Consider the following 121,379-nt stretch of genomic DNA (forward strand, 5'->3'; position numbering starts at 1 on the left):
GGGCGGCCAAAAGCTGAGGTGGTTGAATGTGTGTCTGTCTCCACAGTACCCTCAGGGCCCCTCCAGAGGCTGCATCGAAGTCAACTTCGATGAATAGCTTTTCTCCATACACCTGCCGACCCTGGCCCAGGGCCCCGCTCTGCACCAGGTGAATTAGCCCGAAGAGACCCCAAGCAGCGACTACGCGGCTTGTTTCATAAAGGGGGGTGGTCCTAGGCCTGCGCTCTAGGATCCAAACTTTCGAGCGCCAGCCCGGCTCCCTCCCTCGCTCCCCATGAGCTCCCGCACTTCCGGGGTCCAAGCCCGCGGAAGTGGCCCACCACAGCCACCGTAACCGAAGTCAGCTGATGATAAGTAGTTGTTGGAAGGACTGGGCCAACGCTTGGGGGGTGGGCCCGAGAACCGAACTGAGTAGGGATTGGACCAAGAGCTCAGGGGCGGAGTTTAAGAGCGAACTCCAGACGGAAAGTGGACGGAGCTCAAGGAGGCGGGGCCTAGTGATGAAGCGGAGCGGTGATTGGGCCGAGGGCCGTGTCAGCGCGACGATTGGGCCGAGCGCTCCGGGGCGGTACTTGAGGGGGCGGTGCCGTGTCGGAAGTCAGAGGTCAGTAAATAGTGGTGATGTCATGCAGGCAAGATGGCGGAAGGGTGAGCCCGTCATCCAGCTCTCGGGCGTTGGGGCCTGAATTCTCCCCGGGTCGGGGTGCTGGGCCAGGGTCCCCGAGGGGAACAAGAGGCCAGCCCGGGAGTGGACGGAGCTGAAAAGGCGGGGTGGAGTCGCAGTGTGAGGGGGTGGGGAAGCGGTCTGCCAAGTCTCGGCCCGCGGACCACATCTGAGGGGGAAACTGAGACCCGATCATGCGCGGGCAGGAGTCGCACCGCAGGGCCGCCAGATATGTCTGTCTTCACAGGGAGGACGTGGGCTGGTGGCGGAGCTGGCTGCAGCAGAGCTACCAGGCAGTCAAGGAGAAGGTAAGCCCGGCGGCGCCCTTCCTCCGCCGGGGCCTCGCGCCGCCTCCTGCGAGCAGGTCCGAGCGGCCCCGCCCAGCCAGAGACGAGGCCCACCCAGGCCTTGTTGTTATCCCCTGTGGGTCTCAGGGAGGACTGACCCCGATTCACACCGGCGTGACACTAGCCATGGTGAAATACAGAATGTTACAAAGGCTGGAGCGACCTTTTTGTAGGAATCCATAGGAAGGGCAGTTTATTCCAGCTCAGGAAATTCACAGCTTCGTAGAAGAGAGAACCTTTGATTTAGGCCTTGAAGAAGAATTCTTCCAATAGAAACCTATTGCTATAGTCATCCAAATACTAGAATGCCACAGCCAGCACCCTCTGACAGGCCCTGGGGGTACAGATGCTGTCCTGGGCCTCACAAAGCTCACAGCCTAATGGGGAGGCAGCAGTCCCTGTGAGATGAGTGAGCCTTGGCTCTGCCAGTGGACAAGGCTGTCGTGTGTTTCTGTTCCACTCCATGCTAGTTTGTCAAAACCAGCCCAAGTGAATTGTGGAGGAAAAAAAAAAAGTTAATTACTGTTTACTTCAAGAAATTGGGGTGAGTCCTGCTTCAGGGCCGACTCCAGGAGGCTTCTGATCTTGGCTAAAATCCATCCTCTACTCTGGCAGCATTTTAATACCTTCTTTAGCCTGCATACTCCTGAATAGCCTCTCAGCTACAGCCTAGCAAATCTGAGAATCCCCTGAGTTGTTTAGGTTGTTGATGAGGACTAAGAGAATTTCACACTGAAGTTCAATTGAGAAGACCTCAAAGTACTGTTGAGTAATCTCCTGGGAGGAGAATCTGACATGTATTCAACAAGCATTGGGCAAGGACCTCCTGTGTGTTTCCCTCGGGACTGGACTTACCATAACTCATGAAAAGTAGATAGTTCGTTAGCTTCCCATCTTCTTTCTTGAGGAGCTCCGTGTTTTTGAAGCAAGGGTATGATGTTGTTTTTGCCTTTGACAGTTCCCCATTAGAAAGAGGGAACTTAATTTCTCTCTCAGCTAGTTACTGTTATGTCAACTTGGACAAGTTCTTTAACCTCTCTAGGCCTCAGTTCCTTGCCTGCAAAATGAGAGTATTGATAATACCTGCCTGATAGTACTGTTGTGAGGATTAAGTGATAACGTGTGTAAAGCATCAGGAACAATACTTAGCACACAGTGTGTAGTACATAAACATTAGTTATTTTTATTAAGTGCTGAGGAGGGTGCTGGGGAAACCTCTTAAACACAACCAGTCCATTTTTACTTCAGTTTTTTCCTTGGTCTTTCAGTGCTCTCCTGGCCTTGCTCCCTTGCCTTCCTCTCCTGGATCCATCTAGACCACTCAGTTCCCAGGACCTTCAGTTCTTTTGCACCCCTTAGCATACATTGCCCTAGAGACTATACAGTTCTGACATGGTGCTCTAATCTACCTTCCTCTACTCCTTACCTTCTTCTATAGTGTATGTCTGTGTTTGCATTTACCCACAGACACTGATAGGGTCATATTGCTCTTTGGTCCAACGACAGATTCCCTAACTTTATTTAGGCCTGAGCACCCCCCCCCCCCCCGCCCCAGCATCTTTTTCAGGCTCTGATTTGCTGTTCTTCCCCTTATCTTCAGGAGCTTTCCCCAAACCTAACTTCCCTCAGGTCCCCTATTCACCTACTTCCTCTTTCACCCCTAGGAGACAACCTCACCTCCTACTTTTTATATTTGAGGTCAACAGTATGGTCTTTCGGGCAGCCCCGGTGGCACAGTGGTTTAGCGCCGCTTGCAGCCCAGGGTGTGATCCTGGAGACCCTGGAGACCCTGGATCGAGTCCCACGTCAGGCTCCCTGCATGGAGCCTGCTTCTCCCTCTGCCTGTGTCTCTGCCTCTCTCTCTGTCTGTCTTTATAAATAAAAAAAAAAAAAAAAAAAAAAAAAAACCAGTATGGTCTTTCATAACCACCACCACCCCCCCATTCCCTGCAGCCACCACATGTAAGCTTATCTGTAAACACACTCAGCTTCACCTACCACTTTGCCAAATCCAGTGGGTGGTTTTCAGCTCTTATCTTCCAGGGCCTCTCAGCTGCATTTGACACTAGTGATCACTCCCTCTTTCTTGAAACACTACTCCCTTGGCTTTGTGGTATGTTTCTCTTTCAATTCTCCACATCTCCAAGCTTTTCTTTCCTGTTTCATAACTTCCCTTTCCTGTCCCTTAAAGATGTGATGTTTGAGGGGTTTTGTCCTCAGCTCATTGCTCTGTTCACTCTACAAACTCTTCCTGGGTGACCTCCTCCATTTTCATAATACCATGACTCCTAGTCCTTTTCTCTGAGCTTTAGTGCTTGAGAATAGCTCCTGCTGGACAGCTATCCCAGATACCCCACTGTCATCACATGTTCTGCATGACCAAAATCATTATCATTATCATCATCATCATTCTAAACCTGCTCCGCCTTCCCCATTTTCTCTCTTAGTTGGCAGCACTGTATCTATGAGGTCCCCTAGTTTAGCAACCAGTGGCTCTTCCTTGATTCTTTCTTGCCCTCACTCAACACGCCGATTTAATCCCCAAATATACCTTTTTTTGCCTAATATTTCTTGAATTTGTCCCATCCTTTCATCCTGACCAGCTCTATCCTTATTCATATTGTTTTATTTTCTTTTCTGAATTATTATAGCAGCTATTATAGACTGGTTCTCCTAATCTTATCACTTTTTGGACCTGCCAGTCACTAGAGTGACCTATCAAAAATGCAGATCTTGTCATGTCCTACCTCCTTCAAACTCTTGGTGGCTTCCCATCACTCACAGGGCTGACCCAGGCCCACCATAGCTGCCCTTGGCAGCCTCTCCAGCTTTATTCCAAACTACTTCGACTCTACCTTGAATGTTCATTAGGACTGAAGTGCTCAAAGGCCTCAGTAAACCCTGTGCCCTGCCATGCCCTGGTTTCTTTTGCTGACTACTCATTCTTTTAGGTGCTCAGTCACCAAGTCTTTCCAACTTCCTGATAATACATTGGTCACAACTCTGCTCTTGCACATTGGCCCTGTTATTTGAGCATTTTGCCTGGTGGGCGATGACCTTCTTGAGGGCAGGCACCATGCCTGTTCATATTGATATTGGTCCCCTCAAAGCCCACAGTCTAGTGAGGGAGGCAGCCATTCATCAAATCATATGGTAATGGTTATATAATTGAAATAGCCCTGGTACATGTAAATTTAACAAGCAAGCATTCTCTGAGCATTTACTCTGTACCAGGTTCTATGTCACATACTGGGAAAGGATCAGTGAGCAAAATCACAGGCTCTATGTTCACAGAACTCCATTTATCCAGGAAGTTAGATACTGTATGGGTAATCATAAGCCTACGGCATGATAAATGTTAGAGAACATACAGATGCCCTGGGAAGCGGGGAGCCAACCTAATCTGAGATGGCATCAGGGAAGCTTTTCTAGGGAAGTGACATTTAAGCATAGATCTTAAGGAAGAACCAGAGTTAACCAGGTGAGGGGGTCTGTTTGTTGTTTTTGTTCACTTATGTGTTTTGAAGAGTTAGAATTGTGTGTTCAGACACCCTGAGGTAGGGAAGATGCTAGAGCATTTGAGAAACTTGCAGAAAGCCAGCTAGAGCTCAGTGAGGGACACAGTGGTAGAGTCTGCCAGAGATGAGATTATGCGGGCTTTGTAAGTGAAGGTAAAGATTTTATATTTGCTCATAGGATACTGTGTAAGCACTGAAGAATGTAAAGCAGGGCCAACCTGGTCGGCTCTGACTTCAAAGCTCCTAGCAGTGTCACAAGGAGGTAGTAGTAGAGGTATCTGATGCAACCTGCAAGAAATCCACTTAAAAAGAGCAGGTTGGGTGATCCCTGGGTGGTGCAGCGGTTTGGCGCCTGCCTTTGGCCCAGGGTGCGATCCTGGAGACCTGGGATCGAATCCCACGTCGGGCTCCCGGTGCATGGAGCCTGCTTCTCCCTCTGCCTGTGTCTCTGCCTCTCTTTCTCTCTGTGTGACTATCATAAATAAATAAAAATTTATTAAAAAAAAAAAAAAGAGCAGGTTGGCCTAGACCAAGGTGATGGCAGAGTAGATGGAGAGAATTCATAGCTGACCCCTCCATCCCAATTAAGTAGTCCTAAGTCTGAAATGGAGACATGATTCCCTGCTCCCAGAGAAGCTTCTGGCTGATAGACAAAACTGCCCCATTCAGAGACTTCCCAGGCTGATGAAAAACAGGCAGTCACTTCCCCAAAGGAAAAAACCACCAGAACCCTCAAAAATGCTAAAACAAAACAAAACCCCCATACACACAAAAACAAAACTGCAGCTGATTATCCATCTATAAAATGAGAGGGCTTTTCAGGGAGAACACAAAGGTAATCTGGGAAGGTACCCTAGAGTGGGTAAGGGTGAAACAAAGCAGGGAAGACTTAAGACCAGAGCTGAAGGCCTGCTGTCTCAGGCCATCTGAGCATTTGGGTGGGAAGCAGGTCATTCTAACAGAAGCAAAAATTCATTCTGTTCTACGGATGAATAGAATCCTGGAGTAGTAGAACCAAGAAGGCCTTGGAGAAAATCCAATCCATTATTTCTCTCAACACGCCCTTTGTTGAATGTAAAACTCACACATCTTTTTACTGGTATTAAATTGTCAAGAATCCCTCGTAAGTGCTTTCTAGACTATTGCTGTTACTAATGGAACATGTTAGTAAACTTTCCCAATAAATTTTACATATTGCCTCATATTTCAACTGAATCTTCCTATAACAAAAAAAAAAAGTAAAGGTAGAAACACTTTCCTTTGATAAAAAAAAAATCACATCTTTTCTTCATGTTATGTGAAATTCGAAACAAATGTCATGACTTAAGGCATATCAGAGCGATGTGTATCAGACTCTGTTTTGTTTTTATTTTTATTTTTATTTATTTATTTATTTTTAATATTTATTTATTTATGATAGTCACAGAGAGAGAGAGAGGCAGAGACACAGGCAGAGGGAGAGGCAGGCTCCATGCACCGAGAGCCCGATGTGGGATTCAATCCCGGGTCTCCGGCATTGCGCCCTGGGCCAAAGGCAGGTGCCAAACCGCTGCGCCACCCAGGGATCCCTCTGTTTTGTTTTTAATCTACATTGCCCCTTCCCCAGCCTGCTCTTGAACCACTGACTTAGGCCACCTCCCTCATTTTATAGGAGAAAATCAAGACTAGATGAGAATTATGTGTGGCCACAGAGCTTTTAAATGCCTGGGCTAAGACTTGTCCCCATTCTCAGAGCAGCAGGAAGTCCCTCTGTACTCTGCTTTTCGGTTATCCCAGGTAATGGACTTGGGACAAGCAGGCATTGTTTCTGTACCTAGGCTTCCCGTGTCACTTGAGTTTTCCATGTGTCTGTCTGGGACAGAAGCAGCCCAGGGCACAGGAACAAAGGGTGGTGGAGCCAGCCGGCCTGTCATCCCTCTCTTGTCTTCCCATAGTCCTCCGAAGCCTTGGAGTTCATGAAGCGAGACCTGACAGAGTTTACCCAGGTGGTGCAGCATGACACGGCTTGTACCATTGCAGCCACAGCCAGCGTGGTCAAGGAGAAGCTCGCTGTGAGTACTGCCTCCACTCTCTGAGTGGCTGTCCTTCACAGCTGGACCTGCCCTGGGACCCTGGTGGGGACGCCCCAGACTTTCTACTATTAAGTGATTCTTTTCCCCATAGGCTTCCACTTTGAATTATGTCTGTCAAGCAAACAAGCTACATAGAATAAGTATTAATAGACTTTCCCATTTCTGTATTGTTTTAGCACGTTTTCCTGTTAACAAAGTCATTCATTGTAGACAATTTAGAAAAAACATGTAATTAGAAGAAAAAGACCTGGAGACACCCATAATTCCATCTCCCACAGACAACTGTTAAAATTTGGGGATATAAAAAAATTGGGGGATATATTTGTTCTTTTTTTTATTTATTTATTTATTTTTTGATATATTTGTTCTTTATATCCACTTTCTTTGTCAAAACTGGAATCAACCAAATATCATGTTTTGTAACCTACTTTCTGACTTAATCATTGCAAACCTTGCTCTCCAGCATCATAAATGGCCTGTTATTTTGTTTTCTGGGTTCAAACAGTTCCAAGTTTCCTACTGCATTTTTTTCTAGTACTATAAACAGAGCCACAGTGAACATTGTGATTGCTAATCTTTATCCTTCACATTTTCTTTATAATAAAATACTGGAAGGGATCATAGGATGAGTACAGTTTTAGGCCTTTTAATATTTATTGCAAAAGTACCCTCCAGAAAGGTTGTGCCAACTTATATTCTTACTGGCCCTATTTTTATTAAAGATGTGTAGCAAAATCTTGTGAGACAGGAGTTAGATTCTAAAGTCATTGTGAAAAGTGAAAATTGTGTAAATATTGTGTAAAATTCTGTAAAATTTTGTTGTGTAAAATTGTGTTGGATATCTCTGCAAATCTCAAGCTTCTGATGAAATACAATACACAGGTTTTACATGAACAGTTTCTCCTTTAGTATTGAGACAATTGCACTTTCTTCGTTTGGTCACCAACTTAACCAGTCACCTTGTGATTAGAGACCATGATATGAAAAACATGTTTTGGAGTTCTTTTAGCCAACCTTATTTGGTTGACTCTTATAAAATATTGTCTGCCTGCTAATCAGAGCTACTGATGAGCATGAATGACAAGTAGTAATCCTGCTAAACTGCTAGAGTCCTGCCAGTAGCAGAGATGCCACTCATTTCTTCCATTTATTTATTCCTTTTTTTCATTGAGCAGATATGATTGTATACCTGTGCTAGCATGTGGCAGGCACTCTGATATATCCCAGGTGTAAAATGCTTGGGTAGCTTCATCAGGATTAAATATTATGGTTTCCTCAAGGTTTTTAGAGCCTGGCCCTATCAGCATCTCATCCCATGTTTGCTTTGAGGCCATTTGGACCAGTGTGGCTCAAGCTTGGTGTTCCTCTTGTCCCTTCTAGATGATCCATACATTGTTCCTCAGCTGGTCCCAGGTTTGCCTCTAGGAAGGAGTATCTATTCTCATGCTGTCCATATTTCCTCAACCTTTCATACGAAATGTTCTACTTCCTGAACAATGATGATGATGAACTTGTACTATTACAATACTGCTCTTTAGTAAATGTTTGTTATATGCCAGGCATTGTACATGCCTTATCTTTTTTATTTTTCACAGCAGCCCTCTGAAGGAAGTCTGCTTATCTGCATTTTACAGATCATGAACCAAATTCAGAGAGGTTTAGGTCTCTAAAACTAGTACCTTTCCCACCACTCTGCCCATAGGTCCTCTTCCCCACTGAATGTGTATGGCATGCATCCTCTCCTACCAGTTTTTGATCAGCCTGACTGGCGTTGAAATTTTAGTGAAACAGCCAGTCGAGGAGTTCTACTCTGACTTACACAGGCTTACTGGGGCTGTGTTCCATACCCCCATCTGGTGTATGGAGACCTGGGCTGCCTCTGTCTCTCTCCAGCCCCAGAGATGGGGTGAAAGGCTGCAAGCACTTCCCTGCCCACCCTTCACTTTTGCTGCCAATGCCTCACCACTCAACACCCCATACCCTAGATTGCAGCCTATTCCTGAGCCACTTGTTTCCTCTGCTCACTTCTTTCTGCAGACTGAAGGTTCCTCGGGGGCAACAGAGAAAATGAAGAAGGGGTTGTCTGACTTCCTAGGGGTCATCTCCGACACCTTTGCTCCCTCTCCAGACAAAACCATAGACTGCGATGTCATCACCCTGATGGGCACACCCTCTGGTACAGCCGAGCCTTATGATGGCAACAAGGTATTCATCAGCAGCCTCCCCTGCAGGTGCCTACCAACACTGGCTTCTAGCTTCCAGTGTGCACCCACAAAAGTAATATGTGTTCAGGCCAGAAAGTAAATAAACATATATGACTAAATTGGAGAATTCTTTAAGGAAGGAGATAATGATTCCTAAATCCATAATCCCATCCCTCGAAGACAACCACCAATTTCCTGTTGGGGGTCTAACCTCTCATTTCTTTTTGCTTATAAACATTGGTAAAGATAATTAGGACTTTTTCTTTTTAACCAAAAAAGGCACTTTATACATGTACTTTTATAACCTGCTATAAAAAATATATAAAAAATATTAGCATCTTTCTTAGTCACCATCATTTTAATGTCTTTAAGTCCTTGCAAGTGAAGATAACAATTATTCAGTCATTTCCCTAATGTTGCATACTTGGATTCTTTTCAGCTTTCAGACATAATAAGGAATGCTGTACAGGCATGATATTCCCAACATTGTGGCCAAGGCTGATTTCTAGTGGGAATAAATGTATGGGGGGGGGGGAGGATATCTTCAGAGTACCTAGATCACAACAGTGGTAGGATATTTCTTCTACATTTTATCTTCTCAGCATTACTTGTTATGGTTCATAGAGTGTTTTCTCCTAAATTCACAGTTTGATGTCACGCAGTTTGGCCTTTGAAGCATTTTGCCACATTGAATTTCCATTCCAAACATAATGATTTTTCAGGCATTATCTTTCAGCACTAGTATTAATACCACACTTAGTGAACATTTGAGTGGAAGTGTGAAGCTTCTTAAATTGTAGGATTTAAAATTATAATAGCAGTGAATCACAAAGCTACTTGCTGAAGTTCTGGTGCAGATAGCCAGCCTTTCCTTCACATAATGCTGAGGAAGGAAGGTGAGATTTTCTGTTTTGGAGTTCCTTAACGGGAACACAGCAGATAATTCATTTGGCAGACTGGCTGTGAAATTAAGAAATTCTTTTTTTTTTTTTTTTTTTTAAGATTTTATTTATTTATTCATGAGAAAGAGAGAGAGGCAGAGACATAGGCAGAAGGGAGAAGCAGGCTCCCCAGAGGGAGCCCAATCTGGGACTCGATCCCGGACCCCAGGATCACACCCTGAGCCAAAGGCAGACACTCAACCACTGAGCCACCCAGGCATCCCAAGAAATTATTATTTTTTGTTTATTTGGGGTCTTTTTCTTTTTTAAAATTTAAATTCAGTTAATTAACATATAATGTATTATTGGTTTCATAGGTAAGAGGTCAGTGACTGATCAATCTTACATAACACCCAATGCTCATTCCATCACATGTCCGCCTTAATGTCCATCACCCAGTTACCCCATCCCCCACCCCCCCAAAATTAAGAAATTCCTTTTTTTTTTTTTTTTAATTTTTACTTATACAGAGAGAGAGAGAGAGAGAGGCAGAGACACAGGCAGAGGGAGAAGCAGGCTCCATGCACCGGGAGCCCGACATGGGATTCGATCCTGGGTCTCCAGGATCGCGCCCTGGGCCAAAGGCAGGCGCCAAACCTGCTGTGCCACCCAGGGATCCCAAGAAATTCTTGATGAATGATTTTAACTTGGGGGAGCTACTTTACTTCAAAATTTGCCTATAAATTTGGACTTTATTAATATATTTGAACTAATGTTTTTCAAATTCCAAATATATATATTTCAAATTTCAAATATAATTCAAAAGCATTTTTACATACAATCTTGTAGTCTGCTTACACTATTTTCTTAGTTCCCAAGGTAGAATACTAGGGAAAGACCATTTTTCTGGAAGCCCCAGTTTTGCACTCCTAGCCTGGTACTCCCCTCTCTCTAGCCATAGGGTGAGCTGATAAGTGCCCTGTGGGTCTGGCAGCCAGCAGAGGAGAAGCTGGGTTGAGGTTGCCTTCCAGTGGGAGTAAATGTATGGATAAAGGACGTCTTCAAAGCATCTGAATCAGCAACAGTGGTAGGGTATGTGGCAGAGGGGAGGTGTTTTCTCTACGTACTCTAGAATTTCTGTTCTTTGTTTCTTACAGGCTCGCCTCTATAGCCTACAGTCAGACCCGGCAACCTACTGCAATGAACCAGATGGTGAGGGGGTAGTGGTGAGGGGGCAGGCTTGCAGGGAAGGGAGATGAAGAGGGTCTGGGCTGAGCACCCTGCTGTCTCTGATAACGTTGGCCTTAGCACCCCCTGGTGGAGGGAGCGGAGTGAGGCTAGAGTGCACCTTACGTTTGGTGTGATGAATTGACCCCTTTTCCTCCCTCAACCTGGACTGTGTTCATCCCAGTCTGCAGAGACTTCATGCCACTCCCTCATTCTCCGCTCAGGCCCCTTCCCAACCCTGCTGCCCCACCTGCCTTCTCTCTGGCATTTGTTGGCCAAACCCCTGCCATGCAGCAAGCCAGGCTGGGAACTAGAGCTCAGAAATTAATCAAACCCTCACCCCGGTCCAAACCTCCAGGAGCCTCCTGTTAGGGAGAGAGAAGCAGGAAACTATGAAATAAAGCAATGACAGGAGGGATCTGGTGCTTCTTCCACAGAAGGGCAGCATGCAGCTCAACCTGGGGAACCTAGGATATGACACTTAGGTTGAGGTTTTATGAATGGAATAGAAGTAAACTAATTTAGGGGGCACCTGGCTGACTCAGTCAGTGGACCATGCAACTCTTGATCTCAGGGTTGTGAGTTCAAGCCACACACTGGGCACGGAGCCTACTTTAAAAAGAAAAAAGAAGTAAACATTTTACTTTTAGCAGTGGGGGGAAGGGTGTTCAAGCGTGGCAGCAGAACATTTGAAGTTTTGATACTGAGGAAAGCCGCAGAGGTGCATGTGAAGGAAGGAGGCCATGAGAACTGCCAAGGGTGAGGGGACAGATTGGAAGGGCTTTGAGTGCCAAACTAAGAGGTTTGTATTTTGTTCTAAATGCCACAAGGTAGTGGTTCTTAACATTTTTTTTTTTTTTTTTTTTTTTTTTTTTTTTAGTTACAAAGCCCTTTAAAAACCTGTTGAAAATGACAAGCTCTCTGCAAAATTTTATAATGCAGTGGGGGAATCCTTTGACCCTCTGAAGCCCATCCTTAGATCCTAGCTTAAAAAGCCCTCCCACACGTGAGTGGCTCAGTTGAGCATCCATCCTACTCTTGGTTTTGGCTCAGGGTTATGAGATCAGGGCCCTGAGATCAAGCCCGCTCTCTGGGCACTCAAAGAAGAGTCTGCTTGTCCCTCTGCCTCTCCCAGCCAGCTCACTTGCTCTCACTCTCCCTCTTTCCCTCTAAAATAAATAAATAAAATCCTTTTTTTTTTTTTTTTTGAGATTTTATTTATCTGTCAGAAACAGCATGAGAGCATGAGCGAGGGAGCAGCAGGCAGAGGGAGAGGCAGGTGGAGAAAGAGGCAGGCAGAAAAAGAGGCAGGCTCCACGCTGAGCAAGGAGCCCAATGCAAGACTCAGTCCCTGGGACTCCAGAATCATAATCTGAGCCGTAGGCAACCAACTGAGCTACTCAGGTGTTCCAAATTAAATCTTTAAAAACAAACAAAAAACCCTCCCTAGAGGAGTACCTGGCTTTCTTAGTGGAGCATGCAATTCTTGATCTCAGGGTCATGAGTTCCAGCCCCACATTGCGCATAGAGTTTACTTAATAAGAAAAAATATGTACTAAATTAAAAATAAATCAAAAGCCCCCACACACACCCACACAAAATGCCCAAACTAGAGAATTACTGAAGGGTTTTGAAGCCTGAGGTGATAGGTGATTAGATTTTGCATCTTGTAAAAGACATCAAGCATGGTTGTAAAGGGTAAAATAGAGAAAGACAGAAGATGGGCTGAGTGGGTAGGAGGCTTGATAGGAATCCTCACTCAGGGGTAAAAGCCAGAACCGAGGCAGTGACAGGTGGAATGAAGAGGAAGGTGTGCATATAGAAGACACTGAGAAAGTGGAATCCAGAGTGATCAAATAAAGGAGGAGTTCAGGAGGGCACCCAGGGTTCTGGTGGATAAGTAGGCAGGAGAGCTTGGGAGGGAAGAAAATGAGCATACATTGGGTTTGCTGTACTTGAGCAGGTAGAAGTGTCCAGGGGACACCTGGACCTCTGAATCTGGAGCCCAGAAGGATAGCTGGGGCTGCAAAGACAGACTGAGTTGTCAGGAGAGGAAGAGGTTGAAACTTGTTTAGTGGAGCTTATCTTAGGAGAAAACAGATAATGAGACAAGATAAGGAAAAAGGAGCCCACTGAAGACTGATGGATGGAACAACTGGAAAGGTGGGAGGAAAATCACAAAAGCCTGGGAAGCCAGGAGAGAAAAGGGCATTCACAGGAAAACAGTGGCTCCCAAGATCAGAAGCTGGGTTGGTCACATGAGGAAGGGCAAAGAAGTAGCCTTTAGACTGGCAACATGGGGCCCCTGGGGACCTGAGAATAATAGTTTCAAGTAGAGGAGGGGGTTCGGTAGCCAGGTGGATTGGGCTAAAGGAGGAGCAGGTATGTGAGAACATGTAGACTGCAGCCTGTTCTAGAGACCACTTAAGTGCCATGCCATGATATCAGTGGGGCTGCGTACCCCAACACCCTTGCTGACCCCCCCCCATCTTTGGCCAAACAGCTTTGAAAATAACCTTAAGCTTTCCTCACTGTCCATGTCCAGGCTTAAGTGTGTTTTATGTAGGCCCAGTGTTCTTTCTCCAGACTCAGGAAAATGACAGCAGTGTCTATCCCTCTGCAGGACCTCCGGAACTGTTTGATGCCTGGCTTTCCCAGTTCTGCTTGGAAGAGAAGAAGGGGGAGATCTCAGAGCTTCTTGTAGGCAGCCCCTCCATCCGGGCCCTCTACACCAAGATGGTGAGGGCCCAGCTGGCTGCAGGGAAACCCAGCTTCAGTTTGAGGTGTTGGGAGGTTGGGAGGGACATTTTATTTAGAGTCACTGCAGAATCACCTGGCCCACAGAGCAGTCAGAGATGCTCTAGAGCCAGACCAGCCAGGTCCTGAGCCTAAGAAGCCACATGGGCAAAGCTGATTTGCCAGACTTCTGGCAGTCGTGTGAGAAATGGAAGGGCTAGCAAAGCCTGATGAAAATTCTTTTCTTCCTCCTTGGTCAAGTTGGGCCAGGAAGATGGGTCTAGGGATGGAGGGTGTAAATGCTCTGAGGAAAACTGCTTAGCCACTAAACCACATCTGAAATCCAGAGCAGCTGGGAGTAGGCTGATAAGGCTGGGGACACAGACCTTATACAACTTTTCCCAAAGTCTCATCTCCACTGTCCCCTCTCTCCAGGTCCCAGCAGCTGTTTCCCATGCAGAATTTTGGCATCGATATTTCTATAAAGTCCATCAACTAGAGCAGGTATGCTGGCCTAGCCTGGGGAGGTGCTTCACTCGGCCCTTGGGGAAGCACACTGGATTTTGTTGAGGGAAGAAAGGGCACAGGGTACCAAGAACTCTGGTGTCAGGGCCAGGGTCCTGGAAGAGCATGCCCTGACTTCGTTGGTTATGTTTTCTCCCACACTCAGGAGCAGGCCCGGAGGGATGCCCTGAAGCAACGGGCAGAACAGAGCATCTCTGAAGAGCCTGGCTGGGAGGAGGAAGAAGGTAAGAGAGATTGAGAGGTGATGAGCAAGTAACGGGTCCTGTCCTGCCTGTGGGGACTGTCTGGCTGTTATGTAAGCACTGGAGAGACCTGGCACCTAGGGAAATATAGGGCATATGTATACAGCATTCGTACGTGCTGAGGATAGGCTCAACTAACAAGGAAATGTTTGCCTGGGCTGGTGGAATTCCTGGTTTAGGTACAGAAATCACATGTGTCAGGGCAGCAGGATTGTCCTGCCAGCCCATGGACTAGCCACTTCAGAACCACCTGGGATGCTTATTGAAATTCCAGATTCCCTTCCCCCCCGTTCTAAATAAGACTCTGTGAGGATGTGGCCAAACTTGTTTTTTGCTTCATGCCCAGCACTGAGCCCAGCACGGAGCTTGAACTCATGACCCTGAGATAAAGACCTGAGCTGAGATTGAGAGTGGGACGCTTAACCAGCTGTGCCACCCAGGCACCCCCAAACTTGTATTTTTTTTTTTTTTAACAATTTGGTCTTTTTTAAAAGATTTTATTATTCATGAGAGACAGAGAGGCAGAGATATAGGCAGAGGGAGAAGCAGACTCCCTGTTGGGAGCCTGATGCGGGACTTGATCCCAGGACCCTGGAATCACGACCTGAGCCAAAGGCAGACACTCAACCACTGAGCCACCCAGGCATCCCCCCCACTTGTATTTTTAACAAGCTCCCCTGGTAAAGTCCATGCCTAGCTAAGTTTGGGAACTGTTGGCTTAAGGAAGTAGCTGAGCATCCTCTATGTGGTAGCTCAGCTTAGGATGGTATGTTAGAGCCACCTGCATGCTGTTAACACATTTATTAAGTGTTTTTTTTGTTTTGTTTTGTTTTGTTTTATGATAGTCACACAGAGACAGAGAGAGAGGCAGAGACATAGGCAGAGGGAGAAGCAGGCTCCATGCACCGGGAGCCCGATGTAGGATTCAATCCTGGGTCTCCAGGATCGCACCCTGGGCCAAAGGCAGGCGCTAAACTGCTGCGCCATCCAGAGATCCCAAGTGTTTTCTTTATTTAGAAAAGTTCTTTCTTTTCTTTTCTTTTCTTTTCTTTTCTTTTCTTTTCTTTTCTTTTCTTTTCTTTTCTTTTTCTTTTCTTTCTTTTCTTTTCTTTCCTTTCTTTCTTTTCTTTTTCTTTCTTATTTATTTATTTATTTTAGAAAAGTTAAGTGTCTTGTCCAAGATCATACACTGAGGATATAGCAGAACCTGTCCTGAATCCAGAACTGATTCATTGTCAAGTCTTAATTTTCTAATCTATAATGCCATCTTGGGCTGTGTTGCCAGAAGCTGTGTGTCCACCAGACATATGCTAGGCCTTGAGGCTAGGAGAGACTTTGACCAACAGGGAGTATCTGCAGATGAACCATGATGGGGAGAGGGTGAGGAATCCGGCCCCCTTTAGTCTTGATTAGAGGCTTTGGGAGGAATATTCAGAGCTCCAAGGTTGTCTTGGGGCTGACCAGGGCACATAGCCCTCTTCCCTTTTCTCTCTCAACAGAGGAGCTTGTGAGCATTTCACCCACATCTCCAAAAGAGGCAAAGGTTTCTGTGGCCAAAACTTCCACATCCCCTGAAGGAGGACCTGGCCTCCTGAGCCCCTGTGAAGAGAATCCAGTGACTCCAGCTGAGCCTCCTAGAGAGGTGACTCCATCAGAGAGCAGCGAGAGCATCTCCCTTGTAACGCAGGTTGCCAAACCTGCCACTGCAGCTGAGGCACCAGTGCTGCCCAAGGACCTGTCTCAAAAGCTTCTAGAGGCATCTTTGGAGGAACAGGGCCTGGCTGTGGATGTGGGTGAGACTGGACCTCCGCCCCCAGCTCAGTTCAAGCCCCACACCCCTGCTGGCCGTCCCACTGGCCCAGAGCCCAGGCCTCCAGCCAGAGTAGAGACTCTGAGGGAGGAGGTACTCACAGACTTACGGGTGTTTGAGCTGAACTCGGATAGTGGGAAGTCTACACCCTCTAACAACGGAAAGAAAGGTAAGTCAAGGCCAAAGCCCAGAGAGTGGGGGGGAGGGGCAGGCAAGAGTTACTACCCCTTAAGGCAGCCTTGTGCCCTCACCCCTTGTGAGGATTCCAGGAGCAGTTGTCCTTCATTTATGATACTGATGATGATGACAGCTGCTACCTACTAAGGATTACCATATATCATCCATTTAATATATACCTATTTTCTGAAATAAGGGTGCATCTTACAATTATTGGGGTTTCAGGTTCAACAAAATAAGGTTTGTGCCAGGTTAGTGTGATTTATTGCATTTAATTTCTCATTACATCTCACAGCCCAGTGAGGTCAGTATTACTGTCCTGTCTTACAGATGAAGGAAGTGAAGCTCAGAAATGTTAAGTAACTTGCTCAAATTCACATGGCCAGGAAGTGGCAGGCCCAAATTCAGACCTGGGTCTCTCGAACTCAGAGCCCATGCCCTTAGCTACCACGCTATGCCAGTTTCCATCCATTTGGACAATTCAGCCTTATCCTGGGTTGGAAATCCCCATGACATTGATTGAAGTCAGGGTCTTCTATCCTGGATGACCTCAGGAAAGTCATTTAGCTTCCCTAATACTGCATTATTATGAGTATGAAATATATATAAATAAAACTTACATTAGTTGAAAAAAGAATAAAATGAACACTCATGAACTTGTGACCCAGCTTAAATAATAAAACTTTAGTTTCTTATCTGTATAATGGAATTTTAGACTGGAGCCTGTTTATCCAAAGGGAACCTCTCTAATTCCTGGAATTAAAGGACAGTGATAGCTCTGGTGTTGACTTTTTTCCCCACATCCAGAATACCTCTTCAGAGAGAGCTAATTGTCAGCAAGGCTTCTTCTCTCTCTCTCTCTCACTCTCTCTGCTGACACATGGTACCAGTCAGCCACAAAACTTGCCCAGCAGGTGAGCCCAGGCCTGCTGGTGCAGTGAGAGACTGGTTTGCTACCCTAGAAGGGAAACTGGCCTTACCCCACCCATATCCTGCTCCCTGATAGAAACGGTGGGGTTTCCAGTTTCCAAAACAATGCTCCCCTTCTGGCTCTGATTCAGTGAGGTCATCCATTGAGCTCCTACCTCTCTTTATGAGACACTGAGGAGGGAGGGGCAAGAGCTGCAGTCTTTATGATGAAGCATGAAGCAGTATGGGACAGACTTGGTGCTGGAGGAGTTCAGAGAAAGAAGGAACCTCCGGGCATCTGCAGTTGTTTCACCGAGGAGACAGGCGTTGTAGAGGAGAGGTGGAGAGTTTGGGGCAGGTGCGGGGGAGTGGTAGTCTCGGCTGAGGGGCCCACACAATCCAGATAGCAGAGGCCACTGAGCAGATTGAAGGGGCAGTGACGAAAGCACACTTTGCTTTCATCAGGAGAGGGAGGAACAAGAAGGGTGGATGGGTTAGCTCAGAAGTAGAGCTTAAGGACTTAACCTTATGCCAAACTTGGAAGGTTGGGCTTAGTGTCATAAAGCAGCATGGCACGCTGCTCACATTATATGCCTGATCTATACTAAGAACTTTACATGTAGAGGCTGAGGGCTCAGGCACTGGGCTTCAGACAGTTCTGGGTTCAAATCCCAACCTTGCTCCTAAGCCGTATGACTTCAGAAAAGTTACTGATCTTCTCTAAGCCCCATTTATTCCTCTATAAATCAAGGGTAATTGTTTCACAATAGGGAAAATTTCAGGGAAGAAATCAGAGTAGAGCCATTCTTTGGGGAAATGATAATAAGGAGCCATCTCTGAGCACTTTCTATATGTCTGTATAGCTCTGTGCTAAGCACTGGATATGTATGCCACTCAGTCTTCACAGAAGCCTAAGAGATCTGGGTAATTTTCCCCATTTCTTTACTGGAAAGAGATCAATCACTTACCTACTAATTATTTGGGAAAGTGGAAAAGGAGGTGATGGACTCAAAAGGCGGTGGAGGTTGCTGGCCAGGTGGTACTAAGGGCCCATTCGAGGTAGTAGTCATGAATTTTAAAGATACCAGTCAGCACTGTATGCAGGTGCAGGCACAGAATAGATGGGGAGTTGGATTGAACCAGGGTTCACATTTAGCCCGGGGAAATTGGTGGAAGAAAAGAAGAGTGTCCACAAGTATAGGCAAGAAGTGATCAGAATAGTGGCTCATGGAATCAGCTGGGGAAGGGAGGGATAGACAGTGAAACAACTGGTTGGTTAGAGAACTGTAGGCTCCATGGGGAATTGGGCTACAGGAGAGCAGGATTAGAAAAATGAGTGGTGGGTTGAAATGGGACGAAATGAGATTATGGGGAAACTAGCAGGAGCTCTTCATCACCCTGCTCTACTGCCTCTGACCTACTTAGGGGTTTGCAGAAGACCCACCAGAAATAGTTGTAGTCACTTAGTCAGGGGAAGCCTGGGGTATTGAACTGGGGGAGCACAGTGGGAACAGTAGATGCTAGAGTAGAGAGAGTGAACCTTAAAGAATGAAGGCTTGGAGACAGTGACTCCTTTTCCCTCTTATGTCCATATCCTTAGATGACATAAGAAAATTTGGTCCCTGCTAGCAGCAGAGTTTCTTGGGGTAACCTAGCCACAGGATCTCCCAAGGTTCTAGGACAGTCATTGTCATTGCAAAGCGGCTTCCCACCTGCATTTTGCCCCAAGATCTGTTTAAGAGACTGGACCAGCAGGGCGGGGGAAGAGAGATGGGGACAGGTCTGTGGCCTGCAGACTAGAAGGAGCCCTGGGCTCAAGGCCCTCCTTCACCAATGACTGACCTAGGAGTGGCTTTTGCCTCCATTTCTTCTCTGGGGAAGCAGAGTTCCAATTGAACAGAACAAAATGAGCTAAGTGACAGCACTGTGAGGTTAGTAATCACCTGAAAACTCCCCTTTCTTTAAAAAAAAAAGAAAAAAAAAAAACCAGTAAAACTCCATCATGAAAGCTTAAATTGTTTTGGCACAGATCAGTTCTCTGCCATGTGCATAATGGAGGTCTTAGTACTCTTGTTGTGTGACAGGAAAGGATGGTGGGAGGAGGCACATGGCATAGAAAGCCTCAATTCTTATCTCTGCCACTTGAGGCCTTCATTTCATCATCTGTAAATTGGGACTGTTAATACCCACCTCAGAGGGTGGATGTGAAGCACTCCAAAACTGAAAGCTGATACTGTTTTCCACCCCTGGAAGGCATTTAAAGCCTGAAAAAGAGTTTCAAATCCCTGGAGGGCAGCCTGAGGTTAGGGAAAGCCATCATGGCCACAGCTCTGGGATGAGGAATCAGCCAGGATTCCGGCACCTAACCCAGAGGAGCCCTGCACTGACAGATAATCAGGTGCCACCAAGTGTCCCAAAGGCATAGGAGACTTAGGTGTGGAGTCTGAAGAACTGGGTCTTGGTTACCAGTCTGCCCTGGAGGCCTTGGGACCACATGCAACATTACTTACCTCTGAGTCAGTGCCTTTAACAGCCCCTTTTGTTAAATTCCCACTATGTGTACATGTTACATGCACCACACATTGATACCTCTAACCTTAACACTGTTGTATCTCAGAACTGCAGGCCCAGGCCTACAAGGAATCACCCAGGTTCCTATTTATAAGGCAGAATTCTGGGCCACCACCTAGACCTGCAGAATCAAATGAGGGGGGTGGGGAGGCAGGCATCTGCATTATCTCCTCCTGTGGTTCTCTGCAAAGAGGGTGGTTTTATCCTTATTTTATAAATAGACTGAAGCCCAAAATAACTTACCCAAGACTGCACAATAGATAAAAAGTAGGGATTCCACCCAGGTCTGCATGACTCCAGAGATTTTGATCTTAAGAGGATGCTTGTGGCTGGCCAGGTGGTTAGGAAGGAGAACAGTACAAGACCCCTTATGACAAAGGTAGGGGCAGGGCTTGGGGGGTAGTTGTCAGAGCCTGGGTGCCTGCTGAGTAGCAAGCTGAAGAAGCAGCAAGGGATATGTTTACAGGTCATGCCAGTGGGAGATCAGGGACCTACTTTTTCTCTTTTTTTTTTTGAGAAAGAGAGAGAGTGCAGTAGCGCAGGTGGGAGGAAGGCAGAGGGAGAAGCAGTCTCCCTACTTCTAGGGAGTAGGGAGCCTGCTGCGGGGCTCAATCCCAGGACCCCTGGAATGTGACTCGAGCTGAAGGCAGACGCTTAATCAACTGAGCCACCCAGGCGCCCCAGGGACCTACTCTTTTTAAAGGTGCTTTTAATAGATAAGAAAAAAATACAAAGTAGTATGTGTTCATTTTAGGGGGGAAAAACCTTTTAGATTTAGACGCATCGAAATATGTTCATTTTAGGGGGAGAAAAAAAAAACAGGAAAATTACTCCCTGACCTCATTACCTAGAGGTAACTTTTGTTAGTATTTTTGTGGCTATGTTACGCACCTTTTCTCTATGTGTATAAGGATCTGTGAGCGTATTTTTTAATGGAATCACATTGCTAATACACTTTTTTTTGCATATACTTTTTAAAAAAACTATATTTATAGTTTTCTTAGTAATAGCTTTCACATGTACATTTTTTTTTAATGCTGCCTATACCAAATATGAGTGTTTAGAGCAGTGATTGCTAAACTTAGCAGGCATTAGAATCACCTAGAGCAGGGATTAGTAGACTTTTTCTATATAGGGCCAGATCACAAATACTTTAGTCTGTTGGAACTACTCAGCTCTGCTGTCGTTGCAGGAAAGCAGCATGGGCAATATGTAAACAAATGGCAATGGCTGTGCTCCAAAATGTAATTTCCCAAAACAGGCAGTAAGCTGGATTTGGTCCACACACCATAGTTTGCCAACCCTAGTTTAGAAAAAGGGTCCATGAATATTTTATTGAGCCCAGACTATACTCGAAGTAGTTGGCAGACATAAGAAAGGAAAACAAAGATCCCTGCCCTCAGGGAGCTCACATTCCAGTTCTTCTATGAGTAGACAATAAGCACACTAAGTCTTATGATGTGACATATTTGAAAATTGATAAATAGAATGGAAAAAAAGAACAAGGAGAGCAGAGTGAGGGGAGTGGGTTGTAGTTTATTTATTTAATATTTTATTTATTTATTAATGAGAGACACAGAGGGGGGTGGGCAGAGACACAGGCAGAGGGAGAAGCAGGCTCCATGCAGGGAGCCCAATGCGGGACTCGATCCTGAATCTCCAGGATCAGGCCCTGGGCCGAAGGCAGCGCCAAACCACTGAGCCACCCGGGCTGCCCTGGGTTGTAGTTTAAAGTAGAACAGTTGGGATCCCTGGGTGTCGCAGTGGTTTAGCACCTGCCTTTGGCCTGGGGCGTGATCCTGGAGACCCGGGATTGAATCCCACGTCGGGCTCCCAGTGCATGGAGCCTGCTTCTCCCTCTGCCTGTGTCTCTGCCTCTCTCTCTCTCTCTCTCTCTCTATCATAAATAAAAAAATAAAAAAAAATAAAAACTTTAAAAAAATAAATAAATAAAGTAGAACAGTTGAGGTAGGCCACAATTAGATGGGAGGATTTGAGCGAGGCTGTGAAGAAGGTGAGGAAGTTGGCCCGTGGGTGTCCAAGGAGAGAGTTCTAGGTACAAGGAACAGCCCATCCAAAGGCCCTAAAAGCCGAAATGTGTCTGGTGTGTTTCACGAGGAGCAAAGTCAGTGAAGGTAGAATGGAGTAAGAAGAGGAAGAGAGGTTCATTGTTTATGTCTTCTGGAAGATTTCTGTGGCTCTGGGGAGCCTCTGGGCCAAAGTGCATCTCCACTCAAGTAGCTTCCTTTTTCTTACTTAACAATTCTAGACTATTTTGCCATGTGTATAAGTGTTCTGCAGTCTAACGTTTAAAAGGCACATAATGTTTTATCATGTGACTACACCATTTATTTATTTTTGTAATTCCTTATCAGTGAACTCTCAAGTTGGGTTTTTAAATTTTCATTACTATAACAGCACTACAATGAACCTCTTATTGGCTAAGTCTTTGACTGAATCCAGAATTTTCCCTTAGAATAGATTCCTTTTTTTTTTTTTTTAATTTTTATTTATTTATGATAGTCACACAGAGAGAGAGAGAGGCAGAGACACAGGCAGAGGGAGAAGCAGGCTCCATGCAGGGAGCCCGACGTGGGATTCGATCCCGGGTCTCCAGGATCACGCCCTGGGCCAAAGGCAGGCGCCAAACCGCTGCACCACCCAGGGATCCCTAGAATAGATTCCTAAAAGTGGATTCACTGAGCCAGAGTGAGAATAGAATGTAAGATCTTTGATTTATATTTGCCAGCCCCTTTTAAAGAGTGCTATCACCCCCAGCTACAAATTGTTCATACATACCCCTTCCTGCCTTTCACACTGTGGATCATGATTCCAGGCTCAAGCACAGATATCAGCGAGGACTGGGAAAAGGACTTTGACTTGGACATGACTGAAGAAGAAGTGCAGATGGCACTCTCCAAAGTGGATGCCTCTGGGGAGGTAAGTGGGCCTGGCTGGCCTCAGGGAAGCAAGCCCAGTGACCCCAGTATCTGAGGATTCTCCCCATCAGGCCCAACTGTCCCTTCAGAGTGGATCCCTATTCCTTTCTGAGATGGCAGCTTCAGGAAGGGTGCTGGGACCTCCCACTCAGGCCCTGAATAGTTCCGATCAGCAGGCTCTGCTTCCCCTCAGTTCCAGGTTGGATGGTGGGAGAGTTTCTGACATTAGCTCTGCATGAAAGTCACGTGAGGAGCTACTAAAAAATGTAGACTCCAAACCCCACCCCACATCTTCTGACTCATGGTCCCCAGGAATGGGACCTGAACAGATTTCTGGCCTTGGGGCAAAAGACTGTGTGATCTAGGGCAAGTCACTTAACCTGAGCCTCTGTTTCCTCATCATTGAACTGGTCCTAGAAGCTTGTAAGCTGTGATAGATAATGCACGTAGACATGTTAGGCATTGTGCCTAGGACATGGGAGGACTCAGTGAACATTACTAAAGCCCCCACAAAACCCAGTCCAGCTAAAAGCTCAGAGGCCTTACTACTCTTACTCTTCATTACCTGCTAGAATCAGGAATGGGTCATTTTGAATGAAAGGCAGGGAAAAAAGCTCTCACAGATAAGAAGTGACAGGACTGAGGGTCCAGCCCAAACACTTGATTCAAGTCAGTGTTTCTTCCAGTGTCACACAAGAACCACATGATCCTTCCATCATATAGCTCATGAATCTGCTATATGAGGTGAACAGATTAGAGAGACAGGCAGGGCCTCATTTTTCATACTGGAAAACTGAAACCTGGGGAGAGATAGAGGCCTACCCAAGAGTCTTTGGCTCCTGTGACCTCACTATATCCAGGCTGAGAAGGCCCATGATCACCTATCATGTCACAGGGGCTTGATGCCTTCTGTATCTTCATAGCCCTCTGTAAAACCAGATGACCATATACTTACTTCAGCAGAGTCATTCTATAACCTATCATACCAGGGATCAGCTGAGAGCAGGCCACTAGAAAGTTCCCTGGGGAGACTTCAGCTGGGGGAATAGGGTGCTAGAGCCCCTAATGAAGACACTGTGAGCACCTGCAGTGCAGTGCCACCTTACATCTCATCACAATGCCACTCTCAAGTTCTCCTTAAGGGACTGACCAGCTTGGTTCCTAGAGACAGGGTGTCCCCTTCTAGCATCCATTATTGGTCAGTGGAAGCCTTTTCTTTAGTTCTGGAATGATCAGAGCAGCAGACCTGCCCCTTAGGCAGAGGGCAGCTCTGCTCCCCAGACACATTCCTTAAGACAGTGGTTCACTCTCATAGAGGGCAGGAGGGTATGGCTCAAGGCAGGACTTGGGCATGGGGTGGGGGTGGGCTGCTGTTTAGGGGAGGGCTATCCAGAAATGGAGGCAGCTAGGGGAGGTGGGGTCTGGGCTTGACTCAGAGGAGTAAATATGTGTTTGTGCTCTCCATTATCCCCTCCTGTCTGCAGCTGGAAGATGTAGAGTGGGAGGACTGGGAATGAGGGGAGCCAGAGCGTACAGCTCCCCCACCCACAGAACCTCCCACCCCTTCGCTCGTCTCAGCCCAGCCCTGGAAGACACTGACTGAGAATGTTTCCCCAATGGCCTCTGTCAACCAGAGTTCTGGGCACAGATTCTGGGTGGCTCCTTGCTGGTCCTTTGGGCCTCTGCTCATATCTGGGAAGGGGCTCACTAAATCCAAACCAGAAACTCTGACTTGTGCCAACTATAGGATGATTCAAGGGGGAGGAAACCTACCCCCGACACCAGAAGAGCCTACATTTCTCTGCTGAACACCCACTGTTCTTGGGGACTCTTGCTGGGAAATCCCAAGGGATAACTCTAGCCCTTCTACCTGTGTAGACAGATGCTAAGCACCAGTCTCTTGGAGGAAGCTGAGACAACACTCTGTCCCATCCATAAGCAGGCAAGGAAGGTCATCCCACCTGTCCTTGACTAGACAGGGATGGCTAGCACATTTTGGTTCCTAGCCCAGTGAGTAAGAGGCATTCGTCTCTGGGAAACTTGCCTCTCTTTGGGGATCTCCCCCTCCCAGGCATTTTCCATTCCCAGAAAGGTTCCTTGTGGTTCCGAATCTAGAGACCAAACCCTGAGTCCCCACCTCCTTCCTTTTGTCCAGCCCAGGCTGGTATGTCCCCATTGCCTCTCCCAGGGCTTCTTCATGTCAAATGCACCCAAGTCCTTAGCCCAGCTGTGCCACCTGCAAGAGTCTGCTCTTGCATTTCTTCCCCTCCCCAAGAAGGGAGGGGGTCACTTCAGGCCCTTCTGTGCATTGCCTGGCGGGATACCTTGTCCAACCAGCTACCCACCTCGACCTCCCTGTAGCTTAGGACACAAGCCAGCTACCAGCGGTACAGAGCAGTGATCAAAGCCGAGTACTTACACCTCTGGTAAGCCCAACTTCTCCACCTCAACCCTTCTGCTTCTTGAAGGGATATGCTGGGGGTGAACCTCTTGAGACTCTCATCAGGCTTCTTCAAAAGCTCTTCCTCCTGAAGACAGACCCAGTCTTTGTGGCTCTCACCCTCACTCTGGTAAAGCTGTTCCTCTCTTGGGGAAATGAGGGGCTGCAGGAATTCCTGGAGACCCTGGTGCTTCATGATGCTGCTCTGGTGATTCTTGTACATAATCTGGTGTATTCACCAATGATTTAAAAGGATTGTGGTCAGATATGCCAAGAGAGTGGTGGTCATTTCCACTTCAAACCTTCAGTGAGGGGGTGGGATGTAAAGAATGTTGAATCTTTTTTTTTTTTTTTTTGACGGGATGGGGTTTTTCTCTTTGTAATTACTTCTTTAGTTTAATTAACCTTTTGGTTGTTTGTGCAATATTATATATTTTAAATTATAATGCATCTCCCCAGAGTATTTTGTAGCCAGGAAAAGAAAAAAGGAAAAAAAAAAAAAAAAGATTCTAACAGCTGTTAGTTTTGTAATTAAAAAAGAAAGAAAAAAGAACTTTGTCCTGAACCTTTTCCAGACTTGCCGTTAATAGCATTAAAGAGATTCAAAGAAGCTGGAAGGGTGTCTGGGGGTCTCTTCTTGTCCCCAGCAGCAGCTGCGCTGGAGGCAGGGCCGGGCAAACACAGAATGCAGGGTGGCTTCTGCGTGGAGCCTAAGGAAGGGGCAGGGATGGCAGGAGGAGTGGTCTGAGTCACGAAGAAGTCCCTCATCCTTACCTCAGACACAGCTTAGACCCTGGGGTAAGGCAGGGAACGGCCCCCAGCAGGCCTCCCACCAAGACAAGGAGTCGAGAAGCCATCTCTGCATTCCCAGTGCTTCTGCTTTTATTTGGAAAGGAAGTTACAACAGCAGTGGTTCCACTGCTCTCGGGTCACTTTTCTCTTCTCCTCCCCCACCCTGTGTACGATTCTGGGGTCTATTTTTAATTAACTTGAGTGAAACACCTGTGTGAAAATCACTTGTTAGCTCTAATAAAAGGGAAGTCTGAATGAGGCCCTCTGGTTGCATGAAGATCTTTAAAGGGAAAGAGAAGTAAGGCTCGGGAGGGCATAGGTAAGTTATAGGATAGAAGTAAACTTAATATATATATTATATATATAGGTATATACATGTAAGATAGAAGTAAACTTAAATATATATCACCATTTTAGAAGCAGGTTTTTGGGTTTGCTTTCTCTCCCTGTTTTATTGGGGAGGACTTGCCATTGCTTTTTTCAAGTGCTTGCTAGCCATGGATGGCAACTAACTTCTTCAATTGAAGGCCGGAGGATCATATCTGGTTCCAGGAGCCGCTTGAGCAGGTCCTGGCATTCGGCCGAGATGCCCAGATGAGTAGGGAAGGACACCCCCTTCTGCTGCTGCCACAGCATCTTGGGAATGTCTGTGTCGTCAAAAGGTAGGCTGGCACAGAGCATGACGTACAGGACCACACCCATGCTCCAGACGTCCCCCTTCTTGCTATCATGGGGAATACCCTGCAGCACCTCAGGGGCGGCATAGGCTGTGCTGCCACAGAAGGTCTGGCTCAGCTCTCGGCGTGACTTGGGCAACACCTTAGCAAAGCCAAAGTCTGTCAGCTTCAGATTGAAGCCCTGCAACAAGGCGTTCTCACACTTGAGGTCCCGGTGGGCCACACCACAGCCATGGCAGTAGCGGATGGCCTCGACCATCTGACGGAAGAGGGCCTTGGCCCGGCTCTCGGGCAGCGGCCCCCCATTCAGCACACAGTCAAAGACATCCCCTCCCTCAGCCAGCTCCATCACCAGGTAGATTTTCCCATCAGCAGACTCCAGCATCTCATACACCCGGATGATGTTCTTGTGGTCCAGGGTGCGGACAATCTGGAGCTCCCGAGGCAGGAATCTCTGGATAAATTCTGAGGAGACAAGGGAAAAAAAGATAGGATGTCAAGTCCAGAAAGGGATAACTCTTCACTCCTGTCTCCTGCCTTCCAGCTTCTGTCTGTCTGGGTCTTGTGCCCTGGTTCCCATTAACAGTCTTAAATGTCTAGCTGCTTGGACGTTGCAAAGAATGTTCACTACTATTATTTTTATAGTTAGTATAGTATTCAGAGGAACTACTCCCTGCCACCCTAAGGGACTGTGAGCAACCTGTGAAATACCACGGATATCAAAGTGCTTTGGGGATTTTTAGACAAAACCACTGAATCTGTTATGAGGCCTGATTTGCCCACAGCATAGTGAGCCAGCTCCTCACACCCCTGCCTCCTACCCACAGTTCTTCCCATGAGCCCTGTCTCCCTTTTTCCCATTTTGCCTGCCTTGGCAGCAGCTCCTGCCCTCTGCCAGCCTAGACCGTGGCCTCTGTGCCCACTTCTGTCCCTCTCCCGGAATAGGGCAGGTCCAGCAGGCTGGGGTTCTGCCTCTGACGACCCTTTGCCTCCTGCCACTTTAATCTTGGGTTTTAGACTCAGCTCTTGGGTTTTAAACAGCTCTTTGTGCTGTTTCTAGACTCCCAGCATCCTTCTGTTCCCCCGCTGACCTACCCCAGAGCCACAAACTCTTGCAGTCCTTGGCTCCAGACTAAGGGGGGGGGGGGGGCGGGGGATGATCCTTTCCACCGGCGAAAGTGCCCACCCACCTCAACCAGCCCTCCCTTCCTCCAAAGGGGCCCCAGCTCACCTTCTGGCCCTCCCATCTTGTCAATAATTTTAATTGCCACTTTTCTTTGGTGTTTTTTGGAAAATGCTTCTTTGACTTTTGAGTAGGTCCCTTCCCCAATGGTCTTGCCCAGCTGGTACCCATTGGAGAGCAGAAAGTCCTCCATGCTGTCTAGCGCCTCCTTCCTTCCTATCACCCTCTCAGCTCATGCTGCCTCTGTGAGGCAGCTCTACTCCACCATCGCCCTTGGCCTGCTCCTTTTCCCCCCAAGGACTTCATCCGCAGCTGCCCCCAGCGCTAGAACATTCTCCGTCTGGACACAGCAGCCACGGGTGGTGGGGAGGGAGAGGGCCAGACATTTTAAAACTCCGGCCCAATTGTGATGTAAATGATGTGTGACCCTTGGCCAAAATGGGCAGCGCCCTTACCTGCCCTCACCCCCGCCACCAGCAAACCCAGCACGGGTTAAGTCGCCGCCGCGCCCGGTCCCGGAGCCAGGCAGGGGGTCCGCCCGGGGCGTCTGCGCGCCGCCCGGAGGACGGGCTCCTTTTCGTGGACGCCGCCCCGCGGCTGCCGGGGCTCTGCCCGGACCCAGCGCCAGGGGCCATGGCAAGAGCCCTCCGGCCCCGGCTCGCGGCCGCGCTGAGTGCCACGGCCGGGGGCTCCCGGCGAGAGAAACGGGCTCTGTGAGGTCAGCGCGCCGCGGCCCGGGTCACAATGCAGCCGCCCCTCGACGCCCGGGCCGTGGCGCGCCGCAGACACCTGCCCGGCTCCGCCTGGACCCGAGCGTCCTCCCGCGCCCTGGGTCGGGCAACTGCTTCCCGCCCGGGACCGGCCTCGGCCTCCGGCAGGTGAGCAACGCCCCGGGGGGCGGGCGCGGGCGCGGGCAGGGGGCGCCCGGAGGCCCGGGAGCGCCTGACCGCCACTCCCCGCGCAGAGCGCCCCCGGGCCCGGACATGAGTGCCCAGGAGCCCCCGCAGGGTCGGAGATTCCCCATTGAGGCCGGAGACTCCCCTGGCCTTGCCGCCGCCCCCGAGTCCCAGGACAGCCCGGAGCCGGTAGCCACGGAGCACAACCCGGTCAGGTGAGGCCGGCGCCCCCCCCGCGGCCCCTCCTGCCGCCCCGGCCCCCTGGGGCGTCCCTGCCGTGGGGGCCCCGGGATGCCTGCGTCCGCTTCCCCCGTCCAGAACCCCGTCCCCGCGTCAGGGCTCGGAGGGAGGGGGGCAGGGCGGGTGCACTTTCCCCCGCGTTCCCAACCGCAGGGGCCGGGCCCCGCTTTCCCCAGGCCGCTTCGACGCTGCCCGGGCTGCCACTGCCTGACGCTGCTGCACGTGCCCATCGACGTCTACCTGGCCATGGGCGGGAGCCCCCGGGCCCGCGCCACCTGAGTGCGCCTGCGCACGGCGGCTCCGCAGGAGCCGGGCGGGGACGGGGCCGCCGCGGGCCACCACGCTGAGGTCGCGCGCGCCGAGCACGAGACAATGATGCACATTTTAAAATAAAAGAATGATGCACATTTTAATAAAGCACAGCATAAACTGTTCTTTCCACTCCGGGCTGGCCGTGTATGTCTATCCCGTCGATCGGCCCGCAAGCTGCCCGCCCGCCGTCCTCGCAGGGACCCAACCCTAGAGTCCCGTGCTCCCAGTGGGCGCCAGCCCTTTCTCCCATTTCTTCCGGGTCCTGACCCCTTGCAGGGCAACCTTTCCCCTGCCCTCATCCTTCGCCTCATCCCTCTTGGTTTTCCAGGGAAATTCGCACAGCTGTGCTGGACTCTGGTGGTCCAGAGAGGCTCTGGCCTGGAGCGGTTGGACAGACAACTTAGAATAAAGAGAATGGCCACCCACAACAGGCCTGTTTAATGCTCCTGAGATGGAGTTAGATTTTGTTACCTGCTGTTCTGTGACCCCAGGCACCTCTGGCTTCGTTGGAGGGATTAGTGGTCTCCCAGGCCTTCTAGAGCCTTGATTTCTCCTGGGAGTGGTAGGACCAAAAGAAGACTGGGGAAAAAACCTTGATTTCTCATTCCTTTTTTTTTTTTTTAGATTTTATTTATTCATGAGAGACACAGAGAGAGAGAGGCAGAGACACAGGCAGAGGGAGAAGCAGGCTCCATGCAGGAAGCCCAACATGAGACTCGATCCCAGGTCTCCAGGATCACACCCTGGGCTGAAGGCAGTGCTAAACTTCTGAGCCACCCAGGCTGCCCCTCATTCCTATTTTATATAGAGTTGAGGGAACTGAGGCTTGAGAGACTTGCCCAGGTTCCCCCAGATGATAGTTGAGAGTCTAGCACACTCATCAGTGTCCTCAGACTTAATACTCTAAAATCTATCCATGAGCCAAGGCTGCCTGGAAGTATAGCATTTAACTGAACAAGTATTTTCCACTTTTCAATTTTGCTTTAATGAGCTTGTATTATCTTAATATTAGAAAAAAGTATATGTACCAGTATATACCAAAAGTATATGACCCAGAGGTCAGCTCAGTCTCCTGGTCCCTGAAATCTAAATACAGATGACTTAACACCCCTAAGCCACGTGGGGTAGAACTCCCAGCCCTCCCTAGAATACTTCAGAATCCCAGTCACCCCAAAGGACCACCATTCTCAACTTCCCAAAGGACCATCATTCTCAACTGCCGTACAAATTCTCTCCCAGGCAGTTCCCAAATGTAGGAGACTTATTAAAAGAGTAGAGGATGTCACTATATTGTACATCTGAAACTAATATTACACCATGTTAACTGGAATTTAAATTAAAACTTTAAAAAAGTAAAATTTTAAAAATACACTAAAAAAAAAAAAAGAGAGAGAGAAGATATTTGCCAAAAAAGGGTCTACTTCGAAGTGAGGACTTTAGACTTGACCATCTGGTGCCTGGTCCTTCAAACGTCCTAGTTCTTGAAAGCTCTCCTATGCCTCCCTCTCCCTTTTACCCACCAGGAGAATACCTGGCTTCAGGCCACAATGCTGGCTTCTTTTCTTTCTCCACTTTACTCCTCTCTTTCTCCACCCTTAATTCCTAGAGAGCCCCTAGGGTTGTCATTTCAGTCCATTAAGTGGAGTAATCCGGCTGTTTCTATCCCCACTGAACTGCATCCAGGCAGGCCCTACTCAGCAGAACCCACACCACTACCCCACAGAAAAGGGCCTTCTTCCCTGCAAACAGTAACCTCCCTTCTTAGAAGACCACTGTTAAGTTTAGAGAGAAAAAAAATATCGGCCTCTATACTGATAAGGTATCTCCTTTGTAAGCAACTAAAGTTGGCTTATGCCAAAAAGGAATTGGTCGTCTCAAGTGGCTGGGAAGGATATAAGCTTTCCAGATACATAAAGGAACATTAAGGGAATAAGTTAGGAACTAGGGTGGTCGCTGGGCCCACCAAGACTGCCCATCTGTCCATGATTATCTGCTCTGGGCAGTGATCATAGCTGAGGCAGTTTGAAGATCTGCTCGTGGAAGGAAGAGGTGCTTTCTCCCTGTCTCAGTTTACCTGACCTTGGCAAGGACAGCAATTGGCCCTTCATAAGTGGCATGCGAAGTCTTTTGGCCAATTACCGTAGTCAGGGAAATGTGAGACTGTAACTGATCCAGCTGGACCAGCAGAACCTACCCTTGAGGTAGAAGCCTGGCCAGGTGATTGACAGCATCACCAGAAAATAATGGGCAGTGATGGAGAAAAAACATTCCAGGAGCAGAGATAGCTTATGTCAACACTGGGTATACCTGGGAGGAAAAGAAGCCTGGGCAGAGAGAGAGAGAGGCAGAAGCCAGGGTAACAACTCTATTCCATGTAAATGGAGATCCTTGGACAGTGTGACCAGGAGTCAGGCCACTGGGTTCTAGTTTGGGCCCTGTTGCTGCCTCAGTCGATACAAGTCCACCAGCCAGGCCTGTGCAGGGCACTGGGAATTCAGCGGAAAATGTGAAGGACACAGGCATTGGCCCTCATGGAACTCATACAGCCTAGCAGACCAGAGACCTCACTCAAGCAAGTCCCTTCTTCACTGATTTAAAAAAAAAAAAAGGGCCACCTGGCTGGCTTGCTCAGTTGGAGGAGAGTGAGACTCTTGATGTCGGGTAAGTTCAAGCCCGACACTGGGTTTAGAGCTTACATACATACACACATATCAATTTTACAAGGAGGGAGAGGGCACCTGGGTGACTCAGTCTGTTGAACTGGGTGTCTGACTCTTGGTTTTGGCTCAGGTCATGATCTCTGGTTGTGAGATCAAGCCCCACATCGGGCTCCATGCTTCCCCTCCACCCCACCCTACTGCTCACTCTCTCTCTCTCTCATTCTCTCTAAAATAAATAAAAATCTTAAAAAAGAAAGGGAAAGAAAAGACAAGACTTACTGCCAGCCCTCCCCCATATGCGTGGGTAACCAGTAACAGTAACGCAAAGATTTCAGACACACACCTTGCCTAGATGGGTCAGACCCTGGGGCTAGTTAGCTCCACCAGGTGGAGAGCACCTCGTGGGCAAAGCCCTGGAGACTGGAAAGTGGAGGCAAGTTCCAGGAAGTCCGTTCAGTCACCTTCTGCCAACACCTCCCTCTCTGGGCTGCACCGGGTACTGAGAACCCAGGCTTGACTCTCACAGATCCCTGGCCCTCGCAGAGCTCAGAATTCAGGGGATCTGGGGATGAGTTAACAAAAGAAAAGCTGGACCAAGGAGGCCTTGAATTTGAGCTTTGTTCTCTAGGAGACAGGGAACATGACAGACCCCAACTTGAGTTACTTTGCTCTCTTATTTTTTCTCTACTTTTCCATCGTATTCTCTGTTTCTTCCTCCCCTACCCCCCACAGAAAAGTCACTGGCCTCAACTCTGGTCTGAGATTTGAGTCCTGTCTCTGCCATTCACTGGCTATGTAAACTTGGACTAGTTACTTCGCCTCTCTGAGTCTCCATTTCCAAATCTGTAAAATGGGGTTAATGACACCTGCAGGAGGCTTTCGTGGCGTACAGCACCAGGCAGGAGTCTCTGGCACAGCCAGGACTTAAGCAAGAGAAGCTGCTGCTCCTACCTCTGGCTTCAAGGGGCAGTAGAGAGCCAGCCAGTCGCGAGCCCTGGGCCTGGGTGATGCCCAGCCTTGGAGCGGGTTGGGGAATCCCTCTCGCCTCCCTCTGCCAACTTCCCAGCAGTTCTGCTCCTGAGCCTAGGAACTTGGCTGGGGGGCATTTCCAGGGGAATCCCCAGGTGGGAAAGGAAGAGCTGCCTCCCTCACCCTCGAAGATAAAGTGGTCCCCAGACCCCAAGGCAGGACCCCCAGATCCCAAGCTGATTCTCTGGGCCCACGGAATAGGGATGGACCTGGAGAAAGGGGCATACTCAAATCACGGCTTCCCCTGACTTGCCTCTCAGACACCTTATTAGCTAGCCCCTCCCTAAAGGACCCCCTTTTAGAAGGAGGGGGCGAAGTACAGATGGACCCCCCGGGTTACCATGGAGATGGCAGGGAAAAGGTTGCTGTATCGTCATGGCAACAATTGACGTCAGTACTACCCTTTCCTGTTGCTTGATATGAGGGGGGGCAGCCACCCCAACCACAAGCAAATACCCCACAAAGCCTCCTTTCCTTACTGAGCCAATCAACCAGAGGGTCGACGAGCTTAATATAGCACAAGTTAAAAGCAGTCTCTGATGTCAGTCAAACCCTGTTCAAATCCTCGTTCTGCCTGTCTTAGCTGTGGGAATTTTAGCAAGTTCCTTAAGCCCTGGAAGTCTCATCTTCCAATGGGGATAAATCAGCTACCTGCCTCCAGAGTGAGTGTGAGGACCGCATGGGATCGTGCAGGTCATGGGCACTGGGCCAGCTCACAGGAGACGCACACTGACCTTAGGGACTGTTGGGTCCTGGGGATCTGTCAGTGGATGTGGCCCTTCAGATACAGACTCACAGCCCCCCAAAAACATAGAGAGGACTAAGCTCCCAAGTTTGAGCATCTTAGAATGGGGGGGGGGGCATCTCAAGATGGAGCCAGAAACAGTGGAATTTCCAGACTCTGAGGAAACCCCAGATGCCACTTTCCCTGAAACCCCGTCACATCCGGACTCTGACCCAACTTCCCCTTCTGCTCCCTCTGCCTCCTCCTAGGCCTTCTCAGCAGTCTTCATGGGCCTCCATCTGCTCTTCTATGGAAAAAGATGGAGGAAAGCCCACAGGTAGACATCAGGCAGCCAGACACTGAGTAGGTTGGACGCCCCAGGTATAGGGGTGTCCCAGTGCCCTCTGGCATCTCCCCACCCATCTTCAGGCATGGGGCCACCAAAAACGTTCTCATTGCCTGTCTCTGCCCTCACTTCTGTCCAGGCAACAGCAGTCCATTCTGCTCCAGTTCCCCCGCCACCACCCTGAATCAGGGGCCCATCATTGCCCAAGCAAGCCCCTAACCTGACTCCCTGTTTCCTTCCTGGCTTGATGCCTCCCACCAGTAATTTATCAAGATCACAAACCCAGGGCAGCCCAGGTGGCTCGGCAGTTTAAGCATTGCCTTCAGCCCAGGGTGTGATCCTGGAGACGCAGGATCAAGTCCCATGTTGGGCTCCCTGCATGGAGCCTGCTTCTCCCTCTGCCTGTATCTCTGCCTCTGTGTGTGTGTGTGTGTGTGTGTGTGTGTGTTTCTCATGAATAAATAAATAAAATCTTTTAAAAAAGAAAAATAGAGATCACAAACCCAGCCATACCATTTTCCTATTTAAGACTCATCTGTGGTTTCTTTACATCATTTATCCAGCCACACCACACCCCTCAATGATTCACATCACATTCTTCCACCTGCTTTTCCAGGCATGCTGTTCCTTCTGCCCAGAACAGCCTCCCTCCCAAGCCCACTTACCCTTCAGGTCTCTACCAATTGACACAGGTCCTCTGACCACCTGTGCTTCCCCTCTCGTAGCACCTTCTTGTTCCACTGTGTGCCCGGTGATCCCTGATGCATGTCTGCCTTCCCCCTTACGCTGTGGACTCACTGAGGGCACGGGCTGTGTCATGTTCATCCTGACATCCCAGGGGCCTAGATAGAATGGCAGGGCTCAGGAGTTGGTAGAGTGTCTGCAAATTAGACTAGCTAGTGACTGCGTGATAGGTCCACAGAGGAGCGGCGGCAGTGCTGCGAGGAGAAGGAACCAGCAGAGCCAGCCAGGAGGTCCAGAATGGTTCCCCTAAGGACAATGCAGCTGAGGCAAGGAAGGGGGGAGGAAATGTCCCTGGCACTGGGGTTGGTAGGTGCCAAGGGTGCTCTTGGTGCTAAAGACACTGTGCAGAGGGGCAAACTCATGTTTTGGAAAGACAACCCTGGCTGCTTTGCGGGAATAGACCACATAAGGGATAGAGAGTGGCAGCAGGGAACCACGGCAGGAGGCTGCTGCAGCCCCCTTGGGTGAAAGGTGAGGGGCCTTGGACCAGGCATGCATTAGCAGTGGGAATGGACAGAAGCTATGGGATTTTTTAAATGTCCTGGGGTGCCTGGGTGGCTCAGTCAGTTAAGCGTCTGCCTCTAGCTCAGGTCATGATTTCAGGGTCCTGGGATTGAGCCCCTGTCGGCTCCCTGTCCAGCAGGGACCCTGCTTCTCCCTCTCCCTCTGCCCCTCATCCTGCTCAGGCTCTCTCTCATTCTCTCTCAAATAAATATATGAATGAATGAATGAATGAATCTTTAAAAAAATAAAATGTCCTGGAGAGGACAGGATTTCATAGCTGCTTGAATATGAAACGACAGAGAAGAGCCTACAACAAAACCCAGATTTTTGGTTCTGGCAGCTGAGAAAATGGCCAAGCTAGGGAACATGGGAGGAAGGGCAGGTGTGGGGCATGTTTCCTCCGAGGTGGGACATCCGGGGAGGGAGGGGTGAGGAGACAGGTATAGGGCAGAGAAGACAGACCAGGGCTGAAAGAGAGAAGTGAGTCTCTGACAGAGGTAGACACCCAAGGCAAGGGAACCAATGAGATTTCCTTGGGACATGATTAGGCAGTGAGCAAAGGATGAGAAATTTGCCATATGGCAGCAGCCAGTAAGATGGCAAGGAAATCAAGAGTGCACAGTGTCCAGAAAAACAAGGACACAAAAGTATTTCACGTGGGAGGGAGTATTTGTATGAAAGTCAGCCACTGCTAAAGGGTCAAGTCAGATAAAGACTCACGACCATCCCTGGGATTTAGCAAGGAGGAGGTCAGTGGTGACCTTGAGGAGCAGAGCTGTTCCTGTGGAATGGTGGGGGAGGAAGCCAGATTGCAGGGGCTGAGTGAGGAAGTGGAAACAGCGTGTGTACACAACTCTTTCAAGAATGTTGGCTGTGAAGGGGAGCTGGAGAAGGACATGGGGTTGAAGGAGGCTTTCTTCTTTTTCAAAGATAGGAAAGACTAGAGCCTGTTTGTTTGCTGCTGGGAAGGAGCCATCAGGGAGGGAGAGGTTGGATGGAGATAGAGAAAAGAGGAAGGGATGAGGGGAGGGAGAGTCCCTAAGGAGGGGAAAACAGGAGATTAAATCCCCAAATATGGCTGCAAAATTGGGGGACAAGTCAGGGCCTGTAGTAGGCCCTGGGGGCTCGGAACAGCTGCCCACTCTCCCCAGCAGCCAGTGTGAGTCACTGGGGGGGAAATAGCCCAAACTGGCAGTGTGGGAAAGAGAGCTGGGCCAGCACGTTCCACTGGATCCCCAGGGGGTCGGGGAGCAGGGCCCAGCCTGGGCTCTGAGCCCTGAACCCCATGCTCTGATCAGAACAAGGGCACCTCTGTAGGGGTGGGCAGAGCAGTATGAAGCCTGGGTTTTACTTTTGGCTTCTCTCTGCCACTCTCTGAACCTGTTTCCCCTTCTCCCAAGAGGGTGTTAGACCAGATCAAGGGCTTCTAACTTTTTCTTTGTTGGGGGTGGTGAGGAGGGTTTGCTGTCAGGGATCCTTTCTAAACTCTTCCCAGAAATATATATGTATTTGGAACTTTGAGACAGTCTAGGGGGTCCTGGATCCCCAGAAGTTCATTCATAGAATGTCTCCAGATGAGAACTCCTGAACTTGAGGTGGCTGAGGGGCCTTCTGCCTCTAACGTTTGAAAGTGCCCTGGAGCAAGGGGCAAAGCTCTTGAAAGGGCCTTGGGAGGCAGAGCTGGGGGACCCTAAGCCTGGGAGCAGGCCCGCCTTTGGAGGTGTGCGTCCTGCCTGAGGATGCCATCGGGGTGGGCCTGCAAGCAGAGGCTGGGCCCCGGGGTGGGATGGGGAAAGTCTATCCAGCCGGCAGCCGATCTTGCTGCCCGTCCTTGGTCCTGGGGGCAGGGGGGAGTAGGGAGTGTCTCAGGAGACCTTGGAAATCCGGGGCCTGGCCGCCTCCCACCAAGGCGGCGGGTGAAGTCCGACCACCGCCCAGACCCACCCGCCCCCGCCCCGCTCCGCCCGCTGACGCCTCCTGCTAAAAACGGGCGTCCCGGGGGGAGTATGGGCTTTCAGGCCTCCCCCTCCACCCCGGCGGGTATTTAAGAGGCCGAGGCCGGCCAGGCGGGCCGACGCCATGCTCTTCACCGAGACTGCCCACTTCGTGGTGAATTTTCTTCTGTCCCGGTGAGGGGGCCCCGGGGAGGGCGCCGGCGGGACAAAGGGCCTCCAGCAGCGGGGGGAGGAGGCGCCGGCCGAGCGCCCCGACCCCGTCCTCCAGGCCCTCCGGCCCCCCGGCCCACAGGGCCTCCGACGCAGGCCGGGCCCGCCCGCGGAGCTCGGGGTGACGGCTGCCGCGTCTCCCCCGCAGGCGGCCCCGGGCCCCGCCCCCACACCGCCTGGACCAGGAGCTGTGTTTCTGGGGCTGCCGCGGCCCGGCCCTGCCGGCGCCCGCCTCCCGCCGCAGCCTGGGCGACTACTGGCTGAGCCCGCAGCGCCGCCGCCCGCCGGGCGCCGCCTGGCGCTGGCCGACGCGCAACCTGCTGCTGCTGCCGGGGGCCACCGGGCTGGCGGACGTGCCCTCGGCGCGCTGGCCCAGCTGCTACGGCGCGCGCCCGCGCCTCACGTGAGCGCGCGGGGCGGGGCCCGGGGGCGGGGCCGGGGCCGGGCCGGGGGCGGGGCCGGGGGGCGGGCCGGGGCGGGGCGGGGCCTGAGGCGGAGGGCCGGTCAGGGGTTGGGTAGCCCGGGCCTGACGGGGCCTGGGAGCGGGAGCAGGGGGCGGAACCCGGCGGGGGGGGCGGGGCGCCGCTGAGAGCGGAGGGGAGGGGCGGGGCCAGGCGGAATGGGCGTCGCCGGGGGGCGGAGCCTTGCCCCCACCCTGTCGGCCCGACTTTCCCCTCCTCCAGGTGGAAGCACCGATGGCAGAATATTAACTACCAATTCCTGGGCAAGAGGAAGAGGCATCTAGCTCCCCTGCGCCCGTGAGAGCCGGTGAGGGGCGGGGCCAAAGGAGGGTGCGGCCGGCGGGGCGGGGTTCAGGGGGCGGGGCCTGGCGGAGGTGGGCGGGGCAGGGCGAGATGCCAGCGTCCGCGGAGCTTCCCCAGCCGCTGCCTCCCGGGCTCCAGGACCTGGAGGGGACGGGCTATCGGACTCTGCGGGATTACTCATCCCTTCCTTTCTCTGACCACCACACTTTTTACAAGATTGACAGATTTGACTATATTAAAATTTCTGTTCATCAGAAGGCACCTAAAAAAGTAAAATAGAGGGGTGCCTGGCGAGCTCTGTCGGTAGAGTATGCAACTTTTGATCTCAGGGTCCTGAATTTGAGCCCATAGAAATTACTTTAAAATAATAATAATAGGGCGCCTGGGTGGGTCGGTGGGTGAAGCCTCTGCCTTCCGCTCAGGTGGTGCTGCGGGCGGCGTCCTGGGATGGAGCCCTGCATCAGGTTCCTTGCTTAGCCGGGAGCCTGCGTGTCCCTTGCCCCACCTGCCCCACCTGCCCTGCCTTGTGTTCTCTCTCTCTCACTATCTCTCGCTCTCTCAAACAAATAAATCAAAATCTTAAAAATAAAAAATTATAATAAAGTATAATAGGGTTCCAAACAAGGCTCCTACCTAGCAACCCAGCTGAATGACCTGAGAGAAAGGAAGTCCTGGTGGCCTTGAGGGCACAGTACTGACAGTCACCCTCTGTGCATCTCTGAATGCCTCTGCCTCTGAGCATGGCTGTGTTTCTCTGGGTGTGCATCTATCTCTGATCTCTATGTCCGTTTATTTATTCAACAATTACTTATCAAGGATCAAGGGCCTGTTTTCGTTTATGCTAGGTTTATACTCTGAGTGATTGAGCTGACATTGAATTCCCTGCCCTCATGGGGCTTACATTCTGGTTAGAGAAACAATAAAAAGAAGGGATAAACAATGCCTTGGGTTTGAGAAGAACAAGGGAGCCAGGTGCTGCTTTATATGGAGTGAGCAGGGAATCTGTCTTGTCTAGAACAATACCTGACTCATAATCGAGGCTCAGTAAATGTTGCATGAATGAATGGTTTGGTTAGGTCCTGTCTGAGGAGGGAACTCTCAATCAATGCTTGAAGGATGAAGGGTCAGCCACTCCAGACCCTGGAAAGAGTGTTCTGAGTGGAGGGAACAGCACAGGACTAGTTGCCTCCGGCTGTCTGCCCTGTTGTATCCCTGTTGCCGGCTCTGTTTGTTGTCTCTGTGATCTTGGGAATCCTAAGGCAGGTTTAAACAGGGCCCCTCCAGGGTCTCGGAAGTGAGGTCACTGCTGAGCTGATTCACCCCCTGGCCTGCTCTGGCCTAACTAGCCTGGCCCAGCCATTCCCCTGGAAGCCGACCCTCCCCCCAGCGGCCTCAGTCCCATGACCTCTGGCTCCTTCCCGGGCTAGCATCCTGTAGCAGGCAGGAAGGCCTTCATGCTCCCTAACCACAGTCCTTCCTCTCACTCTGCCTTGCAGGCAGAGGAGTCCTGCCTGGACAGAGAGGCCCAGGAAAGACCTGACAGAGTGGGAGGCATAACCCCCCTGCCGCCCCCCCCCCCCCCCCCCCCGCCCGGGCTACACCTGGGAGGGGCAGAGCAATCACTCATCTTCGAAGCTTCTGCTACATGTATTTTGTCATTCAGTCCTTCAGCGCCCATTTCATAGACAAACTCAGGCAGGCCCAGAGAAGAGAAGGGGGCAGAACTGGGACCCGAGCACAGGCCTCCTGATGAAATAGTAATAATCAGGATCCCTGGGTGGCGCAGCGGTTTGGCGCCTGCCTTTGGCCCAGGGTGTGATCCTGGAGACCCGGGATCAAATCCCACATCGGGCTCCTGGTGCATGGAGCCTGCTTCTCCCTCTCTCTCTCTCTCTCTCTCTCTCTCTCTTTCTCTCTCTGTGACTATCATAAATAAATAAAAGTTAAAAAAAAAAAGAAATAGTAATAATTGTGACAACAGATATTTATTGCCCATTTATTCTCTGCCGGGTACTGTGCTAAAATTTTGCGTGCATTTTCTTTTTAAAGATTTTTAAAAATTTATTTATTCATGAGAGACACAGAGAGAGAGAGAGAGAGAGAGAGAGAGGCAGAGGGAGAAGCAGGCTCCACCTAAGGAGCCCGATGTGGGACTCGATCCCGGGACTCCAGGATTACTCCCTGGGCTGAAGGCAGCGCTAAACCGCTGAGCCGCCCAGGGATTCCCTGCATTTTCTTTTTTAAGATTTATCATAAACCGGGGATCCCTGGGCGGCTCAGCGGTTTAGCACCTGCCTTCACCCCAGCGCGTGATGCTGGAGTCCTGGGATTGAGTCCCACATCAGGCTCCCTACATGGAACTTGCTTCTCCCTCTGCCTGTGTCTCTGCCTCTCTCTCTCTCTCTCTCTCTCTCTCTCTCTCTCTCTTTCTCATGAATAAATAAATAAAATCTTTAAAAAAAAAAGATGTATCATAAACCTACTCACGGTGGCTACCACAGTTATTTCTTTTCCCCTCAGAGGACACTGAGGCTCAGAGCCATTATGCAACTTGCCCAGGGACACCTAGCTAGTTGGTGGCAGAGCTGCGTGTGACCCCAGGCAGTGCTGGATGCCCAGTGACACACCCGCCGCCTCAGGGTTCCAGGGGATGTCATGGAGGTCTGTTTTCCAGGGATTTCAGGAGCCGGGCTTCAGGTTCATCACATGACGTCCCGAGGCTGACTCGTGCCAAGGCAGGACGAGCAGGAAGATGTCCTGGGAGCCCTGCAAAATCCTGTATCCCTCTCTGTGGGTGAAGATTCTATACCTTTGCCCTCCTCCCTGGGATCTCCATGTTTCTGCCCCTTTACTGCCCAAATAAAGCAGTTTTCACCTCTCTGGCTCTCTCTACTTTGGGGGTGATCCTTTCAATTCTCCCCATTCACACCCGCTGAGATAGACTGAACCCGCAGGGCTGGGGGGTTGGTGGCATCTTCTGCTGTCACTCCTGACCCTTCCACTGCCTTCATCGAGCCCTTTCAATGGGAGAGAATGGATGAACCAGACCTGGCTCCTGCTCTCCAGACTATCACAGTATCACAGCAGGAGAAAAACAGAGACATATGCCAGTTCAGTAAAGTGCCACAGCAGGGTGACATTAGTTTTTGGGGGGCACAGTGAGTCCTCTGGTGGGCCAGGAAAGACTTCAGGAGGGGTTCCTTGAGCTAAATCTTAATGGTTACGCAGGCACTGGGTAGGCACATAGAGGGAATAGCACTCCAGGCCGACTGGGCAGCAGTCATTTACGGGCAGAAATGGTCATCCTGCCGAGGGAATCGTGAGACTGGCAGTCAAGGGCCTCTGCCTGAAGTGAAGTGAGGCTAACTGAGCCTGGCGCTTCAAAGACTTGACTGCTAAAACAAGGAGTTGGACGTTCTCCAGGAGGAGATGGGGAACCGTGGACAGGTTTAAAGCAAGGGAGAGACATGGGCCCTTCATGGCATCTCCAGGCCTAGAGCCTTCCCCGGGTTCTCAGGGACCATGCCGGTGGGCAATGAGTAGCCTCTGGCGGTCAACCAAGTCCAAGGCCTCAGGGCACCTGTCCCTATGCTCCCCCTTACACACTCTGCCAGCGTCTACCCGGGACTGAGACCAGGAGTGGATCCTGTCCAAGCCTCCCTGCAAAGGTCTGACTGAGGGTGCTGATGGCTGGAGGATGGAGTCTTTGGGCTCTTACCTTAACTCATCCACTCAGTGGTCAACAGCAGCCCCCTTCTGCATCCCATGAGACCCAAGTATGGTCCATCCATGCCCTTTATGGGGGACTCAGTCACACAAACAGGTAACGACAAGGCAGTCCCACTCCAGCCCCCCACAGGAGCAGACTCCTAGAACCATCTCCCTTCCACCTCCAGCCCCTCTCCCTCCACGTGGGTCCCGGTCCCTGTCTCTGGTGCTCTCTGCTCCCTGAATGTCTCTGGATATTGTCTTCACCTCCTCTGCCCTCCACCCTCACCTTGTCCCGGCCACTATCACTTTCTTTTTTTTCCTCTCTGCCCCCCCCCCGCCCCCCCGCCACCACGGACACTATTGCTTTCATCTGGACCAGTCGCTCTCTGGTTTTCTCACCAACAGCTCTGTCCCCTCTAGCCCACCAGGACTTGTTTTCCTGTTTTGTATGTCCTTGTGGGTCATCCAGGATAATCTCCAAGGGTAGCTGGAGTTCTGGAGAGATCTAGGCTAGGGACAAAGACTTCAGTCATCAGCATATAAACTTTCATACACACACACACACACACACACGTACAGAGAGAGAAATAGAGAGTGAGATCTTCCTCTCCAGCACAGATTGCTCTCTAGACCCATTGATTCTAATGGCATCCCAAAGTCACCTCACCTCAACCTGTCCCAAACTGACTTCTCCATCTCCACATGTGCCCACCTCTCCTCCTCTAAGGCTTCCGTGTGTGGCCTGGCGCCTCCATCTACCCATTCGCTAGGCTGGACCCTCAGCACCATCCCCTGTCCTCCCTCCTGACGCACTCCCTCCCTTAGTCCCTGGTCCTTCCCTGAGTCCTGCCCCTTCTGCCCCCTGCACACTGTCCATATCTCTCTCCCTCTGCCTTCCTCCACCTTCCAGCAGCATTTGACGTGGTGCATCACTCATTCCCATTGGAAACCATTGCTTCCCTCGCCTTCAGGGCCCCCTGCTCCTGGACTGCTCCCTTTCCCAATGACCATCGGCTGGGTGCCCCTGCTAGCTCTGCTCCCAGAGTCTTAATGTTGGTGAGCCCCCCCTGGAGCTGTCTTCTTGAGTCACTCCTTTTCTGGTGAATCCCATCCAGTTCCATTCCAATTTGGGACACCCCAAACTCTTAAGTCCAGCCTCACAGACTCAGTAACTGCAAGTCTGCTATCTCCATGGGGCTCTGATGGGCATCTCAAGCATTAACTCCAAAGCTATGCATGTAAGCCTCAGCCCTAAGAACAGGCCCCAGCTCGGGAAATGCTGGTGTTGGCTGCTGCTCTGGACCTTTAGTTCAGGACCCCATAATGTCTAGCTTGGGTGATTGCAACAACCCAGTGTCTCCCTTCTACCTGGCAGGGAGGGACAGTCCAGGCAAAGGGACTGCCTGCGTAACGGCAGAAAAGAGAGCAAGGTTATAGCATGGTGGACAGTCCAGAGTGTGCCATGGGTGCCAGATGGCCAAGACCTTCGATGTAGGGTGCAGACATCCCGAGGGCAGTAGGAAGCCACAGCAAGGTCTAAAGCCAAGGGGACATGGTTGTTTTTTTTTTTTTTTAATTTATTCATGAGAGACAGAGAGAGAGAGAGAGAGAGAAAGAGAGAGAGAGGCAGAGACACAGGCAGAGGGAGAAGCAGGCCCCATGCAGGGAGCCCGACGTGGGATTCTTTCCCGGGTCTCCAAGATCATGCCCTGGGTCTAAGGCGGCGCTAAACCGCCGAGCTACCCAGGCTGCCCAAGGGGACGTGTTTGATTTGACATTCCTTTCACTCCTTTGTGCCTTCCTTGGCACATTTACTCCATCAGCTAGTAAATATTCATTGAGCACCCTCTATTGGAAAGTGACCCCGAGGCAGAGGAGAGCAGCTGGAGGCGCTGGACATGGGGCAGACAGACAGTGTGAAGGCGGCTGTGCTGCGGGCCTTGGGCACAGGTGAGAAGGGCCGCAGTTGTGGACGTGGAGGAGAGGGGATGATGAGCTGAGCTGGGAGGGTGGGGAGCAGATTCCTGGCTTGGGCAACAGAGTAGTGGGAACCTTATGCTCAGAGATATAGAGTATGTGATGGGGAGAGCCTCCCTTCCTCCTGCAAACCTGGATGTTCTCAGGAGTGGTTTGATCTGGGGTTTTTGTTTTGTTTTGTTTTGTTTTTGTTTTTGTTTGATCTAGGTTTTAAGAAAAGAATAGAAATTCAACAAATAGAGAAGTGGAGAGAGGCATTCTACGCAGAGGGAAGAGTACGTTCAAAAGCCCTGAGGCCACACACACTCAACACTCTGAGGCACTGATAAGCCAGTAGAGTTGAGGTTCTGGGAGCCAGAGGAAAATCAGGAAAATGAGGCTGGGAGCTTGATCCCGGTGAGGTACGCCCTGGAGCGCTGTGGGGGAGGGGTGTGGGCAGGGGTGTCACCAGGATATCAGGGGCCTCTGTGCAGGTGGGAGGGAAGGAGAGTTTGAGAAGGGGTTAGGAGGGGACAGACAGATGAAGTGTATAGGAGGCAAGCTTCCTAGCATGTCTTTCTAGGAATAGTCACTAAGAGGAGGTCCCAGTGGGACACTCGGGGGTTGCAAGAGGAGACGGAGAGAATCCTTAGGGTTCTGGGAAGATGCAGATTCCTTTATCATGGAAGGAATTGATTGAGTCAAATAAATTTCCCTCTGAATAATTCAGCATCCTTAGAGCAGCCTGGTCAGTCCCTCTACCACCTGCCCCTGAAGAGTGTTGATAGAGGGGACACTGGGTCGTCTCAGGGAGCTCCTGGCCCCCTGCCTCCTCTCCCCAGGTTGAGAAGAGAATGAGCACACCGTTGAGTGCCAAGTTGGCACCACGTTCTTGCGCAGCATTTCACTCAGTCATACCAGTGAATGTTGCTGGATGCTCCCGTGTGCTCTGAGCCTCAGGTGACGGATTTAAGGGCTTCACTTGCTGGCATTAGCTCATTTACCTCACAATTACCCCAGACCTGGCTATGATCATTCCCACTTTACAGATGAGGACACTGAGGCTCAGAGAGGCCCTACAGCCACACAGCGAGGACACGATACTTCATGACTACGATTGCCTCAACACAGAAATACCTCGCCGCACCCTTGCTGCTGCCTCAAGCGGTACCCAGTGTCCTCATTTTACGGGGTTGCGCACTGGGAGGCCCAGCGAGGGGAGGGACTTGTCCAGGGTCCCAAAGCTGCAAGGTGGGTCCAGATCATTTGAGGGAGAGGCTGAATGGGAGGAGTGAGGGATCTGAATAGCTTGGAGAGGATGAGGTGGGCCTGGGGAGTGGACCAAGACAGGGTTTCAGTTTCCCTTTTAAAGGGACTTTCCCCGCGGGGGCGCGGGGGGTGGGGAATTTTGGTTGGAAAGTTGTAAGCAATCCACATTCCACCGGTTTGGCTGCCTCTTCCACTGTGGCACCCAGGATCCGAACAGAAACTGAAAGTTTGGAAGCGGGGAGGGAAGGGGGAAGGGAGAGGCTCAGGCCACCCGTGTCAAACGGGTTGAGTTTCTGGTGACCTCATCGAGCCTGGGGAAGATAGGCAGGTGAGCTGATGACACATCTCTTGGTTATTGGGGAAATTGGGCCCCAGAGAGACAGCTCTGTTAGTGACTGGGCCTTGGCCAGGTTACACAACCACTCCACCCCACCCCCACATACATGCGTTTGCGCGCGCTCACAGACACACACACACACACACACACATGTTCACTCAGAGACCAAGGGAAGAGGGAGGGAAGGAAGAAATAAGAGCACTGAGCAGCCTCAAATCTTAAAAGGGAACCTATAGAATCCCTGTGCCTGTGATTTGGTGACCAGTTGGATGGTGGGTCCTATGAAGAGCCCCTAAGGTGCCCCAGTATCCAGGCCCAGGTTCAAGGCCCATGATTGGCAGGGAGGCTGTGGCCCTGGGTGCTGCTGACAACCAAACCAGAACCCAGGATCCCGGGGAGTCGAGGGCCTGGGGTCCTGAGCCCGTGGCCACCTGGCCTCTCCCTGCTGACACCCTGCGTGCTGCTCATAACTGGGAGCATCTGAGCCCTTTGGGAATGCCTCTAGCCAAACTCTGGCCATACTCTTCTGCTCCTCAGAGATCCTGAAAACCACTTTCTGCTGGTGCTGCCCTCCACTGCTGCTTGCTTCCAGAAACACCCCGCCTCACAGGGCTCAGGGCTCATTCCCTCCTCTGTGAATGGGAAGGAACAATGAGGGGACACATTTCACCGGCTCACGAGGTAAGGTACGGAAAGCAGTTGGCACAGGGCTTGGCATTCAACCGTGTGTAAGTAAGCAATGCTAGGAACTGTGATTATTGTTTCTGGTGGTCATTCCCGCCTCTTCAAAACTCTCCTGGGTGGTCAAGGATCTCCATGATTCTGTACTCTGGGGTCCCCTGCTGTGCCTCCCCTCTGGCTCCCTCCCAGACTCCTTCCCTGGAGCCCTGTACTGCTGCCTGCCTCTCCAACAGTAGGGCTCCTCACTGGCCTGGTGCTTCCTGGGTGACCTCATGCACTGCTCAGCAACACTTATCTTTATCTAGCAGCATCCAGAGGCCCAGATTTCCTGGGGTCAGTTCTGACTTAAAACCTACTGTCTGTTGTCCCTATGAGGTCACTAGCCAGACTTTGGGCCCTGGCCTGTGGCTCAGGAAACATGATCTGATGGCATGTCTATGCACTGCCTCCTGGATGGGGGCACCTCAGACTCAGCAAGGCTCAATTCAGCAAGCACCCCCTCCCACCAAGTTCTCTTTCCCTCTGTTTTCCTGTCTCGAAAGGATCCACTTGACCAGCTGTCACCCATAACAGAGATGCAGGTGACAACACTGTCACTTCGTCTCCCTACTCCCTCCCAACCATGCAGCCAGTCGGTCCTGGAGTCCTAGGGATCTTATTTCCAAACCCTGCTCCAGGTTAGCCCTGTCCCTCCACCCTGCCCTCACACAAACCCATGTCTGTTTCCATTTTGTCCTGCTTTAAACTCCATCCCCGGCCCATGCATATGGCCCTCCTTCATGCAGCCTGCAGGCCCCTTGGCAGGCCCTGGTCTGGCTCTTTTTCTCCCCTTAAGGCACTGCCAGTCTCTTCCCCTAGATGGGAAACCCCTGAGGGCAGGGGCCCTGCATGACTCACAGCTGGTGCTCCACCACTTGTGAGCAGGAGGAGGAATACTCTAGTCTTTGTGAGTATGAATCATGGAGCCCAGCCTGTCACTCACCAGCAAACAGGCCCAAGAAGAAAGGACTAGCTCACCGTTACAGAGCAGGGGGAGACAAAACTAAGGTCTCTAGGTCCGGCTGATGCTCCCCAGGAGGAGATGGGGTGGGGGCGACTGGAGCTAAAATCTGGGCGGTGCCACACCAGCACTACTGAGGTCTCCCTTGGGATCCAGCCATTCTCTGATGTCTCTTCCCTGTTCCAGGTGCTAGTCCCCTGCTGGGGGTCCCCCTGCTAGGAAGGCCCAGCCCCCATCTGACTAGTTCTTGCCCACTCACACCTCACCTGGCATCTAATCTGATCCCCACCACAGGGCCCAGTCGGAGACCTCAAAGTGCACCCAGCCGTCCTTTATGGGGTCATGTTCTTCTCTGCCTGCCTCCCACCTTCAGCCCCACCCTGTGGCTCTCCTGAGGTCCTGGGCTTCCTGCCAAGGAAACTCATTCCCTTCCATCCAGGAAAGCTAGAGGCATCTCAGGCCAGAGCCAGGGGCTGAGGCTTCACCTGAGAACGGGGACAGCCCCGGGCTGGTGAAAATATGGGGTTCTAGTCTCTCCAGCTGCTCCCTTCCCACGTCCATTCCTGAGTTATCCTGTCCTTTCCATCCTCCTTTCCCTGCTGCTCCATACCTCATAGGTTCTGACCATCACAGCATCAGAACCCACGGGTGCACACACAGCTGCCTATGGGGACACTCACACCAAATAGCTAATTTATCATACATGCTCATCGAGATTGTCTCCCATAGCCGCACACACTCATGGTTATATGCCCAGTCACACAGAGACACAGTTACGAACACACAATCTCAAGGACAGACAGGCACACACCTAGAAAATCTCAGAGACACCAAGAGTCAGCAAGCCTCTCTTGCCCTGAACACACACAAAGATACAGACTCACACGAGCACAAACGTGCACACCTGGTCACACACACACACACACACACACACACACAGAGTCACAAAGTCTCTCACACACAGACAGATACAGAGCAATACACAGTCCCACACAGAGGGAAACAGACACACACAGTTGCACACAGGCCCCTGGAGACCATGGAACAATGGGTGCATTGTCTGCGCTGGCAGCAGCTGGGGAGGAAGGAGCCACAGTGTGGACGGAGGAGGCCGTGGGGGCTGCTGTACCACCCCCCTCACTCTCACAGCATCCGAAGCCTCTTCCCTCTTCCAGAAGCCAGATTCTGGGGGACCTGGATTTCCTGAGGGCCTGAGCTCCCGGATGAACCTTCCCCAGCCTCCAGGAACACCTGGTGGGAGAGGCAGAGCTCCCTGTGGCCCAGGCTCCCCCAGGGGCTCTGGAAACTCAGGGTCCTTGAGTTCGGATGTTCCTCTCTCCTCCAGAGATTTGCCTGTCAACCCACAGTGCAGAGCCTGGAAGTCCAGGGCCTTGGGATCTGCTCTTAACCTCTGACCCCGAGCCCTCCAGGAGTCACACACTCTCCATCTGAGCCCTGCCAGCCGGTGCGGGCAGCGCCTGGCAGCATTGTGGGTTCCCTATTGTGGTCGAGACAGAGATGCAGGTCACGGAGCCCATCGCTCAGTGGCAGTGGGTGAAGGCACTGTTCTGTCAGTGAGCAGCAGTGGGGCGTGGGGCCCCTCCTATCCCAGAGCTGGTTCTTTGTACCTCCCACTCTGACCTGGCAGTCCCCGATGTCAAAGGAGAATTTTTCCAGGGGTTTCCTCAGAGCCCCCACCTCATTTGAGCAGGTCTTTCCGAACCATTTCTCACCTCAGTTACTGACATCTGCTGTGTGCCCTTGGATATGTCTGTTTCCCTTTCTGAACTTCAGTGTCCCAGTCTGGAAAATGAGAGGAGGGGTGTTAATGAAGCTGAGAGCCTTCTGGAGCCTCAGAGTAAGGGGGGAGTGGGTGCTGAGTGGCAATGCCAGCTCAGCCCTCCTCCGCTCCTCTGTGGTCCGATCTGTGGGGAGTTCCTGATTTCTCAGGCCCCGGGGTATCTCCACACCTCACAGCCTCAGGCCTCCCAGGAGGCCTTACCCGTAGGAGGGAAGGAAGGAGGGAGGGAGGTGCTGAGCTGTCCAGGACATAGCCTTGCTTTTGCAACACTTTCCTTCCTCCAGCCCCTATCCCCTTCCTCCTGGAGGCTGAGGGCAACCAGACACGCACATCCGGGGCCAGACAGGACTCTGGAGTTTCCACAGGCCTGTCCACACAGGGGAAGGGGAAGGGGAAGAGGCAGAGGCAGGGGACCAGAGCTGGAGGGTCTCCAGCCACCAGCTCCCGGTCCCGGTCCCTGCGTCCAGGCTCCCCTCCACTCAGGCTGGGCAGGAAAGCTGCGCTGGGTAGCCTTGGGGGTTGTCCTCAACAGGCTGTCCCAGGAGCCTCGGTGAGGTCTCATCCCTCTACTGGAATGTTTGAGGTTTTGTTGAATTCCCTCCTGGAGTTCCTCTGCCTTAATGTGGGGGAGCAGATGTAGGGGGAGAGCATCTGACAAGTCAGACAGGTTGTGTCAACGTCTCTGAGCCTCAGACTCTTCAGCTGTCACAGGGGATGGAAATGCCCTTGTAGATCGCAGGACCGCCCCGAGGGGGGCTGAGGGCCAGGGAGCCGGAGGGTGAGCCTGTCAGTGGGGGTTTGGTGTGACCGGCTGCCAGGGGATTGGGAGGAGAGCTGGGGGCCGGGCCTCACCAGCCTGACCAGAGTGCCTCCGCGGCGGGCCGGATCCCCCAGGCTGACCCGGGCAGGCAGGCGGGGACGTGGGTGGGACCCGTGACGGTGTCCAGGCCTGAGGGGGCGCAGATCCCGGCGCGGGGCCCAGCGGCTTCTATGACCACATTCTCCGGAGCGTAACTCTGGACCAGCCCTCTGGCGAGTCTGGGCATGTGAGCCCTTCCAGGAGTTCTAGGGGGAGACTGACAGGGGCTGTCAGTGCAGGACCGAGGCGTCCGGGGCCACTCCAGGTGCGGGGGCGTCCACCCTGGCGGGGGCGGCGACAGGAGGGAACGATTGCTCTCCCTTTCCTCTGGGAGCACGTCCTCTACCCAGCTCGCTTAACGACCCGCCTCCCCCCTTCCACGTTGGCCCCCACCCGCCCGGGATAGGAGAGCGGGCTGGGGGTATCAGACCGCCAGCGTCGCCCACTGCGCAAGTGGGGCCCGGGACCTGAGCCCGCCTCTGCTCCTCGATTGGGCGCTCATTTAAATGTCCGGCCCCGCCCCGAGCTCGGGGCGCATATATAAGGCGGCTCGGCGGGCGGCGGGCGGCATTCTGGCGCGGAGCGGAGCGGTGGCGGGCGTAGCCAGCGGGTCGGGCGCCGAGAGGGGGTGCAGCTCGGTTCCCCCCATACCCCTCCCCCTCAGGCGCGAGCCCCACCCCTCCGCCGGCCAGGCCGACCCGGCCGAACTATCCCCTGCGGCGCGAGCCCGGGGCCGCCCCGGGCGCCCCCCAGCAGACCCCCCCCATCATGGGCAGCCAGAGCTCCAAGGCTCCCCGGGGCGACGTGACCGCCGAGGAGGCAGCAGGCGCTTCCCCTGCTAAGGCCAACGGACAGGTGGGTGCGCTCGGCACGGCCCGCCCTGGCCCCCTCCTCCCGCACCTCGCCCCCTCTGGGGCCCTGGGCCGGGGCCGCGCGCTTTGTCCGGCCCGGGACACGCGGCGCCCCCTCCCCCGCCCGGTCCCTTTGTTCTCGGCGCCGCAGCCCCCGCGGGCGAAGCGAGGGGAGGGGCGGGGAGGGGGCGCCGGCCTGGCCCCGCCGCCTTCTTTGTTTGCGGTCCCGGCCCCCGGCGCTGCCCCCCGGCCGCCCCGAGTGCCGCGCGGGGAACAAAGGCGCTGGCGGGCCGCGCCAAGGGGGCGCCCAGGGGCCGCGGGGCGGGTGCCCGGGGAGGGGGGAGGGCACTCCTCCCGCAGGCCCGACCTCGGTGGCTCACAGCCCTTTTTTTAGTGGGGAGTCGAGATGTGGGGAGAGCCCGAGGTGGGTGGGGGGCCCGTTTACACAAAGCGGGAGGCTGGGAAAATGGGCCGTCCAGGTGCGGAGAAGAGCGCCCCGGGGCGGCTTCCCGCCCGATGTCGGCTTGCAGGGCTCGCCCGCCCGCGGGGAATCGGCGGCCGCGAGCGGGTCTGCGCCGAATGGAGAGCGCGCCCCGGGGGAGGTGGGTGGGGGGCCACGGGACCCCAGCGCCTCCTGCCGGCCGTGGCCTCTGCGCTGTCGGCCCCCGCGCGCTCGTGAGGGCAGGAGGGAGATGTTTGACGGGATCCTGGTGGGGGTGAGGCCACAAGCAGCCTCCCGGGTTGCAGAAGAGTCGGGATCCTATTGCCTGGAAGGGGTCAGGGGCGGGTGGGGGGAGGAGGGGTAGAGCCCCAGGCCTCATTGCTGTCTCCTCTGCCCTGCAGGAGAATGGCCACGTGAAAAGCAATGGAGACTTATCCCCCAAGGGTGAAGGGGAGTCGCCCCCCGTGAACGGAACAGAGGAGGCAGCCGGGGCCACTGGCGATGCCATCGAGCCAGCACCCCCTAGCCAGGGCGCTGAGGTCAAGGGGGATGCCCCCGCCAAGGAGACCCCCAAGAAGAAGAAGAAATTCTCTTTCAAGAAGCCTTTCAAATTGAGTGGTCTGTCCTTCAAGAGAAATCGGAAGGAGGGTGGGGGTGATTCCTCTGCCTCCTCACCCACAGAGGAAGAGCAGGAGCAGGGCGAGATCGGTGCCTGCGGCGAGGAAGGCACAGCCCAGGAAGGGAAGGCTGCCGCCACCCCTGAGAGCCAGGAGCCCCAGGCCAAGGGGGCAGAGGCTAGTGCTGCCTCCAAGGGAGGAGACACAGAAGAAGAGGCAGGGCCCCAGGCTGCAGAGCCGTCCACTCCCTCGGGGCCGGAGAGTGGCCCTACACCTGCCGGCGAGCAGAATGAGTAGCTGGGTGGGGGCAGGTGGGTGATCTCTAAGCTGCAAAAACTGTGCTGTCCTTGTGAGGTCACTCCCTGGACCTGGTGCCCTGGCTGCCTTCCTGTGCCCAGAAAGGAAGGGGCTGTTGCCCCCTCCCAGCCACGTTCCCTCTCCTTTTCCCTCCTGTGGATTCTCCCATCATCCATCTGGCCTTCCTCTTAAGGCCAGCTGAAGATGGTCCCTTGCAGTTTCCCGAGTTAGGTTAGTGATGTGAAATATGCTCCTGCCCCTGGCCCTACCTCTCCTGCCCCTACCCCTGCAGAAGGCAATTGCTGGTTTTCTTCCCCAGTTCTTTTCCAAGTAGGTTTTGTTTACTCCCCAAATCCCTGAGCCAGATGTGGGGTGCCTACACTCCCAAACCCGAGTGTCCAGCCTTCCCCTCTGTTGAGTTTTTAGTCTCTTGTGCTGTGCCTAGTGGCACCTGGGCTGGGGAGGACACTGCCCCTGTCTAGGTTTTTATAAATGTCTTACTCAAGTTCAAACCTCCAGCTTGTGAATCGACTGTGTCTCTTTTTTGACTTGGTAAGCAAGTATTAGGCTTTGGGGTGGGGGGGAGGTCTGTAATGTGAAACAACTTCTTGTTGTCTTTTTTTTTCCCCCTCCCATTGTTGTAAATAACTTTTAATGGCCAAACCCCAGATTTGTACTTTTTTTTTTTTTTCTAACTGCTAAAACCATTCTCTTCCACCTGGTTTTACTGTAACATTTGGAAAAGGAATAAATGTCGTCCCTTTAGTAGTGCTTTTTAATGAGTGGTCTTCTGGGGGTAGGGTGAGAAGATCGGTTAACCTCAACCCTTGTGGGAGGGATTAGGGTGAAGGTTAAGTTTGTGGGGTTGTTTCCTTGTTCATGGAGTTGCCCAGATTCTCCTGGACACGAGAAGGGCAGGGAAGTGGAGTTGAAATCAACCCAGGGATACTGCTAGGAGACAAGCTCAGGAGGATGTAGAAATGTACCATTTTATTACAAAGATTCTCATGAAAATGAAAATAGTATCTCAAAAAAGGATACCTGACTTATCAATCTCCACCTGCAGAACTGGGCAAGGATAGAGGGCAGGCAGTGAGTTCCTTGGCTCACATGGGGCCAGTGGGAAGGTATGATAAGAGAACCAATCTAAAAATGGCTGATGTTACCTTAAGGAGCCTGATGGGAGGGTCCCAGAAGACCCAGCCACTCCTAGAATGCTCAATGAGGGCACCTTTCCAAAGCTACGAAGCAGGCACTTGGCATTTCTGGATTTTGTCCTATGGCTGCTTAAAAGCATGCCTTCCAGAACCGGTACCCTTTATGGTTCAAAATTAAGAACTGGGGAAGGATGGGTGGCGAGGCAGCCACTAGAAAAGCTCACTCATAATGTGTGCCCTAGGCTCAGGGCCCTGGTTCCTGTCTAGTCCCTGGGGATATTTATATTTAATATATTTTTATATAAATACACAGAGAAATAGAAAATATAAAATCTGAGGGGTTGTGGGAGAAAGGTGGGGAACTTGGCAGGAAACCAGAACTGGAGAGGTCTGCTCAGGCCAACTTGACCTCCTCCTTGACCCTGTGGAGAGAGCAGAGACTGGCATGAGATAACGTGCCCCAGAGGCCTGGAGGCAAAAATACGGGGACAATGACTTCTATAGGACCCCAGCTGCCCAGGTGACTGCCGAGGGCTGGGGCTTCCTAGCTCTGCCTAGAACTGCAGAGACAGACAGACTGGTCCCTGAAAGAGGTCTTTGTAAGCTGCACCAGCTGTCCCTGCGCCTCCCTCGGCAGGGCGGACAAAGGGGCTGGTGCTCCAATGCCAGGGAGATGGCCGACAGCTCCTTCCTCACCCTTTGGCTTCTTGCTTCTCCTCCTTGGTTTTCTCCTCTTCTGTGACTTCTAGAACATAAGAGTGCAGGGATGGCCAAGGCTCCCCTCCAGAAAGACCCATGGAATCTTCACTTAGGCTGAACCCCCTTCCCCAACACAGCTCACTGGACATACAAAAGAGAAAAGCCCATCCCAGGCCCTCCCCCTTGAGCCCTGCAGAGAACAAACAGGTTGGACCGGTTTCCCAGCCTGCTAGTGCCTGAACCCGGTGGGCGGGGGCAGCCCCCTGGGAACCTGGGGTGAAGCACTGGGAAAGGGGCTTGGGTGGTGTGTGAGAGCCACACTCCTGACCATGGGGAGACTAGGCATGTCCCTGGCTCTGGAGCCTGGCAGGGCTCAACCGGCCAGTGCAGATAACAAATTGAATTTCATTCTTTTGTGGGTCCTGCTGTTTCTGGGGGTGGAGGCAGAACCCCAACAGAAGGCAGGGCCTGAGTCAGCTCCCTCCTAGAGCCCTACATACATTCATCCTCCTCTGGGGCCTGGGGCTCAAGACCCAAGTCTGGGCATGACCCAAACCCACCTTTCTTCTCTTCTGGGTCTTTCTCTTTTTCGTCCTCAGTTTTGACTCTCTTGGCTTTTTTGAAGTTGGAAGAGTTCTTACGACCACCTTCTCCCTCCTCATCAGAGTCCGAGAACTCTTCCTCACAGGCAATTCGTTTGTCAGATGAACAGACTGGGAGGCAATGGGAAATGTAAGTGAGACAGCAGGAGATCAGCTTTACCTCAAGGTCTGTGCCCAGTGCTTCCCTGTGTGTCCTCCAAGAGACACCAAGGGAAGGGGGTGACTAAGAAGAGGGGAAGGAAACTCAGACTCCCTAAATTGTCCCAAGAACTAGAACATGGGTTTCTCAACAGATGAGTAGCTTAGGAGGAACATGGAACCAAGAACAGGGGTGGGAAGCCAGAGCTACCTACTGAACGGGAAGGTACCGCCCCCGGATCTGGGTCTTACTAGAGATGCGCTTGTCAGGGTCTTCTTCGTCCTCGTCGCCACTCTCCTCTGGAATGGCATCCTCAGGAATCACCTGCATTTGGACCCCAGGTGCGTGGGGCAGCATTCTCAGGTTCTCAAACAGTCGCTGTCTATGGCCAATGGTAGAGAGGGTGGCTGGGCTCTGGTTAGGGACAAACCAGAGCCTGGAATGTTCAATCAGGGGGTGCATGGGGATATACTCACTTGATCTTCTCCAGGTATTCATTGGTATTCTGGTTGGTCATATTGGAAGGACTGATGTGAAGTTTGAAATCTGGTCCAAAGTATTCAAAGTAGTCATTGTACGGAAGCTCTAATTGGGGCAGGAGATAGGAGTCAAGAGACCTGGCTGCCACAGGACCCCAAGAAAAAAGCATTTGTAGGTTTGTCTGGACCTGTCAGCCCAACCATCTAACACAGAAGAATGCCTCTGAGATGGTGAGACTTGGGTACTTAGTGGGGTTTCAATCTTTTTAATGCTGTTCTCCAGTGTCACCCTCCAACATACACACAATGAGAAGAGGCACAAGCCCAATTTGGAAAAATTTAGGCAATGCCCATTGGGAGCATTTCCTCACTGACTATCCCAGATCCCCTACAGAGTAGAAATTCCAAAGCTATAAATAACCACTGATAATTCTGTCTAGACCAGAAGCAGGAGGGAGAGAGGACAGGGTCAAGAAAGGACTCAGGAAAAACTGGTGGTCTGACTATCACAAGAGGATAGGCAGGAGAATTAATCGATGACTAGCATCAGAAGAGGGGAGGCCACACAGCTAGTGGGAAACGGCTTGTGAACTTGAGGAAACACAAGCTTCAGCTGTGCCCAGCCCAGCCTGGCTTGGCCCTGGAGCTCTCACCATTCGGGATTTCCGTGTCCAGGGCCACAGCTGTTTCATATGTCCAGCAGCGGGCCACATTACGGATGGTGTAGCCGCCTCCTCCCAGCATCAGCATAGGCAGGTTGAAGCTCTTCACAAACTCCACACACTTGGCGTGCCCTTCGGGGAAGAAAGGGTTTGTTGGATTACAGGAGCACCCAGCAGGACCCTGCCCACCCATCCCTATGCTACCTGGCCTCACCTTTGATCGTGAGATTGAAGCAACCTAACCGATCCCCAGACAGGGAGTCAGAGCCACACTGTAAGACCACCGCACTGGGCTGGAACATCTCCATCACTTTGGACATGACCTAAAAGGACACATCCCGGTAACCACCAGCTTGAAGAGGTTATGTGATGTTTGGGGCTGCAAAGGATGGGTGCAGTACTTTGGCATCATTTACTCCTACTTTCCACTCTCCCTCATGCTGGGTGGTAGGGAGCATCAGTCTGGGATTTCAATTTTCCAATTTGAAAGGCTCTCCAAGATCTTTCTAGCTCTAGTAATGCTGAACCTGGAACAGCCTCATCTTTTGCTTCCTTCACTGCCCAAGCTCCAGTGCCACTTCTGACTGTCAGCTGCATCTGCCTTCAGTCCTACAGACTCTGTGCCTCATATTGTGAGGGGGCACTCACTTTCATCTTTCTCACTCTGACAAGATTTTGATATCACCTAGGACAAAGACCATATGTTGGGCTTCGCTGCTACCCTTACTATAAGGCATATAGGAAGCACTTCACTACCTGACCCTATTAGGTTAATAATAAGCCAGTAATGGTTCCTTGTGGCTTACAGGCAAAGATTTAACTCCTCAGCTCAGCATTCAAGGCCCCCTTTGAAATCCTGACCCCAACATATGTTTCCCATCACATCCTTCAATGGTCCTCCCATATTTGAACTAGTCTAGATGCAGCTACATACAGGCACCTCTGTACTTCTGCTGGTGCTGTTCCCCCTGTTGAATGCCACCCCTGCTCTCCAGCCTCCACCTCCTTTACATAGGCAACTCATTTTTCAAAGTCCAGCTCAAATATCACCACCTCTGTGAAGTCATCTCTGACTACCCTCCCCCCAGCCCAGGCAGCCATTTGTCTCCCACCCTTCTGTTCATCTTGCAAAAACAGTAATGACCACACGCTGTCGTGTATGTGCCTGCCTCCCGCAATGTAGACTGTGAGGTCTTCAAGGGTATGATTCATGTCTTAGATATTCTTGTATCCAACAGAGGGCCTGACCCACAGAAGGCATCAATAAATATTTGCATGAATTTCATTCCCCTAGCTGACCACACAGCATACAATCCAGGGTCAAAACACATCTCATTTCCCAATCAGCTTCTCGGGGTTGGGGGAGAAGTACCTAGGTATGCTGGAGGTACTTTGCTACCCATCCCTCAGACTAAGTCTGATTGCAGCCCGGGTGGTGGATAAGCCACTTACCGGCTTGAAAATGGCCTCATAGGACTCGTCATCGATCCCATCTCGGAGCGGGTAGTTAACAGCATAATACTTGCCTTTGCCAGCCCCAATATCCTAATCAAGAAGGACATTAAAGTAATAGTGAAAGATGAAGCTAGGAAGAAGTTCAAGATGGGGGCTGGAAGGCTAAGGAAAGAGGCAGTGGTTCTGAGAGAGACAGGTGGGGCCCTGGAGCTGAGCCAGGGACAGAACAGGGGCATCTTGGCTAATACCATCCCTCACACAGGCTCACATCTCTGGACACACCACTGAGCCTGCGCCCAGGCTGAGAACTATTTATGGAGCCAGAGATGGAATACCCTACCCCATAGCACAAGACCTCACCTTTGGATTGGGTTAGAGCTGCTGGTGGCTGGGTCACAGAACTAACACTCACCCTGGGACAACCTTTTCCTCCCCAGAGAAGGCAGAAGAGTTCTTTAGAATTGGAAATGCCCACTTAAAAAAAAAAACGAAAGAAAGAAAAAAAAAAAGGAAATGCCCACTTATTCTAGTGCTTGCCACAGCAAACAGATGAACTAGTGCCACTCTTTCACCAGAGGGTTACATGGAAAAGGGCTTGTTTCATAGTCATGATAATAGAAGCAGATACAAGAGTTTGATGAGTTAGCTTCCAAGGACTCTTATCCTGAGGTCTATTGATGGGCTTCTGTAAGGGGAGGTATCTGTTATTAACTATTCACTATCAGACACAAAAGGTTTCCTATACTTTCTTGAGGACAGAGTCCATAGCTTGCAGTCAGATGATCAAAGGGAAAGGTTAAGAACCCTTGAGACGGTCCATAAGAATTCCAATTCCTAGCCCACTGGAGTGAACCTGATGTTTCTAGCCTAAAATTCAAGTCCTATGGGACATCTGAGTAGTGTAACGTAACTTAGCTATGGCCAGGAGGGACCTCTCATGAGAGCCCTATCCCTCTCTTCCTCCAGAATAAGGGAGGAAGGCGATCAGGGCAGGTACCCTAGGCTGGGGTATGATGTCCTGAATGGCTAAAGAGGCAGGAGTGGTTTCTGGTGACATGAGATAGGAGAGTTAGAGCTGGCAGCTGAGGGTGAGCTGGTAGGCCCCTGAAGGGAGTTCTCACCCGTAGGTCCCCAGTTCCTGGGAAGTACTCTCCGTATTTATGAAAGGACACAGTCATGACCCGGTCTGTGGTATAGAAGGCCTCTTCCACGCCATCGCCGTGGTGAATATCAATGTCAATATACAGCACCCTCTGGTGATACCTAGGATCAGAAGGGGGTCAGGGGTCTGGGGGCTCTCTGGGGATGGGACGCGCCAAGGGCGCCAGGTCCCAGCTTACCGGGCTGGCTGCCTCCCTCAGGTATCTCTAAGCACCAGAGACGTGGAAACTGGCTGAAGGAAGGTGGAAGAGCGGCAGGGTGTCTCCAGAGGCCTGACCAAGCCGACCAAGTCCGATCTTCCTACTCTACAGCCAGGGTCAACTCCAGCCACACAGGGACACTTTGGAGGCAGGATCTGAGCAGTGCCTGCCCCTGATCTTGCCGTGGGCTCAGATCAAACCAGGACCCCGTCAAGGAGAGGATGGCCAGAGACACTCACTGAACACAATCCTAGCCAACACACTGCTAGGAAAAGTAAACTAGGGAGGCAAGCCCATGGGGAGAGGGAAGTGGGAACCTGGCCTAAGGTGCTCCTCCAAGAGACAAGGCCAGGCAGGCATACTTTAGCAGTTCCAGGATGGCCAAGACGATATCATTGACGTAACAGAAGCCAGATGCCTCAGACTTCTTTGCATGGTGCAGCCCCCCGGCCCAATTCACAGCGATGTCTGTCTGCTGCTTATTCAATTTCACAGCACTCGCTGGGTGTGAGAGAGCAAACACAAGACTGTTAGCAAACCATCTTCTCCCTTTCCCCAAGAAGCCCAGAAAACCAGTGAGAGGTAGGACCTATCAGACAACTGGACTGTACGATCCAGAGGCCAGTCCTCTCCCTCCTTCCCTATTCCAACAGAGAGTAAATATGACCCTGGCTACTCTAAACAACTTTTTTCCAAACTGAGGGTGGTAACCCATCAGTAAGCCTTAAAATTGGTTTAATGGGTCATGATTAGTATGTGTGTACTAAACAAAACAGACTAGGATAAAATAACAGTAAAGGTAAATGCTCTTCTGTGAAACTGGCTTCTGAGCAAGAATGTGCATGCAGAACCTCAACTGCGTGTAAATGTATTTATTACTGGGGTTCATGGTCAAAAAATGATGAAGATACTGACTGAAGGTATCAGAAGCTCCAAGTACAAACTGGCCCCAGAAGCTAGAGAAATAGACACTTGTGTAATCAGGTGCATTTGTGGCAGTGTAATTCTAACAGCAATAAAAACATGGAACAAGTCAAGTGATCCAACAAGAGGGGACTGATTATATCAACTAAAGTTGGTCCATAACATGGAATAATCATGTAGCCACTAGAAATCATGCTATAGTCTACTAGAACTAAAGAAATTTTAAAGATTTATTAAGTAAAAGATGCAGACACAAAACTATACACATGTGACACATTTTTGCAAAATACAGATGTATATGTTTAATCCACATATATACACACAGAAAAAAGAATGGATATATAAACACCTAAATGGTAATAACGATTATCTGTGGACAGTGTGATTGTGGGCAACTTTTTTCTGTGCACATCTTTGTTCTCTGAGATTATATTGGGAGCCAAAGGGGAGAGGAGAGGAAATAAGGATCATAGGAAAATAAATATTTGTTAAGAAAGGGTTTAGAGTAATCATAGAGGTAATCTAGAAGTTAATAATGGAAGTGGGAGATATGTGGGGACTATTTCTGACCTCTAAAGGTAATTACTATGGTCTTTTGTAAGACACAGATGGTGACACTTCCCATTTTCATAGCACTTTGCAGTCTGCAAATTGCTTCTATGTACAGCATCTCCACAACCCCATGAGGTCCGCAGGGAATTCCAGTATTTAAGATCTCTTGGTAGGAAAGGACAATCAAGGACACCTGTCAGTACCATGTCAGAGACTAAACCTAGGCTGGGACTGAACCAGAAGGATATTTTAAAAGACGTAAGGTAAAAACTCATAGGACCGTTTAAAGGGTCCCAGATCAACCCCACTGGGACAGCGGCCTAAAAGGCAGGCCTCACTAGTACAACCCAGCACAGCCCGTGAGGAGGGAGGTATATTCCTTACCCACAGAGCCACCAGTAGATAACTGACAGAATTCAAACAGGCCATCAAATACTGGACAGTCCTCACCGACGTTGACTTGAAAGACATAAGGGAAAGGTTAGTTTCCACAATTCCTTTAGTTTTTGTTTACACATATGAGCCTATAGGGCGGGGGGAATCCACAGAATTTGGATTCATAAGGCTTGGTCTAGTTCAGGCTCTACTTACTGATTCTTTTTTTTTTTTTTTTTTAAAGACTTTATTTATTTATTCATAAGAGACACAGAGAGAGGGACAGAGACACAGGCAGAGGGAGAAGCAGGCTCCATGAAGGGAGCCCGATGTGGGACTCAATCCCGGGTCTCCAAGGTCACATCCTGGGCCAAAGGCAGCACTAAACCGCTGAACCACCAGGGCTGCCCTACTTACTGATTCTGTGACTGGATCAAGTCATTTAACTTCTCAGAGCTTTGGCTCATTACCTTTAAGTAGCAACCATGATATCTGCCTCACCTAAATGTTGAGAAGATTAACAGAAGTCTTACTGGGGAAGAATACAGCAAGTAAGTACTTGGAAAATGTTAGCTCTTTCCTCGAGGGAGAAAATTGAGCTACTTATTCCTGGGTTGGTTCAGATCTCACTCCAGCTGACTAACAAGGCAGAGAAAAACTGAGACCTATATAACTATCATCCACTGAATGCTTAACAATGTGCCAGACACTGTGCTAAAGGCTTTAGATACCTCGCACAACCTTCTAAGGCAATTTGGTCCTATTTTATAAATGGGGAAACCAGCTCAGAGACGTGAACTCCTAATAAATAGCAGAGGCGATCTTAAACATTGGTCTGCCTGCCCTAAAAGCCCATGAAAATATACTCAGGCCTTCTCCCCAATAATTTCATATACAATCTCATTTGATCCTCATCACAACCCCATGAGTTGGACAAGACACATCAACCCCACTGTCCAGAGGAACAAACAGATCCAGAGAATTAAGCGACCTGCCCATAGTTCTATAAGGAGGCAGTGGCAGAGCCAGAATGAGAGTCCAGGTGTCTCGACTCCCACAGTCCAGGGCTCTTGCTACTACACCCAAGTGACAACTGGAGTCAAGTTATTTCCGGCCTAAAGGGGCAAAAGTCCAAACTAACACATAATGAGGAAACACATGCAAACAGTGATGCAAATGAAATGAGAAGCTGAGAGGCAGGAAAGGAAGCACACCTGAGGGCTGTAGAGTCACAGAGCTAGGGAGGAACCTCAGGGCTCCGAGTCTCCTCTCCTAGAAAAGGAAGCTATGAGGGGTGCCTGGGGGGCTCAGTCAGTTGAGCATCCGACTCTTGGTTTCACCTCAGAGCCAGATGAGGCTCTGAGGCTCAGCACAGAGGCTGCTCAAGATTCTCTCCCTCTCTCTCCCCCTCAGTCCACTCTCAAGCAGTCTCTCTCACATAAACAAAATCTTTAAGAAAACAACCAAAAAAAGGAAACTATTGAGACATGAATGATACACAGGAAATTACAGGCAGGGTAGGCTAGACCCTTATCCCTTGCTCTGGCCTTCCTATTGCACTTGCTGTCAACTGGGGTTCCCCACGGAGAACAAGGAGGAGCCCTAGGAGGAGGGTAGCAGAGCCCAGCTCAGACTGCGGTAACCCACTGAGAGGGCTGAAGCTCAGTCTGCAGTAACTACACACGCTACCCACTCTGGCACTGGCCTAGACTGAGAGGGCTCCCTGCCAAGACAAGCGCTCTGGGGAAGTGCGGCCTGCAGAAGGGGGTGAGCAGTAGTCGGTAGCTATCACCCTCACTCCCCAGTTGTGCACTGGGAGGCTGTGTCAATAAGAACTTTGGTCCCTGGGGCCAGGATCCTTATCCACTGGCAACCGACTGCCCCTTCCAGCTGCTTCCTCCTTCATTGGGTTTGGCCTGCCTAGGTTTCCAGAGTTTTGCTTATACTCCCATCTGGGATGTGGAGCCACCATGGGAGGAAATGGTTGTTTTATTTATGTTTATTATTATTATTATTATTATTATTATTATTATTATTTTAAATATTTTATTTATTTATTCATGAGAGACACAGAGAGAAAGAGAGAAAGAAAGAGGCAGAGACACAGGCAGAGGGAGAAGCAGGCTCCATGCAGGGAGACTGACGTGGGACTCGATCCTGGGATTCCAGGATCATTCCCTGGGCCGAAGGCAGGCGCTAAACTGCTGAGCCACCCAGGCGTCCCTTTATTATTATTTTTTTTTTTTAAAGCTTTTTTTTTTTTTTTTAATTTTTATTTATTTATGATAGTCACAGAGAGAGAGAGAGAAAGGCAGAGACACAGGCAGAGGGAGAAGCAGGCTCCATGCACCGGGAGCCTGACGTGGGATTCGATCCCGGGTCTCCAGGATCGCGCCCTGGGCCAAAGGCAGGCGCTAAACCACTGCGCCACCCAGGGATCCCTATTTTTAAGTAAGCTCTATACCCAACATGAGGCTGGAACTCATGACTCTCAGACTGAGAGTTCGTACTCTCAGTTCGCCAGCCAGGTGGGCCAGGAAATGGTTTAGATAAGAGAAAAAAATATTTTCCTTCAGCCCCAAACCAACACGTGGCTCAAAGAGCCAGCCCATTATTCTCAGCTCAACAAGCTGTGTGACTGGAGATGGAAAGGGGGGAAGGGACTGAAGACCCTCACTTGTGCTCATCTGTGAAATTAGGGAGGACTTTTCTATGGGTTTCTCTCTTCCCACTACAAATACGTTTCTTACTCTTAGGCTGGAGTTAGAACGAAGGGAGCAACAGTGGGTGAGAGATGGGAGAGCAGAGGGAGATGGGGAAGGCGGTAAAAAGCACACTGCAGAAAGAGATGCATGGGATTAACAGGGACTTCAGGAGAGGGCTTGTACACTGTGGTGCTATAATGGGGGGCGGGGAGTGGAGGGTAAGAGAAGGGTGTGTGATCAAGGGGAGGCGACCAAGGGGGCTTCAACTATATTGGTAATGTTTTCTTTATTAGGCTGGGAGTGGGTAGTTGGATGTTCATTCTATTACTTTTTATACTTTTCTGTGGAAACATTCCATTCTCCATTCTACCACTGCCTTGCTGGGTGATTCTGGGAAAGTCATTTCACTTCAGTTTATGTATCTATAAAATAGACGACAATATCTCTAAATTCTACCACCATAATTCCCCTTTATCATTTTTCCACCATGTTTCACATTCTGATAAACTATCTGGCCAAAAAACCCAAAACTGCATTTATTGATGTTTGAACCCATTTTATTTATTTATTACTATTTTTAAGAAGGCCTGAGCCCAACAGGCCATGAGCTCCCTGGCAGGCAAAGGCTGGCTGATAGGGAACCAAGTGCAAATGGGCAGATCAAGCCAGGCTGTCAGGGAGCTCACTGTACATCATGGTCCCATTTTAACTAATTAAAATATTAGGTCAGAACTTTTTTTTTTTAAGATTTTATTTCTTTATTCATGAGAGAGAGAGAGAGAGAGAGACTGAGATAATAGGCAGAGGGAGAAGCAGGCTCCCCGCGGGGAGCCCAATGTAGGACTCAATCCCAGGACCCTGGGATCATGACCTGAGCCAAAGGCAGATGCTCAACCACTAAGCCACCCAAACATCCTAGGTCAGAACTTCTGATCAAGATTCTCAAGGTCTCAAAATGACCACAAAATGTCTATTACATTCTAGCCAAGAGCAAGGAAGCCTAACTTACTTTTAGTCTTATTACACATATAACTTCCTAGGTTAGATATTGGTAATATAATAAAAGAGCTTGGCTCTCACATCCCTGTTATTGTCTCTGTAGATACCCCTGGTTATATAGCACTTCACTAAATAACATCTTTCTATAACCCTATGGATCAAGTCAGTAAGGTGCCTTAAAGTCCTTAGAGAGTTTCATCCTTCCAAATCCATCTTCAATGAGAGAAAATCCCAGACCTAATTTTTTTTTAAAAGATTTTATTTATTTGAGAGAGAGCAAGCAAGAGAGAGAGAAAGAGCAGGGGGAGGGGCAGAGGGAGAGAGAGAAGCAGATTCCCCACTAAGCAGGGACCCTGACGTGAAGCTTGATCCCAGGACTCCAGGATCATGACCTGAGCTAAAGGCAGACATTTAACCCACTGAGCCACCCAGGTGCCCCCCAAATCGATCGATCGATCGATCTATCTATCTATCTACTTACTTACTTATTTGTGGGAGGGACTCGATTTTATTTATTTATTCATGAGAGACACACACAGAGAGGCAGAGACACAGGCAGAGGGAGAAGCAGGCTCCTTGTAGGGAGCCCAATGTGGGACTCGATCCCGGGACTCCAGGATCATGCGCTGAGCTGAAGGCAGACGCCCAACCGCTGAGCCACCCAGCCGTCCCCAGACCTAATCTTTTAATACACAACCTTAGAATGCTAGTTTCCGGAAAACTGGAGCAAACTGGGAGCCAGACCCAAACCTGGGCATTCCTCAGGGCCTAATATTTTATGTCTGCTTTGAAAGATTTGAAAATAATGAAAGTAATATGTCATCACAGCAAAAGTTACTATTCATTGACAGTCAGTGCTCTCACTTCTATCCCCCCAACCTCCACTATGAAAAAGTCATTACTGTCTTTCTTTTTTTTTTTTTCAGGATTTTATTTATTTATTCATGAGAGACACAGAGAGAGAGACAGAGACATAGGCAAAGGGAGAAGCAAGTTCCCCATGGGGAACCTGATGAGGAACTGGATCCCAGGACCCTGGGATCACACACTGACCCAGAGGCAGATGCTCAACCACTGAACCACCCAAGTGTCCCTTCCTTTTTTTTTTTTTTTTTTTTTTTTAAGATTTTATTTATTTAATTGAGAGAGAGCATGTGTGAGGTAGGGGGCAGAGGGAGACGGAGAAGGACAAGCAGACTCTCCACTGAGCAAGAAGCCCAACTCAGGGCTGGAGCCCAACTCAGGGACCTAAGCCAAAGACAGACACTTAAATGACTGAGCCACCCACCCATGTGCCCCTGTCTTTCTTTTAAAGAAAAGAAAACAAGTGTGCCTGGACGGTACAGTCAGTTTAGCACCTGGCTCTTGGTTTGGGCTTGTGTCATGATCTCAGGATCATGAGATCAGGCCCTGTATCGGGCTCTGGGCTCAGCAGCACAGTCTGCATGAGATTCACTCTCCATCTCCCTCTGCCTCTACCCCTACATAAGCACACTCTCTCTTAAATAAAAAAATCTTTAAAAACTAAATAAAGAAAAGAAAATAGGCTCAGAGAGGCTAGGTGCTTGCTTAAGAACACACAGCAGCTAAGTAGTAGAGCTAAAGAATTCAAACCACGACATCAAAGCTCATTTTCTCTCTTTAACACCAAGCTCCTTCTCTAATGAGAATCCTCTCTGCTGACAATGGAGCCTGATCAGTGGCCTAAATAGGTTATGAGAAGCCCTAAAGCCATCCAGAGCAAAGGAAGGAATTTGTCTCATCTTGAAAGCAAATAAGATCTTGTCAATTCAAAGAGCAAATACTGCACTTAGAGGGGGCAGTACTGGGATGCCTGGGTGGCTCAGCGGTTAAGTGTCTGCCTTCAGCTTGGGGCATAATCCTGGGTCTGGGGATCGAGTCCCACATCAGGCTCCCTGCATGGAGCCTGATTCTCCCTCTACCTGTGTCTCTGCCTCTCCTTCTCTCTCTGTGTCTCTCATGAATAAATAAATAAAATCTTAAAAAAAAAAAAGAGGGGACAGTATTGTTGTAGGTGGTAAAGAAGCTTGATGCTTTAAAAAAAAGTCTCTGTGGCTCTGTAATCATTACAACTAAACAATTATTGTAACAAATAAACTTTCTGCCTTGGGAATCAGACTACCTTGTGGCCAGTAGCAACAAGTGCCACAGATTTGCTGATATTACAAGTTCAATAAAGTGTTGTTATGTGAAAAAAAAAAAAAAGATTTGCTGATATTTCAAAATAAGCTGTTATAAGCTAATTAAAACTTCTGGAAAAAAAACTTCTCTGGACAATGTTGCTTCATTGTTTTATTATATGAGATATCAGGTGCTGAGAGAAAATTTTAATATAACACAAGGGAGAAGTCAGATAATAGTTTTTCTCCCAAATTTCAACACATTTTCTCCCTTAGCTGAAACAATCCCCATGATTCCTATAAACCGAGTGTAGCTTCTGAGATGCCACCTGTTCTGAGCTTCAAGTCTCAGGAAGCAGGAGCAAAATCACCTCAACTCAAAGATCACATCATCGGCAGCCCCGGTGGTGCAGCGGTTTAGCGCCGCCTGCAGCCTCGGGTGTGATCCTGGAGACCCAGGATCGAGACCCAGGATCGAGTCCCACATCGGGCTTTCTGCATGGAGCCTGTTTCTCCCTCTGCCTGTGTCTCTGCCTCTCTCTTCGCTCTCTCTGAATGAATAAATAAATAAATCTTTAAAAAAAAATCACATCATCTAGAGTCTAAGTGGCCACTCAATTTTCAATTAACACTCACAAAAATGAGAACAGTTAAACTTGTGTGGGATGACACCCAGTCCATTTTATAAAAATCTGAGGGAAAGTGACTTGCCTGGTCAGTTAAGTGTCAGAGCTGGGGCTTCTATCTCCTATGTCTCTCTACCAGGTCAGTGCTTTTTCCATAACAACATTTACAGTTTCCTTGGCATAGTATTGTGAATCTAACTAGACAAAGATCAAACTCTATTCCTTATAATCAAGATACAAGGAAAACCAGACTTGAGAAAAAAGCAGCACTCTGGCATCCTTGAGAGGCAGGGGAAATTAAGCGTCAGCTGAATAGGAGATACTAGGGAAGACAGGGTAGACTTCTACAATTCAAAGGTAGATCCAGGGGCACCTGGGTGGCTCAATTGGTCAAGTGTCTGCCTTTGGCTCAGGTCATGATCTCAGGGTCCTGGGAGTAAGCCTGCATCCAGTTCCCTGCTCAGCGGAGTCTGCTTCTCCTTCTGCCTCTGTCCCTCCTGACAGCTCATGCTCACTCACTCGCTCTCTCACAAATAAATAAATAAAATCTTTAAAAAAAATAAAAATCAAAGGCAGACCTGACTGGGGCCTCGAGAGTAAGGAGGGAACAGAATGGACTTACATCTCTGCATCTGCTTACTGTACTCGGACATGTTATCTGGGCGGATGGAGCGCAAGAATTTAATGTAGTCATCACTGTGGTACTTGGTCATCTCCTCGGCATTGGCTTTGTGAGGGCGCTAGAGGGCAGAGGGGAGAAAGGACGTGTTATTCCTGACCGTGGCCAATCTTCACCCAGTCTACTCTGAACACCTGTATCAGCCTAGCACTGAGCTAGGTGCTGTAAAGGTGAGGGGAGGGGGGGGGGACCCACTGATTAGATTAAGGCCTCAGGAAATTTACAGTCTAATTAGGCACATAAGATTATCAAATAAGATTCAGTATCAGAAGACCCTGACTGCAACTCAAGCTCTGTTGCTTAGGTAAGTCTATCTAGTGAGCCTCAATTTTCTCATTTACTAAACAGGAACAACTTCTACCTCACAGGGATCACGAGAATTGGATGAGATGTTGAATCTCTTTGTAAACTGTGAAGTGCTTTACAAACTCTTCATTCTTTTTAATTCTAAATAAAACAATATATAGTTATGGGCCAAATGGCTCTAAGAGTTTGAGGAAAAAGGGTGACTAACAATAATTGAAATATGAAATCTTTTATAAATCACCATCACACCAACAATTCTGATCGTACCCTCCCCATTGAAACTTCCTTGACATGGTAATTTCCAGAATGTTATCCTAACATTCTGATTCATCTCCCCCCCCCTTTTTTTAAATTTTTTTTTCATCTTTCCCTTTTTAAAAACCTCTTCTCTTCCTCCCATCTCTTAAAGGTAGGTCTTCTAAGATGACCCTCTGCTTTTCTTTTCTAGCTACCAATACCTTTCTAGTTTATAAAAAGCATTTTTTTTTTTTTTAAGATTTCATTTATTTATTCATGAGTGACACAGAGAGAGAAAGAAAGGCAGAGACAGGCAGAGGCAGAAGCAGACTCCATGCAGGGAGCCTGATGTGGGACTTGATCCTGAGACTCCAGGATCATGCCCTGGGCCAAAGGCAGGCGCTAAACCGCTGAGGCCACCCAGGGACCCCATAAAGCATTTTCAATACATACCTAACATTGTTTACCCTAAGTCAGGCATTGTATGCTATTTTGTGATCCTTACCACAACTTCTTAAACTCCATACTATTATTAACCTCATTTTGCCCCCAGGGAGGTTAAGTAATTTGTCCAAGGTTACACAGCTGGAAAATTGACTAGGAACCCAGAGGTCTGGCTGCAGGCACTACCTGACTCTTGTTTAATCCTCACTTAATATAAGGAGGAATGTAAGAATAAAAGATGGATACTGTTCTATAGAACACAGTCATAGTGAAAGCAGCAAGACATGGCCCCAAATACTAAATTGCTTTTTCTATATTAAGCCTTTTACCCTCACAGCAATGTTGCGGACAGAGCTTTGATTATCCCTTCTACATAGATACCTGCCCAGACTCACTCCATCTTGCTTTCTGCTCTGAGCTCCAGATTCACAATTCCAACAGCTTCTCAGCCAGCCCCACTTGTGAATCCTAGCGGCACTTCAAATTCAACTGGATCTAACAACTTATAGAGAGCCCAAAGGCATTCAAATTTAACTTCACTTCCAGACTTCTCTTTTACTATTTTTGTTAATGACACCAAAATCCACTCAGGCTGCGAAACTAAATGTAATCCTTAATTCCACCCTCTTTGACTTCCATTTCAATCCATTGCCTATCCCCTTCATTATAGGTACTCCATAATCTTGACTGCATCCACCACCTTATTTCTCCTATGCTCTTCTTTCCCAGTGTTCCCATCCTCACTACCATCCACCCAGTTGCTCAAGACAGAAGCCACCCTTAATTTTGCATTCCTCATCTACTACATTCAACAAGGACAAAGCCCATTTCAAAAGCTGCCCCTTTTATGAAGTAAAAACAAATCTTGCTCTAAGAACCTATCTTCATCCCAGGCCACAAAGTTCCAAGAAATGTGACCACACAGCCAAAAATCACAAAACATGCAAGGAAACAAAGCCCTAAGAGTGAGAGCTAATAGAAACAACAAATAGCAGAAAAAGATTTACAGATACCTTGGATATATGATTAATTTTTTAAAAATGCATAACATTTCTATATGCAAATAAATCTAAGTATAAAATTTTATTTTTATTTTTATTATTTTTTAAGATTTTTTTTAAAGATTTCTTTTGTTTATTCATGAGAGACACACAGAGAGAGGCAGAGACACAGGCAGAGGCCATATACTTTATTGTAAAGTATACCAGTTTATCCATTCAACTGTTGATGAATAGTTGAGATTTTGACTGTCAGTCTAAAGTTTTATAAATTTCTCCTTATGGCGCAGCCAGGGTGGCTCATTGGTTTAGCACTGCCTTCAGCCCAGAGCCTGATCCTGGGGACCCGCGATTGAGTCCCACGTCGGACTCCTTGCGTGGAGCCTACTTCTCCCTCTGCCTGTGTCTCTGCCTCTCTCTCTCTCTCTCTCTCTCATGAATAAATAAATAAAATCTTAAAAAAATAAAAGACTAGTAAAAAAATAAGTAAAAAAGGGACCCCTTCTTGGGAGAATGTTACATAATCATGGGTCCTCAACTCGCATAAAATTCTGTCTTCTCTCTCCAAACCCACTTTATTCATCTTAAAATGACAGTGATACCTTTATTTCTAAGGTCCAATCAACCGAACTTCCCTGCCAATTCACTGTGGCTCAGCAGCTTAGCGCCTGCCTTGGGCCCGGGGCGTAATCCTGGAGTCCCAGGATCAAGTTGCACATCAGGCTCCCTGCACGGAGCCTGCTTCTCCCTCTGCCTATTTCTCTGCCTCTTTCTCTCTGTGTCTCTCATGAATAAATAAATAAAATGTTTTAAAAAGTAAATAAAAAGTAAAATAAAAAGTCCTAAATAAACGGAGATATGCCATGTTCATGGATTCAAAGACTAAATATTCTCAAAATATCAATTTTCCCTAAGATGATATAAAGATTCAATAAAATTACAACCAAAATCTCAGCAGATTTGTTTATAGTATTTGATGAGTTCTAAAATTTATATAGAAGTTCAAAAGGCATGGCGCCTGGGTGGCTTAGTCGGTTAAGCATCTGCCTTCCTCTCTGGTCATGATCCAGAGTCCTCCAGTTGAGCCACCAGAATCAGCCGGGAGCCCCCTTCTCCCTTCTCCCTCTGCTGCTCCATGCACACGCGTGCTCGCTCTCTCTGTCAAATAAATAAATAAAATCTTTAAAAAAATTACAAAAGGCAAATAGCAAGTCACTTTTTACTTATATTTTTATTTAAAGATTTTATTTGTTTATTCATGAGAGACATACAGAGAGAAAGAGGCAGAGACATAGGCAGAGGGAGAAGCAGGCTTCTCGCAGAGAGCCTGATGTGGGACTCGATCCCAGAACCCCGGGATCACGCCCTGAGCCAAAGACAGACGCTCAAACGCTAAGCCACCCATGCATCCCGCAAGTCACTTTTTTTTATTTTTTATTTATGATAGTTACACAGAGAGAGAGAGAGAGAGAGGCAGAGACATAGGCAGAGGGAGAAGCAGGCTCCATGCACCGGGAGCCCGACGTGGGATTCGATCCCGGGTCTCCAGGATCGCGCCCTGGGCCAAAGGCAGGCACCAAACCCCTGCGCCACCCAGGGATCCCACTTTTTTTTTTTTTTTTAAAGAACAAAGTGGAAGGACTTGTGCTACTAGGTATCAAGACGTACTTGTGCTACTAGGTATCAACACGTACCAAAGAACCATTATAATTAAGCCACTGGGTATTGGCATATGGGGTAATAAACAGACCAAGTCAACAGAACACAGAGCCCAGAAACAGACCCATACACACTGCTTGGCATAAAGCTGGTGCTTACTAAGTATTTGTGGAATGAATGAACAAATATGGACATCTCATACATAAAAGAGCTGGCACTTAGATCAATGGAGAAACAACAGACTTTTCAGTAAATCAGCTAGGACAATACAAGGGAAAAATTTCAGTGGATTCCTACCTCAAACCATATTGACAAATCAATTCTAAATATAGTAAATACATATACGTGAAAGCAAACCTATAAAGCTTTTATCTTTTTAAACTGTTTTTATTTTTAAGTAAACTCTATGCCCAACATGGAACCTGAACTCACGACCCCAAGACCAGGAGCCACATGCTCTACTGACAGAGTCAGCTAGGCGCCCCCCATAAAGCCTTTTTTTAAAAAAAATATTTTATTTATTTATTCATGAGAGACACAGAAAGAGGCAGAGACACAGCAGAGAGAGAAGCAGGTTCCTCACAGGGAACCTAATGTGGGACTCAATCCTGAGACAGGGATCATGCCCTGAGCCAAAGGCAGATGCTCAACCGCTGAGCCACCCAGGCATTCCCCCTATAAAGCTTTTAATTTTTTAAAAGATTTTATTTATTTATTCATGAGAGACACACAGAGAGAGAGGCAGAGACACAGGCAGAGGGAGAAGCAGGCTCCCTGCAGGGAGCCTGATGTGCGACTTGATCCTGGAGCGCCAGGATCATCCCCTGAGCCAAACGCAGATGCTCAACTGCTGGGCCAACCAGGCATCCCCCCATAAAGCTTTTAAAGGATGAACTTAGGAGAAGACCCTAAGGGTTGAGGATTTTATTTTTTATCTTTGTGTTCTCTTTTTCTTCTGGCTTTCTGGAGTTCTGTTTGGCGTTGTGTTAGGAGGGAGTTTCGGTATGGAGGCGTTGAGGCTGGCGGGCTTGGCGAGAGAGACGGAGCGCACGGAAGTATCGGGGGGGAGGGGGTGTTTTCTGTCATCCTTCCTTCCTTCCTTCCTTCCTTCCTTCCTTCCTTCCTTCCTTCCTTCCTTCCTTCCTTCGTAATCTTCACAGCTAACATGGGGCTCTCAAACTCACGATATGGAGATAAAGAGTTGCATGCTCTTCTGACTAAACTAGTCAGGTGCCCCAAGGGAAGGATTTCTAGAGACACAAATGCACTTATAACGGAAACAATTAATAATTATGACTATATTAAAATCAGTAATTTCCGTTCATTAAAGATAGAGTGAAAAGACAAAACCAGAGTAGAAGATATTTAGAGCAGGGCGTCTGGGTAGCACAGTTGGTTAAGCATCTCTTAGCTTTGACCCAGGTAGTGATCTCAGGGGTTTGTGGGATCCAGACCCACACTGGGCTCCATTCTCAGCAGTTTGCTTAAAGATTCTCTCTCTCCCTCTGCTCCTTCCTGCCGTGTACTCTCTCTTTCTCTCAAATAAATAATCTTAAAAAAAAAGATATTTAGAGCAATAAACTGACACTGGACTACCTCTACTAAAATAAAGTACTACTACAAATTGGTAAGGGAAAAAACTCACACCCTTGGGATTGAGAGTCATACACTTCACTGACTAAGCCAGCCAGACACCTCTCAAGCTATCACTTACACATTGCCAGTGGGAGTATAAATTCATTTGACTACAATGAAAAGCAACGTAGCATTTGTTATTCACATACCCTACAGTCCAGCAGTTCTAGTGCTAGAGAAACAGTCAAAAGAAACTTTTGCATACATGCACTAAGAGATATGTACAAGAATATCCAAAGCACTGTTCCTAACATTAAAAAGTGAAATACAGGGATCCCTGGTTGGCGCAGCGGTTTAGCGCCTGCCTTTGGCCCAGGGCGCGATCCTGGAGACCCAGGATCAAGTCCCACGTCAGGCTCCCGGTGCATGGAGCCTGCTTCTCCCTCTGCCTGTGTCTCTGCCTCTCTCTCTCTCTCACTGTGTGCCTATCATAAATAAATAAAAATTAAAAAAAAATTAAAAAAAAGTGAAATACAAATTAAGATCATGGGAGAATGGATAAATTGAAAGATAATGACAAAATATTTTTCAGCAGAGAATAATCAAAAAACTATAGCTATATGCAGCAAGGTAGTTGGATTTTACTAACATAATATTGTGTGATAAAAAACAAGTCACAAGAGGCACCTGGCTGGCTCAGTTGGAAGAGTATGCAGCTTGCTTGCTTGCTTGTTTTTTTAAGATTTTATTTAGTTATTTGAGAGAGAAGTCAGGGGAGGAGCAAAGGGAAAGGAGAGGGGAAGCAGACTCTTCCCTGCACACAGAGCCCAGGACCTTGAGTTCATGACTTGAGCTGACATCAGACACTTATCCAACTAAGCCATCCTGGTTCCCCCAGAAGAGCATGTAACTTTTGATCAGAGAGTCATGAGTTTGAGCCCTATGTTGGGTGTGGAGATTATTAAAAATAAATAAACTTTTTAAATAAAAGATATATTTATTTATTCAAGAGAGACAGAGACAGAGACATAGGCAGAGGGAGTATAGGCTGCTCAGAGGGAGCCCAATGCAGGACTGGATCCTAGATCCTGGTATCACGCCCTGAGCCAAAGGCAGATACTCAACTGCTGAGCCACCCAGGCGTCCCTAAATAAAGAAACTTAAAAAAAAAAAAAAAGATTACATGTAGGACACCTTTTTTTAAAAGTTCAAAGATAAGTAAATAATTACTATATATTGTTTAGGCATACACACAGGATAAACATTTTTTTAAAAGATAGAAATAATAGGGGATCCCTGAGTGGCGCAGCGGTTTGGCGCCTGCCTTTGGCCCAGGGCGCGATCCTGGAGACCTGGGATCGAGTCCCACGTCGGGCTCCCGGTGCATGGAGCCTGCTTCTCCCTCTGCCTGTGTCTCTGCCTCTCTCTCTCTCTCTCTCTCTGTGTGACTATCATAAATAAAAACTTAAAAAAAAAAAAGATAGAAATAATAAATACAAAATTTAGAGGTGATCAGGGTGTAGGAATATTGATGTCTCAACAGCCATTAAGATATTGAATAAGCAGTAAAATATATTTTTTCTTTTCTTTTTTTCTTTTTTTTAAAGATTTTGTTTATTTATTCATGACAGACACAGAGAGAAAGCAGAGATACAGGCAGAAGGAGAAGCAGGCTCCATGCAGGGAGCCTGATGTGGGACTCATTCCCGGGACTCCCAGGATCATGCCCTGAGCCACCCAGGCATCCCAAATATATATTTTCAAAAGACCAAAAATGACCTTCCTTTGATGCTTATGAGCCAAGGATAACATTTATCTCAATTCTGTATATCCAAGTTCCAATTAAAACAAAAACAGACAATCAAGTAGGAAAATGGGTAAAAGGCTTGAAAAGGGACTTGGATAAGGAAACTTGAATGGCCAATAAACATACAAAAAGATCCTTACTCTCCCTAGGTTGAAATCAAGGAAAACATAAATCAAAAAAATAGTTAAAATATCATTTCACGTTAAGCTAAACTGACAAAAAAATTAAATATGACAAAATCAAGTGTTGGCAAAGACTTAAAGCAACTGCAATTCTTCTACATTGCTGGCAACTGGAAACCATTTTGACTCCCTAATAAGGGTAAATATGTACATACGTCCTGTAGTATATTCTTTCAATGAAATACAGTGAAAATAAATCCAGCTGTGTGCATCAACATGTATCATTCTCAAGAACATGTTGAGCAAAAAAGGTAGGTCATATAATCAGTACTGTATGACTCCATTCACATAACATTTAAACATGTAAAACTAGAACATGTATTGTTTAAGAATATATACTGGTAAAATTATCTTTAAAAAGCTAGGAAATAGGGACACCTGGGTGGCTCAGCAGTTGAGCGTCTGCCTTTGACTCAAGGCATGATCCCAGAGTCCTGGGATCGAATCCCGCATTGGGCTCCCCACAGGAAGCCTGCTTCTCCCTTTGCCTATATCTCTGCCTCTCTCTCTCTGTGTCTCTCATGAATAAATAAATAAGATCTTTAGGGCAGCCCCAGTGGCACAGCGGTTTAGCGCCGCCTACAGCCCAAGGTATGATCCTGGAGACCCAGGATCGAGTCCCACATCAGGTTCCCTGAATGGGGAGCCTGCTTCTCCCTCTGCCTGTGTCTCTGCCTCTCTCTCTCTCTCTCTCTGTCTCTATGAATAAATAAATAAAATCTAAAAAAAAAAAAAAAAAAAGTTAAAAATAAATAAATAAAATCTTAAAAAAAAAAAAGGCAAGGAAATAACACACCCTAAATACAGGGCAGAGATTAACTCTGGGGAAGAAGAGAAGCAAAGAGGATCAGGGAAGGGTATATAGGGGCTTTAGCAGTCATGGCAATGTTTGTTTGCTTAAACTAGATGGTATTAATTGTATTGTGATTCTTTATATCTTCCACATATTTTATAAAAATTCTTTCATATCTACTCAATATTGTATAAAAACATTTTTTAAAAAAAGCACAAAAGAACAGAAGGCGATGAATAAGAAGCCTGGGAATATACAAAATTAGCATCCAAGGCAAGAAAGAGAGCAGAATTGTTGATTATGTAAATAGGAAGGTTCCTGGATGAAAAATGAGGATATAGATTCTGGGAGAGATTAATTAGATGTGTGGAGGCAGAATTGGGGGAGGGACCAACTGTGTGAAAGACTTCAATATGTCTCCTTCAGGTATAGAGACAGAATACAACAACTTCTTTTTTTTTTAATATTTGATTTTTCAGTAATCTCCACATCCAACATAGGGCTCAAACTTACAACCCTGAGATCAACAGTCCCATGCTCTACTGACTGAGGCAGCCAGGTGCCCCAGAATACAGCAACTTCTATAAGAAATCTACGGAGCTTCTTCCAGGTCTGACTCTCAAAAGCCATCAATTTTAGGAAAGATATTAAAATAGCTATCTGTGTTTTGGGAAAGTAATATTAGGATCACAGCCCAGAGAAAGGAGAAGACAGAATGAATGCACAGAAACACTGTTGGGGGAAGAGGATCAAAGATCCATACTCAAGAGAAGGAAACAGATCACATTAAACAGAACCAGTTTAAAGATTTAAGAGAGTATACTGGAATTTCACTTTAGGAGTTTACAATAATATCTACAGATACAGAAATTGCTTGGTATTATTTTTTTAAAGATTTTATTTATTCATTCATGAGAGACACAGAGAGAAGGCAGAGACATAGGCAGAGAGAGAAGCAGGCTCCATGCAGAGAGCCTGATGTAGTACTCGATCCCAGAACTCCAGGATCACACCCTGGGCTGAAGGCAGATGTTCAACCACTGTGCCACGCAGGCGTCTTGCCAACGAGGTGGTATTATTCACTACAACAACCACTGTTAGATGCTTCCCAAAGAACCATTTTCTCTCTTCTTGTTAACACATCTCAATTTGGTTGGGTGTTAATGCACTCAGCCAAAGGAATCAAATGTGATTAGTCTAAGCCAATTGCTGGTGAATGATCTAAGGATGGCAAATGACCCAGTGAGATTTAAGGGGAAATCTGTTGGGAAACTTCTAGGAAGGGTTTTCCTCTCTAATAAAGAAGACAGTGTGAGATGGGGATAGTGGAAAATGATCCATTTGCCACCACTTCCCTTCTTTGTATTCTGTTGTACAAACTCTTAACACTTGGAGCTGAGACACCCATCATGGAATTTCAAGGCAAAAAACAAAAGGATAAAATCAAATAAGCTGGGGCATCTGGGTGGCTCAGTCAGTTAAGTGTTTACCTCTTGATTTCAGCTCAGGTCATAATTGCATGGGTCACAAGATCAGCCCCGCATCAGGTTCCACGGTACTCAGGAGGTTGTTTTTTGTTTTTTGTCTTTTTTTTAAAGATTTCATTTATTTATTTCTGAGAATACACAGAGAGGAGAGAGAGAAGCAGAGACACAGGCAGAGGGAGAAGCAGGCACCATGTAAGGAGCCTGACGTGGGACTCGATCCCGGGTCTCCAGGATCAGGCCCTGGACCGAAGGCGGCACTAAACCGCTTGGGCCACCCGGACTGCCCCTGTTTTTTTTTTTTAACTCAGGAGGTTTGCTTGAGATTCTCTCTCCCTCTCCCTTTGCCTCTCCCTTCCCCCCACTTGCACACGTGCATGCATGCACTCTCTCTCTCTATACACACACACACACACACACACACACACACAAAATAAATAAAACTTAAAAAAAAAAAAATCGGGGCACCTGGGGCGGCTCAGTGGTTGAGCATCTGCCTTTGCAAAGCTCAGGTCATGATCTCCGAATCCTGGGATCAAGTCTCCACATTGGGCTCCCTGTGGGGAACCTGCCTCTCCCTCTGCCTATGTCTCTACCTCTTTCTCTCTCTCTCTCTCTCTGGCTCTCATGAGTAAATAAAAAATCTTTAAAACAAACAAACAAACAAACAAACAAAAACAATCAAATAAGCTAAGGATGACTGAGCAGGAGAGAATAAGCCTGGGTCTCTGATGATATCACCAAAAAATTCTGAGACCATCTACTTTTAGACTTCTTGTTAAAATATTGCTTAGGGCGGGTTGCCTGGTGGCTCAGTTGATTAGGCATCTGACTCTTAATCTCAGCTCAGGTCATGATCTCAGGGTTTTTTGTTTTTTTTTTTTAAAGAAATTTTATTTATTTATTCATGAGAGATACAGAGAGAGAGGCAGAGAGAGAAGCAGGCTCCACGCAGGGAGCCCAATGTGGGACTCAATCCCAGGTCTCCAGGATCATGTCCTGGGCTGAAGGCAGCGCTAAACCACTGACCCACCCAGGCTGCCCTGATCTCAGGGTTTTGAATTCAAGCCCCATACTGGGCTCCACACTAGATGTGGAGTCTACTTAAAATATATATATATATCTTAGGTTGAGGGAGTAGGAGGAGAACAAATGGACACATAAAGACTCTGGAACCAAAAAGATATGGGTTGGTTCTTAGGTTCATGTCAATCATCTTCTCTGACCTTGTTTCTTCAGCTATAAATTAAAGGTGCTATAAGGATTATATAAAATAACAGGTAGCCCTGGCCTACCACCCAAGCAATCTTCAATAAATGTTCATTTATTTTTCCTTACTTGAAGATAGGATCCATTTTTTAATACTTCAGTATCACTCATGGAGTTTAATATAGTTCCTGGAATATGACAAGTATTCAACAAAAATATACTGAATGAGGGGATCCCTGGGTGGCGCAGTGGTTTAGCGCCTGCCTTTGGCCCAGAGCGCGATCCTGGAGACCCGGGATCGAGTCCCACGTCGGGCTCCCGGTGCATGGAGCCTGCTTCTCCCTCTGCCTGTGTCTCTGCCTCTCTCTCTCTCTCTCTCTCTGTGTGTGACTATCATAAATATATATATATACTGAATGAAAGAGAGAAAGAGGGCTTGAGGTAACTTTTGAAGATGAGTAAAATATGACTGGGCAGAGTAATCCTCCCAGTCAGGATGGGGTAGAAAGAGGCAGAATCTGATCTGAGGGTTCTGAGAGGGGAGTGACAGAAAAGGAGGCAAGCTAGAGCCAGATTAGCAAGGTATAGATGTATAAGAGGGAACTCTGGAAGGTCTCGGCGCTCGCTATTCCACATTCAGGTATCCTCTTTTTATCTAAATGCTAGTCTACTCCCTAGAGTCCCTCAAAACCTCTGTCTGCTACCTTTTATGTTTTTCATTCTCAGATGCCTTTCACACCTGACAAAGGTCTCTGGTCCCACATCTGCCTGCTCCTCTGTCTACCTTCCCTCCTTGCTTCCCCAGCTGCCTCCAGTGGCTCTAGGGACATAACAGGGCCATCTGAGACAGAAGACTCATCTCCTCTCAGTCTCTGGAATGGTGAGGAAGGATACTGCTGTTGCTAGGTTACTTAAGCTGCCAGCACAGACTTTAACCACAGACTCTTAGGCTCTAACCATAAGGCAACATAGGCTCCCAGCCCTTCTTTATTTTCTCATTTGGACCTTTGCAACAGCCTAACTGGCTTCCCTACTAAAATGCATGCCTGGAGGCTCCTGACTGGCTCAGTTGGTGGAACATGTGACTCTTGATCTCGAGGCTGAGAGTTTTCACCCCATACCGGGCAGATTACTTAGCACCTGGGTGGCTCAGTCGGTTTAAGCATCCAACTCTTGGTTTCAGCTCAAGTCATAGTCTCACGGTTGCAGGATCAAGCCCCATGTGTGGCTCTGCACTCAATGCGGTCTGCTTCAAATTCTCTCTCCCTTTCCCTCCCACCCACTAACTCTATTTTCTAAAATTTAATTCATTTTTTTAATGTATTTGACAGAGAGAGAAAGCACAAGTAGGCACAGAGGGAGAAGCAGGAAGCCTCATGTGGGGCTCGATCCCAGAATCCTGAGATCATGACCTGAGCCGAAGGCAGACACTTAACCGACTGAGCCACCCAGCTGCACCCCCCCAATAAATAAATAAAATATTTTAAGAATAAATAAAAATAAAATGCATACCTGTTTTATCTCTCTTTGATTTAAAATCCATTACTTGGGGATGCCTGGCTGGCTCAGTCAGTAGAGCATGCAACTCACCATCTTGGGGTTGAAGTTTCAGCCCCACACTGGGTGTAGAGATTACTTTAAAAAAAAAAAATCTTTGGAGCACCTGGGTGGCATAATCAATTAAGTGTCCAACTCTCAGGTTCAGCTCAGAATACGATCTCAAGGTCTTGAGATCAGGCCCCACATTACAGAATAATATGGATCCCTAACTTCTCTTTAAAAACTGATGGTGGGGGCACCACCAGTGGAGGCATCCCTCTCCATATGCTTGTGCTCTCTCTCTCAAATAAATACAATCTTTAAAAAATAAATAAATAAAATAAAAACCGGTAGGTGGGCAAAAATCAGACGGAACTGAGTCAAGCAGTTTAGAGTCTATGCTCTCTAGTAATTAGGGACTTGTCTAGCTCAACATAGTCCCAATTGCTCTTTTTTTAGGCATTGGATTTTTTTTTTTAAATCCTGGCCCATCAGAGTTGCTTATTACATAGTACAGCATATCCAATCCTTGCTGACCTCTCCAACTGTAGGTCCCTTTACTCACACCCGTGAGACCTTTACACTATAGCACTACCTAGAAACTACTCATAGTTTCCCCAAACACACCATACTGTTCTTACCTCTTTGCCTTTTTGTTTACACTCTTCCCTTGGTCTAGAATGTCAGTCCCCTCCTGAACTCCTGGCTAAATTCTATTCAATATTTAAAATTCTGCTCAGATAGTACCTCCAGGAAACATTCCAAGGCTTCCCTTCCTCCTTCACTTTTCATTATCTCTGTATCTTGTACATTATTTAATTGTACGCCCTCAGACTGTAGTACAATTTATTTGTGTACCTGTCAGTCTCCAGCACTGGAGCGAACCCTTTAAAAACAGAAATCTCTTTCAATGTCTGCCACATAACAGCCCATTCGACACATCTGATGAATGAGTAGTTGAGAAAATGAGATAACATAACTAGAGCTGATGGGGTTAGGGAGTGGTGGGGGTCCCAGTAACTCACATAGATTTCCATTTTTCGGTAGAGACCATAGTTAAGTAGCAAATTGTGAGTCATACGGATTCGGTGAGGCTTCATTGGGTGGCCTTGTCCATAATAGTAATTTCCAACATCCCCTGAAGAAAAAAGAGTGACAGTTTCAGTGACACAGTTAGACATACACTCCCAGGAGAATCCAGGAATTTTTATAACCATCTCCTAATCATATTCTTTCTCTTTCGTTCTAGTCCCCAAGATTCTCACCCACCTTGAGGAAGAGTTAACTCCAAAATAAAAATAAAACAAACAAACAAAAAAAAACAAAATAAAAATAAAACAAAACAAAACAGGAACAACAAACAAAAAAAGCAGGGGACTCTGGTGAGTCCAGCACTTAAAGATATAAGCCTAGCCGATGGGATCCCTGGGTGGCACAGCGGTTTAGCGCCTGACTTTGGCCCAGGGCGCGATCCTGGAGACCCGGGATCGAGTCCCACGTCGGGCTCCCGGTGCATGGAGCCTGCTTCTCCCTCTGCCTGTGTCTCTGCCTCTCTCTCTCACTGTGTGCCTATCATAAATAAATAAAATTTAAAAAATTAAAAAAAAAAATAAGCCTAGCCGACAGGCACTACACAGTGTAAAAACGGTTCATTCCAAAGCTACTGGAGAATAGCAGGCAACAAGGTGATTCACCTCACCGTATCTGCAAAGAATTCACTCCCACAACAGAAAAATAACCATTACTATTCAGAATTATTATAAGTCACAGTTCACCTCTTTCATATTAAAACACTTTATGGGGTTAAAGCACATTTACATTTACTTTCTTAATGGATCCTCAGGGGCAGCCCTGGTGGCGTAGCGGTTTGGCGCAGCCTGCAGCCTGGGGTGTGATCCTGGAGACCCAGGATCGAGTCCCACATCAGGCTCCCTGCACGGAGCCTGCTTCTCCCTCTGCCTGTGTCTTTGCCTCTCTCTCTCTGTGTCTATGAATAAATAAATAAAATCTTAAAAAAAAATTAATGGATCCTCACAAGAACCTGGTAAAACAGGAGTATTATTCCTATTGTATAGATAAGAAAACTAAACTCTTATCATCTCTAGCTTCCTCTATAGCAATAGACTTCTAATTGGTTCCTCTGTCTTCAACTCAAAACTATCTGCCACACTGACCAGTTATTTTTCTAACACACAGCTTTAATAACACCATTCCCCTGCTCAAAAACCCCTAATGACTCCCCATCTTCTACAGGATAAAGAACAACTTCACTAGCCTGGCATTCAACTCACAACACTCCCTCTCCTGCTCTCTCCCTCTCCCAGCTCTCTACTCTAAACAGAAAAGGCAAACTATGGCCCTTGGGCCAAATACAACTAGCTGCCTGTTTTTTTGTAAATAAAATTTTATTGGAACACAGCCAAGCCCATTAGCTTAAATATTGTCTATGGCTGCTTTCACATTATAATAGCAGAGTTGAGTAAACAGTTGCCACAGAGACCCACCCATATAGCACACGAGGCCAAAAATATTATCTGGCCCTTTACAGAAAATCTGCTAATCTCTGTCCTAAACACACTGGATGATTATCAGCATCCTGAACATGGCATTCACCTTCACACCCAAGTAGTCTTTGTTAAGACTGTTCCTTTGACCCAGAATGTCCTTCCTTTTCTGATGACCCTCATACTACAAAGCCCAGCTTAAGTGCCAAACATATTCCTGATCAAAATATAAAAAAAGAATTAAAATTAAAATAAATGGCCATTTCCTCTCCATGCAATTTGTATATATCACTTAATAAATTTTGTTTTGTATCTGAATTACTTTATCTATTTATATACATAAGATTGGAAGCTCCTTGAATGCCAGGACAAATGCATTCTGTACATCATAAAGGCTGAATAAAGATTCAAGGAATTGAACTGAATGACTCAGAGAAGTTAAGTGCCTATTTAAGATCACACAACAAATGATGCAGGCAGGGGTCAACTCTTCTGACTCCAAATCTAGTACCCTAAAAAGTTGCATTGGGTTTCCCAAGTACCTACTTCAGTTTGCCCTTAATCTAGGGAGCTCTGTGAAACTCCTTGGCACAAAGTTCCTGGCACAAATATTCCAAAAATCAAGTGGGGGCACCCAGCTGGCTCAGTCATTAGAGCATATAACTCTTGATCTCAGGGCCATGAGTTTGAGCCCCACCTTGGACACAGAGCTTACTTAAAAAAAATAAATAAATAAATGAAACAACAAAAAAACTGAAAAACAAACAAGAATGAAGTGAACTGCACACCCAAGGATCCCTACTTAGAAGTCCATCAGATTGAGGCAGATTTTTGAGCACCAATAAAAAGGTCTCAACCTCTTATGCATCATGGTTGGATGGTGTCAGTAACAGGCTTCATTCCACCGACTAATGCACTGTGGTGACAATGTCACCAATAGCATCCAAACCACACTCCCAATTCTCTTTGTCATATACGTGGTCAGGGACAATGGAAAACTTCTAAACAGCTAGATGTTTAGGATCTCACTCTTACCTGTCTTTTTTTTTTTTTTTTTAAGATTTTATTTATTTACTTATTCATGAGAGACACAGAGAGAGAGGCAGAGACACAGGCAGAGGGAGAAGCAGGCTCCATGCAGGGAGCCTGACACGGGACTCGATCCTGGGTCTCCAGGATTGCACCCTGGGCTGAAGGTGGCGCCAAACTGCTGAGCCACCCAGGTTGCCCTCTTACCTGTCTTTTTAATAGATTTTATTTTTAGAACAATTTTAGATTTATAAAAAAAATTGCAGGGATCCCTGGGTGGCGCAGCGGTTTGGCGCCTGCCTTTGGCCCAGGGCGCGATCCTGGAGATCCGGGATCGAATCCCACATTGGGCTCCTGGTGCATGGAGCCTGCTTCTCCCTCTGCCTGTGTCTCTGCCTCTCTCTCTCTCTCTCTCTGTGACTATCATAAATAAATAAAAATTAAAAAAAAATAAATAAATAAAAATAAAAAAAATTGCAAAGATAGTAGAGAGAGTTCTCAGACACCTGACAGTTTCCCCTATTATCAGCATTCTACATGATAAAACATTTGCTACAATTAATGAACCAATATTGATACACTATCTTTGACTAAAAGCCCATGCTTTATTCAAATTCCCTTAGTTTTTATTAACATCCTTTTACCCTATTCTGTTAATCTTAGTAAGGCCTGTGAGGGCAAGAACTGTGCTGAAAGAGCCACAAGCCAGAGTATAGTATTTGGTGGCAGTCAATTGGGACTCTTGTCCCATATAGACACAGACTTTGAGATGTAGTAGCAGAGAAGGCACGTGGAAAATTTTGTTTCCAGAGACCCTCAGACCACCTTATCAGCCATGGCGATTGGTAGAACAGGTTCCCTAGGGATTGGTGGACACATCCAGATGCAGACCCAATTTGAAGGCGGATAGTAACATGACCAATACTGTTATGCAATTGGATTCCTGGCTTACCCAGGTCTCACCAGGGCCTTAATCCCTAGCAAGTCCCCTGCCTATCAAACCTGAATTCAGCCAAGGCTTAGACTTGGAGAACTAAGATAACTTATCTAGAAGGCTAGGGGAGTACCTGACGTGGGGCCCAGAGGCACCATCCTTTTCTTAACAGCTTTTAATCCAGTTGCTGAGAGACTTTTTATTTTTATTTTTATTTATTTATTTTTTAAGATTTTATTTATTTATTCATGAGAGAGACACAGAGAAAGAGAGGCAGAGGCACAGGCAGAGGGAGAAGCAGGCTCCATGCAGAGAGCCTGATGTGGGACTCGATCCAGGGTCTCCAGGATCATGCCCTGGGTTGCAGGCAGCGTTAAACCACTGCGCCACGGGGGCTGCCCGCTGAGAGACTTTTTAAAAGAAATAGTCCTTTTTATTTAGATACTACCTTTATAGTTAGAGAGCTTTTCCCACTCTTCTCAATGTTTTTCAGGGTTTTTTTTTAAATTTATATTTATTTTTTTGAGAGAGAGAGAGAGATGGGAGGGGGGGAGGCTGAGGAAGAGGGAGGAGCAGACTCCCCACAGAGCAGGGAGCCCAATGAGGGGCTCAATCCCAGGATACTGGGATCATGACATGAGCCAAAAGCACTTAACCAACTGAGCCACCCAGGTGCCCCTCAAGGTTTTTCGGTTTTACAGGAGTGACCTGAGGCCTACAAAGGTAAAGTAACTTGCCCAATACTGCAAAGCTTCTGAGTCCCGTGCTCACCTCTGTAAAACTCACAAATGGTTTCTCAAAAAGTAACTCTCCTTCGTCTAAAAACTAAGGTCTTTTCACTTTTTCTCATTTTAAACTAATGGTGTAGAGATCACAAAACTGTGCAAACTCATATGGCTACAAAGTCAAAGGCTCCAGCCTCGAACGGGCCCTCACTGCTGCCCAGCAGTAATGGAAGGACTCTTCCAAACTTATTTCCTCAGCTCCCTCTTTCACAACAGCTACTTAACAGCTCAGGTTCATGACCTGAGCCAAAGGTAGATGCTCAACCACTGAGCCACCCAGGCACCCCTCCATTTGGATTTTGAATATGCTCAACCCTTAGCCACTATGTCCCTTTTTTTTAATGTCCCTCTTTATAAACAACTCTTTCTCTCTGCCTCAACCAAACTTCCTTTGAAAAGGGTTCAATCTGACGTCTTCTCTTCACCCATCCATTCATTCTCCAATCTACTGCAATCTAGTTTCACTGCAAACCTGCATAAGAAATAGTTCTTGCCAACACCTGGCCACTCCCTCCTTCTTTTGGCTACTGTAACAAAGACTTCTGGTTCATGAGGTGCCTGGGTGGCTCAGCTGGTTAAGTATCTGACTCACAGTAGTGAGTTCCAGCCTCATGGTGGGCTCCATGCTGAGAGTGGAGCTACTTAAAAACAACAAAGAAAAGACTTTCTGGTTCACTTATATTCCCTCTGTACAATTTAATCAGCAAGTATTTATTGAGAGCCCACTATGAATGAGGCACTGTTCTGGGGGCTGATCATACAGAGCTAGATAAGACATGATCCCATTCCCTAAGGAGATTACCATCTAAGAAGAATGAACAAGTAAACAGACAATTCCAATACACAGTGACAAGCACTATGACAGAAGAGTACAGAGCATAAAGAATACACTAGACTTTTCCTCAGTCCACTTCCTTAGAATTTCACCCGGGATCCTCTTTTCTTTCCATGTTGTATACAACTTCTCTGGTGAGGGACACCTGGGTGGCTAAGTGGTTGAGCATATGCCTTCAGTTCAGGTTGTGATTCCGGGGTCCTGGAATCAAGTTCTGCATCAGACTGCGCGCAGGGAGCCTGCTTCTACCTCTGCCTATGTCTGTGTCTCTCATGAATAAATAAGTAAAATCTTAAAAAAAAAAAAAAAAAAAAACTTCTTGGGTGATCACATCCTCTTTTTTTTTTTTTTTAAGATTTATTTATTTATTCATGAGAGACCCACACAGAGAGAGGCAGAGACAGGCAAAGGGAGAAGCAGGCTCTATGCAGGGAGCCTGATGTGGGACTCAATGCCGGGTCTCCAGGATCACCACACCCTGGGCTGAAGGCAGGTGCCAAACCGCTGAGCCACCCAGGGATCCCCATGATCACATCCTCTTCTGTAACTAAAATTACCATCTGTATGCTGATAACTACCAAAAATCTCTACCTTCTCATTTCTATCTTCTAAACTGCAGACCTGGGATGCCTGGGTGGCTCAGTGGTTGAGCGTCTGCCTTCAGTTCAGGCCCTGATCTCCAGAGTCCTGGGATCGAGTCCCACATCAGCCTCCCTGTAGGGGGCCTGCATCTCCCTCTGCCTATGTCTGCCTCTCTCTCTATCTCTCATGAATAAATAAATAAAATCTTTAAAAAAAAAATAAACTGCAGACCTGAATAGCCAATTGCCTACTGGATACCTCTAAGCGGATATCCCCCAGTAGGGGTATCCCTCAGTAAGTATTTTTAAGAGTAGAAATACAAAACCCAAAGTTATCAACTGATATAGCCTTCTCCAAACACATTAAACTGCCCAACCCAGGAGTTTGGGATCCTTACCTTTTTCCTTACCCCTACATTCATAAACTTAATTTCTTTCTCAGAGTGATAGCTCTAAGGTATAAATCTGATGATGTCACTAACCTTGCACAAAACTTCAATGATTCACAAGTGCACTCAGAATAAAGTCCAACTTCCGTAAGCCAGTGTGTCCAGCCCTTCAGGATCTAGTCTCTGATTACTTCTCCAGCCTCATGACTTTCATCTTTTCCCTCCACCCTATTCCCTGACCTTCTACACTCTGCCCTCAAACCTATACTGTACACACACCTGCCGTCTTTCAAAAATGCTGTCCTCTCTCTTCTAAATTTACGGTCCTCTTTGCCTTCCCTGGGTTCGGCTACTAACTCCTGTTCTTCAGGTCCTAACTGAGATGGCATCTCCTGCCCCAAGTGGGCAGTCTCAGTTGGGTGCCTCTCCTCCGTGCTCCCCAAACACTCTGAGCTCTCCTTTATCCCAGCATGATCCTGGAAGGCAATTCTGTGTCACTGTCCATCTATCTTCCCATCCAGGCTGAGAGGAAGATGAGAAGTGACCTGATCAGCCCCACGGCCTCAGCGCCTAAATGTCCCTAGTACAGAGTAAGCCATTCCACAGGCTTCTGTTACATGAAAAAGTCTGTCTTAACAGGTTGTATCTTTCTCCTTCCAAGCCCAGGGGCCCCATTTCCAGCAGCAAAGTGTAGGCCCAGCTGAGAGACGGAGGGGGAGGGGGGAGGCTGGTGACAGGAGGTGGGGACTCTTGCAGGACTCTCACCAAAAAGGATGAGGAAGCAAAAGGGTAGAGGAAGACTTCTGTGTTCTCGGCAGGAAAACACATCCTTGCACCCTTCTCCACCAGATCCTGCCTCGCCCTCAGACTCAGCCTCCTCTCCTGGGGTCCCACTCAAACTCTCTCCATCAGGCTTCCTGAGAACCACCCCTCTCCGGCCAAGTTACCGCAGGCTTCCTCAGAAGACCCCCGCTCGGCCTCAGCCTCTTCCCTCAGCCTCGACTTCCTTTCCTTTCCTCTGAGCCTCCTCCCTCAGCCTCCACCTCCTGCTCTCAGCCTCCTCCCCCTGCCTCCTCCCTCCCCCTGCCCTCTTTCCTGAGCCTCCTCCCTCAGCCTCGACCTCTTTCCTCTCAGCCTCTTCCCTCTGAGCCTCCTCTCTCAGCCTCGTCCTCCTCGCAGCCTCCTCTTTTCAGCCTTTCCCCAACGCCTCAGCCTCTCCCAGCCTCCCCACTCGCATCTCCTCAGCCTCCCTCTCCCGGCCCCGGCCCGGCCCCGGCCCGGCCCCGCCCCCGCCGCGCGCACGGTGCTCACCGTCGTAGTAGTAACAGACTTTCCTCCTGGTGCCCTGAGTCTGCGCCATCTTGCTCGCCTCCCGTCCCTCCCGTCAGTCGGTCCGTCCGGCCTCCCGCCCGCGGCTCCGCTCGGCGTCCGACCCAGGGGGGGAGGGGGCGGGCCTCCCGCCCGCTCCGCCCGTCCCCTCCCGGGCTCACCTATAGCCGCGCAGCCCGGGCACGGCTCCAGCCAATCAGCTCGCGCAGGGACGGCCCGGAACTCGGCAGGGGGCAAGGGCAGCCCTGAGAGGCAGCCGAGGGCCCCCTGGGCCTGTACCAAGGTCTGCGACAGGGGGGTGGGGGAGCTGCCCGGGGACCGTACCATTAGTCCCGGGGGAAGAAAACGGATCCGTACACTTCGCTGTCCGGTTTCGGTGTTGGAAGTGCGCTGGGAGACCAGAAGCCAGCTTTGTCGTTTTATGGAGAATCAACTGAAGCCTGCGGGGAGGAAAGTGACTTGCACAAGGTCACTCAGCTAAGGACCGGGCTGAACCTGGCTTGGAGCCTGAGTTTGGAAGAAGGAGAAATCAACTTGACAAAGGAAAGAAAGCTGCTGTGGACCAAGTGCTGTGCAACCCCTTTACCGACGTTTATCTCAACGATTGCTCACAAAAGCTTTGGAAGAGGCTTTTTATTCCCGTTTTATGGATAAGGATAATGAACTTCAGACCTTTGTGACTTGCTCAGAGCCACACAATTAGGAATTAAATTCACCTTTCACTAGTACAGATTTTCTGAATTCCTGCTGTGCACCGGAGACACTGTAGGGAAGGGGCCGAACCCAGCCTTTCTTACCTCCAAAGCGGGGCCTCCCTGATGCTGTCACCCGCGAGCACTGAAGAGTGCCTTTACATAGGAGGACACTGATTGTCCCCTTCTACTAGGGCAGGGTTTCTGAACCTATTGAAGCTATTGACATTTGGAACTGGATAATTCCTTACTGTAAGGGGCTCTCTTGTGCATTGTGTAGGATGTTTAGCAGCATCTTTGGCCTTTACTCATTAGATGCCAATAGCACCCTCCACTCCCACCCTCAGCTGTGGTCACCAAAATTGTTTCCAGACATTGCATAACTGTTTCCATGGCAAGACAGGAGTGTAAAATTGCCCCCACCCTAACTTTGAGGACCACTGAACTTATTTATCAATCATCAACTGTTCATTATTGAAATCTGAAAAACTGAAAAGCACTGTGATGGGCTATTAAAATAATAAAATACAACAGTATTAATATTTAGTGAGTACTTACTATTTGTGTGCCAAGTAAGTTACAAACTCATGGTCCTATAGTTGATAAGATACATTTTTATGCCTCTACAATTTATTTATTTATTAATTAGGCTCCACACCCTGAGTGGAACCCATCTGGAGGCTTGAACTCATGATCCTGAGATGAAGACCTGAACTGAGATCAAGTGTTGGATGTTTAACCAACTGAGTCACCCAGGTAACCCTATGCCTGTACAATTTAAAGAGTGCTTGGGCACTTAGACACTTGTGTTCCTCATTTGAGAACTGCATTTGGGCCACTCATTATAAAAGTAATAGAAGAGGGGCGCCTGGGTGGCTCAGTGGTTGAGCATCTGCCTTTGGCTCAGGTCGTGATCCCCAGGTCCTGGAATCAAGTCCTGCATCCGGCTCTGTGCAGGGAGCCTGCTTTTCCCTCTGCCTATGTCTCTGCCTCTCTCTGCATGTCTCTCATGGATAAATAAATAAAATCTTAAAAAAATAAAAGTAACAGAAAATTTAAGATTTATAGAAACAGCTAAAGGAAGAGAGAGGGAGAGAGAGAGAGAGAGAAAGAAAGAAAACAGCTAAAGAGCCAGGGAATCCCTTTTTCCAGCTCTGTGTTGCTGCTTCCTGGCTAGAACCTTTCTGGCCCTCACTTCCCTCTTTGTAAAATGCAGAGGATAAGAATTCAAAGTTCACTAACTCTATGCTGCACACAGTATCCAAAAGAAGAGGAGGGTGGGGATCAGATGAGGTCATGGGTGTGGCAGCATTTTATAAAATGCAGAACAGGAATCAGAACCTCAGATCTTTATAGAGGTGAGGCAGGTGGTATAAAAATAAGTGGATTTATATTAGTTTGATTCAGGTGCTTTGCATATTTCTAAAATTGGATTCTTTTCACTTTCATAAAGCAAAATGCCTTTCCCCCATCTTTCCTCAAACACACTGCCATCTGCAGGTACCTTTCATTTTCTCACTTTTTATTGGAAATAGAGGTGAAAAACATTTCATTTTCCTCTTCATTATGAGAACAACAGTGCAAGCATGATGATAACCACTGACACTCAGTTTCAACTGTTTGGCAAAGGGACTCTAGCAAAAGAAGACCCTGGCAAAGGAAGAGCTTAAGCCCTACGTGAAGGTGGTGGCCACTAATCAGCTCCATGAGGACAGGTAAGCCCAATGAAGCCAAATCTTCAAGACTTTTTTTCCAAGAGAAGACAGAAACCTGTAGTTTTATCCAAAATCTCCCCAGTTTTTTTTTTTAAATCTCCCCAGTTTTATAAATTGACTGCTAACTCACTCTGTTCACATTCAAGACAGTAATAAGAGGTATTCTTTTAAAATGTAAGTCAAGGGGGCAGCCCCCATGGCGCAGCGGTTTAGCGCCGCCTGCAGCCTGGGGTGTGATCCTGGAGACCTGGAATCCAGTCCCCCGTCGGGAGCCTGCTTCTCCCTCTGCTTGTGTCTCTGCCTCTCTGTCTCTCTCTCTCCGTCTCTCATGAGTAAATAAGTAAATAAAATAAAATGTAAGTCAGGTCATAGGGTGCCTGGATGGCTCAGTCCGTTAAGCTTCTGACTCGATTTCGGATCAGGTCATGATCTCAGGGTTGTGAGATAGAGCCCTGTGTCGGCGTCTGCGTTGGGCTGCGTTGGGCGGGGAGCCTTAAGATTCTCTCTCCCTCCCCCTCCACCCCTGCCCCACTCCTGTGCCAGCACATGCTCTCTTCTTCTTTCAAAAAAAAAAAAAAAAAAAAAAAGGCTTAAGAAAAGTAAGTCGGGTCTTGTCATGGCTCTGCAAAAATCTCCACAAAGTCTTCTTGAAATGGTTTCTGCAAAGGCCACAAGGCACCACAGGATCTCTACCCCTCAGGCCCCCCGTCAAGACCTATGTCTCTGTGCTTGCCAAAGGAGCTCTGCCTCAGGCGGTTCCCTCAGCCTGGCCTCTCCTCCCCCATACCACGTGGCTTGCTCCTTCATCTCCTTCAAATATTTGCTTAAGTCACCTTCTCAATAAGACCTTCCCAGACCACCCTGCTTAAAATTGCAAACCTCCCCCAAATACGACATTCCTAATTCCCCTTACCCTGCTTTATTTTCCCCTTAGCACTCAGCACCTTGTTGTGTACTGTATCATTTACTTCTTTGTAACATTTATTGTCTGTATTCCCTAACTACATTTATTGTCTGTCCTACTGTATGTAAGCTCCATAAGGACAGAGATTTTTTTTTAATCTATTATATATTTTATGAACCCAGAACCATCCCTAACACATGGTAGATGTTCAATAAATATTTGCCAAGGCATGCCTGGGTGGCACAGTTGGTTAAGCGTCTGACTTTTGGTTTTGGCCCAGTTTGTGACCTCAGGGAGGTCCTGGCATGAAGCCTCATGTCAGGCTCTGCACTCAGCATGGAGTCTGCTTGAGATGACCTCTCCTTCTCCCTTCCCCTGCACTTGCCCTCTCTCTCTCTCAAATAAATAAATATATCACAAATAAGTATTTGCCAAAGAATGGATTAATTCAATGTTTAAAAACATCTTGTGGGGGGGCGGTCAGTTGGTTAAGCATCTGCCTATGGCTCAGGTCATGATCTCAGAGTCTTGGGAATGAGACCAGCATCAGGCTCCCTGCTGAGTGGGGAGTCTGTTTCTCCCTCTCCCTCTGTCCCTCCCTCTGCTTGTTCTCTCTCTCCTCCTGCTCTCAAAACAAAACAAAACAAAACAAAACCAACTACACATCTTAGGGGCACCTGGCTCTCTCAGTCAGTAGAGTATGTGACTCTTGATCTCAGGATTGTGGGTTTGAGCCCCACACTGGGAGTAGAAATTACTTTAAAATATTTAAAAACATCTTGAAGCTGAATCAAAACATACCTGAGTACAAATATAGCCCCAGAATCAGTAGCTGTAAAAAATGCTATTGCCCTTACATAATGAGAAGGGAGGATCCTGGGACACACCAATTCCTTAGGAGGTTCTGAAAAGGTCACCCTTAAGCCTTTGGGGTAGGGGTATGAAGGAGTTCAAAGAACCCATTCAGGGGATCCCTGGGTGGCGCAGCGGTTTGGCGCCTGCCTTTGGCCCAGGGCGCGATCCTGGAGACCCAGGATCGAATCCCACGTCGGGCTCCCGGTGCATGGAGCCTGTTTCTCTCTCTGCCTGTGTCTCTGCCTCTCTCTCTCTCTGTGTGACTATCATAAGTAAAAAAAAAAAAAAAAAGACAAAGAACCCATTCAGCAAACTGTAGGAGTTTCCTTTTGGAACCCCAAATCAACAGAACTGGAAAAAGCTCAGACATCCCCCCTCATCCCATCTTTCACCCCAATTCAGAGTGACTTATTTTCCGTCTTCTGAACCCCTACTCCCCCCTCCCAAGGAAGAGGAGATGGGAGTGGAGAACTGAGAGATATACAGTCCTCATCAAAAGAGTCATTTATTGAGCTCCTAATGTGTGCCAGGCACCAAGGAGGAGCACACAGAGGTATCAAATAAGGCCCCAGCCTCAAGGAACTTCTTGATGGAAAGGGAAAAGGGGGCAGACAGAAGCTGGTGTCAATCACAGGTGTCTCTCTTCTCTCTGGTGGTCTTAGGAAGTAGAAGGGCCCATAAGGGGACAACTTGAACAGGTGTCCAAGACATATATACACATGCCACACATCTATAGGACACATGCAGAGCCCATACAACTATAGAACCCCTGTATAAGACACAAGAAGTGTACGTGCCACCGTGGGTGGAATTCACACACAGAGTCCAGATGTGCATAGGCTACATGGGTATGACACAAGAACTGATTCTCCCCCAGCCAGGTTTGCTAGATGGAGGGAAGAGTCCAGGCCCCTAAGTCTCTCAGGGCTGGGGCTGGTACTGGCCCTCTGTGGCTGTGAAGAAGTCCTCCAGCACACTACGCAGGTAGTCAAAGGTTGGCCGATCCTCTGGGCGCTCCTTCCAACACAGCATCATGAGTTGGTATAGCTCCTCTGGACAGTTGTCAGGTCGCACCATGCGGTAGCCTCGTTCCAGGTTCTGAATCACCTCAGGATTGGTCATCCCTAGAGGTTGATGGGTTCAGAAACAGTATCAAGGGTCCAGGCTTTGGAAACCCACAGCAGAGGTGATGCTCAGAATATTTAACTGGTACCATGTGAGCACCAATCCAAAAGGATCTTGGTCTTCATCAGTAGTAAGACCATATACTAGGGCACCTGGGTGGCTTAGTGGTTAAGCTCAGGTCGTGATCCTGGAGTCCTAGGATTGAGTCCCACATTGGGCTCCTCGCAGGGAGCCTGCTTCTCCCTCTGCCTATGTCTCTGCCTCTCTCTGTGTCTTTCATGAATAAATAAATAAAATGTTAAAAAAAAAAGTAAGACCATATACTTCAGGTACCTGCCAAATGTCAGTCATGCCACTGGAGTGTCTGCTATGGCTCAAGCACTCAATAACACCTATATGTTCACTGTGAGACCTTGGGTAAGCCATGTCTCCTCTTTGAGCCTCAGTTTTCTCATCTGGAAAATGGATTAAACAGTATCTCCAACCTTATACAGCTGTTATGAAAATTGAATGAGACACTACATATATGGCACCAAGTATAGTGCCTGGAGAGGAGATGCTTCATGAAAAATATCTGTGATTATTATGATTTGGTGGGAAAGATGAGGTGGTCAGGGCTCAGGGCAGTATGGGAGCCACAGACAGCACAGTGGTGAAGCTTCTTGGGTTTGGGGACCAGGCACATGAGATGCTGCATCAAGAAGCCAGATGGGTCCTGGACCTCAGCAGAGCAGACCCTGCATAAGGTAGATTCACCAGGCACCTTCATGACCCAGATTAAATAATTTCAGGATATCCCTTAAAATCAGGATATTAGAGGACACAGACAAGGGAACTAAATGCCCATGGCTAGAGCCAAGGGTGCAAAGTCATAGTCTGCACCCAAACTAAATATAGCCCATAGACATACTTTGGTTTGACCCCTATAGTGTTATCTATCTATCATCTATCTATTTATTCTAAGTAGGCTCCATACCCAGCATGGAGCCCAATGCAGGGCTTGAACTCAAGACCCAAGATCAAGACCTGAGCTGAGATCAAGAGTTGGACACTTAATCAACTGAGCCACCCAAATGCCCCCCTCTTCAATGTTTTTAAATAATTTGAATCAATCATCAATATTTGGATATAGGCAAATTTTCCTAAAATTCCAAGTTTTGGCTTCTCTTAAAAAAGAAAATATCTATTTTGGGGGTTCCTATCTATATCTTAGTAGCAACCATCGTTTTTTTTTTTTTTTTTTTTAAGTAGCAACCATCTTCTGAATAGAGGCAAGTTCACCCAGGTCCCCATTATTCCCCATTGTCTCTCTGACCCTGAAGCCATGTGTCAGTTGCCAATTATCATCATGCTTTCAATGCTTTCTTTTTTAAAAATTATTATTAATTTTAAGTGGGCTCCATGCCCAATGTGGGGCTTGAACTATGACCAATGGATCACAAGTTGCATATAATACTGACTAAACCAGCTAGGTGCTCCATGCTTTTTTTTTTTTTTTTCCTAACAGAGAGATTCTTTATGGGTTTACCTCTATGGGCACAGTGGAGGAGCAGTAATGACCCTTGGCAGGCTGACTAAAGTTCTAGTCCTCGTGCTGCCCTTGGACTCTGGTGGGGCCAATCCCAGGCAGAGAAGGCCTTAAGGCTCTCACCTGGTTCTAAAGTAACTTTACCTAGCTTTGCCCAGTGGCAGTATCATAGCCAATGAGGTTTATCCGAGGTGTGATTATTGCTAAGGTGCCGTTACCTTCCTAGGAGCAAAGTTCTATATATACTGCTCTGGTGATGTGAGAAGCTTCAACAAATCTGCTCCATGACCTCTCTACTCTGTCTTTGTGTCCTATTTCCTTTCCCTAGAGTGTCCTAGAAGTTCCTTTCAAAAAATTCCATCCATCTGGGCTGAATTCAGGGGTAAAGGACTCTGTCCAGAGACTGGAGGAAGGGATGGGAGAGGGTAGGAATTAGTTTATATGTCTCTCACATTCTTTAGATGGTGAGTTTCAGAGGGAAGGCAAGTCAGTGTTTAGTGAGTACCCACTAGAAGTCAAGATCTTTCACAGTCTTGTTTGTTCATATCAGGAAACTGGGGCTCAGAGAGGTAAAGTCACTTGCCCAAAGTGATGATTAATAATAAAACCTAGTGGCACCTGGGTGGCTCAGTCTGTGAAGTGTCTGACTCTTGATTTTGGCACAGGCCATGATCTCAGGGTCGCGAGATTGAGCCCCATGCTCAGAGGGGAGTCTGCTTGAGATTCTCTCTCCTTCTCCCTCTCCCCTCCAACCCTGCTCTCTTTCTTTCTCTGAAATAAATAAATCTTTTAAAAATAATAATAATAAAACCTAACACTCTTGAGTGCTTTGTATGGACCAGGTACTGTTCTAATCTCATAATTTACAGATGGGGAAAGAAAGAGTGATCTGATCAAACCCAAACAGAAAGTTAGCATCAGTGGCAGATCTGGTAATAAAGGCAGGCCTTTTGCCTCCCTAGCCAGATCCTCTTCTACCATCCTAGGCTGCCCATGTCAAAAGTAAAGAGCTGGGATTATTGAAGGAGGAAGGAATTTGAGACAGAGATGGAAGCCAGCCCTGGGAAATGTAGCACCTGACTGGGCATGCTGGAGTCCTGCGTGAATACAGGAAAAGCAGCTAGAAAGATTCAGAATCTGAATCAGGGACAGATGAAGTGAGTGGACAGACACAGATTTGCTGCTCTTCCCCATCACTCTTTCAGTTCCTGCCCTTGGCCCTGACCTGGGTAAGGGATGCGGCCATGGGTGACAATCTCTGTCAGCAGGATCCCAAAAGACCACACGTCCGACTTGATGGTGAATGTCCCGTAGTTAATGGCTTCTGGTGCTGTCCACTTAATGGGAAACTTGGCTCCTGCAGGGAGGCAATGAGGTCACCTGGGTCTGCTTGGCCAGACCCTACAGCCCCCAGACTTCCCTTATATCCCACACCTACCCTCCCTTGCTGTGTACTCGTTGTCCTCGATGAGGCGTGCCAGGCCAAAGTCTGCGATCTTGCAGCTCAGGGTGTCAGACACCAGGATATTGGCAGCCCTCAGGTCACGGTGGATATAATTCCGCTCTTCAATGAATGCCATGCCCTCTGCAATCTGCAGGCCAGGTAAGAGGTCAGCAGTCCTGGGCCAGACATCCTCACCCCAGTGGGCTATGTGCATGCCCAGCCCCTCCCCAATCTGCTTACTTGGGCTGCCATGTCCAAGAGTTTGTTGATAGTCAGCTTGATGCCTGGGGGGGTCTTGAGGAAATCCACCAGGCTCCCTGCAAGTGAAAGCAAAAGTTGCTGACTCAAGCTGCTCTTGGCAGAAAGCTCTCAGACCCTCCTCCCCTAACTGGCTATCTAGAAGCTCTCTGACAAGTGGAAGAAAGAATAATAAGGGGTGAGAATGGAGAAGGGTGCATTTAGGGTGAGGATGCCCAGGATATATAAAGTCTTTTCCTGGGGACTAGGATGGAGCATGCTTGGAGAAGTCTGTAAGCTTCTTGTCACCAATACGGTAGAGCCCAAACTCCTTAGCCAGGTGTCCAAAGCCCTGCATAGGCCATATTGTAGTTTCTTCTCATTCCCCCACTCCTGCCTCTTAACCCACCCTAGACAATTTTGAGATTTTTTTTTCCACATAGACCACTGGGCTCTCACCCCAAGTTTCTTTGTCCCATCTCTGCCTGCTAAAAATTCTACTTTTCTTTCTTTCATGGCCCAGCTAGATTATTCCTCTATGAAGCTTCTCTAGATGTTACCAGGTCTAATAAACTGCATCATAATCTACATTCCCCATGGCATGCTGGAATTTTTTCCTGTACAAAGACTCTGGTTTTCCTGGGGTTTGTGCCACATAACTAAAATGAACTTTTCCTGAAATCTGGAACCTTGTTTTGTCCATTCATACTAAAAGTGCCCAGCCCAAAGTAAGCAGTGATAAATGTGTGCTGAGTGTATTGAATGGAGTATGGAAAGAGGTGCCTGGGGACCTGGGAGGCCATATCTGGTAGCAGAGGATGACTAGGAGAGAAGACCAGGAATGGGAGTTGCTAGAATGGAGCTAGTGACTGCTAGCCCTTCTCAAGAGGTTAGAACCCTGTGTAGGGACGCCTGGGTGGCTCAGAGGTTTAGTGCCTGCCTGCCTTTGGCCCAGGGTGTGATCCTGGAGTCCCAGGATCAAGTTGCACATCGGGCTCCTTGCATGGAGCCTGCTTCTGTCTCTGCCTCTCTCTCTGTGTCTCTCATGAATAAATAAATAAAATCTTAAAAAAAAAAAAAAACCTATGTAAAGGCATTAGCCTAAGTATCCCCACTACAAGTGCTGAATTAGTTGCCAAAGATAAAATGGTCCCCCAGACACAGGCAATATGTGGGCATGTACTGCCATTCCTGCACTGGGGCCATGGCAGATGCTTCTGATCAATCCCAGCACTCATTTCCAATGAGCCTCAGCATCCTCAACACAGAACTCCAAGCAGCTACCAACTGAAGTTGGCCCACATGGTAAAACCTTTTGCTACTACCAGAATCCATTAGCCAATTAAGAGCTTTTTTCCCTTTCTGAAAGAGGGACAGATCTTATACCCCCCAAAAAATCAGAACCAGATGACAAGAACAAACTTACTGAGCAGTTAATATATTGAAGACATTATTTTAACTGCTCTATAGACACTGACTCTTTCATCCTCACGAAGGCCCTATGAGAAAGTTACTACAGTAGTATTATCACCATTTCACAGATGAAGAAACCATAGCAGAGAGCAGTGAAGTGATTGGCCCAAGGCCACACAATTGTGAAGGCAAGATTCTAACACAGGCAGTCAGATTCTAGAGTCCTTAATGATTATTCTGAATTCTTTCTAGAACGGTGAGACTGTTCTAGATTTCTGATGTTATACTTGGGGAAAACGAGCACCAGTAATGGGACAGACTTGGCCTGTGTCACACAGCAAATCAGTGACAAAGCAAGGCCTAGAAACTTCTATCCATCTTCTTAGGGACTCTCAATCTGCCCAAGGGAGGGCAAGGAGCCCACCTAGAACTGAAAAAGAGAGATTTGAGGCAGATCTGACCTCCCAAGAGTCAGGGTCAAAAGGAATAAAGAAACGTGGCAAGAGATCCACATTTGAAATCAAGCATCCCAAGATCAAGGTAGGGCTTTGAAAAAGGCAAACAAGACTCCAGGTCAGGGAAGATGAGAAGTGAAAGCTATTCCAGAGCCTGCCACCTTACGCTGGGCTCCCAGACAGGCTCCGACACCACACTCTCTTCCCATCCCTGGTGTGGTGGTGAGTCTTTAGGGGCCCGGGAAAACTAGAACTCTTGGTGCTAAACCAGGCGAAAAGGTAGATCTCCTCCATCTTCTACCAGGGGCAGAGGGGATGACAACGCCCCCCAGCGGTCGATCACAGTGGCGGCACCCACCGTTCTCCATGTATTCCGTGATGATGTAGATGGGCTCCTGGGTGACCACCGCATAGAGCCGGACCAGCCTCTGGTGCTGCAGCTGCTTCATGAGATTAGCCTCGGCCAGGAAGGCGTCAGGGGACATGCTGCCCTGCTTCAGGCTCTTCACTGCCACCTTTGTGTGCCCGTTGTAGTACCCTGAGGAGGGGAGGGATTGGGGAATCACTCGGAGCCCTAGCACCCAGAGCCAGGTGGCTGCCAGAACCAGGACGTTGTCAGGCCCTCACGACCTCAGCGGACGCGTCCCCATCCCCTCTTCCCCGCAGCCCCGGAGGGCCTCACTCACCCATCCACACCTCCCCGAACTGGCCGGCCCCTAGCCGCTCCACCAGCTTCAGCGTCTCCCTGGGAACCTCCCACTCATCCTCCCACCAAGGCTTCTGGGGCTTCTGGGTCTGGCAGGGGCGACTCAACCGCGTGCACAGCCCGTCCGAAGAATCTGTGAGCACAAGCGAGGGGGTTAGGGCCGTCAATACGGTGGACTCGGGTGTCCCCATCAGTCCCCACTGGGCCAAGTCCCCGTCCCCAGGGGAAATGGACTGGTAGGGGGTGTGTGGGCCTGTCACCCGACACCCGGGCTATCGGGTACCGCAGCTCACCCACTGCGAGTAACGAGTAACGAGGAAGCATACGGAGATGGGTGGAGGGTACCCTGAGAGGGGCTTAGGGAAGGCAGGCTGGTAGGGCACGGGTGAAAGAGCCTCAGGGGCACGTGTGAGGGGCTCCCGCTGGGGCTCACTGGTGTAATGGCGGACCAGCTCGTGCAGGCCAGGGAAGGTGATGCGAGGGGAGATGTAGAAGCCGCCTTTGTCCAGGTTACGGATCTTGTAATGTTTCACCACCTCTCCCTGGTTCTGGTCGAAGTCCCGCACAGACAATGAAAACGATCCTGGACGAAAGAATGGGTGAACGAATGCAAGAGCGGGGGAAGGCAGCCTCCTGCGAGGGGCGACCCTGGCCCGCGTCCCTTCCCTGGGACCGCCTGGCCCCCACCCCCGCCCCGAGGCCCCGCCCCGAGGCCCCGCCCCGAGGCCCCGCCCCGAGGCCCCGCCCCGCCGCTCACCCGCGGTGCTCTCGCTCTCCCGAATCAGGAAGGAGCCGTGGGTGTTCCCGGGCGCCAGGAGCTGCCGTTCCGCGTCCTTGCGGCTCAGGTTCTTGAAGAACCAGCTGCACAAGGCAGAAGCGAAGGCCGTCGTCTGTTTGGCCTGTTCCTCCTCCATCGCCCTCAAGCATCCACCGCCAGCCTAGCACCCCGCCTCTGCTCCCACCCTTCGCCACGAGGAGTGCCCACTTACGGTTCGGGCTCCAGGCTGTTCGCTTTGGCCACGAAATTGAAAGGGATGAAGCCTTCCTGGCCCGTGGTCAAGGACTGCGCCTTCCACCACTCACCGTTCCTGTGCGACAGAGGCAGTCAGTGGGGTCGGCTTGGCCTTGGATTCGGCTGGAAACCTTCAGAGCCCCCAGTTACGCCATGCCACCCCACCCTCCAGCTCAGCACTCTGGAGCCTCCCATTTTGTCCCAAAGGCGCCCTCTGCAAGCCCGTCAGGGACCGCGGTACCGGGGATCCCGGCTCCCTCCCAGAGATCGCGGTACCGGGGATCCCAGCCCCCCCCCAGGGACCGCGGTACCGGGGATCCCGGCTCCCCCTTCCCCAGGGACCGCGGTACCGGGGACCCCGGCTCCCCCTTCCCCAGGGACCGCGGTACCGGGGATCCCAGCTCCACCCCCCCAGGGACCGCGGTACCGGGGATCCCGGCTCCCCCTTCCCCAGGGACCGCGGTACCGGGGACCCCGGCTCCCCCTTCCCCAGGGACCGCGGTACCGGGGATCCCAGCTCCACCCCCCCAGGGACCGCGGTCCTGGGAATCACTGCTCCGTCCCAGGGACCGCGGTCCTGGGGAATCACTGCTCGGTCCCTTGCTCCCGTCGGGCAAGGATGGTGGTGCGGAGGGGGAACTCACCGCTCCAGGATACGGAGCTGTTCACCCTTCTCGAAACCCAAGTCTCCATCGTGAGAGGGCTCATAGCTGTGCAGAGCGATAACCAGGTTGTCTGGAAAGACAGGAGATGTCAGGGAGAACTAGCTTGGACTGTGCTGGCAGTACAGAGTTTAGGAGTTCCAGGGCAGCAGAGACGGGGGGCAAGAGAGGCAAGACAGGAATAGAGAGTGGATACGGAGATGGAGGTGGACAGCCAAGGATCTATCCCTGGCCCTTAACTTTCAGGCCCTTCTGGTTGTGAGGTCACCTTGCAGTGGTGAGGCTGGGGGATTGGAGCCTTCATAGATAACCAGTGGATCCCGCACGTCAGAGCCATTCCGCATGGGCAGCTGTGGGGTGAGGTTCAAAAGTGGGGTCAGAGAACAAGAGACCTGAGTCAGATCCTAGCTCCCCTTCCCACTTCTCCAGCTTGCCTGGATCTTATCCCTGCATTTGCCAACTACTTTGGAGAGTCCCTTCTCCTATCTGGTCCTCCTTTCCTTTCTGTTTTCTATGGTCAGAGGGCCACTCTTTTTTCAGTGATGATCCATTTCTTTCTCCTGGCTGGTATACTCCACCCATCTCCCTCACCAAGTCCCCCATCTTGCCTCTTACCGTGGCCTTGCCATCCAGTGGGACTATGGGGTAATGGCAGTTTTCACATACATCGATGTTTTCCATCCAGTCATCTTCAGGGTTTGAGCTGCAGCTACAGCCCATGGTCCCTGGGTGAATGGAGAGGGGGCTGAAGGGGCTCCCCCAAGATCTACGTCCCCAACATCAGACATCCTAAGACCTGCCCTGGGAATTTCCAGAAGTACCTGAGATTGTCAGGCCTCCCAACCCCCATTCACCAGCCACAGAAAAGCTGAAATGGGTCTGGTGGTGCAGGGCCAGGCCAGGTCAGTGGGAGCTCCCTACTGTTGCTCCCTCTGAACCCCCAGGCCACAAGTAGAGTCACACATGGGCCCCCACTGAACCCTAGGCCCCGCCCTCCCACCTGGGATGGGCAAACCGCCGCAGATACCTTTGTTAGCCTAGTTGCCCACTTCCTGCCTCTCCCCCACCCCTGTCTCTCCTCCCATCCCCCATGTTAGAGGACTACCTACTAGAGATCATACACACTTTCCCAGGCTCTGGGGGAGCCCTAAATTTGGTACTCCCCTACCAGAGAAGTGTGTGTGCCCTACCTTCTAATTACAACTCCCCTCTCTGGCCAAGGAAGCAGAGTAAGAGGTTCCTGCTCTGTAATGTCAGAGGTCAGGCCCCAGCCTCCCCCAGAACAAGTCTCTTTCAGAGAGTTCTCATTCTCACCAGCTGAAAACCCTTCAGTGATGCTATTGGCCATAACTTTTTTATTTGTTTGCTTAAGCAGTGGAAACTTTCTGTCAGCTGAAAATCAAGCAGAACCTCACAGATAAAGCAGGTAAAAATGAGGCTGTTCTGCCTGAAACAGAGTGGAGATGTCATTGTGAAGCCCCTCAGACTCCTGAGACCCCTCCTGCCCTAGGGCTGCTCCTCCGGACTTCTTAGAAAGCACTAGTCCTCAGATACAATTCAATTTACCATTCAAGACCCCCTTTTTAAGTAGGCTCCACGCTAGGCACAGTTCCAATGGCTCCAACGTGAGCCTTAAACACCACCATGAGATCAAGACTGGAGCCAAGATCAAGAGTTAGATGCCTAACCGGCGGAGCCACCCAGGTGCCCCATGACCCCTAAAAATATTTATTGGGGAGCCTCGGTGACTCGGTTAAATTTCTGCCTTCGGCTGAGGTCTTGATCTTGGGGTCCTGGGATGGAGCACCCACCCACCTCGCCCCATGCCCACTTGGGCTCCCTGCTCAGCGGGGAGTCAGCTTCTCCCTCTGCCCTCTCCCAATCATGCTCTCTTTCCTCTTTACTGCTCATAAACAATAAATAAAATCTTTAAAAATAAAATAATAAAAAATAAAGATCTATTTATTCATTCTGGAGAGAGAGCTCACACCCAGGTGGCAGACAGAGAAGGAGAGGCAAGAATCCCAAATAGACCCCCTACCAAGCTCAGAGCCCTCCAGGGCTCAACCCCACAACCCTGAGATCACTACCGGTGCTGAAACCGAGAGTCGGCCGCTCAATCGACAGAGCCACACAGGCATTCCCCCACAAACCTTTATTTATTTTTTATAGATTTTATTTATTCATGAGAGACAGAGAGAGAAAGGCAGAGACACAGGCAGAGGGAGAAGCAGGGTCCATGCAGGGAGCCTGATGTGAGACTCGATCCCAGGACTCCAGGATCACGCCCTGGGCCAAAGGCAGACACTCAACCGCTGAGCCACTGAGGCGTCCCAACACACGAGGCTTAAATATCAAGACCAAATCTACCTCCACACTCAATTCTGCTACACACACATGCATACACTCATACACTCACACACACTCATAGAGCCTTTATTCTGAGCTACCATTGCCTTTCCCAAACACCCCATACTATTTTCTTACTCCATGCCTTTGCACACGTGGTTCCCTTGCCTTGAATGTTTTCTTGTCCGCTTACTGAACTAACTCAACCTTTAAGGCTCAGCTCAAATATTACCTGTTCTGTGAAGCCCTCCAAATACCCTGCTCCTGCAACACTCAGGCGCAGTCGTCCCCTTAGCACTGAGTGCTGTGACTAGACTGATTTATAGGTCAGTCCCACTGATTTTCCCATCCCTTTAATGAGATGGGAGGGGGTTCATCCAGAACAGAAGTGTTTTTTTTTTTTTTTAAGATTTTATTTATTCATGAGAGAGGCAGAGACATAGGCAGAGGGAGAAGCAGGCTCCATGCAAGGAGCCCCATGTGAGACTCGATCCCAAGACTCCAGGATCACGCTCTGAGCCGAAGGCAGATGCTCAACTGCTGAGCCACCCAGGTGTCCCCTAACTTCTGATTTTAGATGAGCAAATGGAGGCCCAAAGGGCTGCTTTAAGGAGGCCTGGGTGGTGCAATCAGTTGAGCAACTGACATTTGGTTTTGGTTCAGGGCCAATCTTGCTGTTATGAGATTGAGCCTTGTGTCGGGCTCCCCACTCAGCACAGTCTGCTTGAGTCTTTTCTTTCTCTCCTTCTCTTCCTCCCCCAATCTCTCAAATGAATTAATAAATAAATATTGGGGTTTTTTGAAGATTTTATTTATTTATTTGATGCAGGGAGGGGCAGAGTGAGAGGGAGAAGCAGGTTCCCTGCTGAGCAGGGAACCCCATGTGGGGCTTGATCCCAGGACCCTGAGATCCTCACCTGAGCTAAATTAAATAATTTTTTAAATTAAATATATCTTAAAATAAATAAACTCATATTGGATGCCTGAGTTGCTTAGTCAATTGAATATCTGATTCTTGGTTTCAGCTCACATCATGGTCTCAGGGTCGTGAGATCAAGGCTCCCCCACGCCTGCCCTTGGGCTCTGCCCTCAGTAGGGAACCAGCTTGGAACTCTCTCTCTCTCTCCTTCTGTCCCTCCCTTGGCTCAGGCATGCTTTCTTTGTAAAATAAATAAATCTTTTAAAAAGTTAAACTCACACAACCTATTTGGGACAGAACAAAGTCAGAGAAGCTAATCCATGCTGGAATCAAGTGAAAGTGGGGAGTAGTGGAGATATTTTGGTTTGCAGGACTGAAGGACACATGTCAATTATATCTTAAGAAAGAAAAAAGACTCAAGGACAGGCCTCAGAGTCAGAGAGACCTAAGTTCTAGCCCCTATTCTGACACTTACTGTATGGCTTTGCTGAAATTGTTCTTCCTTTTCCTTTCCTGTCTAATGGGGATAATCATCCCTTTCTCATAAGTTTACACAAATGTTAGCTTAGTTAAATTTTAAAAAAGATTTTATTTATTTATTCATGAGAGATACACAGAGAGAGGCAGAGACACAGGCAGAGGGGAAGCAGGCTCCATGCAGGGAGCCCGATGTGGGGCTCGATCCCAGGACTCTGGGATCACACCCTGAGCCAGAGGCAGAGACGCTCAACCGCTGAGCCACCCAGGCATCCCATTAGCTTAGTTTAGAGCTTAGAAAGACTTCCACCACTGCTCATTCAGTCCTCCCAGCACCTACTTTGGAGGGTGGAAGAATGGGATTGATAAATAATCCTTCTTGCTAGAAACTCATGTTTCTTAATTTTTTTTAAAGATTTTATTTATTTATTCATGAGAGACACACAGAGAGAGGCAGAAACATAGGCAGAGGGAGAAACAGGTTCTGTGCAGGGAGCCTGATGTTGGACTTGATTCTAGGACCTGGGGATCACACCCTGAGGCAAAGGCAGACACTCAACCACTGGACCAGCCAGGCACCCTTGAAACTCATGTTTCTTAAACTGAAATACTCAGAACCCTTCATGAGTACCAGGAGTCATGGGTGTGCATCTTCCCAGAACATGAATGTTATCTGACCTTACTCATATAGTTAAGCATAGATCTATTATGGAGGGAAATGCAAAATGTACACGGATGGAATTTTATTTTTTATTATTATTTTTTAAGATTTTATTTATTTATTTACGAGAGACAGAGAGAGAGAGGCAGAGACACAGGCAGAGGGAGAAGCAGGCTCCATGTAGGGAGCCCAACGTGGGCCTCGATCCAGGATCTCCAAGATCAGGCCCTGGGCGGAAGGCGGCGCCAAACCGCTGAGCCACCCAGGGTGCCCACAGATGGAATTTTAGGCCAAATCAAGAGACTTTCAAGGAAAAGGGTACAATTCACTCTCCTCCCTACTGTTAAGAATCCTGGAGTGTGGGGGAAAGACATTTGAGAAATCCTGCTCAACCAGCCATTTATGGCTGCAAGTGGCTTATTTTTTTAAATATTTTAATCTATTTATTTATTTACTTATTTGAGACAGGGAGAGAGAGAGTGAGCAAGGGAGGAGCAGAAGGAGAGGGACAAGCCAACTCTTTGCTCAGGGTGGAGCATGGCTTGGGGCTCAATCCCAGGACCCTGAGATCATGACCTGAGCCAAAATTAAGAATAGGACGCTTAACTGACTGAGCCACCCAGGCATCCCTGCAAATGGCTTTTTTATTTTAAAATTTATTTATTTATGATAAACATAGAGAGAGAGGCAGAGACACAGGAGGAGGGAGAAGCAGGCTCCATGCCGGGAGCCTGACATGGGACTCGATCCCAGGACTCCAGGATCGCGCCCTGGGCCAAAGGCAGGCGCTAAACCGCTGAGCCACTCAGGGATCCCCTGCAAATGGCTTTTTGACAGCTAATTTTATTATGGTTAGGGACTAATGAGCAGCAAAAGCCTCCAGAGAAGCACTGATAACAATCTGGAAGCAGCCTAAGATGAACTATCTAGTGAGGTCTTGAGCATCCTGTTTGTGACACTCAAGTGGGCCTTGGAAGATCACAGACTGGTGGTACTGCAGAGAGAATGCCAACATTAGATGGAATTGGACTTAGATCTGTAAGGTCCCTTCCAGGCTAACATTCTCAAAGGTTGCAGCAAAGAGTAAGAGAGAGATGAGAAAAGTTTAGAGTTGAGGTAATGGGATGAATATGAATACAGCAGTGAGGAGAGGCCAGGGGAAGGGCCAGAAGGAAGCTAGGCTGCAGATCACAGGGCTGGAAGCTGGTACTGGGTCATGCGGGGGCAGGGGGCTGGAGGACCGCACAGGGAAGAACCCCAAGGCATAGAGCCAGGAACCAGGACAGCATGAAGACAAGACCTATGTCCTGGACCTGTGTCTGGGCCTACCAGAGAAGACCTGATGTCCCTAAAGACTAGGGCCAGGAATGAGGAAAATGTCAAGCTGTGCCTTGATTAAGCCAAAAGGAACTCTAACTCTTCTGGGAATCTGACCCCTAGTGTTTCCTCTGTGGCTTGCTGTGTATTCCTGGAGCTGTCCAACTGCAGGGAGTGGATGTATCCTGCCCTCTACAAAAGCGTGAGTTGTAGAGTGTAGGGCCTGGCAGTAGTCATGAGACCCTAGGCTCCGCCAATACCAGAGATGATTTTGCTCAATGGCTCCCAGCTACTGGACGCTCCATGCTCCTGGGAGGCACCAGGTTATTTCAGTATTGCAAAACCTGAAGGAAAATTATACTATAATTTGTGAAGGTTTGACAAATTATATTATTGTTTCTTCAGTGCATACTTGATGAAGTCTCTGATTAAAATTTGAATTAGGAAACATGAAAATAGGGATCCCTGGGTGGCGCAGCGGTTTAGCGCCTGCCTTTGGCCCAGGGCGCGATCCTGGAGACCCGGGATCGAATCCCATGTCGGGCTCCCGATGCATGGAGCCTGCTTCTCCCTCTGCCTATGTCTCTGCCTCTCTCTCTCTCTCTCTGTGACTATCATAAAAAAATAAAAATTAGAAAAAAAAAGGAAACATGAAAATGAGGGGCCCTTGAGTGCTCAGTCAGTTAAGGATCTGCCTTCAGCTTGGGTCATGATTCCAGGGTCCTGGGATTGAGCCCTGCATCAGGCTCCCTGCTCAGTGGGGAGCCTGCTTCTCCCTCACCCTCTGCCTGGCTCCCCCTGCTTGTGCTTGCTGTCTCCCTTTCTCTCTGTCAAATAAATAAAATATTTAAAAAGAAAGAGAGAAAACATGAAAATGAGTACCTAAGTAAAATAGTTTAGTAGGCAAAAACTTCAAAATCATGGGACCCATGACCAAGGCGGGTAGGGAGTACAACAGAGAAAGGGCCATGGAGTCTGAGAGGGAAGAGTTTAGAAACACAAGAGTACTTTACCAGCCTTGTTTTAAAGATCAGAGAGTTTACATGAGAGCACAGGAGGGCTCTAGGCAGCAGCACAATACAAATCAGGTCCCTGCCTCCTTTTGGGGGGTTTTCTCCTCTACTCTTCACTCCCTGGGAAGTCTAAAAGGGGAGGGTGGAGGATCCTGAGAGGTCTTGGAGGAAACAGGGCAGGGAGGCAGGGTAGGGAGCCACTCTTCATCAAAAATTTGATCATTGTGCTGTTGACAAAGGCCTTTTTCTCCAAGAAAATTCTCCTTCCACCTGGAATGCATGTTTCTAAGTGTACATTTACCTGACTGGTGAAAGCAGCTCTGTGTATATGAAGGCACATGATTCAGTGAGCATCCTGCTTTTGTGTGCATACCTGTGGATTTGTCCCAGGCTGTGGGTGTAGATGGATGTGTAACAGAATGAGACTATGTATGGTTTGTGCCTGTCCCTATATAATTGTGAGGTCATGTACTGATACATCTATCTATACAAAATGTGGGTCCCCTCCTTCTGGTCTTAGTTTGACAGAGATTACTGGGGAGCCAAAGCAATCTAACCAGGTTAATAAATGAGGTCAGTAAAAAGAAAATAAAAAATAAAGCTTAATATAAATGTCTCATTGTCAGGGCTGTCTGAGTGGCTCAATCGGCTTAGGTCATGATCGCGGGGTCCTGGGATCAAGCCCCCGTGGGTAGGCTCCCTGCTCAGCGGGGAGTCTGCTTCTCCCTTTCCCTATGCCCATCCTCCCTACTCATTCTCTCTCACTCTCTCTCAAATAGATAAATAAAATATTTTAAAAATTAGTTAATGCTCATTGTTTGAAAGGAAGAAAAAGCAGATCCAGAGAATCTTCAGGGTTCTCAGAACCAGCAACGAGGGCAGATTCTGGGGTGACTGAAACAGGACGTTCTCTTCTCCTAACTCAGAATTCAAGGTCAATAGCAGGAATTTTATAGATCTAGACCTCCTCTGACCAGGGTCTATACTGTTCTTGGTCAAATTCAAAGCTGCCCATGGTCCACAGAGTACTCTGTGCCAATTATAAAAAGAACCACTCCTCCCTGGGATTTCAAACTTGGAGAGTGGAGGAGACCTCACTCCCCACCCCTTCATGCCCTTCAGCATAGCACCAAACACAAGAGTGGCCCTGTTCACTGTGTAGAACTGACCAAAAATCCCAGGCTATGTGCAGCTCCTGGACTGGATTGTCTGAACCCAGACCTGTTTAGGATTCATATCACCATGAGTTCTGAGTTTTGCCAACCCATTTACTTTTATCAACTCCATAGACATTATCTCACTCGGCTGGGCCTAGAATGTGTTCTGTCCCCTTAAAAAGGGGGAGGGGGCAGCTCTGGTGGCTCAGCGGTTTAGCGCCGCCTTAAGCCCGGGGCATGATCCTGGAGACCCTGGATCGGGTCCCACATCAGGCTCCCTGCATGGAGCCTGTTTCTCCCTCTGCCTGTGTCTCTGCCTCTCTCTCTGTGTGTGTCTCTCATGAATAAATAAATAAAATCTTTAAAAAAAAAAAAAAGGGGGGGGGGGCCCGCAACATTTTTCCTTCTCTACACTATAAACCTATTCACGTATTGAACATTCTGTCCATAGTGTGTGCAGGTTTCTTGCCGGGGTTTCTTAGTCAAGTGGCTATATTATGGCAGACCATTGTGGTTCTCTGGGCCACTTTGTGGCAAAATCTGTCAGGAATCACTTAAAACACTTTCTTGGCCTTTTTCTTTGGCGGAGATTTGGTTATTAGCAAAGTTGTATATGTTCAATGAAAAGCCTTGGCTATAGAGGCCCACCCAGTTCCTTCACCACAGTACTCAAGAATCAAGATTGGTGGGCATGGTAAGTAATTTCTAATGGTTAAAAGAGGGTGCCTGGGTGGCTCAATGATTGAGCATCCACCTTTGGCTCTGGTCCTGATCCCTGGATCCTAGGATCAAGTCCCAAATCAGGCTCCCTACGGGGAGCCTGCTTCTCCCTCTGCCTTTATGTCTCTTCCTCTCTGTGTGTGTATCTCATGAATAAATAAATAAAATCTTTAAAAATAAAATAAAATAAAATAAAATAAAACAAAAGAAGGATGTGTCCTGAGTTCCCTCCTTTTTGATGTGTTCCTTTGTGATATAACACCCTTTGTTTCTTATCCATAAAGAACAAAAAGATAAGTTTCTCTTAAATGCAAGCAAGAGCTGGAAGTGGCTTGACCATAAGACTGATTCTATTAATTATTGCCATAAATATGGGCTACAGAGCAATGATTCTATATATCAAAGCTGGTATTTGGGTGCCTGGGTGGCTCAGTGGTTGAGCATCTGCCTTTGGTTCAGGTCATAATCCCGAGATCCTGGGATCAAGTCCCACGTCAGGCTCCCCGTGGGGAGCATGCTTCTCCTCTGTCTGTGTCTCTGCCTCTCTCTGCCTCTCTCTGTCTCTCTTGAATAAATAAACAAAAATAAAAAAAATAAAGTTGCTCTTTTTGGTAGAGGCCCTCCAACTAGTAACTTGTACGTACCTAGAAATCCCTTTCAGCGAGTCTACTCCCTGTGTACCTCTCTGAACATTTTGTGACATAAGGGTTTTATCAGGATGGATGGAGCTTACTTTTTTTTTTAAGATTTAATTTATTTATTCATAAGAGAGAGAGAGAGAGAGAGAGGCAAACACAGGCAGAGGGAGAAGCAGGCTCCACGCAGGGAGCCTGACATGGGACTCCATTCTGGGTCTCCAGGATCAGGTCCTGGGCCGAAGGCGGCGCTAACCGCTGAGCCACCTGGGCTGCCTGGAGCCTTACTTACAGCTTGACAAACCATGCTGTTTTATTAGTCTTTGGGAGTCTGCAGGTCATAGAGTCTCAGCTTACCGTATCCATGTCATAGTGATGCACAGTCAATCCCAAAGCCTCCTAGTCACTCACTGGCAGAGGGCCTCTGGGCAGGTTACTAAACCTTTTGGAGCCTCTCTCTATTTCTTCATCAGCAAAATGGGAATTAAAGTGGGACCTGTGTGTAGGGCTGTTGTAAGCATTACATGTGAGATACAGATGATCCCATAAAGTGCTTATCATGTGCTCGGCACATAGTAAAACTAAATAAATGTGAATACGGTTGACACTTGAATAACACAAGTTTTCACTGTGTGGCTCCTCTTATACTGGATATTTTACGGTAGAGTACTATGAATACATTTTTCTTCCTTGTGATTTTCTTTGTCTTTCCTTTTTTCTTTTCTTTTTTTTTAAGATTTTGTTTTTATGTAGTTTCTACACCCAACATGGGGCTTGAACCTATAACCCCAAGATCAAGAGCACGTGCTCTACTGACTGAGCCAGCCAAATACTCCATCTTCGTCAAGATTTTCTTTTCTTTTCTTTCTTTTTTTTTATAATTTTAAAAAATATTTTATTTGTTTATTTATGAGAGACACAGAGAGAAAGGCAGAGACATAGGCAGAGGGAGAAGCAGGCTCCTTGCAGGGAGCCCAATGCAGACTTGATCCCTGCATCCGGGATCACGCTCTGATCCAAAGGCAGATGCTCAACTGCTGAGTCACCCAGGCATCCCATTTTTTTTTTTTTTTAAGATTCTATTTATTTGAGAGAGAGAGGGAGAGACAGACAGAGATAGTGAGAGAGAGCACAAGCAGGGAGGAGAGTGAGAAGCAGGCTCCCTGCTGAACAGGGAGCCTGACATGGGGCTCAATTCCAGGACCCCAGGATCACTGCCTGAGCCAAAGGCAGACATCTTACCGACTGAGCCACCCGGGTGCCCTTTCCTCATGATTTTTTTTTTTTAAGATTTTATTTATTTATTCACGAGAGACATAGAGAGAGGGACAGAGACATAGGCAGAGGGATAAGCAGGCTCCCTGTGGGGACTCCAATGTGGGACTCAATCCCAGGACCTGGGGATCACACCCTGAGCAGAAGGCATGTGCTCAATCACTGAGCCACCCAGGTGCCTCCCCCATGATTTTCTTAACATTTTCTTTTCTCTAGCTTACTCTACTGTAAGGATATAGTATATAAGACATATACAAAATATTTGTTAAACAACTATTTACATTATCAATAAGGCTCTGGTAATAGTACGCTATTAGTAAAATTTGGGGGGGAATCAAAGTTATACGTGGATTTTTGAGCCCATTAATAGTCAACACCTCTAAACCCTCACGTTGATCAAGGATCAACTGTAGTTAAAGCTTCTGGGCAGTCAAAGGTTATATGTGGATTTTCAACTACATGCGGTCAGAACACAAACCCCACTATTGTTTAAAGGTCAACTCTGTTACTGAGGCTAGCATGAGCATATCATTACACCAGCCTTGAACATTTTCTAGTCTAAATCCTAACATTAGCTATTATCAATAATTTTCATTTTCATTTCATTTTCTTTTTAAAAAATATTTTATTTTTATTTATTCATGAGAGACAGAGAGAGGCAGAGGCATAGACAAAAGAAGAAGTAGGCTCCTCACGTGGGGAGCCTGATGTGGGACTTGATCCCAGGACCCCGGGTTCATGATCTGAGCCAAAGGCAGACGATCAATCACTGAGCCACTCAGGTGCCCTCATTTCATTTTCCTTTGTGATTTTGGGCACTTCCACAAACCACCTTTTCACCTTTAATATATTTACCTAAAATGGAAACTTCACTGCTATAAATGGAAAACCAGTATTACCAGCCATAGATAGAAATCAATATACATTATAAAAAACACATAATATCATATGTTAATTCACATTCATTACCCCCTAAAATGACTCCACATCAGAAGTACACAGGATATTTTGGGAAATGCTGCAGTGTGAGACAGAATTTTGGGCTTAGACCTCTGTTAGTGGGTTGGAAGAGGCACAATTTTCTTAAATGGCCAGTCTACTGACAAAAATTTAATGGGTACCTCTATGTGCCAGGCTCTGATCTAGTGCTGGAGACACAGAGGTGAGCAGATAGAGAGGTTCTTGTCCATTTAACCCTGCTCTCTCTGACAGAGGTGAGTGAGTGCCCCTCTAGCAGGTCACTCCATTTTCATAGGAGGCCATAGGCCTGTCTTCAGCTCAGTGATTGGTAATGTCTATGGCTCACGACACTGGCAACATAAAACAGCAATACTTGTCAGGAAGTAGCATTGCAAAATCACCACCACTACCCATTTACCAAGTTGACATTTAGCTAAAATCACTGAAAATGAGGTCGATCTCCGTATATTGACCTGGAAAGATATCCCAGACATAACATGGCAAGCTAAAAACCAAAAAAACAAAAAATATGGCAAGCAAGTTACAAAACAGAATGTAGAATAGAAGCCTATTTGCATTTAAATATGTGTATATATATATATATATAGGGGATTCTTTTTTTTTTTTTCTTATAAGGTATTCTTTTAAGCCAGGATCTGTGCTAAGCTTTTATTTGCATGTTTTCATGTAATTCTCATTATAATCCTATGACGTGACGTAAAGGCTATTATTATACCCATTTTACACATGCAAAAACTGAGGCACAAACAGCGTAAAGCTATTTGTGTGAGGCCTCATAACAAACAAATAAGTGGCGGAGTAGTGAGCTGAACCTTGGTCTACTTGCCTCCAGAGACTAAGCTTTGAACCACTACCCTTTTCAGCAGCTGTTCATAGGAAAATCTGGAAGAATGCACACCAAATCGTTCTCAGTGAACACATCCCAGAAGTGAAATCAGAGGGGGCTGCTTTTTTATATTTCTTTTTATGCCTCTGTACTGTTTGAGTTTTTAACGACAGCCATGTGCTAATTTTGTAATTGAAAAACAAAAAACAACAAACCACCGCCAACGCAGAAACTCTGCCAAGAGACACAATCATTTGAGGAGATTCACTGCATAGCCTACCCTTCCATTCTTCTCCTTGTCTCAAAGGTAGGCGTGGAATGGGTCATCCAGGAAAAAAGGGTTCTGTGTCCAAAGTAGTTTGGGAAACGCTAAGTTAGACAGAATGGATCAGGCCCCTTCTCTGGGGGAACTCTCAGAGTGCTAACAAGCTGACTTGGACTGAGAAGTTAATATGGGCCAGTCTGTAGCTGAGGCCATGTTGATTTGGCCCCAGAATGATTCTCTTTCCAGGTGCCTCATGGAACTGGTATTCTTCAGAACAAGCATTGGAAGGGCACCTGGGTGGCTCAGTCGGTTGGGCATCTGCCTTTGGCTCAGGTCATGATCTCTAGTCCTGGGATCAAGCCCCGGATCCAGGCTTACTGCTCAGCGGGGAGTCTACTTCTCTCTCTCTCTCTCCCTCTCTCTCTGCCCCTCCTCGCTGTTCGTTCTCTCTCAAATAAATTAATAAAATCTTAAAAAAAGAAAAAAAGAGGGATCCCTGGGTGGCGCAGCGGTTTGGCGCCTGCCTTTGGCCCGGGGCGCGATCCTGGAGACCCTGGATCGAATCCCACATCGGGCTCCCAGTGCATGGAGCCTGCTTCTCCCTCTGCCTGTGTCTCTGCCTCTCTCTCTCTCTCTCATGAATAAATAAATAAAATCTTTATTAAAAAAAAAAAAAAAAAAAAAAAAAAAAAAGAAAAAAAGAGCAAGCGTTGGAAATGCAGCGCCAGCTACATTAAAGCCAACACCAAAGTTTGTTATTGGAGGCCACCTCTCTGGATGGTATGTTGGTCCTCCCGGCCCCCATCCCACCCCCACCCCCAGCTCCCCTCAGCATTGCTTTCACTGAACTGAGCTTGGCCTTGAAGTCACCGACCTGTGGGGGTGTGTATAGATTTGTTAAGATCCAGTGTATGTTGTGTGTATAGAACCTGCTTCTGCCTCTGCCCATTCGTGCACACATATATTTTCTGGTGATATGTCTCGTGTTTGGGATAGGGTGAGTGTGAAGTTGTGTGTGGGGAACTCTCATCTAACGCTGAGCAGACTCTGTGGCTCAGCTTAGAGTTCTCACTCCTACTAAACACAGGAAACAAGCTTATTTGCAAAGCCACACCACAAGTGTGAGGGAATGGTGGTGCACTGGCCAGCCAAGGTGCTGAATAGGTGTAATTCTGGGTGTGAACAGTCTTCCCTTTGGTGCACTATTTACAGGGGAGGGACTACCTAACCTCTGTTAAGTACCTACAATGTGTCAGGTACAACCCAGGGCATGTCACAGGTCCCCACAAGCATTCTGTAAGGGAGAGATTTATTATTGCCTCTTCACAGATTAGTGATCTGGAGTTGGGAGTCTGGAGGATGAAGTCAATATTGTTCAGGGAAATGCCAGGACCAAAACTGTATCTGGGTTGGCCTAACCCTGAAACCCATGTTCTTTGCACTATACCATGTCCATTAACTGTCTGGTGTTTGGTCTTGCTCTATTCTCTTGCTTCTCAAGAAACAGAAACCAAGGACAGTGCCCTTGGCTATGTCATAACCTCTTTCCAAAATGGGCCTTTGTCCTTCTCAGAACTGTGTTGACTTCCAGGGAGCCTTCCAGATCACCTGAGGGAAGGCTGTTCTCTGAGAACCTCACCTTTTTCTCTTGCCCATCACTTGGTCCTTAACCCTTTGAGGAGAACCTCTGTCCCTGAGCCATGAAGGCAAGGGACCCTGAGTAATCTATCAGCACATGCTGGATGAGAGAGGTGCAAGTCCAGGGTGTAGATGAGCCCCTCTGAAGCACAGGGAGGGTTCCCACAAAAGGCTACCAGCCTTGGACTTGGGGACAAGAGAAAGGCTGGGATACGCTGCTGACTAGGTGGAAACTATGTGTCAAAAAAATTCCAATGGTGGAGGGTAGGGTGAGGGAAACCTGGAAAGTCTGGCTCACATGGGGATGCCCCCCATAAACTGAAGGTTCAGAAGAAAGTGAGGGGGTGGGCAGGTAGCTGACTATGCCTTCCTGGGCCTCCACTTCCCAGGGGTTTGAAGCAGCAATCAGTAGGACCAACTGGTCCTACACATGCAGTGGGGGGTAGGGGTGAAACCAGAGGAAGGGGGTGGGCATCCCATGACACTCAGCAGGGGCAGGAATGGCAACTTTCCAGATGGAAATGCAGACGTTCTCTGCCCAGGGCCAACTGCACCCCAGTCTCGGATAAAAATAGCCCTTCCTCTGCTCTTCCCTTCCCATTCTCTGTCCTTCGACTCCCTGACCTCCAGTCAGACACTTCCGCCCTGGAGGCCCATCCCAGATGATAAACATACCCTCACGTATCCAGCAGCTTCCGAAGAAGACACCTCTGCCTCTCCAGCGCTGCTGGTCACTGAGGCTAAAATCACTTCTCACGTGTCCATCCGGATGTTCCGAGGGATTCCTCTCTCTCTCTCTCTCAATCTCACTCTGTCTCTCTCAGACGATTCCTGTCCCTGGGGTCTGCCCCAGCAATCAACAGGATTCCTGGGTCCCCTGACTCAAGCCTATCACCCTGCCCCATGGGTGGGGGGTAGTACTAGCCTAGGCCACCACCCTCTCCCAGAGACTGACCCTGCCACTGCCTTGCTGAGTACTGTGGGGAGGGAGGTCTTGCCTTCTCTGGGCCTCAAGATGTTCACCCATCATCGGATCAGGGGCTGAACTTAGGGATCTTTCTTTCTTTCTTTCTTTCTTTCTTTCTTTCTTTCTTTCTTTCTTTCTTTCTTTCTTTCTTCTTTCTTTCTTTCTTTCTTCTTCAATATTTTATTTATTTATTTATTTATTTATTTATTTATTTATTTGAGAGCGAGAGTGAGTGAGCATGAGTGGGGTTAGGGGCAGAGGGAGAGGGGGAAGCAGACTCCTTGCTGACAGAGGAGCCCAATGTGGGGTTCGATCCCAGGACCCTGAGATGATGACCTGAGCTGAAGGCAGACACTTAACCAACTGAGCCACCCAGGTGCCCTTGAACTCAGGGATTTCTGAGGCCTTTTTAAAATACCTGACAGTCCATGTGCCAGATCTCTAAGAAAATGCTCCCAGTGAGGTAGGGACCAGTGACTGACGGTGTGGCAGGGGCAAGAGGTGATCCAGCTGAACTGTATGAGGCCCACCTGACCTCTAGCAAGATTTTTCTATTCCCCAGCCTGTAGGGCTGCTGGATGCCCAGGGAGCCCAGCCCCATGCCCATGCCCAGGTGTAGCCCCCACTGTCAGGCTCCCAGCACAGCCCTGAGACCCCTGTTCCCAGTGTTCCTTACCTGCCCGGCCCGGGAGCCCTCTGGTCCCATTCACATGGTCCTCCTGGCTTGGCCTGGCTGCTTACACACGGTTTTGGCTCCCCTTGCTAAGGTGGCCACCGTCTGTCTTAGCGCGCCCACGTCCCACCCTGACTTCCTGCCTCCTTCTGAGGGCTCCGCAGCCAACCGGGCCCCAGCAGCCCAACCACAAGCCTCCGGCACCCCAAGCTTCCTGCTGTTAGAGCCCCCCACTCCTCAGCCCCTGGGGGTCCTAACCATCTCCAGGCCCTCCTGAGGGTGGCACTTGGAGCTGAAGAGAGGACACTTGATGGAACCTCCCTCCTGCCCCCCAGGGAGCACCTGGACAAGAGAGTCAAGGGCAGCCTTTATACCCCAGTGAGCAAAGGGTGAGCAGACACACACTTAGCTTTCAGTGAAAGGCGAGTGGCACAGCTGTCACAGTCTGAGAGCTGAGTGAACGTTTCATTGCAGTCTAGAGATGGCAAAGGTGACCCCATTTCCAAGTCAGAGGAGAGAACACTAGCCCTGTTAAATAGTTGGGGAGCCAAACATCCTATGCTACAGTCAGATGTCAGGCTAGTACGGCTGCCTAGCAACTGTCATGCCATCTCAGGGCAAGGGACAACAACTTTACTAGAGTCAGAGGGTAAGCTTCTTACAGACAGAAGGCTGGACAGCAAGCTGTTTAAGCAAGCAGGCTAGACCACCTTGTGTCTTTAGAATGACAGATTAACAGCTCCTGCTGGGGGCAGAGGACAGGCTAACACCCACTCATCAGGGCGACACTTCTAATTCAGGAAGAGGCAAGGTCACAGCCCCTGTTAGACATGTAGGGCCTGCCACCATCTCCTGCAACAGGTGGAAGGCAGACAAACACTCCTGCCCAGGCACCCAGGTGCCAGCCGCTGACTGGCAGGTCTTTTCTGTTAGAGGCAGGACAGAGAAGCCTTGTCAGGAGCAGCAAGCAGGCTGAGAATCTCCCTTCCCCCTGGGCCAAGCTGAGGGTGGCACCCATCATAGGTTAAGTGCCAGGTTATCAGTGTTATGAGGAACTCTGGACGGTCTCTATGAGGCACAAGAGCTGGGCCTTGGCCCCACCCATAGGAAAGTATAAATGTGTCACAGTCACCACTGCTGGAGCCCACACTTAGCGAGCAGTTTGGGGGAGGGGAGCCCACAGAGCATTGTTGGGGTTTGTGAGGTGGAAGCTGATGCTGTGTGCACCTCAGCTGCAGAGGGAAGGGGGAGACAGGAAATGGGTGGGGGGAAGAGGAAGCCTGAGCTGGAAAGTCAGACAAAGAGGGTAACACAGAAACAAAGGCTGAGGAGATATGTTGTAAAAAAAACCTATGGTGACCCAGAGCCCTGCACAGGCCCCTCTGGCCTTCAGCACAACAGCATTCATACCACTGGCGGAAGCAAGGATCAGCAAGAGAGAGTTCATGTTTTTTGAGTGTTTAAGTGTTGTCTCACTTCAGACATCCCCAACTACTTGTGGAGTAAGAAATAGCATTTCCAGTTTAGAGGTAAAGAAACAGCTGCCAGCTTAGGGACATCCTCAAGGTCTGCTAGAAATGCATGGTGGAGGGGCGCCTGGGTGGCTCAGTGAACCGGTGGGCGTCTGCCTTCAGCGCAGGTCATGATCTCAGGATCCTGGGATGAGCCCCACCTCCAGCTCCCTGTTCAGAGGGAGTCTGCTTCTCCCTCTCCCTCCACCCCACTCTACTTGTTCTATCTCTCTCTCAAATAAATAAATTAAAAAAAAAAAAGCGAAAAGAAAAGAAATGCAAGGTGGAGCTGGCTTTGAACCCAGGTCTACTAGGTCCTACATTCTTCAGCTGCCCATTGACCTGTCACCTTCCATAGGGGTGATTCAGGATTTCAAGCTCTTGCCCAGTTCTGAGCTTGATAAGATAGAGAGACAGAGCTGGAGCTGGGAGAGATATGGGGATCCATCTGTTCATCTCTACCCCCAACCCAGGCCTTCTTTCCCACAGTTGAAGTCCTGGCCCTAGCTACAGATGACGCACAGTGACCTTGGGCCTGAATAAATGACTGCAGAGACCTTGTTGGGAAACAGAGAGGGCCTTTATTGAAGAGCTTGGAGGTCTGTGAGTTTCTCCCCTTCCTCCAACCTCTCTTCCCCAATCTAGGGCAGCAAGGGTAACAGGATGCTGGGGCTTTATGCTCCCAGAGAACTGAGGGAGCCCCGCCCCTAGCAACCCTCCCACCACCCCTTGCCAGGTGTTGGCACCTTTGAGGCACCCCTCCCTTCCCCCTTCCCAAGAGGTCCCAGGAAGCAAGCAAGTGCCCCTCAGCAGAGGGTGAAGCGCCGGGCACTGATGTTCATGCGGGTGAGGCCGAGGTGCCGCAGCGGCGGGGCCAAGGGAAGGCCGGCCCCAGGCTCCAGCTCCAGCTCCAGCTCAGCCTCGTCCAGCAGCTCTTGGTGCAGGTGACAGGCTTGGTCCACCTTCAGCTGGTGCAGCTGGGCGCGCAGGCGGAGCAGCTGCCCGGCCAGCTGCTGGTCCTGAGCCTGCATCTCCTGCTGCAGCAGAGAGGAGGCGTGAGGCTGCCTGACGGGTCCTCAGCCACTCGCATCAGTCTTCCCTTCCTGTCAACACCCTGGGTCTTTGCACAGGCTGTGTCTTCCCCACCCCTCATCGCCCCAGCTTGAGCCCTCCCCAACGTCCAGATCTCGCTCTCAAACTAAGCTAAGGAGCAGTTGTTACACAAACACAGGTGTCCGGTGCCCCACCCCAGGTCAACTAAGCGCAATCTCCAATTTGGAGCCTAGACATTTTTTTGTTTGCACATGTTGGGTTAAGAGCCACCTGCATAATGCTGGCTTCCTCAGATTCTGCCTACAGTGTGGTCAATGCGTCATTTGTCCCTCCCTGCAACTTTGAGGTATGGCCATTCCCAGAGTAGGGGAGGCTATGCCTTCCCCACTTAAGACCCGTGGCCCTGAAGGGCAGGGCTCTGTCCCCAGAGTCACGGGAGTAGTTGGTAGTAGGTAGATTGGATGGAATCCTGCTTCAGCAAGTATCCCTGAATAAATCGCTGGAGGAGTCCATTCACGGCTCCTCAGCCCCAGGACAAAGCCAAGGAGTAGGCAGTTGCTAGAGGTGAGGCCCATTCTCATGCCCTCCCCAAACCCATGTTTCTTGGGTCCTAAGGATGACTGCCCACCCTACCCAACTCACCAGCTCCCGTCGGAGCCACTCAAGGGCAGAGTCCATTGAGTCGAATCCGCAGAGGGCCCCAGGGCCCCCCAGCCCAGGTCTGGTTTGGGTCCTGCGCCAGGCCTGGCTCTGAACTCGGGCTGTCCACTCCAGGTATGAGGGCCGCCGTGTCTGCAGCTGCAGCTTGGCCGTCAGTGCCTTCACAGAGTCCAGGCTCTCTTCCTCCTCATCCTCTTCATTTTCTTCACCTAGTGCCTGGAATTTCAGTGGCCCCAGGGACATGGTGGGTTTGGAGTGGGTGACAGGGCAAGGCTGCAGCCCTGGGAATTTGGGAAAGGCTGGCAGTATTGCTGGGGAGTGGTGGCAGGAGCTGAGAGTGACAGAGCTGTTCCAGGGAGTGTGTGATGGTGAATGTTCAAGGTGGGTCAGAGAGGCTGAGTGTGTCAGGGAGGGCGAATAGAGGGGTATGGAAGGCCGAGTGTGCAAGAGCTGGGATTTTCCTGGCCTGCAACTCTGGGGAGCCACGTGACGCCCATCCGGATGGCGGAGGAGCAGGGCTCCTCCTGCCCCTTGGATGAATTTTATTGTCTTTGCCCAGAAGGAGACACCCTGTTCCCAGAAAGGAAGTTGCTCCAGGATGAGAAAAGCATCATCCACACTAAAGTCTTGGCCTTCTTCCCAAGACCCAAGTTAAGGGGGTGGGAGTGGATTGAAGTTTGGTAAGGTGCCCTCTCTCCTCACTCATGACACTTAGACAAGTCACTGACTCTATGGGGACAGATCAATGATTTCAACCTGTACTCTCAGGAACTTTAGGTTCCCTTGGAAATCCCTCAGGAGGTCTGTATGTGATAAAGACAGAGCTGTGGCTGGGTTCCTAGACCGGCTTATCCCTGCCCCTGCCAGGGCTTCAACCAGAGCTGTTCCCTTTTTAAAATTTTGTATTTATCTATAACATACACGCAGAAAATTTCACACATCATAATTAAGGACATGCCTTGCTGAATTCTCCCCAACTGAACCCACTTATGTACCCAGCACCCAGATAGAACAACTGAGCATTACCAGCATCCAGGAAGTGCTCCTGGTCTGTGACTACTCTCCCAATTTCTTTCTCTTTCTTTCTTTCTTTCTTTCTTTCTTTCTTTCTTTCTTTCTTTCTTTCTTTCTTTCTTTCTTTTTCTTTCTTTCTTTCTTTCTTCTTTCTTTCTTTCTTTCTCTTTCTTCTTTCTTTCTTTCTTTCTTTCTTTCTTTCTTTCTTTCTTTCTCTTTCTTTCTTT

At 48.8% G+C, this 121,379-nt stretch overlaps 7 protein-coding genes and 2 long non-coding RNA genes across 13 annotated transcripts; 5 read left to right on the forward strand and 4 right to left on the reverse strand.

Moving 5' to 3' along the window:
- Positions 1–266: 266 nt before the first annotated feature.
- BSDC1 (BSD domain containing 1) lies at positions 267–26,313 on the forward strand. 2 transcript variants are annotated; one of them, XM_038531228.1, is made up of 11 exons: positions 267–604; positions 912–972; positions 6,464–6,580; positions 8,639–8,806; positions 10,844–10,898; positions 13,537–13,652; positions 14,085–14,153; positions 14,320–14,398; positions 15,916–16,395; positions 22,720–22,823; positions 24,307–26,313. In XM_038531228.1, the coding sequence occupies exons 1-11, from the start codon at positions 348–350 to the stop codon at positions 24,337–24,339; spliced, it is 1,539 nt and encodes a 512-aa protein (XP_038387156.1). In that variant the 5' UTR covers positions 267–347; the 3' UTR covers positions 24,340–26,313. The 2 variants fall into 2 exon arrangements, with proteins under 2 accessions (XP_038387156.1, XP_038387157.1); XM_038531229.1 differs by having other exon boundaries at positions 602–648.
- LOC111093050 lies at positions 16,402–21,498 on the forward strand. The gene is made up of 3 exons (XR_005355887.1): positions 16,402–17,670; positions 18,176–18,236; positions 19,197–21,498. It is a non-coding gene; the product is annotated as an uncharacterized LOC111093050 (long non-coding RNA).
- Positions 26,314–26,476: 163 nt separating the features above from the next.
- TSSK3 (testis specific serine kinase 3) lies at positions 26,477–28,308 on the reverse strand. The gene is made up of 2 exons (XM_038531230.1): positions 27,963–28,308; positions 26,477–27,196 (listed from the first exon to the last, which is right to left on the reverse strand). Exons 1-2 carry the CDS (start codon positions 28,105–28,107, stop codon positions 26,535–26,537), a joined length of 807 nt encoding a protein of 268 aa, XP_038387158.1. The 5' UTR covers positions 28,108–28,308; the 3' UTR covers positions 26,477–26,534.
- Positions 27,021–29,491, forward strand: FAM229A (family with sequence similarity 229 member A). The gene is made up of 3 exons (XM_038531231.1): positions 27,021–28,792; positions 28,879–29,025; positions 29,227–29,491. Exons 1-3 carry the CDS (start codon positions 28,659–28,661, stop codon positions 29,327–29,329), a joined length of 384 nt encoding a protein of 127 aa, XP_038387159.1. The 5' UTR covers positions 27,021–28,658; the 3' UTR covers positions 29,330–29,491.
- Positions 29,492–43,767: 14,276 nt separating this feature from the next.
- On the forward strand, positions 43,768–46,485 carry LOC119870356. The gene is made up of 4 exons (XR_005355066.1): positions 43,768–43,959; positions 44,194–44,387; positions 45,015–45,132; positions 46,109–46,485. It is a non-coding gene; the product is annotated as an uncharacterized LOC119870356 (long non-coding RNA).
- A 4,009-nt stretch (positions 46,486–50,494) lies between these two features.
- Positions 50,495–52,884, forward strand: MARCKSL1 (MARCKS like 1). Its single transcript, XM_038531234.1, has 2 exons — positions 50,495–50,767; positions 51,607–52,884. Exons 1-2 carry the CDS (start codon positions 50,681–50,683, stop codon positions 52,117–52,119), a joined length of 600 nt encoding a protein of 199 aa, XP_038387162.1. The 5' UTR covers positions 50,495–50,680; the 3' UTR covers positions 52,120–52,884.
- A 199-nt stretch (positions 52,885–53,083) lies between these two features.
- Positions 53,084–88,635, reverse strand: HDAC1 (histone deacetylase 1). Of its 2 annotated transcripts, none has more exons than XM_038531232.1 (14): positions 88,455–88,635; positions 80,933–81,045; positions 67,618–67,735; positions 60,534–60,608; positions 59,036–59,174; positions 58,434–58,575; positions 57,310–57,402; positions 56,072–56,180; positions 55,849–55,989; positions 55,193–55,301; positions 54,968–55,098; positions 54,536–54,688; positions 53,973–54,021; positions 53,084–53,698 (listed from the first exon to the last, which is right to left on the reverse strand). In XM_038531232.1, the coding sequence occupies exons 1-14, from the start codon at positions 88,618–88,620 to the stop codon at positions 53,671–53,673; spliced, it is 1,566 nt and encodes a 521-aa protein (XP_038387160.1). In that variant the 5' UTR covers positions 88,621–88,635; the 3' UTR covers positions 53,084–53,670. The 2 variants fall into 2 exon arrangements, with proteins under 2 accessions (XP_038387160.1, XP_038387161.1); XM_038531233.1 differs by having other exon boundaries at positions 53,533–53,698; positions 88,276–88,561.
- A 4,310-nt stretch (positions 88,636–92,945) lies between these two features.
- Positions 92,946–117,075, reverse strand: LCK (LCK proto-oncogene, Src family tyrosine kinase). Of its 2 annotated transcripts, XM_038531235.1 has the most exons (13): positions 116,918–117,075; positions 101,657–101,766; positions 101,310–101,391; positions 101,024–101,114; positions 100,357–100,455; positions 100,125–100,228; positions 99,801–99,950; positions 99,348–99,500; positions 99,020–99,199; positions 96,797–96,873; positions 96,551–96,704; positions 96,338–96,469; positions 92,946–93,583 (listed from the first exon to the last, which is right to left on the reverse strand). In XM_038531235.1, the coding sequence occupies exons 2-13, from the start codon at positions 101,759–101,761 to the stop codon at positions 93,381–93,383; spliced, it is 1,530 nt and encodes a 509-aa protein (XP_038387163.1). In that variant the 5' UTR covers positions 101,762–101,766; positions 116,918–117,075; the 3' UTR covers positions 92,946–93,380. The 2 variants fall into 2 exon arrangements, with proteins under 2 accessions (XP_038387163.1, XP_038387164.1); XM_038531236.1 differs by lacking the exon at positions 116,918–117,075 and having other exon boundaries at positions 101,657–101,987.
- A 1,911-nt stretch (positions 117,076–118,986) lies between these two features.
- FAM167B (family with sequence similarity 167 member B) lies at positions 118,987–120,638 on the reverse strand. 2 transcript variants are annotated; one of them, XM_038529637.1, is made up of 2 exons: positions 120,121–120,638; positions 118,987–119,459 (listed from the first exon to the last, which is right to left on the reverse strand). In XM_038529637.1, the coding sequence occupies exons 1-2, from the start codon at positions 120,379–120,381 to the stop codon at positions 119,232–119,234; spliced, it is 489 nt and encodes a 162-aa protein (XP_038385565.1). In that variant the 5' UTR covers positions 120,382–120,638; the 3' UTR covers positions 118,987–119,231. The 2 variants fall into 2 exon arrangements, with proteins under 2 accessions (XP_038385565.1, XP_038385564.1); XM_038529636.1 differs by having other exon boundaries at positions 118,987–119,462; positions 120,121–120,635.
- Between the last annotated feature and the right edge of the window lie 741 nt (positions 120,639–121,379).

Source organism: Canis lupus, chromosome 2 (genome assembly GCF_011100685.1).
Source record: "Canis lupus familiaris isolate Mischka breed German Shepherd chromosome 2, alternate assembly UU_Cfam_GSD_1.0, whole genome shotgun sequence".
Lineage (NCBI taxonomy): Eukaryota > Metazoa > Chordata > Mammalia > Carnivora > Canidae > Canis > Canis lupus.

Excerpts from the sequence above, each read along its gene's own strand:
- BSDC1 (XM_038531228.1), top strand. The coding sequence starts at position 348 with ATGATAAGTAGTTGTTGGAAGGACTGGGCCAACGCTTGGGGGGTGGGC. Across the intron at positions 10,899-13,536 it reads CTACTGCAATGAACCAGATG|GACCTCCGGAACTGTTTGAT; the intron begins GTGAGGGGGTAG and ends ATCCCTCTGCAG. Across the intron at positions 14,399-15,915 it reads TGGCTGGGAGGAGGAAGAAG|AGGAGCTTGTGAGCATTTCA; the intron begins GTAAGAGAGATT and ends CTCTCTCAACAG.
- TSSK3 (XM_038531230.1), bottom strand. The coding sequence starts at position 28,107 with ATGGAGGACTTTCTGCTCTCCAATGGGTACCAGCTGGGCAAGACCATT. Across the intron at positions 27,197-27,962 it reads CAAGATGGGAGGGCCAGAAG|AATTTATCCAGAGATTCCTG; the intron begins GTGAGCTGGGGC and ends TTGTCTCCTCAG.
- FAM229A (XM_038531231.1), top strand. The coding sequence starts at position 28,659 with ATGCAGCCGCCCCTCGACGCCCGGGCCGTGGCGCGCCGCAGACACCTG. Across the intron at positions 28,793-28,878 it reads CCGGCCTCGGCCTCCGGCAG|AGCGCCCCCGGGCCCGGACA; the intron begins GTGAGCAACGCC and ends CTCCCCGCGCAG. Across the intron at positions 29,026-29,226 it reads ACGGAGCACAACCCGGTCAG|GCCGCTTCGACGCTGCCCGG; the intron begins GTGAGGCCGGCG and ends CGCTTTCCCCAG.
- MARCKSL1 (XM_038531234.1), top strand. The coding sequence starts at position 50,681 with ATGGGCAGCCAGAGCTCCAAGGCTCCCCGGGGCGACGTGACCGCCGAG. Across the intron at positions 50,768-51,606 it reads CTGCTAAGGCCAACGGACAG|GAGAATGGCCACGTGAAAAG; the intron begins GTGGGTGCGCTC and ends TCTGCCCTGCAG.
- HDAC1 (XM_038531232.1), bottom strand. The coding sequence starts at position 88,620 with ATGGTACGGTCCCCGGGCAGCTCCCCCACCCCCCTGTCGCAGACCTTG. Across the intron at positions 81,046-88,454 it reads CCCGGGCTGCGCGGCTATAG|GGGATGTTGGAAATTACTAT; the intron begins GTGAGCCCGGGA and ends TTTTTTCTTCAG. Across the intron at positions 60,609-67,617 it reads CAGTAAGCAGATGCAGAGAT|TCAACGTCGGTGAGGACTGT; the intron begins GTAAGTCCATTC and ends ATGTCTTTCAAG.
- LCK (XM_038531235.1), bottom strand. The coding sequence starts at position 101,761 with ATGGGCTGTAGCTGCAGCTCAAACCCTGAAGATGACTGGATGGAAAAC. Across the intron at positions 101,115-101,309 it reads CCCAGCCTCACCACTGCAAG|ACAACCTGGTTATCGCTCTG; the intron begins GTGACCTCACAA and ends CTGTCTTTCCAG. Across the intron at positions 99,501-99,800 it reads GCTGGTCCGCCATTACACCA|ATTCTTCGGACGGGCTGTGC; the intron begins GTGAGCCCCAGC and ends TTGTGCTCACAG.
- FAM167B (XM_038529636.1), bottom strand. The coding sequence starts at position 120,381 with ATGTCCCTGGGGCCACTGAAATTCCAGGCACTAGGTGAAGAAAATGAA. Across the intron at positions 119,463-120,120 it reads AGTGGCTCCGACGGGAGCTG|CAGGAGATGCAGGCTCAGGA; the intron begins GTGAGTTGGGTA and ends TCTCTGCTGCAG.